At 37.7% G+C, this 144179-nt stretch overlaps 4 protein-coding genes and 6 pseudogenes across 4 annotated transcripts; all 10 read right to left on the bottom strand.

Moving 5' to 3' along the window:
- On the bottom strand, positions 9065-9975 carry LOC102190171 (annotated as a pseudogene).
- LOC102173231 (olfactory receptor 5H2-like) lies at positions 22880-23809 on the bottom strand. The gene has a single exon (XM_005674821.2). The coding sequence runs from the start codon at positions 23807-23809 to the stop codon at positions 22880-22882; it is 930 nt and encodes a 309-aa protein (XP_005674878.1).
- Positions 40313-44990, bottom strand: LOC102189903 (annotated as a pseudogene).
- Positions 46866-47806, bottom strand: LOC102189622 (olfactory receptor 5H8-like). The gene is given in 2 exon segments (XM_013970129.2): positions 46866-47519; positions 47522-47806. Coding segments are annotated over 2 exon segments (930 nt in total). The 5' UTR covers positions 47798-47806.
- On the bottom strand, positions 52547-53481 carry LOC102189348 (annotated as a pseudogene).
- On the bottom strand, positions 60908-78448 carry LOC102189070 (annotated as a pseudogene).
- On the bottom strand, positions 79784-80710 carry LOC102188800 (olfactory receptor 5K1-like). Its single transcript, XM_005674880.1, has one exon. The coding sequence runs from the start codon at positions 80708-80710 to the stop codon at positions 79784-79786; it is 927 nt and encodes a 308-aa protein (XP_005674937.1).
- On the bottom strand, positions 91904-92826 carry LOC108636222 (annotated as a pseudogene).
- Positions 104462-105410, bottom strand: LOC102172936 (annotated as a pseudogene).
- Positions 122661-123590, bottom strand: LOC102188532 (olfactory receptor 5AC1-like). Its single transcript, XM_005674879.1, has one exon. It carries the CDS (start codon positions 123588-123590, stop codon positions 122661-122663), a length of 930 nt encoding a protein of 309 aa, XP_005674936.1.

The raw sequence follows: 144179 nt of genomic DNA, 5'->3' as shown, positions 1-144179 counted from the left end.
GTGTGATTATATGCCAATTTATTGATTGTGGCCAGTGGTTTGGTGGAATATTCATTGACTTTGAAGGAATATGATAGGAAATCAATGACAAAGAGATCTGTAGAAGAGTTATGTTAATAGATCTCTCTGAATGGGCAAAAAACATGAAGGTATTTGTGTCCCATGCAAATGTTCACCCAAAAAAGTGATCTCAGCAGAGTAGGATATTATCATTAAATGATTAAGATGATGGTAAAGAATCCCCCTGTAGTGCAGGAGACCCGGGTTCTGTCTCTGGGTCAGGAAGCTCCCATGGATAAGGCAATGGAGACCCACTCCAATTTTCTTGCCTGGAGAATCCCGTGGAGAGAGGGACCTGGTGGGCTACAGTCCATGCGGTTGCAGAGTCAGACACAACTGAGGAATTAAACACACAATGTACAGACACCAGTCAATCTTTCTCAAGCACCTCAGTCACCACTCAGTGGGCTCCCAAATTAAGTGGCCAAGGTGGTAGGGATAGAGGTTTTTGATAGGCTCAACAACATTTACTTCCCCTTCCTAAGTCCAGCTTGATTTTGGCCACTGCTGGGTACCCAGTCAGTCAGCAGTCAACCCAACATTAAGCCCTTGGTGTGGCACCACCATTCATTAGCATGATCAGCTGTGTATCTGGTGGCAGCCTGGTTACAACTGAAGTGGGAGTCCTTTGTTCTTATTGGAATATATACTTACTCTAGATATGTCTAGATTTATTGACTTCCCTGCAGTCGATGCTTCTGCCAATATTATCATCCTTGGTCTTATAGGATTCCTTATCCACTGTCATTGTTGTTGTTCAGTCACTCAGTCATGTCCAACTCTTTGCAACCCCATGGACTGCAGCCTGCCAGGCTCCCCTGTTTCTCACTGTCTCCCAGAGTTTGCTCAAACTCATGTCCATTGAGTCAGTGATGCCATTCAACCATCTCATGCTCTTTCACCCCTCTCCTCCTGCCTTCATCTTCCCAGCCTCAGAGCCCATGTCTTCTGCATTGGCAGATGGATTCTTTATCACTGAACCACCAGGGAAGCTCTGTCACAGTATTCTTAATAGCACTGATTCTGGTCAAGGAATTCACTTCAAAGCAAAAATAAGTGTGGCAGTGTGCCCGTGCTTGTGAAAATCACTGGTCTTACTCTATCCCCCATCATTCTAAAGCATGCAGTTTAATAGAATGGCGAATCTCTGAACCAACCACCAGTATATTATACTGTTTCACCCATAGCAGATTAATGGGTCTAGGAATCAAGGAGCGAAAATGGGAGTGGCATCAGTCACTATTAACTCTAAAAACTCCTACAGGATATTCATTTCTTGTTTCTGTGTTTTTCTGTCCTTCTGGCCTTACACTCTGACTTACAGAGGGAGGAATGTTTCTACCGGGACACAAAACCGTGATGCCACTGAGCTGAAGGTAGATTGACACTCAGTACCTTGGGTCTGCATTCCTCTGAATCAGCAGACAAAAAAGAAATTCTGTGGTGGCTGAGGTGATTGATGACAACTACCAGGACGCAGTTAGATTATTCTACAAAGGGAGTAAGGAAAAGAGTGTCTGGAGTAGAGAAGATTCTCTGGTCTCTCAGTGTTTTCATTCCCATGATTAAGGTCATTGAACAACTTCAACAAACAAGTCAGACAGTACTTCTAATGGCTCAGACTCTTCAGGAATGAAAGCTTGCTCTACCCTACCAGGTGAAGAACAGTGTTCACCTGAGAGCCTTCCTGAAGCCAGTAGGAATATAGACTATGTAGAGAACTAATTCACTTAAAATATCAGCTACAAAATAAATATCAGCTACAATCATGTGAGCTGTTACAGATATGAGGACAGTAATTGCCAAGAGATTTCTTTCTTAGTGTGATGTGGATACATTTGTGTATGTGTAGAGTAAATGACTGAGCGACTGAACTGAACTGAACTGAACTGAATTGAGGGTAAATGTCTTAGTTTTCTTTCCAGTCTTCTTTCCTTGGCATTTGCATAGGATATCCTGACTGTATAATACAGAGGTTGGGGGTTGTTCATTTGCCATTATAGTATTTAAGTTACCATTTATCATGGAGAGAAATAAATATCACTCAAAGGATTTACCTACTTTTCTGGGGAAGGAGATAGTACCTTTTCCATTATCCACAAATGGGTGTGTTAGGTTAGGTGGAATATAACTTTATTCTTCTTATATGTGGAGATAACATATGGCTTTAGGAGATATGTAAGGGTGCCATGGTGATTATGGATAGATTTTAAGGTTAGTTTTATGTGTCAACATGGCTGGGATGTGGGCTGTCCATTTATCTGATTAAACATTAGTTTGGAGTGTGTCTGTGAGACTGTTTCCAGAAGTGATTAGTATGGAAGTGGTGGACTGAGTAAAGCACGTGATCCTCCCAATGTACCCAGACATCATCCAGTCTGCTAGGGGTCTGAATGTAACAGCAAGGCAGAGGAAGGTTGAATTCAGTTTCTGCTTGCCTGGTTGACACTGATCTTTAGGTGCTTTAGGTGATCCTGATTCTCAAGACTTTGTACTCAGACAGGAATCTATACCATCGGCCCTCCTGTCTCAGGCCTTCTTTAGAATTACAACACTTGCTGTCCTCAGTCTCCAGCAGTGTTGAGGCAACTGGCTGGATTTAGTAAAATGGTATTATGCTAAACACCTAAATAACTGTTAAACAATACAGATTGATTTTCAAAGTATCTTTTTAAAGGAATCATATTCTCTAAATACAGAATATATATTCTTTATATGTGAAATATGCTTTCTGAAATCTGGATTTTTCAAAAGTGTATATTTTACCTCTTTCTTAATGTGCCACTCTAATGAAAAATAATGTACTCAATTAATAAATCTGTAACAGAAGGTGAGTGGAATCACATCATTTGACTAGATATTTTGATAATTTCTGGAAGGCATAAAGTGGTTTGAATTGTACTGAAGGTCAGAACAGAGGAGTCTGTAGACCAAACATCTGTAGGAGAAGGCTACAAGGAGGTCTGAGTTTCTTGGAAGCCTCCACCTGTCTGTTCGGTACTCACCAAGATAAATTAAGACTTGATAGGTTATACAGCCCACTCATATACTCATAACTTGACATCAGACTTCTCATTCAAAGAAAAATCCATTAGGAAATGTCCTTAATGACAGTAGAAGAAAATGCATACATTTAGCCTGCACTTTCAGTTAGTCTTTGGGTCACTACAGTGTATGAAAAAGCAAAAATCCACATAATTGACAGGAAGCCATCTGAACAATGGAAACATTGTATACCAATAATAATCAACAAACTATAGACATATACAGTTAAAGTGAATCTTTAGGGAGAAGATTAAAAGCAACTTGAAAGTGATCAATCCACTCCATTTTCCTAGAACTGAGAATGCTTCAGAGAAATTAAAATAAGACAAATGAACTGGTCTGATCTTGTGACCTGCTCAAGACTCTAGGAATATAAAGTAATGTATTTTTTAAAAATACTTGTAGCTGAAAACCATTCTATGGTCACCAGTAAACCTCTTTCTCCAGCCACACTTGTCATCACCAGATAAGCTCATGAAAAAGGCAAAATGATGATAAGAACAAAGGTTACATGTGACTCCTACATCATTAACTTCCACTTAACATGGATAGCTTGCCTAAGGTCATGTCAGAGTGCTCCATTTGCCATTATAGAGTCCAGCATTGAGTCCCCAATATTTCACCATTAATGGGGGTGGTTAGCCAGCTACATGGTGGTAGGTTGATTACTTTGACAGTTTTCCATCAAAAAGAGTTGGTGTTTTGTTCTTACTAGAATAGATATTTACTCTAGATACAGATTTGCCTCCCCTACAGGCAGTGATTCTGCTGAAACAACCGTCTGTGCACTTACAGGATTCCTTATCCACTGTCATGGTACATTTCATTCCACACTGTCATTCCACATTTCATTGCCTCTGATCAAGGAACTTACTTCATAGCAAATGAAATGTCATAATGGCCCCATTATTATTAAATTCACTTGTCTTATCCTGTTCCCTAAAATTCTGAAGCAGCTAATTTGAGTGAAAGATACAATGGACTTTTAGAACTAAGTTACAAAATTTCCTGTATGATAATATCAGAAAGTACAAAGTTCAGAAGGATATTTTTTGAATCTACATCCAATACATAGTACTGTTTCTCAGATAGGATTTGCTCTGCTTCATGGATCACAGCCTTGCCATGGCAAAGAGGCTGTGGAAACTCAATGAAGCTATGAGCCATGCCATGCAGGGCCACCCAGAATGGACAGATTATAGCAGAGAGTCCTCACAAAACATGGTTCACTGGAGGAGCGACTGGCAAACCACTCCAGATTTCTTGCTACAAGAACCCCATGAACACTATGAAAAGGAAAAATGATATAATATTTTTTGGGGTGACAGGGATGACACCCCCCCAAGCTCAGAAGCTGTCCAATATGCTACTGGGGAAGAGTGGAGGACAATTACCAATAGTTCCAGAAAGAATGAAGAGGCTGGGCCAAAGCAGAAATGACACTCAGTTGTGGATGTGTCTGGTGTCTGGTGGTGAAAGTTAAGTCTGATGCTATAAAGAACAGTATTGCATAAGAACCTGAAATATTAGGTCTATGAATCAAGGTAAATTGGATGTGGTCAAACAGGAGATGGCAAAAGTTAACCTCAACATCTTAGGAATCAGTGAACTAAAATGGAAGAGAATGGGTGAATTTAATTAAGATGACCATTATATATCTACTATTGAGGGCAAAAACCCCTTAGAAGAAAGGGAGTAGCCCTTATAGTCAACAAAAGAGTCTGAAATGCAGTACTTGGGTAGTCAATTCCAAAGAAGGAATGTCAAAGTATGTTCAAACTATCATACAATTGCATTCACTTCACGTGTTAGCAAGGTTATGCTCAAAATTCTTCAAGCTATGTGTGAATCCACCAGCAGGATGTGAAGTGAGAACTTCCAGATATACAAGCTGGGTTTAGAAAAGCAGAGGAACCAGAGGTCAAATTGCCAATATTTGTTGGATCATAGAGAAAGCAAGGGAATTCCAGAAAAACTTCTATTTCATTGACTACACTAAAGCCTTTGACTGTGTGGATCACAACAAACTGTGGCAAATTCTTGAAGAGATGGGAACATCAGACCACCTTACATGTCTTCTGAGAAACCTGTATGCAGATCAAGAAGCAGCAGTTAGGACTGGATATGAAACAATGGACTGGTTTCTAATTAGAAAATGAGTATGTCAAAGCTGTATACTCTCACCTGCTTATTTAACTTATATGCGGAGTACATCATGTGACATGCTGGGTTGATTGACTCACAAGCTGGAATCAAGACTTCTGGGAGAAATATAAACAACCTCAGATATGCAGATATACCACTCTAATGGCAGAAAGTGCAAAGAGGAACTGAAGAGCCTCTTGATGAGGGTGAAAGAGGTGAAAGAGGAGGTGTGAAACTCAAGATTAGTAAAACTGAGATCATGGCATCCCATCTCATCCCATAATGGAAAATAGAAGGGAAAAAATTGGAAGCAGTGACAGATTTTACTTTCTTGGGCTCCAGAATCACTGAGAATGTTTACTGCAGCCATGAAATTAAAAATGCTTACTCTTTGGAAGGAAAGCCATGACAAACCTAGGCAGCTTATTAAAAAACAAAGATACCCATTTGCCAACAAAGGTCCATATAGTCAAACCTGTAGCTTTTCCAGTAGTTACATACAGATGTGAGAGTTGAACCACAAAGAAGGCAGAGTGCTGAAGAACTGATGCTTTCATGTTGTGGTGCTGGAGAAGATTTGAGAGTCCCTGGTACAGCAAGGAGATCAAATCAGTTAATCCTAAAGGAGATAAATTCTGAATATTCATTGGAAGGACTGACGCTGAAACTGAAGCTCCAGTATTTTGTTTACCTGATACAAAGAGCTGACTCATTGAAATAAACCCTGATGCTGGGGAAAATTGAAGGCAATCTTTTCCTTTCCTGCCAGAGAAGGGGGTGGCAGAGGATGAGATGATTGGTTGGCATCACCAACTCGGTGGACATGAATTTGATCAGACTCCAGGAGATAGAGGACAGAGCTGGTGTGCTGCATTCCATGGAGTCACAAAGAGTTGAACATGACTTCACAATTGAATAACAACACAACAGCAATTCACAACTCAGACTGAGAAATATGGTTCTAGATTTAGTAGAGTTTGTTTTTGCTTACCTTGTGATTGTATTGATGTTTTTTTTGCATATTTTTGTTCATTTTTATTGAAGTATAGTTGATTTACAGTGTTTCAGGTGTACAGCAAAGTGATTCAGTTAGACACTGATATATACACATATATGGAGAAGGCAATGGCAACCCACTCCAGTACTCTTGCCTGGCATATTCCATGGATGGAGGAGCCTGGTAGGCTGCAATCCATGGGGTCAGACATAACTGAGTGACTTCACTTTCACTTTTCATTTTCATGCATTGGAGAAGGAAATGGCAACCCACTCCAGTATTCTTGCCTGGAGGATCGCAGGGACTGGGGAGCCTGATGGGCTGCCGTCTGTGGGGTTGCACAGAGTCAGACACGACTGAAGCAACTCAGCAGCAGCAGCAGCATACACATATATACACGCACATCAGTTATGGTTTTCTCTGGATATACACCCAGGAGTGAAAGTGCTAGATCATATGGTAACTCTATTTTTAGTTTTTTAAGGAACCTCCATCCTGTTCTCCATAGTGGCTGTACTAATTTACATTCCTACCAACAGTGTAGGAGAGTTCTTTTTTCTCCACACCCTCTCCAGCACTTATTACTTACAGACTTTTTGATGATGGTCATTCTGACTGGTATGAGGTGGTAGCTCATTGTAGTTTTGATTTGAGAATGCATATTTTAATGGTTCAGAATTTGTTAGATTAGTCTTAGGATGCTACAGTCAAGAGAGTGGGATGAAGACAATCTATTTTGTAATTACCAAGTTCAAGCAATAATGATTTAAACTATATAAACCTACAGATAAATCTTCTATGTGCTGAATATATAAGTTAAGCACTTTTTAAAAATAATTTTTCCCTTAATAGTATGAATTCAAAGCAATCTCTTCCATAATGTTATGAGCTGTAAATCAATGATACTGAATGTAACCCAATATTCTGAAACTGAATTAACAGTGAGTCATATGGCTTCAAATATGAAATAATTCCTTCCTTTTCATAATTACACTGTATTTCTTCAGTTAAAGTCTACCCTTCTACATGGCTAGAAGGCTTGGTGATTTAGAAGGGCTTATGTTGGTTGACATTTGTTTTTTTTGTTTTTTTTTTAATTTTAAAATCTTTAATTCTTACATGTGTTCCCAAACATGAACCCCCCTCCCACTGTTTTGAACACTGTAAAGGATAATGTTGTCAGCAACTTCTCAATATCACAAGGTGTTGTAAAATGAGGAAAAAAAAATATTTATCCATGTATATAAGGCAGAGGAGCTATAAATTCTCTTAAATCTCAAGATTAAATAATTGATACATCTTCATAATAAAGAGTATTTCTGTTGTATTATTAGTATTTCCAAGTAGTGTTTTCATCTGATATCATCAGTATTTCAGACAACTGGATGAATGTAGCCTGATAGCTTTTACATCTCACTAACATTAAATAATACATATGTCATTTCATAGTTTCTTTTTTTAAAGATATCTGGACAATACTTCTAAAATGTAAGCTTTGTAAGGGTTTATATTTTACATCTTTCCCAACATTCCACTGCAATGACTTATATGATATAGAAAATGAAAAAAAAAAACCACTTTAACAGAAATAAAGATGGGAACACATCAGTGAAGAAATGTTAATGAATTTTGGAAGGCATAAATTAGTATGGATTTTTCTGAAACATACATCAGAGCACTAGAATCTATAGATTAGACATATTGAAGAGAAGGCTCCAAAGGAAGTCTGTCATCTGACTGGCCTCCAGTGCCTATTTCATACCTACCCAATCTAAGAAGAACTTTGCAAGTGATACATTGTGCTCAACGTTTTCATTCAAACAAAAAGCCAGTTATAGAATCAAACTTTTGTGGTTATCAAAGAAATTTACACCAGTTGCCTATATTAGAAATATAGGCTTTGATTCATAACAGTTTGTGAACAAACAGAAATTTAGATAACTTACAGGGGAAAAAAATTAGATAACGTATAGAGCAATGGGAATATTATACAGCAACAAAAAATAACAATCCAGGGCAATATGCAATAACATGGGTCCTATAGTGAAAAATAATAAAAGTATCTGGACTGTGATTATTCACTCCATTTCTGAGGCTTGGGGATGTCCCTTAGGGACACTGCTAAGTAGAGCAAGATTAATCACTTTAGGTATATGATACTTGCAATTGTTGTGACTGGTGTGCTGCAATCCGTAGGGTCACATAGAGTTGGATACAACTGACCGACTGAACAATGACAGGAAGGTGATCTGACATTTAGTAACCATTGTAGGCCTAGTAATCTCCATGGGCTCATCACAAGATTGATAATAAGCCTTGCACTTATACTTCATTTAAAGTATTCATTTCAATTCTCTCTCAATTATTTATAGACACAAAGTCCTGCAATTGTCCTCCATTCACTCATAAACAATCCTAACTTTACTATAAAATTAAATGTAATGTAAGTCCCTAGACTACACAGAGCTTTTGCTATCAAAGACATTATATTCCATTTTCTTCAGTGATTATACTATTGTATTGCTAAATGCATTTATGAAGCCACACTGAGAATATGTGTGAACTATGATAATTTCTCTCCTCCTTAATTATTCTAATATTACATGAACACTTGATTAAAATTCACCTTTATTCTTGGTTTTGAGTTACATATTCTCATATTTTAAGATGTTTACTAGAAATCCCACCTTAGTGAGTCATTAAAATTCTAGGATAGTTATAAGAGGAACAAACTTATACGCAAAACTACAAATAACAACATCAGATCTCCACAATTATATGACTATTTTAACCAGAGGACAGATAGTAATATGAATTTTAAGCATTTTTTATCAACGTTTTTGCCAGTGAATTTATGACTTTCTTGTTTCTGAGGCTGTAGATAATTGGATTTAAGAAAGGAATGATGACAGTGTAAAAGAGGGAGTCCATCATATCTTAATCATTTTCTTGTAAAGATCCAGGGAGCACAGACATGAAGAAAACAGGCTCATAGTATAAAGAGACAGATAGGAGGTGGGCTCCACAGGTGAAGGACTTCCTTATGCCTTGTAAAGACTTCTTTTTCAAAACTGTACAGAGAACTAGTGCATAAGAGATAAGAACAATAGAAATGGTGAATGTCTGTATTGACCCAGCAAAAATGAATACTAACAGAATGTTAATAGAAGGGTCAGTACAAGAAATCTTAAACAGTGGTATAATGTCACAGTAAAAGTGATGTACTGTGTTGGAATTGCAGAAGGTTAATCTGAGTAAAAAAAAACATTATGAAGTGTGGCATGAAGCAGACCACCAAAATATGACGAAACAGTCTGTTGGTCATGATCATTGGATAAATTAGTGGTTTGCATATGGCCACATAATGATCATATGCCATAGTTGCCAACAGAAAACATTCCATGTAACACAGATTACAAAGGAAAAAAATGTATCTTGCATTCAGAAAGAGAGATCATTTTGTTCATGGCAAAGAAGTTGAGCAGCATCTTGGGGGTCACTGTGGAGGATAACCAAATATCCACAAATGCCAGGTTCCCTAGGAATAAGTACATGGGGATGTGAAGTTGAGGGTCATTGCAGAGGAGAGTGATTAGACTAAGGTTTCCCACGATGGTGATGAGGTATATTATCAAGAACAGCAGAAACAAGGGCACTTGCCACTTTGGTTGATGTGTAAGTCCTGTGAGAATGAACTCTGTCAGCTCTGTTGCATTTTTTGTTTCCATATCATTAATAGATTGCATCTGAAATACAATGCAGTAAAGGAGAAAACATTTCTCAAGAATTTTAAAAAGGAAGTTTGGTTAGGGTAATATGAATAGAGCCATATACCAAGCTTGAATGCTCTTTATTTTATTTACTCTTACCAAATGCTTGAAAAGTATTTGCAGAAATCATTTTACTGGAATAATGTAATTATTTCAGTTCAAAAAGTGTACAGGTATGAATGGATGTAGAAGAAGAGAAAGACATTCTGAACATGATAGAATTTATGGGGGATTATTAACTGAGATTGAGGAAACGTGTTTAGGGCATCAATATAATGTCAAATTAAGATGTTAGAAGGGCCTGATTATAAAATAAATTGAACACTAATGAAACTTTATTGAATTTTATTCTTTAAGGAATAGACAAACTGAAAAATTTTAAAACATAGAGATGCATCCTCAGTTATTTTTAAAGTTAAATAACTGGGTGAATAAAGCAGACTTCAGGGGATGTAGCCTAGGGTCAGAAGTACTAATCTGGAAGCTGTGACTATTGATCAGTGATTCTTACAATAGATTACACATTAGAAGTGTCTGGAGAAGGAGTGGTACAAAATAGATTCTGAGGTATTATTATCAAAGTTGATTCTCTAGGTCATGAATGTTATCTAGTAATTTTATTAATGTTTCCTAGGTGATGAAAATAATATGCAGAAATATAATTCCATGTGTGCTTTGACATTGGGGTGATGAGAAATTCAAACAGATAGTTCAAAGTAAATCAGAATGTAGAACCACTAGCACTTGCAGACATATTAGATGTAAAAGCGTGGTTAGTAAAAGAGAGAAAGTCATAAGAGTTACTTGATTACCAGGTAAAAAGTCACCAAATATTCAGATTGAAAACTCAGATGTGGTGGCAAGTTTTTGGAAGGAGCAACCTCTGACAATCCAGGTGATATGTACTAAGCATTATGATTCCATAGGAGCATAATAGAAATAATGATTTGGGAATTGTAAGAGTAGCTAATAACAGAATGGGAAAGACTAGAGATCTCTTCAAGAAAATTACAGATACCAAGGGAACATTTCACGCAAAGATGGGCTCAATAAAGGACAGAAATGGTATGGACCTAACAGAAGCAGAAGATGCTAAGAAGAGGTGGCAAGAATACACAGAACCGTACAAAAAAAATCTTCATGACCCAGATAATCATCATGATGTGATCACTCACCTAGAGCCAGACGTCCTGGAATGTGAAATCAAGTGGACCTTAGGGAGCATCACTAAAAACAAAGCTAGTGGAGGTGATGAAATTCCAGTGGAGCTACTTCAAATCCTAAAAGATGATGCTGTGAAAGTGCTGCACTCAATATGCCAGTAAGCTTAGAAAACTCAGCAGTGGCCACAGGACTGGAAAATGTCAGTTTCCATTCCAATCCCAAAGAAAGGCAATGCCAAAGAATGCTCAAACTACCGCACAATTGCACTAATCTCACACACTAGCAAAGTAATGCTCAAAATTCTCCAAGCCAGGCTTCAGCAATATGTGAACTGTGAACTTCCTGATGTTCAAGCTGGTTTTAGAAATGGCAGAGGAGCCAGAGATCAAGCTGCCAACATCTGCTGGATCATTGAAAAAGCAAGAGAGTTCCAGAAAAACATCTATTTCTGCTTTTTTGACTATGCCAAAGCCTTGGACTGTATAGATCACAACAACCTGTGGAAAATTCTGAGGAAAGAGGAAAACCTGCCTCTTGAGAAATCTGTATTCAGGTCAGGAAACAACAGTTAGAACTGGACATGGAACAACAGACTGGTTCCAAATAGGAAAAGGAGTGCGTCAAGGCTGAATATTGTCACCTTGCTTATTTAACTTGTATGCAGAGTACATCATGAGAAACGCTGGGCTGGAGCAAGCACAAGCTGGAATCAAGATTGCCAGGAGAAATATCAATAACCTCAGATATGCAGAGGACACCACCCTTATGGGAGAAAGTGAAGAAGAACTTAAGAGCCTCTTGATGAAAGTAAAAGAGGAGAGTGAAAAAGTTGGCTTAAAGCTCAACATTCAGAAAACTAAGATCATGGCATCTGGTCCCATCACTTCATGGCAAATAGATGGGGAAAGAGTGGGAACAGTGGCTGACTTTATTTTTCTGGGCTCCAAGATCACTGCAGATGGTGATGGCAGCCATAAAATTAAAGACGTTTACTCCTTGGAAGGAAAGCTATGAACAACCTAGATGGCAAGTTAAAAAGCAGAGACATTACTTTGTCAAAAAAAGTCTGTCTAGTCAAGGCTATGGTTTTTCCAGTGGTCATGTATGGATGTGAGAGTTAGACTATAAAGAAAGCTGAGTGCCAAAGAATTGATGCTTTTGAACTGTGGTGTTGGAGAAGACTCTTGAGAGTCCCTTGGACTGCAAGGAGATCCAACCAGTCCATCCTAAAGATCAGTCCTGAATATTCATTGGAAATACTGATGTTGAAGCTGAAACTCCAATACTTTGGCCACCTGATGCGAAAAACTGACTCATTTGAAAAGACCCTGATGCTGGGAAAGATTGAGGGCAGGAGGAGAAGGGGATGACAGAGGATGAGATGTTTGGATGGCATCACCGGCTCAATGGACATGGGTTTGGGTGGACTCCGGGAGTTGGTGATGGACAGGGAGGCCTGACGTGCTGCAGTCCATGGAATTGCAAAGAGTTGGACACGACTGAGCAACTGAACTGAATAGTAATAATAAGTATTCACTTATTTCACAATCATTTGAACCAGATTATTGGCCAGTTATGAACATGTCAAACCAGAAATATATTAATTCACTGATTTGACAAGATAATTTACATTATAAATTTCTATTGTTAGTAAATATGCTACCTCTACTTAGAGTGTCTGTTGTCACAGAGAGGTGACATTCTCTAGAAGCTGGATTTAATTGAGAGTACTTATTGCCCTACCAGTTTTATAGAAAAATAATTTAACCCCCAGCCTGGAATATTAATATTAATACAGGCAATGTAAATAAACAGTGGCAACAGCTGCAGTTGCTAAATATACGTTTGAATGTGCTTTCTTCTATATAATTTTAAACAATTCAACAAACAAAAAATTTCAATTTAATGTGTAAGTACTTGAGCCATAAATTTGAAAGAGCACTTAGGAAGCACTTTCTGCATACAGTTTTATATGCATATATATATATACATATATATGCACACAAATATATATATATACATACACACACACACCTGCAACCTTTGTGAGTGTGTGTATATATATATGTATAAAATCAATTTCATATATATATGAAATTATATTTCAATGAAATTATTTTATTTCCAAACAAATTGCTGTCAGAATTGGGTTAAAGGGAAGAGAGGTTATTATTTCAGTGATTTAACTTAAAAATCAATCAAAGAATGTAGTTAAGTTAATGGAATATATATTTTGAGCAAAATTATCAGAAGGATTTCTTACAGAGGAAGGATTATGATTCTGTAAACTCACATTTATTTTTTTAATGTTCTAGTTCTCCAAAACATATCCTATGAAATCATTATAATTAATCATATAATTATGTATCATTAAAGAGTACAATACAGTCTTAAATCTATTTTGCTCATCTAGATTTGACTCATAATAATAAAATAGACAGATTATTCACTATTTGTTTTCCATTCTCAACTGTCTTTGTTGGCATTTTGTAAACCAAATCAAATTAGTATAAAATTTAACAGTATTTTAGCATCAGTTTTAAAAATAGATGTTATAGAAATCATTCTGTCTTACCTATAGCTACCCAAGTTGGCATCCTATTCAAAGTGAAAAATAGTGCAAAAGTACTACTTTGACAAGAACACCAGCAGCAATATTTTGCACATTGATTCATTTTGGAGGTTTCACTTTCCAAGCTCAGGAAAATACTTTTTATATGAATTTGTTTGGAACACAAGACTCAACCAGTTTTATAACTGTGTGCTTTTGGCAGAAAAAGTGTGATTGAAGAACTGTTAATAAAATTCCCCTGATAGATCCCATGGACTCCCATTAGGACAAACCTAAGATTTTCTCCTGGGCATTTTGAGCTTGGACATTTATGAAAAATTCAGATTGTTACACAGGGAATTATAGACTCTGAAATCATAAGAAGCAGTATCTATAGAGAGTTCAGTTTTTTAATTAATTTTTGTTGGCATATAGCTGCTTTAGAATGTTGTATTAGTTTCTACTGTATGGCAAAATGAACCAGTCATACATGTATATTTACCTCCTCCCTTTTGGACTTCCTTCCCATTCAGGTACCACAGTGTGTTGAAATTAGTACACTCCCTAACACCATACACACAAATGAACTCAAAATAGATTAACCTGAATGTCAGGTCAGACACAATGGAACTCTTAGAGGAGAACATAGGCAGAACTGTGACATAAATTTCAGCAAGATCTTTTCTGACCCACCTCTTAGAGTCATGAAAATAAAAACAAAAATAAATAAATGGAATTGAATGAAACTCAAAAGCTTTTTCACAGCAAAGTAAACTATAAACAAGTTGAAAAGACAACCCTCAGAATAGTAGGAAATATTTGCAAACAAAGCAATGGACAAGGATTAATCTCCAAAATATACAAGCAGCTTATACAGCTCAATATCAAAAAGCAAACAACCCAATAAAAAATGGGCAGAGACCTATTAGACATTTATGTCTAAATAAACATTTATTCAAAGACATACAGATGGCCAACAAACAAGTGAAAAGATGCTCAACATCACTAATTACTAGAGAAATGCAAATCAAAAATATTAATATAATGAGACATCACTTCACACAGGTCAGAATGGCCATCATCAATCTACAAAGAATAAATGCTGGGGAGGGTATGGAGAAAAGGGAACCTCCATGCCCTATTCTTGTGAGTGTAAAAGTAGACAACCACTCTGGAAAACAGTATGGAGGTTTCTTAAAAAATGAAACATTCAGTTACCATATGACCCAGCAATGCCACTCCTGGGTATATACCCAAGAAAATCACAACTCAAATAATACATGCAGCCCAATGTTCACAGCTGCACTATTTACAAGAGCCAGGACATGGAAGCAACCTAACCTGACAGCATCAGAAAGTGAATAGCTGTTGCACTGAAACTCCTCTCCTTGACATCCCTGAAGGACACTGGTGATGGGAAAACATTCCAGTGAGCAGAACTTTGACCATTGCACCTGGTTATTCAATTTATTCTGGAGAAATGGACAGATGTGTGAATATATACCCATTCATTGGCTTTGGCCAGTGGTTTGGTGGGATGTTCAAAGCCTTTGAAGGAAAATGACTGGAAATTGATGACAAGGAAATCTGTAAAAGAGTTATGTTAATAGTTTCTCAAAATGGGCACAAACATGAAGATATTTGTGTCCCATGTGAATGTTCACACACACACACACACACAAATATATATATATATATATATATATATATATATATATAGTGACCTCAGCAGAATAGGATATTAAGTGGTTAAGATGACCCAATGACTGGACACTAGTTACTCTTTCTCAAGTAACCTTGTCATCATTCAATTGTTGTTCAGTTGCTCAGGCATGTCCAACGCTTTGCAATCATATGGACAGAAACACGCCAAACTTCCCTGTCCTTCACCATCTCCCAAAGTTTGCTTAAACTCATGTCCATTGAGTGGATGATGCCATCCATCCATCTTGTCCTCTGATATTCCCATCTCCTCCTGTCAGCTATCTTTCCTAGAATCAGGGTCTTTTCTAATCAGTCAGCTCTTCAAGTCAGGTGGCCAAAATATTGGAGATCGCTTCTCAACATAAGTTCCTCCAACAAATTTTCAGGATTGATTTTCTTTAGAATTGAATGGTTTGATCTCCTTGCAGTCCAAGGAACTCTGAAGAGTCTTCTCCAACACCACAGTTCAAAACCATCAATTCTTTGGTGCTCAGCCTTATTTATGGTCCAACTATCACATCTATACATGACTACTGGAAAAATCATAGCTTTGACAACATGGACCTTTGTTGGCAAAGTAATGTCTCTGCTTTTTAGTATGCTGTCTAGGTTTATCATAGCTTTTCTTCCAAGGAGCAAGCATATTTTAATTTCATGCCTGCACTCACCATCTGCAGTGATTTTGGAGCCCCTCAAAATAAAGTCTTTCTCTGTTTTCATTGTTTCCTCATCTATTTGCTACGAAGTGATGGGACTGGATGGCATGATCCTAGTTTTTTCAATGTTGAGTTTTAAGCCAGCTTTTTCACTCTCCTCTTTCACCTTCATCAAGGGGCTGTTTAGTTCCTCTTCCCTGTCTGCCATAAGGGTGGTGTCATCTGTATACATGAGGTTATTGATATTTCTCCCGGCAATCTTGATTCCAACTTATGCTTCATCCACCCTGGCATTTTCACATGATGTAATCTGCATATAAGTTAAATAAGTGGGGTAACAATATACAGCCTTGACATACTCCTTTCCCAATTTGGACCCAGTTCATTGTTCCATGTCCAGTTCTAACTGTTGCTTCTTGACCTGCATGCATGTTTCACAGGAGGCAGGTGAGGTGGTCTGGTATTCCCATCTCTTTAAGAATTTTCTAGTTTGTTGTGATCCACACAGTCAAAGGCTTCAGCATAGTCAATGAAGCAGAAGTAGGTGTTTCTCTGGAATTCTCTTGCTTTTTCTATGATCCAACAGATGTTAGTAATTTTATCTCTGGTGCCTCTGCTTTTTCTAAATCCAGCTTTAACATCTGGAAGCTCTCAGCTTGGAGAATTTTGAGCATTACTTTGCTAGCATGTGAAATGAATACAGTTGTGCGGCAGTCTGAACATTCTTTGGCATTGCCCTTCTTTGAGATTGGTATGAAAACTGACCTTTTCCAGTCCTGTGGCCACTGCTGAGTGTTCTAAATTTGCTGGCATATTGAGTGCAGCTCTTTAACAGCATCATCTTTTAGGATTTGAAATAGCTCCACTGGAATTCCATCACCTCCACTAGCTTTGGTTTTAGTGATGCTTCCTAAGGCCCACTTGACTTCACACTCCAAGATGTCTGGCTGTAGGTCATTGTGGTTATCTGTGTCATGAAAATCTTTTTTGTATAGTTCTTCTGTGTATTCTTGCCACCTCTTCTTAATATCTTCTTCTTCTGTTAGGTCCATACCATTTCTGTCCTTTAGTGTGCCCATCTTTACATGAAATGTTCCCTCGGTATCTCTAATTTTCTTGAAGAGATCTCTAGTCTTTCCCATTCTATTGTCTTCCTCTATTTCTTTGCATTGCTCACTTAGGAAGGCTTTCTTATCTCTCTTTGCTGTTCTTTGGAACTCTACATTCAAATGGGTATATCTTTCCTTTTCTCCATTGCCTTTCACTTCTCTTCTTTTCTCAGCTACTTGTAAGGCCTCCTCAGACAACCATTTTGCCTTTTTGCATTTCTTTTTCTTGGGGATGGTCTTGATCACTGCCTCCTGTACAATGTCATAAACTTCTGTCCATAGTTCTTCAGGCACTCTGTCTATTAGATCTATTCCCTTGAATCTATTTGTCAGTTGGCTGTATAATCATAAGGGGTTTGATTTAGGTCATACCTGAATGGTCTCGTGGTTTTCCCTACTTTCTTTAATTTAAGTCTGAATTTTACAATAAGGAGTTCATGTTCTGAGCCACAATCAGCTCCCAGTGTTGTTTTTGCTGACTGTATAGAGCTTCTCCATTTTTGGCTGCAAAGAATATAATCAATTTCACTTCAGTATTGAGCGTCTGGTGATGTCCATGTGTAGAGTCATCTTGTGTTGTTGGAAGACAGTGTTTGCTATGACCAGCTCATTCTCTTGACAAAACTCTGTTGGCCTTTTCCCTGCTTCACATTGTACTCCAAGGCCAAACGTGCCTGTTACTCCAGGTATCTCTTGACTTCCTACTTTTACATTCCAGTCCCCCATGATGAAAAGGACATATTTTTTGGTGTTAGTTGTAGAAGGCCTTGTAAGGGAATCTTAGACCCCATCCTTGATTCTCCAGACAAGAATACTGGAGTGGATTACCACAACCTCTTCCAGAGGATCTTCCTTATCCAGGGGTCAAACCCATGTCTCCTGTGGCTCCTGACTTTCAGGCAGATTCTGTACCTCTGAGGCACCAGGGAAGCCCCATCATTTAATGGGCTCCTAAACAAAGTGGCCATGGTGGCAGGGACTGAGGTTATTGATTGGCTCAACAATATTGACTTTCCCTTCCTAAGTCCCTAAGCTTTACTCTATCCTCTGCTGGGTGCGCAGCCATAGCTGAGACCAATATTACATCCTTAATGTGGCCCCATCATTCATTAGAGTGATCAGTTGTGTATTTGGTGGCAGCATGATTTCACTGGAAGTGGAAGTAGAAATGGAAATAAAGTGGAAGTAGAAATGGAAATAAAAGTGATCTGTTCTACTGGAATAGATACTTACTCTAGATACAGATATTTCTAGATATGTGACATTCCTGCAGTCAATGCTTCTGCCCAAATTATCAGCCTTATTCTAACATATTTCCTATTCCAATGTCATAATGTTCTTAACAGTACTGATTATGGTCAAGGAACTCACTTCAGAGCAAAATAAGTGTGGCAGTGTGCCCCTGCTTGTGGAATTCAGTGGCCTTACCCTGTGCACCATTCTCTGAAGCATATAGTTTGATAGAATGGTAAATGGCCATTGTAAAGCTTCAGTTATAGCAGAACTATATGGCAATATCTCACAAAGCTAGGACAAGTATCTCCAGAAAGCTGAAATTTCTGAACCAAACACCAGTGTATGATTCTGTTTCATGGGTCTAGGAATCAAGGGGCAGAATTGGGAGTGGCAGCAGTGACTACTGCCCCTAGTGACCACTACAAAATATTTATTTCTTGTTCCTGTGTTTTTCTGCCCTTCTGGCATTGCACTCTCACTTCCAAATGGAGGATTGTTTCTACCCACACACAAACTGTGATTTCACTGACCTGAAAGTAAACTACCACTCACTACTTTTGAATCTGTATTCCTCTGTGTTATCAAACAAACAAAGGAATTACTGTGCTGATTAAGGTGATAGATGGCAACTACCAAGAGGAAACAGGACTGTTCCACAAAGAGAGTAAGGAAGAGTAGATCTGGAATGCAAATTATACACTAGGGTGAAGCTTTCAGACTATTTTTATAGTGCTATTTAAGTAGGAGCCAGTAGATGTGTAGAAACTCCATTCTTCTTGTTCTCTGAATATCTTAATATTGTAAATTTTTTGCCACTGATTGTTTCAAAATAGTGTTGTTTTTTTTAATTAACTCACACTTTCTATAATCAAATATCATAGATTTTTGGCCTTATAACACGGACATTTATTTTTTACATTCTGGAGGTTGGGAAGTCTGAGTCCAAGGGTCCAGCAAACACTACTGTACTGGTGAGAACTTGCTTTCTGGCTGGCAAACAGCTGCCTTCTCATATGGCCTTTCCTAGATGAGTACGCCTGTAGAGGAAGCTAGCTCTCTTGTCTCTCTCTATCTTACTATAAGGGGACAAATCCCATCATGAAAAGCCTTACCCTTATGACCTCAGTTAGTCAGTTCAGTCACTCAGTCATGTCCAACTCTTTGCACCCTCATGAACTGCAGCACACCAGGCTTCCTTGTCCAGCACCAAATCCCAGAGCTTGCTCAAACTCATGTCCATTGAGTCTGTGATGCCATCAAACCATGTCATCCTCTGTCATCCCCTTCTCCTCCTGCCTTCAATCTTTCCCAGCATCAGGGTCTTTTCCAATGAGTCAGTTCTTCACATCAGGTGGCCAAAGTACTGGAGTTTCAGCTTCAGCATCAGTCCTACCAATGAATATTCAAGTCTGATTTCCTTTAGGATTGACTCGTTGGATCTCCTTGCATCTAAGGGACTCTCAAGAGTCTTCAACACCACAGTTCAAAAGCATCAGTTTTTTGGTGCTCAGCTTTCTTTATAGTCCAACTGTCACATTCATACATGACTAATGGAAAACCATAGTTTGACTAGATGGACCTTTGTTGGCAAAGTAATGTCTCTGCTCTTTAATAGCTGTCTAGGTTTGTCATAGCTTTTCTTTCAGGGAGCAAGCATCTTTTAATTTCATGGCTGCACTCACCACCTGCAGTGATTTTGGAGGCCCCCCACAAAATAAAGTCTCTCACTGTTTCCACTATTTCCCCATCTATTTGCCATGAAGTGATGGGACCAGATGCCATGATCTTAGTTTTCTGAATGTTGAATTTTAAGCCAGCTTTTCCACTCTCCTCTTTCACTTTCATCAAGAGGCTCTTTAGTTCTTCACTTTCTGTCATAAGGATGGTGTCATCTGCATATCTGAGGTTATTGATATTTCTCCTGACAATCTTGATTCCAGCATGTGCTTCATCCAGCCTGGCATTCTGCATGATGTACTCTGCATAGAAGTTAAATAAGCAGGGTGACAATATATAGCCTTGACGTACTCCTTTCCAAATTTGGAACCAGGCTGTTGTTCCATGTCCAGTTCTAACTGTTGCTTCTTGATCTGCATACAGCTTTCTCAGGAGACAGGTCAGGTGGGCTGGTATTCCCATATCTTTCAGAATTTTCCACAGTTTATTGTGATCCATATACAGTCAAAGGCTTCAGCATAGTCAATGAAACAGAAACAGATGTTTTTCTGGAATTCTCTTGCTTTTTCTATGATCCAAAAGATGTTGGTAATTTGATCTCTTATTCTTCTGCTTTTTCTAAATCCAGATTGAACATCTGGAAGTTCATGGTTCGCATACTGTTCAAGCCCAGCTTGGAGAATTTTGAGCATTACTTTCCTAGCATGTGAGATGAGTGCAATCATACGGTAGTTTGAATATTTTTTGGCATTGCCTTTCTTTGGGACTGGAATAAAATGTGACATTTTCCAGTCCTATGGCCACTACTGAGTTTTCCAAATTTGCTGGCATATTGAGTGCAGCACTTTAACAGCATCATCATTTAGGATTTGAAGTAGCTTAACTGGAATTCCATTGCCTCTACTAGCTTTGTTCATAGTGATGCTTCCTAAGGCCCACTTGATTTCACATTCCAGGATGTCTGCTCTAGGTGAGTGATCAGACCATCATGGTTATCTGTGTCATGAAGATCTTTTTTGTATAGTTCTTCTGTGTGTTCTTGCCACCTCTCTTAATATCTTTTGCTCTTTTAAGTCCATACCATTTCTGCCCTTTATTGAGCCCATCTTTGCATGAAATGTTCCCTTGGTATCTCTAATTTTCTTGAAGAGATCTCTGGTCTTTCCCATTCTATTGTTTTCCTCTATTTCTTTGCATTGATGACTGAGAAGGCTTTCTTGTCTCTCCTTGCTATTCTTTGGAACTCTGTAATCAAATGGATATATCTTTCCTTTTCTCCTTTGCCTTTAACTTCTCTTCTTTTCTCAGCTATTTGTAAGGCCTCCTCAGACAATCATTTTGCCTTTTTGCATTTCTTTTCCTTGGGAATGGTCTTGATCACTGTTTCCTGTACAATGTCATGAACCTTTGTCCATATTTTTTCAGGCACTCTGTCTATCAAATCTAATCCCTTGAGTCTGTTTCTCACTTCCACTGTATAATCATAAGGGATTTGACTTAGGTCATACCTGATTGGTCTCGTGGTTTTCCCTACTTCCTTCAATTAAAGTCTGAATTTTGAAACAAGGAGTTCATGATCTGAGCCTCATGATCTTATGACCTCATCTGAGACTAATTACCTGCCAAACAGTCTACTCTAATGCCACCATATTGAGGGGTTGGTGCTTCAACATACAAATTTGGGGGGAAACTGACATTCAGCCCCTACAGTAGTCTGCACTTATGTGCTCATTGTGTGCTCAGGACTCTTTGCGACCCTGTGGACTGTTCCACCTGACTCCTCTGTTCGTGGAATTTTCCAGGTAGGAATACTGGAGGGGGTTGCCATTTCCTCCTCTAGGGGATCTCCCTCGCCCAGGGATCTAACCCACATGTCTTGTGCCTCCTGTCTTGGCAGGCAAATTCTTTGCCACTGTGCTAATTGACAGATTTCAAAGACTGAGACCATTTCCTTCCTATTCTGCCACTTGTTTCTTTCCCATGCCCATTTCAAATTAGGTCCTCAATTTAAACTGTTAGCTTTCTGACACAGTGAAGATTTTCAGACTACCCAATAACAAGCATAGCTAGAAGGGGCCTTAGAAAGCATTATGGACAGTGAGAGGCAACTCACTCCTTTTTGGTCCTCATAGAAGCAGGCTGAGTTAAGAGAATCCTTCAACAGTGAAAGTCAGGTCAAAATCCTTGAATCCTTTCTCATGTTTTCTTCATTGCTTTCCCATTGTGTTTATAGTTCTGTGTCAAATGAAAGTTGAATACACAGGAAATGAGCTCACTATGTCCTAAATAAAGTAGAATAGAAGACCTTTTGATGGTCAGCAACATTCCTGGGATCTACCTCTGTTCACTCAAACACAACATGCTTACTACGTGGAGTTATATGTAATATGAGTCTCCAGACTATATGATTGATTATGATCAAAGGCCTATATTTGAGTTCTTTTCAGAGGTACAGCACAATTTTAGTGCTTAATATATGTTTAGTAAATACACTTATAAAACCACAATGAAGAATATGCAAGCATGTAAAATATTTTCATTTCTCCTTATTTTTGTATGATATAAATACTTGATTAAAATTTCCTGTGTGTTTAAATAATACATATAAATATTTAAAATCACTTATTAGGTACTAAAACCTTAAGTCATTAAAATAATAGAACAGTTATGAATGCAAAAAACTTTGAACATTAAACATAATTAAACATTTAATCTACATAATTTTATGCTGTTTTCATATAAGAGAGCACAGATTAGTATTAAATCTAAATGTTTCTTTTTAATATTTTTAGCAGTGAATATATGACTTTTTTATTTCTCAGGCTGTAGATAATGGGATTTAGGAAAGGAATTATGACAGTGTAAAACAGAGAGTCCATCATATCCTGATCATCTGCTTGTGTGGATCCAGGGCGCACATACATAAAAAGAAGAGGCCCATAGTATAAAGAGACAGATAGAAGGTGGGCCCCACAGGTGGAGAAGGCCTTTCTTATGCCTTGCACAGACTTCTTTTTTAAAATTGTGAAGAGAACTAGTGTATAAGAGATAAGAACAATAAGAATGGTGAACACCTGTATTGAACCAGAGAAAATAAATATCATCAGAACATTAATAGAAGGGTCAGTGCAAGAAATTTTAAACAAGGGCATGATGTCACAATAAAAGTGATATATTATGTTGTCATTACAAAAGGTTAATCTGAATAAAAAGCCTGTATGAATTAAGGCATGAAAAAGGCCACCAACAAATGATGAAACTAACATTCCCAAGCATAGTCTATGAGTCATAATCGCTGGATAAAGTAGTGGGTTGCATATGGCTAGATAACGATCATACGACATCATTGCCAGCAGAAAACATTCCGTAGTTGCACTGACTGCAAATGAAAAAAATTGCACCATGCATTCAGAGAGAGATATCCTCTTATTCTGGGTAATAATGTTGACCAGCATTTTGGGAGTCACTGTGGAGGATAACCAAATATCCACTAAGGCCAAATTCCCCAGGAATAAGTACATGGGAATTTGAAGATGAGGGTCGTTCCAGATGAGAGCAATCAGACAAAGGTTTCCCATGATAGTGATGAGGTATATCATCAAGAACAGCAGGAACAGGGGGACTTGCCATCTTGGTTCATATGTAAGTCCTGTGAGGACAAACTCTGTCAGCTCTGTTGCATTTTTTGTTTCCATATCGTTAATAGATGGCCTCTGAAATATAGTGCAGTAGATGGAAAAAGGACAGTCACCAGTCATTAAAAAGAAAATTTCAGGAAGATAATAGAAATACAAACATACACTTTATTTTATTTACTCTTACTGAAATACATGAAAAGTGTTTGGTGGAAATTATTGTGCTGGAAAAAACCAACTATTACATTGGCCAAAAATTTTGCTCAGTTTTTCTGTATGGTCTTATGGAAAAACCCAAACAAACTTTTTGACCAACCACCTATTGTATCTCAAAATGTATATGAGAGTGAACAGATGTAGAATAGAGGAAAGACATTCTGAACTTGAGCAAATTTATGGGAAAACTGCTGCTGCTGCTGCTAAGTCACTTCAGTCATGTCTGACTTTGTGCAACTCCAGAGACGGCAGCCCACCAGGCTCCCCCATCCCTGGGATTCTCCAGGCAAGAACACTGGTGTGGGTTACCATTTCCTTCTCCAATGCATGAAAGTGAAAAGTGAAAGTGAAGTTGCTCAGTCGTGTCTGACTCTTAGCGACCCCATGGACTGCAGCCTACCAGGCTCCTCCATCCATGGGATTTTCCAGGCAAGCGTACTGGAGTGGGGTGCCATTGCCTTCTCTGATGCATGTCATAAGAGTCAGATATGACTGAGCAACTTTCACGAGCCCACTCTTCATATCTCATGTGTATATTTTATACATTTATATATTTTATAAATATTTTATATTTAAAATATATTTAAATATATAAGATATTTTATATTTTATAAGTGCTCCCCAAGTGATTTAAATGTATCTGAAGTTTTTAGTTCATACGTGATATGACATTGGGAGTTTTTGAGAAGGCAAAGAAACCGATCAAAATAAATTACAATGAAGAGTTGCTGGGACTTGGTGACACATGAGATATGAAGAGTGGGCTAGTGAAAGTTGTTCAGTCATGTCTGACTCTTTGCCACCCTATGGACTATATGGCCCATGGAATTCTCCAGGCCAGAATACTGGAGTGGGTAGCCTTTCCCTTCTCCAGGGGGATCTTCCCAATCCAGGAATCAAACCAGGGTCTCCAGCATTGCAGCGGATTCTTTACAAGCTGAACCACAAGGGAAGCCCAAGAATACTGGAGTGGGTAGCCTATCCTTTCTCCAGCAGATCTTCCTGACCCAGAAATCAAACCAGGGTCTCCTGCATTGCAGGCAGATTCTTTACCAACTGAGCCATCAGGGAAGCAGAAAGAGTGGGTTAGTAAAGATTAAAGTCACTTGGTATTTTACTAGGTGATCATGGAAAATTAAGGAAACCAGATGCAGAGGCCAATTTTTGCAAGAAACTTCTGAATATCAAAAGTGACATAAATTTAGCAATAATAATCTATAAGAGCTTAAAAGAAATAATGACTCATGAGACACTGAGGTGGCTGAAAGCATAGTATGTATGGCCATCCAGAAGACAGTGGACAGTGTGGATAAGGTAAAAGAAAATACATGTGGATGTGTTACATTAAATTAAAACAGATACCCATCATGTATTAGTTAATAATATTTGATTCTCTTTTCTGCCATATGACTCTTGGTGTTAGACAAAAGTAAGCATTCACTCTAGAAGTCGAATTCCTAAAAACTGACCTTCTCTTCCCCCTGAACCTAGAGTGAGGGGACCAGATCTAACATTAGCCACTCAAACTCATCTACACTGAATTTGGATATGAAGAGGTGAGAAAGAGGTCAAATGTTGAGAAAAGAGATTTTCCAAGTCAACGAAGTTGCAATATCGTGATGCCAAAATGCATCCTGCACCCACAACAATAGCATTTTCATTGTGAGCTTCAAATTCAGTATTCAAATTCAAATTCAAATCAGCAGCAATGGCAACAGGTCTCACTGAGCTAGAGCTGCAATATGATTTTGTTCAACTGCTTTTTGTGTGTGTTCCTGCCCATTTGTCCAGTGGATTTATGTAAGCTTTCCTAGCACTTACTTGTTAGAGCCAATTTCCATTGAATTAACTCATTTCATGTTGCAACCAGGAACATTGGCTCACACAAGGAGCGAAAAGAAAAGACCAGAAAAGGCTACTGAACAGTGACTAGAGAAGCAGGAGGGAATTAGAAAAGTTGTTTTATGAACCTAAAGAGTGGAAAGCACAAAAAAGACGAAGGAAAGTACAATTTATTTGGTAAGAAAAAGAGTGAACTGAAATCACTGAGTAGGATTTAAGAGATTTGTAATGGCTTTAATGAGTCCGAGTTTTCATTTGTGACAGAACAGATGTCAGATAGTAATGAGTAATGAATGGGACGCAAGTGGTATAGCAGTGAGGAGAATGAAGAAGAGTATCCGAGATGTGGAGACAGATGCAAATTATTTTTTGTCTTGAGAAACAATGTAATTAAATTTTCAAAAGAAAGAGAGGCAGGCATTGAGAAGAAAGAGGATAAAGGAATAGAATGGGAAATTTGGAGGGGGAAGTGAAAAGGAAACAAGAAGCAGAAAGAGGAGAAGGGATATAGATGGATAAGTGTAGGACAGACAAGCATTGAAGAGGGAATGAGGAAGTATCAGAGAAAAGCTTAGATGAAATAAGGAAAGGCTAGAGTTATGGCTTAAATATCTGTCTTAAATTTGATTTTTGTTAAAAGCTATCAGTACTATAAATCATTTTTCTTTTATTCAAAACCCTGTTTATTTCTTATGGAATTTGTATATGGAACAGAGACTTTCATTTCAATTTTACTTTATAAATTTGTATTGTTAAATATTCTACCACTGCACAGTATCTTTGTTATTATGATTACAGCTGACTTTCCCTAGAAATCCTGCTGGGTTTACCTGACAGATTCTGTTTTTCTACCAGCTTGATGGCAGAAAAAATTGAGCCAAGTACTGAAACTAAATACAGGCAACATAAATAACAAATCCAAAAATTTGAATTTGTTCAGTGTATATTTGGAATGGGTTTTGTTCCATGCAGGCCCCAATAACTAATGAAAATAAAATTTTCAATTCAATGTATGGGTGATTATTAAGTCATAAGGCAGAAAAGAGCACTGGGAAATATTTTATGAATTTTTCCAGATATATTTTTTTCAATGAAATTATTGTCAGAAGTTGGTGAAAGGATAGAGAGGTTATGGTTCAAGCAAATTAACTTAAAATTTAATTTGTTAATGTGGTTAATTAAATGAATATTCATTGGAAGGACTGATGCTGAAGCTGAAACTCCAATACTTTGGCCACCTGACACAAAGAGCCAACTCATTGGAAAAGACCCTGATCCTGGGAAAGATTGAAGGCAAAAAGACAAAGAGGGTGGCAAAAGATGAGATGGTTAGATTGCATCACCAACTTAATAAACTTGAATTTGAGCAAACTCCAGAAGATAGTGGAAGACAGGGGAGCCTGGAGTGCTGCAGTCCATGGCATTGCAAAGAGCTGGATACAACTTAGTGACTGAACAACAGCAACAAAATGAAATGAGTGTTTTGAATGCAATTATCAGAAAGATTTCTTATACAGGAAACATTATGACTTAAATCCCCAAACTCACTTTTAATTTTTTTGACATTCTACTTCACCAGAACTTATCCGACAGAGTCATAGTAATTATTCTAAATAATTATATATCATTAAGGAATACAGTGTGGTCTTAGAGCTATTTTGCTCATCCAGATTTTACTCACAATAATAAAAGTTATAGATTATTCACTGTTCATTTTTCATTTTCAGTTGGCTGTGCATTGGCTTGAATTGGCTTATAAATGAAATCAAAGTTGTTATACATTTAATAGTATTTTAACTTTTTATGAAAAAATAATGAGTATTACAGAAATCATTCACTCTTACCATTATCTCTTAAGAAACTATGGAGATCCTTTCAGTTTTTTACTTTCTGAGGTAGAAAACAGGACAAGAACACTGCAGTGACTCTGCATAGGCAGCATCATTTTGCACACTGATTCATTTTGGAATCTTCATTTTCCAAGCTCAGGAAAATGTTGTTTATATGAATTTGTTTTGAACCACAGCAACCAATTACATAACTGTACGCTTTTGCCAGAGGAGGAAGTGAAAAACCCCAATTCCCCTGATAGCACCCAAGGATTCTCTTTAAAACAGTCCTAAGCTTTTCCACTGGGTGTTATGGACATGGACATTTATGAGGAATCCAGGCAATACCACAGGGCATTACAGACTCTGAAATAAAAATCAAATCAGTGTTGACAGTTCTAGATTTTTTTTTAAACTGATATTGCACTACTTACATCACAGATGACAGTTCTAACATGTTTATACAAACCCCAGTTTATCTATGAATTTTGATACTCTGTGTGCTTTGGTCAGTATGGTCTGATTTGACTAATCACGCTTGGTTTTCAGAAGCCAAAGTTTTAAATTCCCTTTATGAGCCAACCCCAAGAAAGTTGTCCTCCTCATGAAGACTGTAGCTCATATTCCATGCCAATGTCTAACTTTCCACTTTACAATGAAATCTGATGAGAAATCTTCCTAGGCATAGGTCAAGGAGGCGCAAAAGAAAAAGGACAAGAAAGAATGCATGGCAAGTAGCTTAGATCCATGCTCCTCAGATTTCAGGTCCTGTGAATCTCCCGGTGAGTTTCTTAAAATGCACATTCTGTTTCAACAGGTTAGAACTGGGTCCTGAGTGTCTTCATTTCTAACACGGATTTACCTCTGAACATTTGCACTCCTCATTTGCAGGTCTAGCTTCTCGGAGAGCTAGACCATTATAGAAAGAAAAAAAAATTGCAAATGGAGTTGGCATGCATAGAGAGCAAAGAGGAGCTTTTTTGGGAGGCCAGCACAGATAGGATCACAGACGATCTGGAGTCCGGGTTGGGGATTTTGTTCTTTATCTCGATTGAAAGGGAAACTATTGAGGGATTTTGAACGTGAGGGTTACATGTTCAGATTTGCCTTTAATTATTAACAGAGAAGTTGCCATTGAACATTTATTTATAAATACAGTGGCATTATTTATGTCAAAGTAGTGTAATATGAAAATGATAATATTTAGGTTTGATATCTGAAAAATAGAAAAATGCTTAACCTCCACTAGGGACCAACTCAGTAGCTAGGAAAAAAAAGAAAAGGCATAGACTTTGGTAGACTCATTAATCAGTTATCCTGTGTTCTTAGAAGTACACTAGTGAAAGCAGAAAAAGGCATGAAAAAAAACCACCATAGACCAAATAGAAGTCAGTATGAAAACTCAGCCAAGGATGGAGTAAGCAGTATAATGTGCATTAGTAGCTTCAGCATAACTCAAACGCAACAATTTACTGTCCACTTCAGTTATGTATGTGTTCAGTCACACAGTCATATCTGACTCTTTGCGACCCCATGAACTGTAGTCTGTCAGGCTCCTCTGCCCATGGATTTTCCAGGCAGGAATACTGGAGTGGGTTCCCATTTACTTCTCCACCAGTTTTGTATAATTACCTTTTAACTCATTTTGTTGCCTATGAATGAGTACAAAGGTCTTCATTGCTGCTGTTAGTATGAATAGTCTTTTCAATTTTAGTCATGTGAAGGATAAGTTGTTGTATCTGGCACCTCCTACAAAAGAAAAAATAAAAAGGCACAACACCTAGTGGGACCCTGTGGATTTTAGAAACAACACCAGCATCATTTCGGTGTGTTATTCCAGCCCATTCCAGCCAAAGCTGCTAGCTTTGAATGTGGCTCAGAACAAGAAAACGTTTATAAAAGGTCCAGGCTGCTGTGCAAACTGCTCAGCCAATTGAACCACATGATCTCACAGAAACTATGGTGCTTGGAGGGCAGTGGCAGACAAGGATGCAGTTGGGAGTCTTTGGCAGGCCTCTTGGGCAGCCCTGGTATCTCAGATGGTAAAGAATCTGCCTGCAGTGCAGGAGAACCAGGTTCGATCTCTGGGTCAGGAAGATCTCCTGGAGAAGGAAATGGCTCCCCACTCCAATATTCTTGCCTGGAGAATTCCATGGACAGAGGAACCTGGCAGTCTACAATCCATGGGATTGCAAAAAGCTGGACATGACTGAATGACTAGGACACACATAGGTAAAAAGTAGAGCAGACTCTTGGGTCTGGAGCAAAGGCCTGCATCCACTGCAAATAACTACTCTCCTTGCGACAAACAGCTGTTGGCCTGCGTCTAGGCATTCTTAGAGTCTGAATGCTTAAACATTTATTTATTTATTTTTTATTTTACTTTACAGTACTGTATTGGTTTTGCCATACATCAACATGAATCCGCCACAGGTGTGCATGAGTTCCCAATCCTGAACCCCCTTCCTACCTCCCTCCCCATACCATCTCTCTGGGTCATCCAAGTACACCAGCCCCAAGCATCCTGTATCCTGCATCGAACCTAGACTGGCGATTCGTTTCTTACATGATATTATACATGTTTCAATGCCATTCTCCCAAATCATCCCACCCTCTCCCTCTCCCACAGAGTCCAAAAGTCTGTTCTATACATCTGTGTCTCTTTTGCTATTTCGCATACAGGGTTATCGTGACCATCTTTCTAAATTCCATATATATGTGTTAGTATACTGTATTGGTGTTTTTCTTTCTGGCTTACTTCACTCTGTATAATTGGCTCCGGTTTCATCCATCTCATCAGAACTGATTCAAATGTATTCTTTTTAATGGCTGAGTAATACTCCATTGGGTATACGTACCACAGCTTTCTTATCCATTCATCTGCTGATGGACATCTAGGTTGCTTCCATGTCCTGGCTATTATAAACAGTGCTGCAATGAACATAGGGGTACACGTGTCTCTTTCAATTCTGGTTTCCTCGGTGTGTATGCCCAGAAGTGGGATTGCTGGGTCATAAGGCAGTTCTGTTTCCAGTTTTTAAAGGAACCTCCACACTGTTCTCCATAGTGGCTGTACTAGTTTGCATTCCCACCAACAGTGTAAGAGGGTTCCCTTTTCTCCACACCCTCTCCAGCATTTATTGCTTGTAGACTTTTGGATCACAGCCATTCTTACTGGTGTGAAATGGTACCTCATTGTGATCTTGATTTGCATTTCTCTGATAATGAGTGATGTTGAGCATCTTTTCATGTGTTTGTTAGCCATCCGTATGTCTTCTTTGGAGAAATGTCTATTTAGTTCTTTGGCCCATTTTTTGATTGGGTCGTTTATTTTTCTGGAATTGAGCTGCAGGAGTTGCTTGTATATTTTTGAGATTAGTTGTTTGTCAGTTGCTTCATTTGCTATTATTTTCTCCCATTCATGCTGGTTAAAATGCCAGTTTTCCATGAGACCAGAGCAGCTTTTCATAAACTTGGTGTTATATGACCCACCAAGCCAGAAAATTGGCAGTACACTGCCATAACTTTGTCAAATGGAAGAGAAATGTACCACTCTGGCCTGAGCAAGCCCTCAGGGCGCCAGTATGTTTATTGAAGAAACACGATCCCCATACCTGCTTCAGTGACTTCTCTAGCCCAGCCTGCACTATGGCTTTGTGGTTGGTCTCTCTAATCCATGGAAAGAGGAAGAGATTACCTGGAGCTGATTTAACAATGATTCTGTACCACATGAAGACGCCATCTGAAGGTGGACAACTACCGCACTCCTGACACTCTCCATGACATCCCTGTAGGATAGTAGTGATGGAATATCCTCCCAATGGGCAAAACTTTGAGCAGTCTACCTTCTTGGTCCTGGAAGGAGAAATGGCCAGATTTATCATGGTATGGGCTTCCCAGGTGGTGCTAGTGGTAAAGAACCCACCTGCCAATGCAGGAGACATGAGACACAGGTTCAATTCCTGGTTCAGGAAGATTCCCCAGGAGAGGAAATGGCACCGATTCCAGTATTCTTGCCTAGAGAATCCCATGGAGAGAGGAGCCTAGAGGGCTACAGTTCATAGGGTCTCACAGAGTGAGACATGACTGAAGCAACCTAGCACACACACACATGATGATATATAATACTTTTGTTTCAATCCCTGGGTTGGGAAGATCCCTTGGAGAAGGGGGTCTACTCCAGGGGACCCACTCAAGTATTCTGGCCTGGAGAATTCCGTGGATTATATAGTCCATGGGGTCACAAAGAGTTGGACACAACTGAGTGACTTTCACTTTCACATATTAGTTTCAGGTATACAACATAGTGACTCAAAATTCTTATAGATTATGCTCCATTTAAAGTGATTATAAAACATTGGTTATATTGCCTGTGCTATACAATAGATCATTATAGTGTACTTGTTATGCATTTTAGTTTGTACCTCTTAAGTTCCCAGCCCTGTCTTTCCTTTCCTTTTTTCCCTATCCCCACTGGTAAACACTAATTTGTTCTCTATATCTGTAAGTCTGTTTATGTTTTGTTATATTTATTCCTTTGTTTTACTTTTAGGTTCCACATACACATGATAACATATGGTATTTGTCTTTCTCTAGCAGATTTATTTCACTGTCATTGCTAATGAAAAAAATTATTTATTTTTCTTGGCTAAGTAGTATTCCATTGTATGTATGTACATTCATTTATGCGCATGTGTTAGTCACTCAGTCGTGTCCAGCTCTTTGCGATCCCATAGACTGTGGCCTACCAGGCTTCTCTGTCCATGGGATTTTCCAGGCAAGAATATTGGATTGGATTGCCATTTCCTCCTCCAGGGAATCTTCCCAACTCAGGGATTGAACCTAGGTTTCCTGCATCACAGGCAGTATGTACACACACACACATACTTTATCTTCTTTATGTATTCATCTGTTGATGGACTCAGACTGATTTTGTATCTTTGTTATTGTAAATAATGCTGCTGTGACTATATTGGGGTGCATGTTTCTTTTCAAATTAGTGTTTTCATTTTCCTCAGATATATACCTGGAAGTGACTTTGCTGGTTCATATAGTAGTCTATTTTTAGTTTTTTGAGGAACCTGCCTACTGTTTTCCACAGTCACTTCACCAAATTACACTCCCATCAGCAGTGTAAAAGCGTTCCCTTTTCTTCATTCTCACCAGCATTTGGTTTTTGCTGTCTCATTGATGACAGTCAGTCTAAGAGTTACGGGGTGATATTTCATTATGCCTTTGATTTTCATTTCTCTGATGGTTAGCGATGTTGAGCATCTTTTCATTTGCCTGTTGGCCATTTGTATGCCTTCTTTGGAAAAATGTCTATTCAGGTCCTCTGTACATTTTTTTAATCATGATATTTTATTGTTACATGTTGAGTTTATGATCTGTTTGTATATTTCATATATTAACCATTTATTTGTCATATTTTTTGCAAATTTTTCTACTATTTGTTGGTTTGTCTTTTTATTTTGTTAATGTTGTCCTTTTTTTTTAAGGCATTTAAGTTTAAGTAGACCCCATTTGTTTATTTGCTTTTGTTTCCTTTGCCTTAGGAGACAAAAATATATTACTAAGATTTAGGACCAAGAATGTTCTGCTTAGGTTTTCTTCTAGAAATTTTATGCTTTCTAATTTTACACTTAGATGTTTATTTTCCATTTTGAGTTTATTTTTATATATGATGTGCAGAAATATTCTAATTTTACCCTTTTATATGTAGCTATCAGTTTTGTGAGCAAAACTTATTGAAAAGACTTTTTCTCATTTTATGTTCTTGCTTCCTTTGTGGTAGATTCCTTGATCATAACTACATGGCTTATTGTTGGGCTTTCTATTCTATTGTGTTGCTTTATGTGTCTCTTTTGTGCCAGTACCATACTATTTTGATTACTATAGCTTTGTAATATAGAATGAAGTCAGGGCGTGTGATACCTCCAGGTTGATCTTCTTTCTTGAGATTGTTTTGGTTAGTAAAGGTCTTTTTTTTTTCCATACAAATTTTTACATTACTTGTTCCAGTTCTATGAAAAATGTCATTAACATTTTGATCAAGAGTGCCTTGACTATATTGATTTGGATAGTATGGTCAGTTTATCAATATTAATTCTTAGTGTGCTGGTTGGAAGGACCTGTGTCTGGGCCAGGGTGTCCTAGGGTTGATGTCTGCTCGCTGATGAGTAGAGCTAGGGCCTGGGGTCTCTGGCTGCAGGAGCCTGGGGTTCTGAGGTTTATTGTCTGCATGCTGATATGTGGGGCCATGTCCCTCTGGTGGACAGGTCTCTACAACATTTTGGAGGGGTGGGTATTTAGGAGTAGTCTCTATATCCCACAGTCCTCTGGATCATCCAGAAGTGAGCCCCAGTGGCATTCAAATACTAATGTTCTGGGAGCTCATCTTTCTGGTGCAGGAGGAACCCCAAGGTGAGGAGCCTGATGTGGGGCTTGCCCCTCACTCCTTTCAGAGAACCTCTTCAATTGTAATTACTCTCCCAGTAGTGGATCACTCACCATGGGTGTATGTCTTAACTATACTGCAACTTGACTTACCTCCTACCTATCTCATTGTGGTTCCTTCTTTATAGCTTCAGTTTTGGAAGATCTGTTCTGGTTGATTTTGGTCTTCTCATCAATAGTTGTTCTATAAATAATTGTAATGTTGATATACCTTGGAGAGGAGGTAAGCTCATAGTCTTCCTACTCTGCCAACTTGGCCCAGGGGTGCCATTGTATTCATTTAAAGTTTAAGTGCAGTTTAAGGAACTGTGTATGGACACCAAGTTGACAATGAGTAGGCTTGTAATGATTCATTATATGGATTAAGCTGACCTGATCTAGGGAAGCCCAAATATTTGGTTAAACATTATTTTTGTTTGTGTCTTTCGAGAGTTGGTGTTTTGGAAAAGTGTTAAATTAGTGAGCTGAATAAAGTTGATGGCCAACCATTTGTGAGTTGGAATCTATATCTTCAACACTTGTATTCTTAAGCCTTGAAACTGCCATCAGCATTTCTGGGTCCCTACTTTGCAGAAAGCAGATGATGAAACTTCTTAGAGTCAATAAACATGTGAGCCAATATCTTACAACAAATGTCTTTAGTTGCAGATATTGATATATGTTTAGATGTAGATATAGATAGATTTAGATCTAGGTTGATCTATATATATATATATATATACACTCATTGTACATTGTAATATTAAAAAATAAAGGGAAATATCATCTTGCAATTGTTAACTGTTACCCTCAAATAAGACTAACTTAGAAGATACCTTCTCAAATAAGATGAAGTCTTAAAAGTTGATCCATCCTGACAACTCATTTTTCTAATTAACAAATGTATCTCCCATTAACCTTACTGACATGATGCAATGGGATTTTGATTAGCTATCAACACTGTTAGTTATGTTTTCCAAGAAAAGTTTATAAAAACGTCCACAGTATTTCATCCTCTGGAAAAGATGCCCCATTAAAATCTGGATCCAGCTGCCTGACAAAGGAAGGAAAATATAAAACCTAGAGTGGGAATCTTCAGAATATTTACATCATGCTGTTTAAGTAGAGAATAGAAGTACAGAAACTCCATTTTGATTTGCCTCAAATATCTTGATTTTAAAATGTTTACTTCACTGATTATTTAAAAGAGCGGCCATCCCATAGGGTCCCAAACCAAAAGCAATGGCATTTGAAACAGATATTTTCCTGACAAAGCCCGTAATCTGTGTTTCCACAAGCCCTCCAGATGATTCTGAGGCCACTATAGTTTGACAGCCACTATATTAGTGAGAAACAACAACGAAAAAGTCTGGTGTTCATACTTACCTAATGTATACTAATAAAATTCTGTTATGTAGTTCACAGCTCAGAATGAAAATTACTATTCTAGATTTGATGGTGTTTGTTTTTACCTAATGTTTGTGTTGGTTCTTTGAACACAGTGGTAGGATAATGTTTTTGGCAACTTGTCAGCAGCACAACAATGGGAATGTTATGAAGCAACAAAACTTGGCCAACGAGGAACATATGTAATGGCATAGATTCTCTAAGGAGAAATAGTTAAGATTCCTGGACTGTGAATCATTTACTTTCTCTCCAGGGCTTGAAAATATCCTTCAGGATACAAAAAGAGAGCAGAAGACTTGTTTTACTCTTGTGACCTGCACTCCATAAATATGTGATAGTGATATTTTCTATAAATATTTATAGTTTGTGTCTTTAATCCAAACATCTAATTAATGTTCTTCTCCTGATATATCCTATGAGCTAATCTTTATGATAAAAAGAACATGATTAATTCACTTTAGGTGTATGATCTTTGAGATTGTCTTGAAAAAGACTTAGGAAGGTGATCTGGCACTTAGTAGCCATCCCAAGCCCAGTAATCTCCCTGGACTCATCACTTGAAAACAGTTCAGTTCAGTCACTCAGTCGTGTCCAACTCTTTGCGACCCCATGAATCGCAGCACGCCAGGCCTCCCTGTCCATCACCAACTCCCGGAGTTCACTCAGACTCACATCCATCGAGTCACTGATGCCATCCAGCCATCTCATCCTCGGTCGTCCCCTTCTCCTCCTGCCCCCAATCCCTCCCAGCACCAGAGTCTTTTCCAATGAGTCAGCTCTTTGCATGAGGTGGCCATAGTACTGGAGTTTCATTCCTTCCAAAGAAATCCCAGGGCTGATCTCCTTCAGAATGGACTGGTTGGATCTCCTTGCAGTCCAAGGGACTCTCAAGAGTCGTCTCCAACACCACAGTTCAAAAGCATCAATTCTTTGGCACTCATCCTTCTTCACAGTACAACTCTGACATCCATACATGACCACAGGAAAAACCATAGCCTTGACTAGACAGACCTTAGTCGGCAAAGTAATGTCTCTGCTTTTGAATATGCTGTCTAGGAGTAAGCGTCTTTTAATTTCACGGCTGCAGTCACCATCTGCAGTGATTTTGGAGTCCCCCAAAATAAAGTCTGACACTGTTTCCACTGTTTCCCCTTCGATTTCCTATGAAGTGATGGACCAGATGCCATGATCTTCGTTTTCTGAATGTTGAGCTTTAAGCCAACTTTTTCACTCTCCACTTTCACTTTCATCAAGAGGCTTTTTAGTTCCTCTTCACTTTCTGCCATAAGGGTGGTGCCATCTGCATGTCTGATGTTATTGATATTTCTCCCGGCAATCTCGATTCCAGCTTGTGTTTCTTCCAGTCCAGCGTTTCTCATGATGTGCTCTGCATATAAGTTAAATAAGCAGGGTGACAATAGACAGCCTTGAGGTACTCCTTTTCCTATTTGGAACCAGTCTGTTGTTCCATGTCCAGTTCTAACTGTTGCTTCCTGACCTGCATACAGATTTCTCAAGGGGCAGGTCAGGTGGTCTGGTATTCCCATCTCTTTCAGAATTTGCCACAGTTTATTGTGATCCACACAGTCAAAGGCTTTGGCCTAGTCAATAAAGCAGAAATAGATGTTTTTCTGGAACTCTCTTGCTTTTTCCATGATCCAGCGGATGATGGCAATTTGATCTCTGGCTCCTCTGCCTTTTCTAAAACCAGCTTGAACATCAGGAATTTCATGGTTCATGTATTGCTGAGGCCTGGCTTGGAGAATTTTGAGCATTACTTTACTAGCGTGTGAGATGAGTGCAATTGTGTGGTAGTTTGAGCATTCTTTGGCATTGCTTTTCTTTGGGATTGGAATGAAAACTGACCTTTTCCAGTCCTGCGGCCACTGCTGAGTTTTCCAAATTTGCTGACATATTGAGTGCAGCACTTTCACAGCATCATCTTTCAGGATTTGAAATAGCTCCACTGGAATGCCATCACCTCCACTAGCTTTGTTCATAGTGATGCTTTCTAAGGCCCACTTGACTTCACATTCCAGGAGATGAGTGATCACACCATCGTGATTATCTTGGTTGTGAAGATCTTTTTTGTACAGTTCTTCTGTGTACTCTTGCCACCTCTTCTTAATATCTTCTGCTTCTGTTAGGTCCATACCATTTCTGTCCTTTATCAGCCCATCTTTGCATGAAATGTTCCCTAGGTATCTCTAATTTTCTTGAAGAGATCTCTAGTCTTTCCCATTCTGTTCTTTTCTTCTATTTCTTTGCACTGATCACTGAAGAAGGCTTTCTTATCTCTTCTTGCTATTCTTTGGAACTCAGCATTCAGATGCTTATATCTTTCTTTTTCTCCTTTGCTTTTCACTTTTCTTCTTGTCACAGCTAATTGTAAGGCCTCCCCAGACAGCCATTTTGCTTTTTTGCATTTCTTTTCTATGGGGATGGTCTTGATCCTTGTCTCCTGTACAATGTCACGAACCTCACTCCATAGTTCATCAGGCACTCTATCTAACAGATCTAGTCCCTTAAATATATTTCTCACTTCCACTGTATAATCATAAGGGATTTTATTTAGGTCATAGCTGAATGGTCTAGCAGTTTTCCCTACTTCCTTCAGTTTGAGTCTGAATTTGGTAATAAGGAGTTCATGATCTGAGCCACAGTCAGCTCCTGATCTTGTTTTTGTTGACTGTATAGAGCTTCTCCATCTTTGGCTACAAAGATTATAATCAATCTGATTTCGGTGTTGACAATCTGGTGATATCCATGTGTAGAGTCTTCTCTTGTGTTGTTGGAAGAGGGTGTTTGCTATGCCCAGTGCATTTTCTTGGCAAAACTCTATTAGTCTTTGCCCTGCTTCATTCCACATTCCAAGGCCAATTTTGAAAAGAGAGACGTGAGTAGTTCTAGGGTGAGGACCGCACTCTAAATGTATGTAGAACAATGGGGAGAATGGAAGGTCAGGAATGAACCTGAACATGAATCACTTCTTCTTCATCCGGTCTAGAAAACGACAAAAGCTACCATAACATTTGAAAAGTGTAGGGGCACAAAACATGCAAACTCTTGCTCATGTTCATGTCTTTTCCCAGCTAGTCACTGAACTGATATCCTATCATCATCTGATATCCTATCATCTTATGTTATTATATCGTGTCATCATCTGATATCCTATCATCTTAATGTTATTTGAATTTTGGCAATATGCAATTGAAGACTCTTGCTTTCAATGACACAGTCCTGTAAACTCAACATTTTTTTTTTCTGTTAGTTTCATTATTTTTAAATTGTTGTATGGTTGAAACCATTACCTTCCTGTTATGCTAATTCTCTTTTCCTTCCTATTCCCATCTCAGTTAAATCTGCATCTCATCTCTTAGCTTTCTGAATTAGTGACATGGCAACATGGCAAGTAAGTACCCTCTTACTCTTTCAGGATTGGCCTCTGTTCACTCAAACACAACTCTGTCTCCATTGTAGAGTTAAATGTACTATGTATCTCCAGGCTGCACAGCTCTACTACTAGCAAATGATCATATTCATATTTTTCTCAGATTGATTACAGTATTGTAGTGCTTAATGCATTTATGAAGCCATATTGAGAACATATGTATAAAACATTTTATTGTTTTCCTTAATTATTCTAATATGACAGGAATAGTTGATTAAATATTATTCTGTGTTTTCTAAAATTTTTAATTACATATGCACATATTTTAAGAGGTTTACTAGCATGCCTACCTTAAGTCATTAAAACTCTAGGGTGGTCATAAATGCAAAGAACTTTGAACACTTACTGTCATATAGCTGATTCCTAGAATGGCTAGAATGTCGATGCTCATTCTTGCCATCTCCTGTTTGACCACTTCCAGTTTGCCTTGATTCATAGACCTAACATTCCAGTTTCCTATGCAATATTGCTCTTTACAGCATTGAACCTTGCTTCTATCACCAGTCCCATCCACAAGTGGGTGTTGATTTTGCTTTGGCTCCATTCCTTCATTCTTTCTGGAGTTATTTCTCCACTGATCTCCAGTAGCATATTAGGCATCTACCTACCTGGGGAGTTCATCTTTCACGTCCTATCTTTTTGCCTTTTCATACTGTTCATGGCGTCCTCAAGGCATGGCATCCAGTCCCATCACTTCATGGCAAATAGATGGGGAAACAGTGGCTGACTTAATTTTTCTGGGCTCCAAAATCACTGCAGATGGTGACTGCAGCCACAAAATGAAAAGATGCTTACTCCTTGGAAGGAAAGTTACGACCAACCTAGGTAACATTAAAAAGCAGAGCCATTACTTTGCCAACAAAAGTCCGTCTAGTCAAGGCTATGGTTTTTTCAGTGGTCATGTATGGATGTGAGAGTTGAATTATAAACAAAGCTGAGCACTGAAGAATTGATGTTTTTGAACTGTGGTGTTGGAGAAGACTCTTGAGAGTCCCTTGGACTGCAAGGAGATCCAACCAGTCCATCCTAAAGGAGATAAGTCCTGGGTATTCATTGGAAGGATCAAGTTGAAGCTGAAACTCCAATAATTTGGCCACCTGATGTGAAGAGCTGACTCATTGGAAAAGACCCTGATGCTGGGAAAGACTGAAGGCAGGAGGAAAAGGGGACAACAGAGGATGAGATGGTTGGATGGCATCACCGACTCACTGGACATGGGTTTGGGTGGACTCCGGTAGCTGGTGATGGACAGGGAGGCCTGGTGTACTGCAGTTCATGGGGTCGCAAAGAGTCAGACGCGACTGAGTGACTGAACTGTCGTATACCACCATCTAATCTGTGTTATTATTAGCACCATCTAATCTGTGTTATTATATGACTGTATTAGTGAAGGAGGACTGATACTAGTATGAATTCTAAGCATTTTACTATTTTTGTCAGTGAGTCTACAACTCTCTTATTTCTTAGGCTGTAGATAACTGGATTTAACAAAGGGATTATGACAATGTAAAACAGAGAGTCCATCATATCCTCATCATCTGCTTGTGCAGATCCAGGGCACACACACATGAAGAGAAGAGCCCCATAATATAAAGAGACAGATAGCAGGTGGGCTGCACAGGTGGAGAAGGCCCTCCTTTTGCACAGACTTCTTTTTCAAAATTGTAAAGAGAACAAGTGTATAAAGAGGCAGGAACAATGAGAATAGTGAACACCTGTATAGACCCAGAGAAAGTAAATATCACCAGAAATTTAATGGAAGGATCAGTGCAGGAAATCTTAAACAATAGTATTATATCACAGTAAAATTGATGTACTTGTTGGAATTGCAGAAAGTTAATTTGAATTTAAAAAGCATTATGAATTATAGCATGGAAAAGGCCACCTAAAAATGACAAACTAATGGCCAGATCCATAATCTACTGGTCATGATCACTGGATAAATTAATGGTTTGCAAATGGCCATATAGTGATCATATGCCATTGTTGCCAGCAGAAAACGTTCTGTGGTTACACTGATTGCAAAGGGGGAAAAAGTGTATTTTGCATTCAGTGAGAGAGATCATTTTGCTCTTGGCACAGAAGTTGACCAGCATTTTGAGAGTCACTGTGGAGGATATCCAGGCATCAACAAAGGCCAATTTTCCAAGGAATAAGTACATGAGAATGTGAAGCTGATGCTCATTGCAGATGAGAGCAATCAGACCGAGGTTTCCCACAATGGTGATGAGGTATATCACCAAGAACAAGGGGATTTGCCGCTGTGGTTGATATTTAAGTCCTGTGAGAACAAACTCTGTCAGTAATGCTGTTGCTCTTCCGTGTCCTCACTGGATATTGCCTGAAATCAATGGGATAAATATTTATTACCTATTTAACATGGATTTTGGGGGGGAATGGAAATAAATTCTTATTTAAATTCAAAAATGTGAAGCAATGAACAGATTTAGAAAAATGAAAGACATTCTAAACACATGGGAAATTTGTGGAAGTAGGGTGGAGTGTGATAGGGAATTATATCTAGGGCATGGATATAGGGTCTAGGGAAAAGAAGTTTGAAAGACTTAGATAATGAAATAAATTGAATGGCTTGCAAAGTATCTTGAACATTACTCATCAGCTAGTAAGTATACATTGAAAATAAGAGATATAAGGGGCGCTATAAGATATTTTTTAAAATGTATATGAGGTAGTATAGAAAATAAACTATAGGGAGTGGAAATTATAGCCAGAAATACTAGCCAGGAAGCTGTTACATTGTCCAGTGGTTTCCAAACCAGATTACACATTAGAATTGGCTAAGGAACTTTTTGTGTAAAATATGGGTTATGAGGTTTAATGTACATATTGATTTAGTGGGTTAATAATAAAGTCTAATAATCTGTATTTTTAAATTGTCCTTCAAGTAATTAAAGCAACTCAAGTTATTAAAACTCTTGGCTTAAAACTCAGCATTCAATCCCACTGTTGGGCATACACACCAAGGAAACAAGAATTGAAAGAGACACATGTACCCCAATGTTTATCGCAGCACTGTTTATAATAGTCAGGACATGGAAGCAACCTAGATGTCCATCAGCAGATGAATGGATAAGAAAGCTGTGGTACATGTACACAATGGAGTATTACTCAGCCATTAAAAAGAATACATTTGAATCAGTTCTAATGAGATGGATGAAACTGGAGCCGATTATACAGAATGAAGTAAGCCAGAAAAAAAACACCAATACAGTATACTAACACATATATATGGAAAATAGAAAGATGGTAATGATAACCCTGTATGTGAGACAGCAAAAGAGACACAGATATATAGGATGGACTTTTGGACTCTGAAGGAGAGGGAGAGGGTGGGATGATTTGGGAAAATGGCACTGAAACATGTATACTATAGTGTAAGAAACGAATCGCCAGTCTATGTTCGATGCAGGATACAGGATGCTTGGGGCTGGTGCACGGGGATGATCCAGAGAGATGATATGGGGTGGGAGGTGGGAGGGGGGTTCAGGATTGGGAACTCATGTACACCCGTGGTGGATTCATGTCAATGTATGGCAAAACCAATATAGTATTGTAAAGTAAAATAAAGTAAAAAAAAAAAAAAACAAACAGCATTCAAAACACTAAGATCATGGTCCCATCACTTCATGGCAAATAGATGGGGGAAAAAATGGAAACAGTGGCAGATTTTCTTTTCTAGGGCTCCAAAATCACTGTGAACCATGACTACAACCATGAAATTTAAAGGCACTTGCTCCTTGGAAGAAAAGTTATGACAAGACTAGACAATATATTAAAAAACAGTGTCATCACTTTGCTGACAAAGGTCTATATAGTCAAAGCTATGGTTTTTCCAGTAGTCATGTACAAATGTGAGAGTTGGACCATAAAGAAAACAGAGCACTGAGGAATTGATGTTTTCGAGTTGTGGTGCTGGAGAAGATTTTTCAGAGTCCCTTGGACTGCAAGGAGATCAAGCCAGTCAATCCTAAAGGAAATCAAGTCTGAATATTCATTGGAAAGACTGATGCTGATGCTAAAGCTCCGATACTTTGGTCACCTGATGTGACGAGCCAGCTCATTGGAAAAGATCCTGATGCTGGGAATGATTGAGGGCCTGAGGAGAAGGGGACAACAGAGGATGAGATGGTTGGATAGCATCATCAGCTCAATGGACATGAGTTTGAGCAAAGGGCTGCGTAGTCACTTCAGTCGTGTCCAACTCTGTGTCCCTGATAGACAGCAGCTCACCAGGCTCCCCCATCCCTGGGATTCTCCAATTGCCATTTCCTTCTCCAATGCATGAAAGTGAAAAGTGAAAGTGAAGTCGCTCAGTCATGTCTGACCCTCAGCGACCCCATGGACTGCAGCCTTCCAGTCTCTTCCATCCATGGGATTTTCCAGGCAAGAGTACTGGAGTGGGGTGCCATTGCAGGAGATAGTAAAGGACAGAGAAACCTGGTGTGCTGCAGTCCATGGAGTTGCAAAGAATCAGACATGACTGAGCGACTAAACAACAACAATTTTGCACTCCAAGGCCAAACTTGCCTGCTACTCTGGGGATCTCTTGACTTTCTACTTTTGCATTTCAATTCCTTATGCTGAAAAGGACATCTTTTTTTGCTGTTAGTTCTAGAAGGTCTTGTAGGTCATCAAAGAACCATTTGACTTCAGCTTCTTCAGCATTAGTTGCTGGGACATAGACTTGGATGACTGCAATGTTGAATGTCTGCTTTGGCAATGTACTGAGATCATCCTGCCATTTTTGAGATTCCACCCAAGTTCTGCATTTCAAACTCTTTTGTTGACCATGAGAGCTACTCCATTCTTCTAAGGGATTCTTGCCCACAGTACTAGATATATGGTCAACTAAATATATATTTTTGGTTCTGTTATTCTGGAAAACCCTATACTAATAAATGTGCACTGTTGCTTTAATGAGTTTTTGCTTTATTTTGAAAACTAAAAGGAAATATAATAACAGAAGCCAAGCTGCATGCAGAACCATCTCAAACCAAGGAATCTTCTTGTGCTTTGTTACAAGATTCAAAAAGAGTGATGCATTCTTACTGCATTCTATATATTTGTACTGTGATTTTTTTTTAGTTTCATAAATATTTCACAAATACTTGTTTAGAAATTCATATGTGCAAGCTATTCTGCCATTCACTGCAAAAAATAAAAAGTGTCAAGATTTCTAAGTTGCTATCTAAAAGAGTTTTTAGGCCCAAAATAAGTAATATCCAAGCCCAAGGGTGGTCTAAGAAGAATAAATAAACCAACAGTGTTTCAAATGAGTGGGCATTGCCATCCTCTTTAGGGCAATCTGAAAGTGGATCTTCTACACTCTAAGGTACAAGATAGACCTTGAAGAAAGACACCATAGAAATTATGAAGGAGCAGTTGGGGGCTGGGGAGGTGGAATCTCTGTGGGGAGACCAGTAAGAGCAAAAGGACATAACTGATGAGGGAAGTGTATCCAGAGTCTTTCAGTAACTTATTGTTGATATAAAAGAGAGTCCATAGGAGAATTGTGAAAGAAAGGACTTGGAGTTCAACCATAGTATAATTGAAAGGACCTCAACTTATACCACAGTGAACAAATGAAGGGTAAGGAAGATAGAGATAGAAAGTTATATAAACATATATATATATATATATATATATATATGTAGACATCATATAGTGTGAACATGCACATGTATAAATAAATATATGCTAAAGTATGTATGTTGTGTGTATACATACACACACACCACACAGAAAACCTGGTAATGGCAACCCATTATAGATCTTTGAAGAGTAATATGACTTAATCTGACTCCTTTTTACAAAGAAATATCTGGCAGATATGTTTGGAAAATAAGAGAGAATGAGCAGAATGAAGTAGATAAGTAACTGGGATTTTGTAAATCACAGAGGTAGGTGGTTATGAAAGTGAGGGTCACAGTGGTATCAGTAAGAATGTACCTAGGATGAGTGACGAGAGGAAGAGACGGGGTGGACCTGAAGGTGAATCACTGATTATTCTTGGAGTATGGAGTGTGATGAAAATGAACATTTAAGGACTTTGGGGCAAAATATGCAAAGTCTTGTTCATTTTCATTTCTTTCCCAGCCACACCACGGGTATCAAGATATCATATCTTAACATTATTTGAACTTTGATGAGATGCATTTAGATTTCCTCATTGTCCACCACACATCCCGATAATCTGATAACCTTTACGTTTCTAGTTTCTTACTAGGTTTACGTTTTAAAAATTCAAAGAATATTCATCCATTTATTCTATCCTACCCCTTCATTCTTCTTCTTTTAAGCCATACAACATACATCTTCAATCTAATCTCCTAGCTTTCTTAGTTTATGAAGCTTCTCAAGTCTATCAATAGATTACAGACACAAAAAGGACTGTAGAAGTCATACACAATGAAAGGAAACATGCCTCTTTGCCTTTTCCTAAGCATCACTCTAAGCTAAGAGCATCTCTTGCAGTGTAGCTCTGTTTTCTGTCTTACTCCCATGCCACTTTTTTCCTCCTTGTTTTTCCTTTTCTTTGTGTGATATGACAGGTGATTACCACAATAAGTGAAAGTTCAGTTCAGTTCAGTTCAGTCACTCAAGTGGTGTCCGACTCCTTGCAACCCCATGAACCGCAGTACACCAGGACTCCCTGTCCATCACCAACTCCCAGAGTCCACCCAGACCCATGTCCAGTGAGTCGGTGATGCCATCCAGCCATCTCATCCTCTGTCGTCCCCTTCTCCTCCTGCCCTCAATCTTTACCAGCATCAAGGTCTTTTCTAAAGAGTCAACTGTTTGCATGAGGTGGCCAAAGTATTGGAGTTTCAGCTTTAGCATCAGTCCTTCCAATGAACACCCAGGACTGATCTCCTTTAGGATGGACTGGTTGGATTGCCTTGCAGTCCAAGGGACTCTCAAGAGTCTTCTCCAACACCACAGTTCAAAAGCATCAATTCTTCAGTGCTCAGCTTTCTTTATAGTCCAACTCTCACACTCATACATGACCACTGGAAAAATCATAGCCTTGACTAGACAGACCTTTGTTGGCAAAGTAATGTCTCTGCTTTTTAATATGCTGTCTAGGTTGGTCATAACTTTCCTTCCAAGAAGTAAGCATCTTTTCATTTTGTGGCTGCAGTCACTGTCTGCAGTGATTTTGGAGCCCAGAAAAATAAAGTCAGCCCCTCTTTCCACTGTTTCCTCATCTATTTCCCATGAAGTGTTGGGACTGGATGCCATGATCTTTGTTTCTGAATGTTGAGCTTGAAGCCAACTTTTTCACTCTCCTCTTTCACTTTCATCAAGAGGCTCTTTAGTTCTTCACTTTCTGCCATAAGGGTGGTGTTATCTGCGTATCTGAGATTACTGACATTTCTCTTGGCAATCTTGATTCCAGCTTGTGTTTCCTCCAGCCCAGCATTTCTCATGATGAAAGTTACCATAGCCTAAATAAAGTGGAATATGGGACCTTTCACAGCAGACGAAATTCCTGGGATTTGCCTCTGTTCAATCAAATACCAACCTGCCTTCACTGTGGAATTAAAAGTAATGAGTCTCTGTCTCTAGGTCTATGGTTTATAAGTATCAAAGATACCATAAATAATTCCCCCTTAGAGGAACGTCACTATTTTAGTACTTTATGCATTTTTAGTCATGTTCTAGAACATAAACACATATAAAATGATTGCTTGCCTCTGTATTTTGCTTTATTTTGGTATTCTATAAACAATTAATTTAAAATTTTGTAACAAGAAGTAAGAATTATTTAAGGAATTTATTAGGTACTAACATAAGTCCTAAAATTATAGGACATTATAAGTACAAAAAATTTTGAATACTAATCATTACATAGCAAGATTAAAACTATACAATTTAGTTAATGCTTTAATAAAAACAGATATTACTATGAGATCTAAGAATATCTCTTTAACACTTTTGTCAATGAGTCTATGACTTTTTTATTTCTCAGGCTGTAGATAATTGGATTTAAGAAAGGAATTATGACAGTGTAAAATAGAGAGTCTATCATATCTTGATCGTCTGCTTGTTCAGATCCAGGGTGCACATACATGAAGAGAAGAGGCCCATAGTATAAAGAGACAGACAGAAGGTGGGCTCCACAGGTGGAGAAGGCCTTCCTTATTCCTTGTGTAGACTTCTTTTTTAATATTGTAAAGAGAATAAGTGTATAAGAGATAAGAACAATGAGAATGGTAAACACCTGAATTGAACCAGAGAAAATAAATACCATCAGAACGTTAATAGAGGGATCAGTACAAGAAATTTTAATCAGTGGCATAATGTCACAATAAAAGTGATGTATTATATTAGAGTTACAAAACGTGACTCTGAGTAACAAACCTGTATGAATTATGGAATGTATAAGGCCACCTAAAAATGATAAGACTAATAGTCGCATGCATAGTCTATTGGTCATAATCACTGAATAAAGTAATGGTTTGCAAATAGTTACATAGCGATCATATGCCATTGTTGATAGCAAAAAACATTCCGTGGTTACACTGATGACAAAGGAAAAGAATTGTACCATGCATTCAGAGAGAGAGAGATCATCCTACTCTTGCCCAGGAAGTTGACCAGCATTTTGGGGGTAACTGTAGATGATACCCAGGCATCCACAAAAGCTAAACTCCCAAGGAATAAGTACATGGGGATGTGAAGGTGAGGGTCATTGTAGATGAGAGCAATCAGACCAAGGTTCCCCATGATAGTGATGAGATATATCATCAAGAACAGAAGGAACAGGGGGATTTGCCACTCTGGTTGATGTGTGAGACCTGTGAGAATGAACTCTGTCAGCTCTGTTGCATTTTTTGTTTCCATATCCTTGATAGATAGCCCCTGAAACAAGTGCAGTAAATGGAAAAACAGTTATCAAGAATTTTAAAACTAATATTTATTGAAGGTAATTGAAATAAAACCATATACTATCTAAATGCTTTCTATTAATCTTACTACATAGTACATAAAATTACTTGTATAAATTATGTTAAAACAGTGCAATTACAACATTTAAAAATTTGTACAGAAATGAAGAGATTTAGAAGAGAAGAAAGACTTTCTGGAGATGAGCAAAATTAGGGGATGCTCTAGAATGAGGTCAAGAAATTCTATGTGTAAGACATGGATGCAGCATCTAAGTACAGAAGTTAGAAGGACCCAGTTTATAAAATGAATTGAATGTCATATGAATGATCTTGAGCTATATTCTTCAAGAAATAAGCAAGAAATGAAAACATATAAAACAGGAAGTGGCAACATCTGTTATTTTTGAAATTAAATATTTGACTGAAGAAAATAGACTTCAGGGAGAGAAACTTGGGTCATAAATACGAATCAGGAAGTTGTGGTTATTGTCCAATGACTCCCAAACTAGATTACACATCAGAATTGTCTGAGAAAATTTCATTCAAATTATAGATTCTGAAGTATTACTATAGACATTGGATCAGTAGATCTTGAATGAAGTCTAATAATATACATTGTATAGATATTCCCCAGGTGATTTAAATGTATGGGAAATTCTTAGTTCATGTGTGATATGGCATTAGGAGTGACAAAGAAGACAAAGTGAGAGGTCAAAATAAATTAGAATGAAGACTCATTTGTGTTGCGGAATGCAGGTTTGTGTCCTCGATGCACTGTGAGGTCAAACAAACTAAAATGTCTGAGTTTGGAGTAGAGAAAGGTGTAATGCAGGGACTAACAAGGAGAATGGGTGGCTTCAGCTCAAAAAATCCTAACTCACCAACGGTTTTCAAAAATTGATGTTGAAAGCTCAGATGAAATGGCCAGTTTTTGCAAGGAGCATCCTCTGAACACCCAGGTATATAATTCTACAAAACCTTAATAAAAGTAAAATATAATGACTTAGGAGTCATAGAAGTGGCTAAAATATAGTATGATCTATCCGTTGGAAAATGTGTGTAAGGTAAAGGGAAATAAAGCATGAAAATAAATTTGAGGAAATTTAAAAAGATTTAAAAATGGATATATATGTATGTGTATATATATGTATATATGTATGTATGTATGTATATATATATATATAGGTATATACATAATTTTAGATACATAACACCTGATCCTATTTTCTACCTAATAAGTCTAGAAACCAAACTTCTAGAAACTGACTTTTCCTTGAACATAATGTAAGGGGACTTGATCTACTGCTAGTAATGCTGCTGCACATACACTGAATTTGGAATATACAGAGAGAATGACAAAGACTTGATGTGTGCAGAAGAGAATTTTGGTTGCCAACTCAACCAAGGGAACAGTATCATGTCCTCAGAAAATGAATCCTGTGCCCATCACAATGGCATTTTCCGTGTGATTTGTGGTATTTAAGTTCAGCAACAATGACAACAGGGCTATTGAGCTAGAGCTAGAACATGATTTGGAGTGTTGACTACTCATTTCTCCAGTGGGTTTCTCCAACTTCCCTGCATGTCTTTGTTGGATTCAGTTTTCATTCAATTAACTGTTTTCCTCTTGGAAACAAGAGTACTGGCTCACCCAAAAAAGAGAAAAGGAAAGACCAGAAAAGGCTACTGAGCAGAATGATCAGAGAAGAGGGAAGGGGTTGGAAAGCTGAATGTAGGGAACTTAAAGAGAGGACAATACTTTAAAAGCACACAGGAAAGTAGAGTGCCAAAAGTGAAATAACTGCTCTTGTAAGATAAGGAGTGAACAGAGATAATTGAGTGTGGGAATGAAGAGATTTTTAGTGGCTTTAGTGAGAGCAGTTTCCATTTTGTTATAGAACTGAATCAAAAAACACCGGAAAGTGGATGGAAGCAAATGGCACAGCAGTGAGCAGAATGAAACAGAGAATCTGAGATGTGAAGAACAGAGGAGATTTTTTTTTTCTTGTAGAAAAATGTCATGAAAATTTTCCAAAGAGGTAGAGGAGGGCATTGAAATGAGAGAGGGTAGAGAAGTGGAATGAGAAGTGTAGGTGGGTGGAAAGAAAACATGAAACAACAAAAAGCAGGAAAAGAGGAAGGAACATAGATGGATAAGTGTAGAAAAGAGAAGGACATGAGGAGGGAGAGGAAGTATCAGAGAAAGGCTGAAGATGAAATAAGGGGAAAGTCTCAACAGTTTGGGGGCTTTATGTTTCTATTAACCCTGGTTTTCCTTGAAACTGCTCAACACTGGGAAGCTTTCCTTTTTCTTTCCTTCAAATATCCAAGTTTTTATTCCTAAGGAATTTGTGTATGATAGTGTTTAATTTAAGTAAATTTACTTCAGAAATTTATATTGTCTATAAACATACTAACACTGCATCAAACTGCTTTTCATGTTTGAAAGATACTTTACCTTTGCTATTACTGAGATTAGAGCTGACTTTCTCTAGAAATCCTTCTGGTTTTCCATCACAGCATTTGCTTATCCACAGGTTTTATTAACAGAATAAAATTGAGCCAAAGACTAGAGCTGAATAAAGGTCATATAAATAACCAATGCCAATAACTGCAGCTGTTAACCGTGTATTTATTTGAAATACTCTTTCCTTCCAGTCAGTCCCAAATCAGTAAATAATGAAAAATTCTCAATTCAGTGTATGGGTACCTATGAAGTTATAGAGGTCAAAATGATTGAGGACTATTTCCAGCACTTTTGCATATATATGTACACAGATATACTCAATGAAATAATTAAGGAGTGGATGAAAGGATAGACGGGTTACTATTTAGGTGATATAACTTAAAATTTAATCCACAAGTGTAGTTAAATAGAATAAATATTTTGAACACAATTATCAGAAAGATTACTTACACAGGAAACATTGTGACCTAAATATTTAAATCAACTTTTAATTTAACGTTCTAGCTTACCAACTCTTATCCTGTAGAGTCTTGTGATTACACTAAGCAGATAATTAAGTATGATTAAATGGTAAAATGTAGCCTTAGAGTTATTCATATTTACTCACAGTAATATTTCAACTGACTGTTCAGGTATCTTGTAAACCAAATCAAAATTATTATAAATTTAAAATTCTTTTAAATTTCTATTAAAAATGAATATTATAAGAGTCATCCTCTCTTACCTATATCTGTTAAGAAATTGTTGAGATTCTTTGAGAGTTTGGCTTTCAGAAGCATAAAATAGTACAAGAGCACCAGAATGACAGTAACGTGATAGTTCTTTCCACAGATTCACTTTGGAGGCTTAATTTTCCAGGCTCAGGAAAATGCTGCTTATATACATTTTAACTATGTGCATTTGCCAGAAGAAGAAGGAATAATAAAATAAAATTCCTTTGATAGCACCATTGATTCCCTTGATGACAACCTAATGTAATGTTAAAGTGTTGCACTCAGTATGTCAGCAAATTTGGAAAACTCAGTAATAATGAGAGTCCATTAAAAATCCTTGAAGAGTTATGTGATTTAATCTCAGTTCCTTTTACAAAGAAAAATCTGGCAGATATGTTTAGGACATAAGAGAGAATCAGCAGAATGGAGGCAACAAGTAACTAGAGTTTTAGAGGTAGGTGGTTCTGAAGGTGAGGGTCGCAGTGGTACCTAGAATCAATAGTGAGAGGAAGACAGGGGTGGACCTGATGGTGAATCACTCATTAGTCTTAGAGTATGGAGTGAAAATGAGCATCTGGAGCACACACATCCAAACTCTTGTTCATGTCTTTCCTAGCCACTCACTGGGCAGTATGGTATCATATCTTCACATTATTTGAACTTTGTTAGTATGCATGTTAGTATGCAAAACTCATTGTCATCCACACATTCCAATAACTTTACATGTGACTGTTTCTTTTTCTAATTAATTTCACTTAAAAAAAATTCTAGGAATATTGACCATTATTTTCCTATTCTGCCTCTTCATTCTTATCCATCCTAAACCTTCAGTTTATCTATTAACTTTCTTAGAAAAGTTTCCCAGGTTGACCTGCAAATATACACAGCTAGAAAGGACTTTAGAAATCATCATAGGTAGTAAGAGATAACTTGCCTTTTGTCTCTCTCTTGGAGCACACTAAGGTAAAAGCATCTCTCATAGTGTAGCTCTTTGTCTTCATTATCTTAGATACCCTGTCATTTTTTTCCTCATTGCTTTCCCATTTCTTTCTGTGATATGAGAGTTGATTCCCATGAGAAGTGAAATTTACCATGCACCAAATAAAGTGGAATGTAAGACGTTTTGATAGCCAGCAGAATTCCTAGGGGTTGCCTCTCTTCATTCAAATACCAATCTGCCTCCACTTTGGAGTTAAATGTGATGGACTTATAAGTGTAAAAGACATCATAAACAAGTCTCCTTCAGAGGAACTGCTCCATTTTAAAACCACATTGAAGAACATACAGGCATAGAAAATATTTGGAGTTTTTTGCTTTATTTTAGTATTCTATAAGGAGGATTAAATTATTTTGTGTTTTTGAATAAGAATATAAATCTATTTTATGGGATTTATTAGTTACTAATGTCTTAAGTCACTAAAATAATAGAACAATTATACATCCAAAAAAAACTGAACACTATCACATAGCAACATCTAAACAATAAAATTTTGTTAATATTTAAATGAAAATAGTACCAATAATACTATGAGATACAACCATCTCTCTTCAACATTTTTGTCAGGGAATCTATAACTTTCTTATTTTTCAGGCTATAAATAATTGGATTTAAGAAAGGAATTATGACAGTGTAAAACAAAGAGTCCATCATATCTTGATCATCTGCTTGTGTGGATCCAGGTCGCACATACATGAAAAGAAGAGGCCCATAGTATAAAGAGACAGACAGGAGGTAGGCCCCACACGTGGAGAAGGCCTTCCTTATGCCTTGCAAAGATTTCCTTTTTAATATTGTAAAGAGAACAAGGGTATATGAGACAAGAACTATCAGAATGGTGAACACCTGTATTGAGCCAGAGAAAATAAATATCATCAGAACATTAACAGAAGGATCAGTACGAGAAATTTTAATCAGTGGCTTGACATCACAGTAAAAATGAAGTATTATGTTAGAGTTACAAAAGGTTAATCTGAATGAAAGACCTGTATGAATTACGGCATGAAGAAGGCCACCTACAAATGATGAGACTAGCAACTGCATACATAGTCTATTGGTCATAATCACTGGATAAAGTAATGGTTTGCAAATGGCCACATAGCGATCATATGCCATTGTTGCCAGCAAAAAACATTCTGTGGTTACACTGATTGCAAAGGAAAAGAATTGTACCTTGCATTCAGAGAGATCATCTTACTCTTGCCCAGGAAGTTGACTAGCATCTTGGGGGTCACTGTGGATGATAACCAAGCATCTACAAAGGCCAAATTCCCAAGAAAAGAGTACATCGGAATATGAAGTTGAGAGTCATTGTAGATGAGTGCAATCAAACCAGTGTTTTCCATAATGGTGATGAGATATATCATAAAGAACAGCAGAAACAGGGGAATTTGCCACTCTGGTTGATGTGTAAGTCCTGTGAGAATGAACTCTCTCAGCTCTGTTGCATTTCTTGTTTCCATATCCTTAATAGATGGCCCCTGAAATGCAATGTAGTAAATGGAAAAAGGACATCATTTATTTTTAAAAGTGAATCTATTGAGGGTAATTGAAATAAAAGCATATGCTAACCTGAATATTTTTTATTTTATTTACTCTTACTATGATACATGAAAAATAGTAGTGGAAAAGTTATATTAAAATAATGCAATTGCATTATTTAAAATTTTTTTCAGAAGTGACCAGATTTAGAACACAGAAAAGCATTATGTCATTTAAAACTTTGCACAGAAACGAGAAGATTTAGAAGAGAAGAAAAACATTCTGAAGATGAGCAAACTTAGGGGATACTAAATAACCTCAGATATGCAGATGACACCACCCTTATGGCAGAAAGCAAAGAGAAACTAAAGAGCCTCTTGATGAAAGTGAAAGACAAGAGTGAAAAAGTTCGCTTAAAACTCAACATTCAGAAAACAAAGATCATGGCATCTGGTCCCATCACTTCATGGCAAATAGATGGGGAAACAATGAAAACAGTGACAGACTTTATTTTGGGGGGTCTCCAAAATCACCACAGATGGTGACTGCAACCATGAAGTTAAAAGACTTAGAAGAAAAGCTATGACCAACCTAGACAGCATATTGAAAAGCAGAGACATTGCTTTGTCAACAAAGGTCCGTCTAGTCAAAGCTAGTCCAGTAGTCAACTATGGAGGTGAAAGTTGCATTATAAAGAAAACTGAGCACTGGAGAATTGATACTTTTGAACTGTGGTGTTGAAGGAGACTCTTGAAAGTCCCTTGGACTGCAAGGAGATCAAACCAGTCCATCCTAAATGAAATCAGTCCTTAATATTCATTGGAAGGACTGACATTGAAGCTGAAGCTTCAATACTTTGGCCACCTGATGCAAAGAACTGACTTGCTGGAAAAGACCCTGATGTTGGGAAGGATTGAAGGCAGAAGGAGAAAGGGACAACAGAGGATGAGCTAGTCAGATGTCACCACCGACTCAATGGACATGAGTTTGAGCCAACTCTGGGAGTTGGTGATGGACAGGGAAGCCTGGTGTGCTGCAGTCCATGGGGTCGCAAAGAGTCAGACACAACTAAGCAACTGAAATGACTGATAGAGTAAGGTCAAGAAATTCTTTGTGTAGAACATGGATGTAAGAACAAAGTGACAATGTTAGAAGGGACCAGTTTATAAAATGAATGAAATGCCATAGGAAGAGCTTGAACTTAATTCTGCAAGCATTTGGCAATAATTTAAAACTTATTAGATAAGGAGAGAGAATATCACTTATTTTTTGAAGTTAAATATTTGGCTATAGAAAATAGGGTGCAAGGAGAAGAAACTTGCATCATAAACAATAATTAGGAAGCTGTAGCTATTGTCCAATGATTCCTAAACCAGATTACACATCAGAATTGTCTGGGGGAGTTTTGTGCAAAATATTGATTCTGAAGTATAACTGAAGAAATTGATGCAGTAGATCATGAATGGGCTCTGATAAAAGGCATTTTCTAAATATTCACCAGGTGATCTAAATGTACTTGAAATTCTTAGTTCATGTGATATAACATTAGGAATGATGAGGAAGACAAAGAGATCAAAATAAAATGAGAATGAAGATCACTTGTACTGCTGAACTCAAGTTTGTGTTCCCAATGCATAGAGAGACCAGACAAACCAAAAGTTTGGAAGCTTGGAACAGAGAAAAGTTTAGTACAGGGCTAGGCAAGGGGAATATGTGGCTTATGTTCTAAAATCCTAACTCATCCTTGGTTTTTGAGGAAGAGTGTTTAAAGGCAAAACTTGGGATGAGGGCTGCAGAAGGTATGACTCTCTTCTGATTGGTTTGTGGTGAGGTAGGTAACAGGGTGGGTTCCAGGAATCTTGTGCTCAGCCTGAAGTTACCATCTTCTACCTGGATAGAGGCCTTAAAGAAAAATTAAAGCTACGTTGTTAGGTATATTCCTTGAGGGAGAACAAAGACCCTGCTTCATCTCTGCAATATTGTTTGCTGACCATTCATCTTTGCTTTTGTATTCCCTCCCTTTTCTTAATTAAAAACTGTTTGAATCTGACCTTAGGAACTCAGAGAAGGTCTAGGAGCTAAAGCTTTTTTCCTACAAAGAAATGGGAAATAACGAAAGTCTTTTGTACTTATGAGGGTCCCACAAGGTCCTGCTCAGTTTCGCTGGAACTTGGTGACATGTAAGATGTGAAGGAGTGATTAGTAAAGGAGAGAGACTAACTAAGTGACTGGGCAGATGGACATCAAAAATTGACATAGAAGATTCAGAGGCAGTAGCTAGTTTTTTCAAGAACATCCTCTGGATATTCAAGTTAGATAAACTTCACAGTATGATTCTACAAAAATATTGATAGAAATAATGACTTGGGAGTCATTGAGGAGGCTGAAATACATAGTATGTATGACCTTTCCATTGGCCAGTGTGAGTATGGTAAAAAGAGAGAAGGCATGAAAATAAACTTGAGGAAGTTATATTAGAGAGAAATGGATGTATATCATTTATTAAATGGAAAAATCTGATCCTCTTTTTTTACCATATGAGTCTTGGTGGCAAACAAAAACTGTCGTCCACTCTAGAAGCCAAAATTTTAGAAAATGACTTTGCTCTCCCCCTTGAACCTAGGATGGGGCGGGGGCAGGGGGGCGGTAGGTGAGGCATTTTATTTAGGGTTAGACACTCAAACTCTTCCCTTGTGGCTCAGCTGGTAAAGAATCTGCCTGCAATGCAGCCCACCTGGGTTTGATCCCTGGGTTGGGAAGATCCCCTGGAAAAAGGAAAGGCTACACTTCCCCAGTATTCTGGCCTAGAGAATTTCATGGACTATGTAATCCACAGGGTCGCAAAGAGTCAGACATGACTGAGCAACTTTCACTTTCACTCAAACTCAGGGCTTCCCTGGTAGCTCAGCTGGTAACTCAGGTAGCTCTCCTGCCTGCAATGCAGGAGACCTGGGTTCAGTCCCTGAGTTGGGAAGATCCCCTGGAGCGGGGCTTGGCAACCCACTCTAGTATTCTTGCCTAGAGAAATCCCCATGAACAGAAGAGGTTGGTGGGCTACAGTTCATGGAGTTGTAAAGAGTAGGACATGACTGAGTGACTAAGCAAAGCACCCAAACTCACCACACTGCATTTAGAATATATATAAAGACAAAAATCATATGTGCACAAAAAGAATTTTATTTGCCAATTCAACCAAGGAAAAAGTGTCGTGACCCCAGAAAATGAATCCTATGTCTACAACAATGGCATTGTCAGTGTGCAGTGTGGCATTTAAGTTCAGCTACAATGATAACAGGTCTTACTGAACTAGAACTGAGACATGATTTGGGTGTCAGCTGTCTGATTTCTTTCTTTTTTTTAATTTAATTTAATTTTTTTTAATTTTTATTTTTACTTTATTTTACTTTACAATATTGTGTTAGTTTTGCCATACATTGACATGAATTCACCACGGGTGTACATGAGTTCCCAAACATGAACCCCCCTCCCACCTCCCACCCCATATCATCTCTCTGGATCATCCCCGTGTGTACCTTCCCATTTATCCAGTGGATTTCTTCAACTTACCCTAGCATTGCTTCATTGGAGCCAATTTCCATTCAATTAACTTAATTCTTCTTGCAACCAAGAGCTCTGGGTCACCCAAAAGGAGAAAAAGAAAGACAAAAAAATGCTACTGAGCAGAGTGAATAGAAGAAGCAGGAGGGAATTGGAAAACTGTGTTGGGAACTCAGAGGAAAATACTCAAGAAGAACAAAGTCAAATACAGTCCTTAAAGCAAAATGAATATTCTGATAGAATAGAGTGAAAAGAAATCTTTGCATGTGGGAATTACGTGACTTTTAGTGGCTTTAGTGAGAGCAGTTTTCATATTGTGACGGAGTTGAGTTAGAGAACAATGAGAAGTGGCACAGCAGTGAGGAGAATGAAAGAAAGTATCTAATACGGTGAGAACAGTTTACATTTCTTGACCAAACTAGATAGCATATTAAAAAGCAGAGACATTACATTGCCAACAAAGTCAAGGCTATGGTTTTTCCAGTGGTCATGTATGGATGTGAGAGTTGACTGTAGAGAAAGCTGAGTGCTGAAGAATTGATGCTTTTGCACTGTGGTGTTGGAGAAGACTCCTGAGAATCCCTTGGACTGCAAGGAGATCCAACCAGTCCATCCTAAAGGAGATCAGTCCTGGGTGTTCATTGGAAGGACTGATGCTGAAGCTCAAACTCCAATACTTTGGCCACCTCCTGCAAAGAGTTAACTCATTGGAAAAGACCCTGATGCTGGGAGGGATTGGGGGCAAGAGGAGAAGGGGACGACAGAGGATGAGATGGCTGGATGGCATCACCGACCCGATGGACACGGGTCTGGGTAAACTCCAGGAGTTGGTGATGGACAGGGAGGTCTGGCATTCTGCGATTCATGGGGTCGGAAAGAGTTGGACACGACTGAGGGACGGAACTGAACTGAACTGTACCGAACCACCGGAAGACAAATGTGAACTTTTTTTTCCCTGTAGAACAATATCATGTAGTTTTTCAAAAGAGAAGGAGGAAAGTATTGAGATAAGAATGGGTAGAGAAGTGAAGTGGAAAATTTGATTGAGTGAAAAGAAAACAGAAAGGAACAAAAAGCAGAAAGAGATTAAGGACCATGGATAAGCATAGAAAAGATCAGGAAATGGAGAGAGAGAGAAGTATTAGAAAGGCTGAAGATGAAATAAAAGTCTCAGAGTTTGGGGGCTTAGTGGTGGCAAATATTTGTCTTAACTCTGGTTTCAGCAAAAGTTGGCAGCACTGGGAAACCTTTCTTTTACTTTTATTCAAAATTCCAAGTTTATTTTTGTATGGAATTTATATATGAAATAGTATTGCATTTTCAATTTATTTTAAAATTGTTCGTAAATATACTAGCATTGCCTCAGTTCTTCTCATATTTAAAAGACGCTTTATCATTGTTATTAGTGTAGTGAAAGCTGAATTTATCTAGATATTCAGCTTTCCTTTATAGCATTTGCTTCTCCACAACTTTTAGTAGCAGAATCAAATTGAGCTAAAAACTAAAGCTGAATAAAGGCAATGTACCTGTAATTGCAGTTCTTCCATGTAATCCCAAATTAATAAATAATCAGAAATTCTTAATTCAGTGTGTGGGTACTTAAGGCCTACCTTTTACTAAAGGTCAAAAGAGACTAGAAGGGTATTTTTACCATTTCAGAAGATACATAAATAGATAGATGATATATTTACATATTCAGTGAAATAACCTAAGAAATACACGGGAAAGTAGTGAATGTAGGTCAACTAAGTAAAATAAATATTTTGAACACAATTGTCAGGAAGATCTTCCATGGAAAACATTGTGGCCTAAATATTTCAACCCACTATTAATTTATTTAATATTCCAGTTTACCAAAGCTTATCTTATGGAATAATTATATAATAATTATAGTAACCAAATAATTAAATATCATTAAGGATTACAATGTGGCCTTAGAGCTATCTTGCTTAACCATATTTATTCACAATAATAAAATATACAAATTATTCACTATTTTTCATTTTCACTTGGCTATTTTGAAATCTTGTAAACCAATTCAAAATTATTATAAGTTTTATAGTATTTTTAACTTTGGTTCAATTCAGTTGCTCAGTCGTGTCCGACTCTTTGTTTTCAGTAAAAACACAATGATATTATAAAAATCATTCTCTCTTACCTGTATCTAAGACGTTTTCAAGATCCTTTTAGAGTTCAGCTTTCTGAAGTAGAAAATAATACAAGAGCACTGCAATGACAATAACACAGGCAACAGTTCTTTATACACTGTTTCATTTTGAAGGCTTCATTTTCCAAGTTCGGGAAACTGTTGTTTATATGAATTTGTCTTTAACTCAGAGTCAATAAGTTATACAGTTGTGTGCTTTTGTCAGAAGAGGAAAGAGCTTAGAACTCAAATTCCCCTGATAATGCCCAAAGATCCCCTTTAGGACAAATCTAAGCTGGTCTACTGGGCATTTTGGACTTGGACATGTATGAGAAATCCAGGCTGTCTCATTGGACATCACAGACTGAAATCATAAACATCAAGTCCTTGTAGACAGTTCCCAAGTTTATCAATTGAAATTGTACTTCATACCACTTTTTTCCACCACAGGCACTTTTGAAATGTTTATGCAGACTCCAGTTTATCTATAAATTCAATAGTCTAAGTTCTTTGATGAGTACAGTATTGTCTGAGATCATCACACATGATTTCAGTGAGGCCAAAGCTACAGATTCTTTTTAGCCCGTCAACTCCTAAATTTTTCCTTCTTGTGCAAACCATGGCTCACATTCCACAACTACACCTGACTTCCTACTTTAAGCTGAAAACTAATGAGAAATCTTACTAGGCAAAATTTGCGGGAGGAGAAAAGGAAAAAGAAAACTGAGGACCACTGTGGGAAGTGGCCTAGGTTAGTGCTTCTCAAACATTAATCCCTATGAATATTCCAGAGGTTTTTTTTTTTAATGCAAATTCTGTTTAAGTAGTGATGACTGTGTGTCTACATTTCTAATATGGTGTTGTCTCCAGACATTTGCCTTCTTCAGTTTCATCATCTACAGGCCTACCTTATCAAAAAAACAGATAATTAGATAAATAAACCAAAAAATTTTGCAAACGTAGCAGAAGTATAAAAAGAGAAGCAAAGAGGAGTCAGAGTGGTCAAGGGAGGCCAGCATTTGTGGGGTCACATCAGATCTCGTGGTAGGTGAGATTTTGCTTTATACCCCAACTTAAATGAAAACTGTTGAAGGATTTTGAACATGGGGGTCACATGTTCAGATTTGCCTTTAAGTATAAACAAAGTTGCCATTGAGCATCACTGAAGAAAATAATGGCATTATTTACATCAAAATATTATAATATGACAATTGTGATGCTGTGTTTTATATCTGAAGTGTACAACGAATGTTTAACCTCTGCTTGGGATTTGATTGGAAGTTAGACGGAAAGCAAAGGACATTTTTGGGGTCATTTTTCAATTCTTCTATGAATTAGAATTCTGCTAGTGAAAGCTAAAAAGGAGGTGAAAAAGAAAATATAGATAAAGAGAAGTCACTGTGGAAACTCAGCAGACAGATGAAGTAAGCAGTATAATGTGCATCAACACATATAATATGTAGCTTTAAGATAACCCACCCTTGCCTGAAACATACTGCCCACTTCAATATTGTGTAACTATCTTTTCACTCTTTTTTTTAATCTATCAGTTTGTTTGTTTTTTTTTTAATTTAACAGGTGTCTGCATTGTTGCTTCCAGTATAAGCAGTCTTTCCAATTTTATCATTTCAGTAGGTAGGCCATGATATCTCACTATGGTCTTAATTTGCATTTCTCCCAATGACAAATTATATTGATAATGTTTATTCTGTCCTACAAAATAAATCCAAAAAGATATTACTATAATTTATGTCAAATAATGTTCTAGTATGTTTTCTTGTAAGGATTTGTGCATGCTAAGTCACTTCAGTCGTGTCTGACTCTTTGCAACCCTATAGACTGGGGCCCACCAGGCTCTTCTGTCCATGGGATTCTCCAGGCGAGAATTTTGGTGTGGGTTCCCATTTCCTACTCCAGGGGATCTTCTCAACCCAGGGATCAAACCTACATCTCTTATGTCTGCTGCATTAGCAGGTGAATTCTTCACCACTTAGTGCTACCTAAGAATTAGGCAATGGCAACCCACTCCAGTACTCTTGCATGGAAAATCCCATGGACAGAGGAGCCTGGTGGGCTGCAGTCCATGGGGTAGCGAAGAGTTGGACATGACTGAGCAACTTCACTTTCACTTTTCACTTTCATGCATTGAAGAAGGAAATGGCAACCCACTCCAGTGTTCTTGCCTGGAGAATCCCAGGGATGGCGGAGCCTAGTAGGCTGCTGTCTATGGGGTTGCACAGAGTCGGACACAACTGAAGCGACTTAGCAGCAGCAGCAGCAGCAGTGCTACCTGGGAAGCCACTTTAAGGATTTATGGCTTACATTTTGGTCTTTAAGCCATTTTGAGTTTATTTTTGTATATGATGTGAGAAAGTGTTCTAACTTCATTCTTTTATATGTAACATCCAGTTTTCCCAGGAGCACTTTTTTTTAAATTTATTTTTAATTGCTGGATAATTGCAATGTTGTATTGGTTTCTGCCATACAATAACATGAATCAATCATAGGTATACACTTGTCTCCTCCCTCTTGAACCTCCCACCTCTCTAGGTCATCACAGAGCACCAGATTGAGCTCCCTGTGTTATGCAGCAACTTCCCACTAGCTATCTATTTTACACATGATAATGTGTATGTTTCAATGCTGCTCTCTCAATTTGTCCCACCTTCTCTTTTCCCTGCTGTGCCCACAAGTCCATCTCTAAGTCTACATCTCTATTCTTGCCATACAAATAGGTTCATCAGTACCGTTTTTCTAGATTTCGTAAATATGTGTTAATACATATTTGTTTTTCTCTTTTTAACTTACTTCACCCTGTATAACAGGTTCATCCATCTCAGTTCAGCTGACTCAAATTCATTCCTGTTTATGGCCAGTAGCGCTTACTGAAGAGACTGAATTTTCTCATTGTATGTCATTCTTCTTTTATTGTAGATTAATTAATGATAAGTTTATGGGTTTATGTCTGGGCTCTCCTTTGTGTTCCATTAATCTATACATCTGTTTTTGTCCCAGTGCCATATTGTCTTGATGACTTAAATTTGTAGTATATTCTCAAATCAGGGAGTATATATACCTCCAGCTCTGTTATTTCTTCTCAGAATTGTTTTGGCTATTTGAATTATTTTGTTTTTCTATACAAATTTTAGTACTATTTGTTCTATCATGAAAAATGCCACGATGCTTTGACAGGGATTGAACTCAATCTGTGTATTACCCTGTGTAGTATGTCATTATAACAAGGTTGATTCTTCCAAAGAACGCAGTGTATCTTTTCATCTATTTGTGTATGCTTTCATGTCTATTATCAGTGTCTTATAGTTTTCTTAGTTATTCTATGTCCTTAGGTAGGTTTATTGCTAGGTATTTTATTTTTTAATCTAACTATAAATGAGATGTCTCCTTAATATCTGTTTCTGATGGTTCATTGTTAATTCATAGAAATGCATCAGATTTCTGTATATTAATTTTGTATCTTGCAACTTTATTGATGTTGAATTTTTTCAAAAGGTTTTTCTGCATGTATTGAAATGATCATATGATTTATATTCATCAAATTTTTTGCTGTGGTGTATCACAGTGATTCACTTGCAGAACCATCTTTGCATACTTGGTGTAAAACCCACTTAATCATGTGCGATCTTTTTAATATATTGTTGAAATTGGTTTGCTAATATTCATTTGAAGATTTTTGCCTTGGTGTTCATCATAGATATTGGCCTATAACTTTTTGTGATATATGTATTTCTAGCTTTTATATCAGGGTAATCCTGGCAACGTACAATGAGTTTGGAAGCTTTCTTTCCTCTGTAATTTTTAGAATACTTTGAGAAGGATGAATGTTAACTTTTCTCTAAATGTTTGGTAGAATTCACCTGTGAAGCTATCTTGTATTGGACTTTTGTTTGTTGGGAGTCTTTGCTGTGTTTGTTGTTGTTGTTTTTACTTTACTGATTCAATTTCTCTGCTGGTAATTGGTCTGTTCATATTTTCTATTTCTTTCTGGTTCTGTCTTGAGAGACTGTACATATCTTGGTATTTATCCTTTTCTTCTAGGTTGTCCATTTTATTGACATATAGTTTGTTCATAGTAATCTCTTATGATCCTTTGTAATTCTATAGTGCTGTTGTTGTCATTTATCCTTTTCCATTTCTTATTTTTTGATTTGGATCCTCTTTCTTTTGATGAGTCTGGCTAAAGGTTTAACAGTTTTGTTTATCTTTCAAAGAACCAGTTCTTAGTTTCATTAATCTTTTATATTTTTTCTTTTAATCTCTTTCATTTATTTCTGCTTTGACCTATATGCTTTATTTTCTTTTACTTAGGAATGAGATTTTTCTTATTTTTCTTTTTAATTTTAATTTTTACTTTATTTTACTTTACAATACTGTATTGGTTTTGCCATACATTGACATGAATCCACCACGGGTGTACATGCGTTCCCAAACATGAACCCCCCCCTCCCACCTCCCTCCTGGTAACATCCCTCTGGGTCATCCCCATGCACCAGCCCCAAGCATGCTGTATCCTGCATCGGACATAGACTGGCGATTCAATTCTTACATGATAGTATACATGTTTCAATGCCATTCTCCCATATCATCCCACCCCCTCCCTCTCCCTCTGAGTCCAAAAGTCTGCTATACACATCTGTGTCTTTTTTGCTGTCTTGCATACAGGGTCATCATTGCCATCTTTCTAAATTCCATATATATGTGTTAGTATACTGTATTGGTGTTTTTCTTTCTGGCTTACTTTACTCTGTATAATCGGCTCCAGTCTAATTTCTGAGGTTGACTTGTTTTGCTGTAAACTTTCGTCTAATAACTGCCTTTGCAGGATCATTGTGTTTTCATTATTTCCCCCTCTTTAAAAAATTTTTTTCTTTGATTTCTTCATTGACCTTTTGAATTTTTAGTAGTGTGTTATTTAGCTTCCACATTTTTGTGTTTTCTGGAGGAATTTGTTTTTCTCATTATTGATTTCTAGTCTCAAAACATTGTGGTCAGAATGCTTGATCTGATTTTAATTTTCTTTAATTTCCTAAGGCTTGTTTTTGCTGCCATTCGTGATGTATCCTGGAGAGTGTTCCATATGCATTTGAAACAATGTGCTTTTGCTGTTATGGGGTGGAATGTCCTGTATACATATCTGTTAAGCCCATTTGATCTAAAGAATCCTTGAAGATCAGTTTCCTTACTGATTTTCTGTGTGGATGATCCATCCACTAATGTAAGAGGAATGTTAATGTCCCCTACTAAGACTGTTTTATTGTCAACATCTTCCTTTATGTTCATCAATATTTGCTTTCTGTATTGTGCTTCTGTGTGGAGTACATCCATACTTACAACAGTTATATCTTCTTGGATGATCCCTTGATCATTATGTAGTGTATTTCTATGTCTCCTGTTCCTGTCTTTGTTCTAAAGTCTATTTTATTTGATATAAGTATTGCTACCTTGTGGCTCAGCTGGTGAAGAATCTGCTTGCAGTGCGAGAGAAATGGGTTCGATCCCTGGGCTGGGAAGATCCCCTGGAGAAGGGAAAGGCTACCCACTCCAGTAATCTGGCCTAGAGAATTCCATGGACTGTACAGTCCATGGGGTTGCAAAGAAGCAGACATAATTGAGCAACTTTCACTTTCACTTCACCCTAGCTTTATTTTGATTTCCATTTATATGAAACAACTTTCATCCCTCCAATTTCAGTCTCTGTGGGTCTTTAGATCTGAAGTGAGTATCTGTGGGATAAATATAGGTATTGTTTTTGTATCCTTTCAGCCTTTCTGTATGTTTTGATTAAAGCATTTAGTCTGTTTACATTTAAAATAATTATTGATAGTATGTACATATTGCCATTTTATTAGTTGTTTTGAGGTTTTTTTGTACTTTTTTATGCTTTCTTCTTCTTTGATTTCTTCCCTTCTGACTTGATAACCTTATGGCTTGTATTTCTTCCTACATTTTATGTGTTGTATCTATTATGATTTTTGGTTTGTGGTTGCCATTAGGTTTATACATAGCAGTCTATATTGGGATATCAGTTCAGTTGCTCAGTCGTGTCCGACTCTGCAGCCCCATGGACTGCAGCACGCTGGGCTTCTCCATCCATCACCTACTCCCAGAGGTTGCTCAAACTCATGTCCATCGAGTGGGTGATGCCATCAAACCATCTCATCCTCTGTTGTACAATTCTCCTCCTGCCTTCAGTCTTTCCCAGAATCAGGGTCTTTTCTAATGAGTCAGTTCTTCTCATCAGGTGACCCAAGTATCAGAGCTTCCAATGAATATTCAGGATTGATTTTCTTTAGGATAATTGGTTTGATCTCCTTGCAGTCCAAGGAACTCTCAAGAGTATTCTCTGACACCACAGTTCAGAAGCATCAATTTTTTGGTGCTCAGCTTTCTTTATGGTCCAGCTCTTACAAATCTACATGACTCCTGGGAAACCCATAGCTTTGACTATACAGACCTTTGTTGGCAGAGTAATGTCTTCTCTTTTTAATATGCTGTCTAGTTTTGTCATAGCTTTTCTTCCAAGGAGCAAGTGTCTTTTAATTTCATGGCTGCAATCACCTTCTGCAGTGATTTGGGAGCCCCCAAAAATAAAGTTTGTCACTATTTCCGTTGTTTTCCCAGCTTTCTGCCATGAAATGATGGGACCAATGCCATGATCTTTTTTTTTTTTTTAATGTTGAGTTTTAAGCCAGCTTTTTCACTCTTCTCTTTCACTTTCATCAAGAGGCTCTTTAGTTCCTCTCTGCTTTCTGTCATAGGGTGATGTCATCTGCATATCTGAGATTATTGGTATTTCTCCTTGTAATCTTGCTTCCAGCTTGTGCTTCATTCAGCCTGACATTTCACATGATGCATTCTGCATATAAATTAAATAAGCAGGGTGACAATATACAGCCTTGATATACTCCTTTCCCAATTTGGAACCAGTCTGTTGTTCCCTGTCCAGTTCTAACTGTTGCTTCTTAACCTGCATACAGATTTCTCAGGAGGCAGGTCAGGTGGTCTAGTATTCCCATCTCTTTCAGAATTTTCCACAGATTGTTTTGGTTTGCCATTTTTTCTCCAAAAAATCTTCTCAACCTGTAGAGAAGATGTAATCTCTTGCATCTCCTGCATTGGCAGTCGGTTTCTTTCCCACCAGCTATGTGTGGTAACTAAGCTGACAACAGGTGGACTTGTGGTGGTTCATATTTTGTCTCATGTTGACTTGGTCTAGATTGCCCAGATATCCAGTTATCATTATTTTTGTGTGTGTCTGTGTGTTTCTAAAAGAGGTTAGTATTGACTTAGTAGCCTTAGTAAAGTGGATTACAGCACCCTTTGTATGTGAGTGAAATCTCATCCATTCTGGGCCTGTATGGAACAGAAAGGCAGAGGAAGGCTGATTGATCAGAACATGAGTCTTATTTTGCCCTCCATGCTATTGGTTCTCAGGTTTTCATACAAGGGCTGGAATGTATACCATCAGTTCTTCTATTTCAAACCTGATATCTGCCTCAGCTTTCCTGGAACTCTACCATGCAGATAACAGACCACAGGTCTTCTCAGCCTGCATAATAAGGTGACCCAAATCTAATAATATATATCTTTAGATATAGATATATGTGTATACATAGGTTTACAAAGAGAGTGATATAGGTTGATTTCTATATTTGTCTTCATATATGTATACCTACTGTTGGTACTACCCTGGATAATTCTGATTGATATAAAGACTATATATTAAGTGAACCCCTTTCTTTATACTGAAAAATAAATGGAAATATCATGATTCAGTCATTAACTGTAACCCTCAAATGAGGCTGACTTACATCCCTTCTCATCATATTATCACAGCATAAGGAATAGCTTGTATATGAAATTTCTTTGAGAATTATGGTCCTATAATCCTGACAACTAATTCTTTTCAGTGATAACCAATGTATCTCTCCTGGAAGTTTACCTAGTTTAACTTTGTGAGTACCTCCAGAAATATGTAAAAATAAGATTATTGTAAATATTTTAATCCAAACATCTAACTTAAGAGCTTCTCCTGATATATCCCAGGAAATAATCCTCATGATAAAAATAAAAAGATTTAATTCACTTTAGGTGTATGATACTTGTGATTTTCTTTAAAGACATTTAGAGTGTCTTTAAAGTAAACTGACGTGCAGTAGTTATCCCAGGGCAAGTGATACCCCTGAACTCATTACAAAATTGATATCAAGTAAAAGACTCTAACTTCATTTGAAGTATTTTAAAGACAATGCTGTGAAAGTGCTGCACTCAATATGCCAGCAAATTTGGGAAACTCAGCAGAGGCCACAGGACTGGAAAAAGACAGTTTTCATTCCAAACCTAAAGAAAGGCAATGCTGAAGAATGTTTAAACTACTGGACAATTGCACTCATCTCACATGCTACTAAAGTAATGCTCAAAATTCTCCAAGCCAGGCTTCAGCAATACGTGAACTGTGAACTTTCCGATGTTCAAGCTGGTTTTAGAAAAAGCAGAGGAACCAGAGATCAAATTGCCAACATCTGTTGGATCATGGAAAAAGCAAGAGAGTTCAAAAAAAACATCTACTTCTGCTTTATTGACTATGCCAAAGCCTTTGACTGTGTGGATCACAATAAACTGTGGAAAATTCTGAAAGAGAGGGGAATACCAGACCACCTGACCTGCCTCTTGAGAAACCTGTATGCAGGTCAGGAAGCAACAGTTAGGACTGGACATGGAAAAACAGACTGGTTCCAAATAGGAAAAGGAGTGCATCAAGGCTGTCTGTTGTCACCCTGCTTATTTAACTTATATGCAGAGTACATCATGAGAAACGCTGGGCTAGAAGAAGCAAAAGCTAGAATCAAGATTGCTGGGAGACATATCAATAACCTCAGATATGCAGATGACACCACTCTTATGGCAGAAAGTGAAGAAGAACTAAAGAGCCTCGTGATGAAAGTGAAAGAGGAGAGTGAAAAAAGTTGGCTTAAAGCTCAACATTCAGAAAACTAAGATCATGGCATCTGGTCCCATCATTTTATGGCAAATAGATGGGGAAACAGTGGCTGACTTTGTTTTTTTCTAGGCTCCAAAATCACTGCATATGGTGATTGCAGCCATGAAATTAAAAGACGGTTATAAATTAAAAGATGCTTACTCCTTAGAAGAGCTTCCCTCATAGCTCAGTTGGTAAAGAATCTGCCTGCAGTGCAGGAGACCTGGGTTCAATACCTGTGTCGGGAAGATCCTCTGGAGAAGGAAATAGCAACCCACTCCAGTATTCTTGCCTGGAGAATCCCATGGACAGAAGAGCCTGGCAGGCTACAGTCCATGGGGTCACAAGAGTCGGACATGACTTAGTGACTAAACCACCACTACTCCTTGGAAGGAAAGTTATGACCAACCTAGACAGCATATTAAAAAGCAGAGACATTATTTTGTCAACAAAGGTACATCTAGGCAAGGCTATTGTTTTTCCAGTGGTCATGTATAGATATGAGAGTTGATGCTTTTGAACTGTGGTGTTGGAGAAGACTCTTGAGAGTCCCTTGGACTGCAAAGAGATCCAACCAGTCCATTTTAAGGAGATCGGTCCTGGGTGTTCATAGCAAGGACTGATGTTGAAGCTGAAACTCCAATACTTTGACCATCTCATGCGAAGAGCTGACTCATTGGAAAAGACCCTGCACTGGTAAAGGATAAATAAAATTGACAAACCATTAGCCAAACTCATCAAGAAATACAGGGAGAAAACTCAAATCAATAAAATTAGAAATGAAAATGGAGAGATCACAACAGACAACACAGAAATACAAAGGATCATAAGAGACTACTGTCAGCAATTATATGCCAATAAAATGGACAACGTGGAAGAAATGGACAAATTCTTAGAAAAGTACAACTTTCCAAAACTGAACCAGGAAGAAATAGAAAACCTTAACAGACCCATCACGAGCACAGAAATTGAAGCTGTAATCAGAAATCTTCCAGCAAACAAAAGCCCAGGACCAGACAGCTTCACAGCTGAATTCTACCAAAAATTTCGAGAAGAGCTAACACCTATCCTACTCAAACTCTTCCAGAAAATTGCAGAGGAAGGTGAACCTCCAAACTCATTATATGAGGCCAACATCACCCTAATACCAAAACCTGACAAAGATGCCACAAAAAAAGAAAACTACAGGCCCGTATTACTGATGAACATAGATGCAAAAATCCTTAACAAAATTCTAGCAATCAGAATCCAACAACACATTAAAAAGATCATACACCATGACCAAGTGGGCTTTATCCCAGGGATGCAAGGATTCTTCAATATCCGCAAATCAATCAATGTAATTCACCACATTAACAAATTGAAAAATAAAAACCATATGATTATCTCAGTAGATGCAGAGAAAGCCTTTGACAAAATTCAACATCCATTTATGATAAAAACTCTCCAGAAAGCAGGAATAGAAGGAACATACCTCAACATAATAAAAGCTATATATGACAAACACACAGCAAACATTATCCTCAATGGTGAAAAATTGAAAGCATTTCCCCTAAAGTCAGGAACAAGACAAGGGTGCCCACTTTCAACACTACTATGCAACAAGTTCTGGAAGTTTTGGCCACAGCAATCAGAGCAGAAAAAGAAACAAAAGGAATCCAAATTGGAAAAGAAGAAGTAAAACTCTCACTGTTTGCAGATGACATGATCCTCTACATAGAAAACCCTAAGGACTCCACCAGAAAATTACTAGAGCTAATCAATGAATATAGTAAAGTTGCAGGATATAAAATCAACACACAGAAATCCCTTGCATTCCTATACACAAATAATGAGAAAGTAGAAAAAGAAATTAAGGAAACAATTCCATTCACCATAGCAATGAAAAGAATAAAATACTGAATATATCTACCTAAAGAAACTAAATACTTATGTATAGAAAACTATAAAACACTGATGAAAGAAATCAAAGAGGACACAAATAGATGGAGAAATATACCATGTTCATGGATCGGAAGAATCAATATAGTGAAAATGAGTATACCACCCAAAGCAATCTATAGATTCAGTGCAATCCCTATCAAGCTACCAATGGTATTTTTCACAGAGCTAGAACAAATAATTTCACAATTTGTATGGAAATACATAAAACCTCGAATAGCCAAAGCAATCTTGAGAAAGAAGAATGGAACTGGAGGAATCAACTTGCCTGACTTCAGGCTCTACTACAAAGCCACAGTCATCAAGACAGTATGGTACTGGCGCAAAGACAGAAATATAGATCAATGGAACAAAATAGAAAGCCCAGAGATAAAACCACACACCTATGGACACCTGATCTTTGACAAAGGAGGAAAGAATATACAATGGAGTAAAGACAATCTCTTTAACAAGTGGTGCTGGGAAAACTGGTCAACCACTTGTAAAAGAATGAAACTAGATCACTTTCTAACACCATACACAAAAATAAATTCAAAATGGATTAAAGATCTAAACGTAAGACCAGAAACTATAAAACTCCTAGAGGAGAACATAGGCAAAACACTCTCTGACATAAATCACAGCAGGATCTTCTATGACCCACCTTCCACAATATGGGAAATAAAAGCAAAAATAAACAAATGGGATCTAATTAAACTTAAAAGCTTCTACACAACTAAAGGAACTACAAGCAAGGTGAGAAGACAGCCTTCAGAATGGGAGAAAATAATAACAAATGAAGCAACTGACAAACAACTAATCTCAAAAATATACAAGCAACTCATGCAGCTCAATTCCAGAAAAATAAATGACCCAATCAAAAAATGAGCCAAAGAACTAAATAGACGTTTCTCCAAAGAAGACATACAGATGGCTAACAAACACATGAAAAGATGCTCAACATCACTCATCAGAGAAATGCAAATCAAAACCACAATGAGATACCATTTCATGCCAGTCAGAATGGCAGCAATCCAAAAGTCTACAAGCAACAAATGCTGGAGAAGGTGTGGAGAAAAGGGAACCCTCTTACACTGTTGGTGGGAATGCAAACTAATACAGCCACTATTGAAAACAGTGTGGAGGTTCCTTAAAAACTTGGAAATAGACCATTTCATATTAGCTGCATGGTTAGTCAGCTTATAATTAACCGTGAATCACTTTAGCGACCTGTGTAGCGGTCTGTGAAGTAACTAGTCCATTTTGTGGTCTTTTGCCACACTGTTTTTATAATTTGCATCATTGGCTAACTAGTTGATATTTAAAATTCTTTGACTATTTCTCTGTAGTTTCATGCTTAATTTCTTTCCGAATATTTGTAAAAGAACAGTTCTGTATGTTTTCCTTGCTGTTGAAGTGCTCTGGCGGTGTGTCTGCTTTCATCATTGGTTTTGATTTCCTGTCTCATCCTGTTGTCTGCCTAGTTGTCTTCAATCTAGACACCCCCAGCCCCCGAGGCTGTAGTTTACCCATCCATCTCCCCTCCCCCGTCCCCCCACTTGCTCTGGTTATAGCAGTGCTGTGGTCCACAGCGTGTGTCCCCTTAGTCGGGTTTGTGCTTTGTCTTCATGTCTCATTAAATGGTGTTTTTCCCCCATAGCAATAAGTTGAATTGGTGTATCACTATGCAGTTACAGGAGAAGGCAATGGCAACCCACTCCAGTACTCTTGCCTGGAAAATCCCATGGATGGAGGAGCCTGGTAGGCTGCAGTCCACGGGGTCGCACAGAGTTGGACATGACTGAAGCAACTTAGCAGTAGCAGTATGACCCAGCAATCCCACTTCTGGGCATACACACCGAGGAAACCAGAATCGAAAGAGACACGTGTACCCCAGTGTTCACCGCAGCACTGTTTATAATAGCCAGGACATGGAAGCAACCTAGATGTCCATCAGCAGATGAATAGATAAAAACGCTGTGGTACATATACACAATGGAGTATTACTCAGCCATTAAAAAGAATACATTTGAATCAGTTCTAATGAGGTGGATGAAACTGGAACCTATTATACAGAGTGAAGTAAGCCAGAAAGAAAAAACACCAATAGAGTATACTAACATATATATATGGAATTTAGAAAGATGGTAATGATAAACCAGTATGTGAGACAGCAAAAGAGCCACAGATGTATAGAACAGTCTTTTGGACTCTGTGGGAGAGGGAGAGGGTGGAATGATTTGGGAGAATGGCATTGAAACATGTATAATATCATATAAGAAATGAGTCACCAGTTCGATGCAGGATACAGGATGCTTGGGGTTGTTGCACTGGGATGACCCAGAGGGATGGTATGGGGAGGGAGGTGGGAGGGGGGTCAGGATGGGGAACACGTGTACACCCATGGCAGATTCATGTTGATGTATGGCAAAACCAGTACAATATTGTAAAGTAATAATAATAATAAATTTTAAAAAAAAATTAATGAAGTGGTCAGTACATGAAATCTTAAACAATGTCACAGTATATGTACTACATTATAAAATTACAGAAGGTTAATCTGACTTTGGTGTTAATGGTAAAAGATCTGCCTGTCAATGCAGGAGACACTGATCCCTGGGTCATGAAGATTCCCTAGTGGAGGAAATGGCAACCCACTCCAGTCTTCTTGCCTGGAGAGTCCCATGGGCAGAAGAGCCTGGTGGGCTACAGTCCCATGGGGTTGCAAAGAGTCAAGACACAACTGAGAAACTAACACATACAATCTGAATTGAAAAACATGATGAAGTATGGCATGAACAAGGCTACCTAAAAATGACAAAAGTAACAGCTGGTTGCATAGTCTATTGGTCATATTTACTGCACAGAGTAATGGTTTTCATATAGCCACATAGTGATCATATGCCATAGTTGCTAGCAAAAACCATTCTGTGGTTACTCTGATTGCAAAGGAAAAAAATTATATCTTGCCTTAAGTTAGACAGATCATTTTGCTCTTGGCAGAGATTCTCTAGCAACTGGCTGATTGCAGGATGGTCACTGTGGATGATATCTAGGAATCTACAAAGGCCAGATTCTCAAGGAATAAGTACTTGGACACATGAAGGTGGGGGTCATTCCATAACAGAGCAGTCAGACCAAGGTTTCTCACAATAGTGATGAGATATATCAGCAAGAACACCAATGACAAGGGGATTTGCCATTTGGTTGATATGTAAGTCCTGTGAAAATAAACTGTCAGTAATATTGCATTTTCTTTTTCCATATCCTCACTGTGTGGTGTCTGAAATCCATGGAGTAAATGAAAAGAATAGCAGTCAGAAATTATGGGGGAAGAGAGTTTAAATGAAACCTTGCACTTCAGAATTCTCTTAATTTTATTTCCTCCTTAATATAATAAAAGGGGTCTGTTTTGGAGGGTGGAAATAAATTTTGCTGTTGTTGTTCAGTCACTAAGTCCTGTCTAACCCTTTGAGACTCCAGGGACTGTAGCATGCCAGGTTCCTCTGTCCTCCAACTATCTCCTGGCGATTGCTCAAACTCATGTCCATTGAATTGGTGATACTATCCAGCCATCTCGTCATCTGTCGCCCCCTTCTCCACCTCTCCTCAGTCTTTCCCAATATCAGGGTCTTTTCTAATGAGTCAACTTCTCACATCAGCTAGTCATAGTATTGGAGCTTCAGTTTCAGCGACAATCCTTCCAGTGAATAATCAGGATCGATTTCCTTTAGGATTGACTGGTTTGATCTTCTTGCAGTCCTAGGGACTTTCAAGAGCCTTCTCCAGGACCGCAACTTGAAAGCATCAATTCCTAAGCACTCAGTCTTCTTTATGGTCCTATGGTCACATCCATATGTGACTATTGGAAAAAATGTAGCTTTGACTATATATATGCACCTTTGTTGGCAAAGTGATATTTCTGGTTTTTCATACACTGTGTAGGTTTATCATAGCTTGGAAAAAAATAAAATCTGTTACTGTTTCCACTTTTTTTCTATTTACCATTAAGTGGTGGGATCACATGCCATGATTTTTGTTTTTTGAATGTTGAGTTTTAAGCCAGCTTTTTCACTCTCCTCTCTGAGTCTCATCAGGAGGCTTTTTAGTTCCTCTTCACTTTCTGCCATTAGAATGATATTATCTACATATCTGAGGCTGTTGATATTTCTCCTAGCCATCTTGATTCCAGCTTGTGATTCATCCAGCCCAGCATTTCACATGATGAACTCTGCATATAATTAAATAAGCAAAGTAGTAATTTTGTACAAGGTGGAGCTAAAGATGTAGTTTCTAGAGCCTACACTGGTTGTGAGATTGATCTTGCTCTTTGCCCAATTTCTGAGGGTAGGGAGGGGTATCTAATCCCAAGTTGCTGAATCAGAACCAGGAGGATTGGGCTTTGAGCTGACCCTGTCCCTCTTTTTTTCAATTTATTTTTTTAATTGAATAATAATTGCTTTACAGAATTTTGTTGGTAATCAACTGTAGATACACTTATGTCCCTTCCCTCTTGAACCTCCCTCCCATCTCCCTTCCATCCCATCCCACATAGGCTTTTATAGAGCCCCCGATTGAGTTTCCTGATTCATACAGCAAATTCCTGTTTACTATATGTCTATCTATTTTACATATGGTAATGTAGGTTTCCATGTTACTCTCTCCATACGTTTCGCCCTCTCCTTTCTCCACCACCTCCATGTCCATAAGTCTGTGTCTCCACTGCTGTCCTGCAAATAATTTCATTAGTACCATCTTTCTAGATTTCATGTGTTCAGTTCAGTTCAGTTCAGTCGCTCAGTCGTGTCTGACTCTTTGTGACCCCATGAATCGCAGCACGCCAGGCCTCCCTGCCCATCACCAACTCCTGGAGTTCACTCAAACTCATGTCCATCAAGTTGGTGATGCCATCCAGCCATCTCATCCCCTGCCATCCCCTTTTCCTCCTGCCTCCAATCCCTCCCAGCATCAGGGTCTTTTCCAATGAGTCAGCTATTCGCATCAGGTGGCCAGAGTATTGGAGTTTCAGCTTTAGCATCAGTCCTTCCAATGAACACCCAGGACTGATCTCCTTTAGGATGGACTGGTTGGATCTCCTTGCAGTCCAAGGGACTCTCAAGAGTCTTCTCCAACACCACAGTTCAAAAGCATCAATATGTGTTAGTATACAATATTTATCTTTATTTCTGACACTTCTTTCTGTATAATAGGCTCTAGGTTCATCCACCTCATTAGAACTGGCTCAAATGAGTTCCTTTTTATGACTGAGTATTATTCCATTGTATATACCTACCACAGTTTTCTATTCAACTGTTGATGAACATCTAGGTTGCATACATGTTCTAGCTATTGTAAATAGTACTGCAATGAACATTGGGGTACATGTGTTTTTTCAGTTTGATTTCCTCAGGGTATATGCCTAGTAGTGGGATTGCTGTGACCCTTTTCCTTGAAATGTGTCTTTTCCCCTATCCCTACACACTCAGCAGAGGGGATGTTAAAATACGTGGGTCAGATGCACAAAGTTTCAATGTGCTGCCTATTTAGGTATCTACGGCTCTGCTAAGAGATCTGGGAGGCCTCACAGGTGTCACTTCAGTAAATGCCATCAATGGCCACCACTGTCCCACCCAGGGTCTACCTTGGGACCTGCTGATCTCTAAACCCATGATCAAACATTTTCCTCAGTTGTGGCCACCCCAAATCTAATCTATTTTGCTTAACTATCCTGCAGAAAGATTGTATCAATTTTAGAGGTATAACTGCTGTATTATATTCCCCCCAAATTGGCTGTCATATCCTTTTATTTTTTTAAAATTTTTACTGTTGTATACTTTTAAGTATGTGTATTTTGGCATTATTGAAATTCGTTTATTTACCTTTTTATTTTATTTTACTTTACAATGCTGTATTGGTTTTGCCATACATCAACATGAATCCACCATGGGTGTACACGTGTTCCTAATCCTGAACCCCTCTCCCACCTCCCTCCCTATACCATCCCTCTGGGTCATCTTAGTGCACCAGCCCCAAGCATCCTGTATCCTGCACTGGACCTAGACTGGCGATTTGTTTCTTATATGATATTATCTTGAGAGTCCCTTGGACTGCAAGGAGATCCAACCAGTCCATTCTGAAGATCAACCCGGGGATTTCTTTGGAAGGAATGATGCTAAAGCTGAAACTCCAGTACTTTGGCCACCTCATGGAAAGAGTTGACTCATTGGAAAAGACTCTGATGCTGGGAGGGATTGGGGGCAGGAGAAGAAGGGGACAACCAAGGATGAGATGGCTGGATGTCATCCCGGACTCAATGGACGTGAGTCTGAGTGAACTCCGGGAGCTGGTGATGGACAGGGAGGCCTGGCGTGCTGCGATTCATGGGGTCGCAAAGAGTCTGACACAACTGAGTGACTGAACTGGACTGGACATGTTTCAGTGCCATTCTCCCAAATCATCCCACCCTCTCCCTCTCCCACAGAGTCCAAAAGACTGTTCTATTCATCTGTGTCTCTTTTGCTGTCTCTCATACAGGGTTATCATTATCATCTTTCTAAATTCTATGTATATGTGTTAGTATACTGTATTTGTGTTTTTCCTTCTGGCTTACTTCACTCTGCTCCAGTTTCATCCACCTCATTAGAACTGATTCAAATGTATTCTTTTTAATGGCTGAGTAATACTCCATTGTGTATATGTACCACAGCTTTCTTATCCATTCATCTGCTGATGGACATCTAGGTTGTTTCCATGTCCTGGCTATTATAAACAGTGCTGAGATGAACATTGGGGTACACGTGTCTTTTTCAATTCTGCTTTCCTCGGTGTGCATGCCCAGCAGTGGGATTGCTAGGTCATAAGGCAGTTCTATTTCCAGTTTTTTTAAGGAATCTCCACACTGTTCTCCATAGTGGCTGTACTAGTTTACATTCCCACCAAAAGTGTAAGAGGGTTCCCTTTTCTCCACGCCCACTCCAGCATTTATTGCTTGCAGACTTTTGGATCACAACCATTCTGACTGACATGAAATGGTACCTCACTGTGGTTTTGATTTGCATTTCTCTGATAATGAGTGATGTTGAGCATCTTTTCATGTGTTTGTTAGCCATCTGTATGTCTTCTTTGGAGAAATGTATATTTAGTTCTTTGGCCCATTTTTTGATTGGGTCATTTATTTTTCTGGAATTGAGCTGCATGGGTTGCTTGTATATTTTTGAGATTAGTTGTTTGTCAGTTGCTTCATTTGCTATTATTTTCTCCCATTCAGAAGGCTGTCTTTTCACCTTGCTTATATTTTCCTTTGTTGTGCAGAAGCTTTTAATTTTAATTAGATCCCATTTGTTTATTTTTGCTTTTATTTCCAGAATTCTGGGAGGTGGATCATAGAGGATCCTGCTGTGATTTATGTCAGAGAGTGTTTTGCCTATGTTCTCCTCTAGGAGTTTTATAGTTTCTGGTCTTACATTTAGATCTTTAATCCATTTTGAGTTTATTTTTGTGTATGGTGTTAGAAAGTGTTCTAGTTTCATTCTTTTACAAGTGGTTGACCAGTTTTCCCAGCACCACTTGTTAAAGAGATTGTCTTTAATCCATTGTATATTCTTTGTCAATGATAAGGTGTCCATAGGTGTGTGGATTTATCTCTGGGCTTTCTATTTTGTGTCATATCCTTTTAAATGTTTCCCAAACTGATAGATCTTCCCCTCATACAATAGAAGTAAATAAATAAAGCCAAAAATAATTAATTTCACATATTTAAATTGAAATAAGTGAAATATATTTCTTAAGATTATTAGATTTGCAATTTTTTCTGTTGAATGTCCATTGCCCCTTCCTTTCACTCAGATGTTTGCATGTCTTTTATGAATTATAGTAGTTTCTTATATATGTGTTAACCATTTTCTTTCTTTCATAAATATCTTCAATTTTTTTGTATTTTATGTGGCTATTAACTCTGCTGTTTTATTATTATGTAAAGGTTTTAAATTTTATACAGTCATTGTAAGAGGAACAATGCAGGAAAACAAAGACTTTGCCCACTAGTTAAGGAGAGAAATTTAATTTAGTAAACAGTTCAAAAGTATTGTTAAATCAAAAAGTCAAACAGAATAGTAAGGCAGCTCAGATATTACTATTAGTGAGGAGTTTCTACAAGGGTGAGTGGTTAGTTAACATAATCTATGATTTCACACACATGAGCAACTTTCTTACAGTAGGTAGACTCAGTGATTAGATGCAACTTGTGCTTAGAGACACTCTCTTTAGCAATGGAAGAGGGGAGAAACATTGTGGGTTTTCCCCCGTCTTTAGTTACACTGCTCCTCATTGTCCAAATGTAGATAGAAGACATTTGAAAGGGAAGGAGTCTGAATTTGACAGTGGTCCTTAATTATAAAACAAATACAGGAAAGGAAGTAGGAAAATGGATTGAGGGCAAAAAGGGAAATGAAAGAATGATCAAAGAATGACATGCATCAGTTAATCTGCTTATTATCTCTAGGTTAGGCATTTTGGTAATAAACCCTTTTCTTGACTTGTCAATGTGTGGAATTTTTACTGTGGAAAGACATGAAAAATCTTGTCTAACTATTTGGTAGGTAACGTATATGAAAGTTTTAGTTTAGTGCCTAGCAGTTAGTAGGTTCTCAGTAAATTATTTCTTTCATAATTGTACATGTAAGGATCAATACATGCTTTTGTTTATAAATGTAGAATTATTAATATTTTCTGTCTCAATTATGCTTGATCAGCATCTCCAGGTTTTTGTTAATGTTATCCATGCATTAATACTCTTAATTGGAATCAGCCCAGGATAGAGATATTCATAATAATAAGCAAGTCAAATAGTAATATGAGAGGAAGAAACATTTATTTAATTAATATATTTAGTAATTAGACTGTCATATATGATGGGCTGCCAGTCAAAAGTAAACAGCATGAAAATATCAAATACATAAGGGTATCAATATAAGTAGCAACGTATTCAACTACAGATTGATAAATCAACATTAAATTAAAATACTCTATTTCAGAAAAGTTGATAGAAAATTGACTAACAATAAAGAGGAAAGTGTTGATTAGGAAATAAATATTTTATGTGAATTCATATTCAAATAGAATATCTTAAACTCAAAATTTATATTCAAATGGAAATATAGCTTACTTCTGTCACATGGTATTGCCTAAGAAGGAATTATTTTTTGAGAACTTGAGGTATGAGGAGTTTGTTAGATTATGGCTTCCAATTGCAGAAATTTACCAGCAATATTAAGGCAATATGAAGGCAACTGTTGTATATAACTTCTAATTCTAGGATTTGTTGAAAATTGTAACTATTATACTCTGAAATTAATAGTAACTGTTGGAACTAATCATAGTGGAACACAGTTTTGTGTTAATCAAGAGTACTCTTATGTTACTCAAGATTAATTATTTAGTTTATCCCTGATGAAAACTAGTAACATATTTTGGAGTACATTTTAGCAGAAAGTCTCTTTTCTGAACTTGTTTATTCAGCTCAGAAACTAGTCATGTGTTAATAATTTGATATTTTATATTGAAAGTTGTCATTTCCCATTTTTCTCAATATTCTTTGATTTTGAAAAAAGTTTTCTCAAATTGCAATCGGCTGTCCACATGGCATGGTAATTGTTTCAGAATGTTATGATATGTTCATAATTTTTTTCATAACATTTATTACTTCCTTATTTCTTAAACTATAAATAAAAGGGTTTAATAAAGGAATAACTAGAGTATAAAAAATAGCAACAGGTAAATCTTTATCTTCTTCATTAACTGAATTCGGCCGAATGTATGTGAAGAGAAGAGAACCATAGAATATTGAGACAGAGAGAAAGTGGGATGCACAAGTAGATAAAGCTTTCTTTCTTCCTTCTTTAGATTTCATCTTGAAAATTGTGAAAATGATATAAAGATAAGAAATTATTACTATGGTAATAGTGAATATTTGAACTGATCCTCCAAAGATAAATATCATTAATTCATTGATATAAGGGTCCACACAGGAGAGTCTGTATAATGGAAGAACATCACAAAAAAAGTGATTGATTTGATGAGACCCACGGAAAGTTAACCTAAACAGAAACCCTACGTGAATCATAGAATGCAGGTTTCCAGCTACGTACGCCCCTGTGGTCATCTTAATGCAGAGTTTCTGTGACATCATGATGTGGTACTGCAATGGTTTGCAGATGGCCACAAAGCGATCATAAGCCATTGCTGCCAGGAGAAAGGAGTCTGCACTTTCAGCAAGACAGAGAAAATAAAATTGTGCCATGCATTCATAGAGAGAAATCATCTTGTCCTTAGAAAAGAAGTTCTCCAACATTTTAGGCGTAATGGCACAGGAACAACAGGAATCCATCAGAGCAAGATTACCCAGGAAGATGTACATTGGTGTGTGAAGACGTTGCTCTGTTACTATCAATGCCACCAGGCCAAGATTCCCCACCATGGTGATCAGATAGATGATAAAGAACACCAGAAACAGAAGAATCCTCAGATCTGGGTGTTCTGTAAATCCTATGAGGATAAATTCAGTTGCCAAGGAGCAGTTATCCTCAGCCATCTCTACCTTGTTTGTTGAGATAAGAATTATGGAAATATAAGATTCTAATTTAGAGCATATATTATTTTATCTTCAAAATTTTTATTTTTACAACAAGGAGAGGAGCTTCTTCTTCAGATTCTCCTACTGTCTCTGTGATACAGACACACAGACTTCTAAGGGACATATGTTCCCTTAACATGTCAGCTTCTATGACCTCAAATCTAAAACTCAGGTTCATGAGACTGTTTTGATAATTCCAGGGAGGATGCTTACAGTGGGAAAAGTTTGTCTTTATGAAATTGCACAAGTACAATGTACAAATTTAAGATATCCATATTTGGTTCAGTGTCCTCAAATAAGTTCAGTGTCAGTATTTAAAATTTTTTAGAATAATTTTAAAATCAATTTTTCTTTATATATATTTTTTTCATTGAGCAAAAGTTTTCATATAATCTCCCAGTGGAATGCCTGTTTGAAAACAAAATACAGTAGACAGCTTAAAGTTTTGCCTTAGGAGTTGCACAAAGATTATTAAGATTAACGGGAGGACTATTCCCAACTCAGTTTTAAAAACAGTAATCTTTGGTAGCTAAGGAATTAAATATCCATTGATTAGCATGTCTTTTATTCCTTTTCCTAGTGTCATACCTATTTCCATAAATACTGACTCTGTCCACGATTATTTCTTGTGCTTTTGCCCATATATCTAAATCATTTACTCTTTTTATATAAAGCATAATTTACATGTAAGGCTATTTAAGAAAGTTTAAACTAAATGCCCCAGATCACACTGATCTCCATTTTGTCTGCTCTCAAGCATGTCTTATATATGCAACACAATCTAGAAGACCTTATGTATAATCTACCTTTTTCTATTTGAAGGCACAATTTACTTATTAAATTATAGATATTTTGAAGTTAACTGTGACTTGTACTTCTTATGACAGCTGTACTGTGCTACAAAGAGAAAACAGTATTGATTTCAGCCCTACCTCCATCCCAGTGACCTGGAAGGGGTCAAGTTGTTTTCAGAATCCTATCAGTGATCCTTAGTGACCTCTCCTGCAAGTTGAGTCTATTAATTTTGAAGAAGTCTACAAAGAAAAATTTTCAAACCTCATCATTCAAAAATTGGGGATTAATATCCAAAATATAAAAGGAACTCATACAACTCAATGGTAAAAGTAAATCTGATTTAAAAGTGGGCAGAGGAACTAAAAGGGTATTCTTCCAGAAGACATTCAAATAATCAACAGCACATGAAAGGGTATTTAGTATCACTAATCATTAGGAAAATGCAAGTCAAAAACACAAGATATTACCCTATACCTCTCAGAATGCCTGTCATCAAGAAGGCAAAAAATAACAAGTATTGGCAAAGATATAAAGGAAAGAGAACTCTTACGCACTATTGGTGGGAATGTAAGTTGGTTCAGCTACTACAAATAAGATAGATTTTCCTCAAAAAATTAAAAATAAAACGGTCATATGATCCCTAAGTTCCACATCTGGGTGTATAATCAAAAGGAAATGAAAACAAGTTATAAAAGGCATATCTGCACTGTAATATTTATTGCAACATTATCCACAATAGACAAGACACCTAGTGTCCATCATAGGATGGGTGGATAAAGAAGACAAGGTGGATAGTGTGGTGTGTATGTATGCATACATACATACATACATATATACATATACACAAACACATACACACACACAATTGAATATTATTCAGCCATGAGGAAGAATGATACTCTGCCATTTGTGAAAACACGAATGGACCTGGAGGACGTTATGCTTGCTAAGTGATTGAGAAAGACAAATACTGGATACAAGATGCTTGGGGCTGGTGCATGGGGATGATTCAGAGAGATGATATGGGGTGGGAGGTGGGAGGGGGATTCAGGATCGGGAGCTTGTATACACCCATGGTGGATTCATGTCAATGTATGGCAAAACCAATATAGTATTGTAAAGTAAAATAAAGTTTAAAAAAGAGAGAGAGAGAGAGAGAGAGAGAGAGAAAGACAAATACTGCATGGTATAATTCACATGTGGATCTAAAAAAGCAATGCTTATAAAAACAGAGTAAAATGGTATTACTAGGGGATAAGGAGTAAGAGAATAGGAGTAATGTTGTTTAAGGGTACAAATTTGTGACTAATAGATAAATAAGTCCTGGAATCTAATGCACAGTATAATGAATGTAGACAAAAATATTTACCATAATCATTAAAATTACTGAGACTAGATCTTAATTTTTCCCACCACAGAAATGACAATTATGTGACATGATAGAGTCCTACATGTTACAGTGACAATCATATTACCATATACAAATGTATCAAATTAGCATCTTATATATGTTAAATAATGGTTTTATGATAAATGCCATATATATATTTAATTTAAAAGAAGGTATCCTTTCATTTGAATCTACTCATCTACTATTTTTCGGAGTCTAAAAAAATTGTGTAAGATTTTCCAAAATATATCACGGTGGAATAAAAGCTAATAAATAATAGTAATCTTGCTTTTATACTTTAGTTTTTCATAAACTTGGAAGTGAAAACCCTTTAAAACTTGATGTAATTTTTGAGGACAAATTTTGTTTTCTTCTTAAAAAGCTATCATTTAGTGATCCACTAAGACTGTTAACTGTTAGGTTTACTAATATAAATTCTTTGGCCAAAATAGTTTTATTTTTCCATAATCAAAACATCAAAGTAAAAACACCAACTGAAAATTTTGGTTGTTTGTTTTAAAGTACTAAAAATACTCCACTTAATTATTCAGCTAAGTTAGAAATGTTCAATGTAAGTGCCTGAATTATTTAATAGAGTTCTTTTTTGTCTTTACCTGTATATTTTGAAGTTCTACCTTAATCTGAAAAGGTCATTGTGAATAACAGTTTGAATCTCATCCTGAATTTTCCACAATTCAGTTTTGAAAAGAGCTAGAAAGATAATGGCATAGTTGAAACTTAGTAACAACTAAAAATGCTTAATAATTGCAGATAAATATATAAATGGATGTTAATACTAAAAGTAAAAATAAATTAGAATATCTCCCTTACCTAAATTTCACTAAGAATGTTTTGTAGGACCTCATGTTTCCTTCTTGGTCTTAGGTCTTACAGAATTTCAGGATATAAACTTTGGCCTCTAAAACATTTGGGATTAAAAGAATGAAAATCAGGAAACTGCAAATAGGTCAGAGTCAATAATTATGTTCCTTACAATGCGAAGTTAAAAATTTCCATCAAATCCTAAGGGATTTCCTTGCACAGACATGAGAGTATTTCTGTGGGGAGATTCAATCCCCTACACATAAAATGATGCCTTGTAAGACTATGAGGTTGAAGCACATAAAAACATGCCTTGTAAGACTAAAGTTGTTTGATGATCACCTTGCTAATTATTATATATATTCTTATTAAATGCTGTTTATTATCTCATAAATTTTAAATGAGCTGAAAATAGTCTCATTAATTTTACCTTTTACTGAAACAATTACTATGCCTTATGAAAGATTATTAGAATTTTGAAAGGAGACTAAAAGATGTGATAGGTTCAGCCAGGGTCATTAACTTTACTCTGTTATTTACATTTGTCCCAGTATCTTTTAAAAACCTCTTTGAAAACTGTAATATCATTATTTATCCCTACATACGAATTACTGAGATGTTTCTCCTACCTTTTCAGTTTCCCTCAGCTGCTATTATCTTTCTTACCTTATTTTTCCCCTTCCTTCCACTTTGTTGTTGTTCAGTCACTAAATTGTGTCCGACTCTTTGTGAGCCCCATGGACTGCAGCATATCAGCCTTCCTTGTCCTTAACTATTTCCCAGAGTTTGCTCAAACTCATGTCCGTTGAGTCCGTGATGCCATCCAGCCATCTCATCCTCTCTCATCCCCTTCTCCTGCCTTCAATTTTTCCCAACATCAGGGTCTTTTGCAATGAGTCAGTTCTGCACATCAGGTGGCCAAAGTATTGGAGCTTCAGCTCCAGTATCAGTCCTACCAATGAGTATTCAGGGTTGATTTCCTTTAGGATTGACTCATTTGATCTCCTTGCAGTCCAAGGGACTCTCAAGAACCTTCATTCCATTAATCACCTTCAATATGCTACATATTTATTTGTTATTGTATCACAAGGAGTCAGTCGGTCACTCCTTCCACCCAATCACCATTAGCATATAGACTTAAGAGGAAAGGGATTTCTCTGTTATGTTCACACCCCTGTATATTTCTAACACTTTAAACAATATGTGACATTTTGTAGTGCTCAACAAATATTTGTCCAGTGAATGAAAAAATTATACTCTCCTACACAAGAATTTGCAAGGTCTTTCATGGGTTTTTCACACAAGACCTTTTTTTTTTTTTTTTTTTTTGTCTTTTCAGATGCTACACAGTCTGTCTGTATTTTGCCTGTCACCTTTCTTTATTCCTCTCACCTCAGAGCACTTGGCCAAGTGCCTCTCTTCACTTTCTGTGCACCTGTTTAATTAATTTGCTTATGTTTCCCTCATCTAAAACATTGTCTTCCTCTCTCCTCCAAGAACTACACCATCCTCATCTCAAATCAAATCTCCCCTTAAGGACTTTCCTAGGTCCTTAAATTTATTTTTTCATTTCCTAATATACAAGATTATTGCTGTTCAGTCTCTCAGTCATTTCCGCTCTTTGCCACCCCCATGAAGTGCAGCATGCCAGGCTTCCTTGTCCTTTACCATCTCCCAGAGCTTGCTCAAACTCATGTCCATTGAGTTGGTGATGCCAACCAACCATCTCGTCCTCTGTCATCTGCTTCTCTTCCTGCCTTTAGTCTTTCCCAGCATCAGAGTCTCTTCTAATGAGTTGGCTCTTCACATCAAGTGACCAAAGTATACATGATACTTGTTTTTACATTGCATTTGCTACTTGATCAAGTATGACTTGTATGTGTCTTGATTTTAAGTCTTGACTATATATGCTTAAGTCAGCAAGTCACTGACTATGTCATATGTATTTGGAACCCGCATTCACAAACTGAGCTAGATCCTCAGTATGTGCTTTTTTATTTTAAAATTTCAGTTCAGTTTAACCTTAATCAAGTGCTGCAATAGACATGGTGTTGGAAAAGATGGTGGGTAAAGTGAGCACAAAATGTGAGCAGAGGGGGATAAGAATTTCTCAAGTTTTACAAATGCTTCTGATTAGAATCTCCTAGTGATGACAGAGACACTTACATTGCTAACTACCAAGCAATTTAGGCTGTAATATAAAAAAGTATAAATAAGTTATATTAAAATATAGTGAACAAAGTTAATTGTGACCTGGATGAATTTTAAAAAAAAAGATTTCTAAGTGGAATTGTCATTCCTGATGAACCTTGAAGATAAATTAGGATTTTATAAGCAAAGCACATGAGGAAAGAATTAGCATGAGGGAATCAAATGATAAAAGCCTAGAAACTTGAAAGAGCAAGACCTAAATAAAAGATTAATAGCAAACTAGAGTGGTAGAAGTTTACTTATACATAATATAAAGAGAACAGGTAATATAAAGTGAATGGAGAATTAGATTGGAAGTTGTTCTGTTTTGGTTCCTTTCCATTGATTTTTTCTGTCCTTTCCAATTTATCAAATCCTATTTCTCCTTAAAGTCACAGCTAACTCTGAATGCCTGCTCCAAAGAACATCTAATTATCTTTCTAACCAAACTGTAGACTTTGACTCTATTGAAAATCTTTACTTTTAGCTTCTGTGATAACACTCACTGCTTCAATCTTCCTGATTGTTCCATCTGAGTCTTTTATGCTGAGTTGTGTTTCTTTCTTTTTCCTTAATTATACTAATGTTCCCCTGAGTTCTATACTTGATCTCATTCTTCTTTCATTCTAGAATTTCCCCCAGATTGTCTCATCTCCTTATGTATTTCACCTATCTTCCAACTGCTGGTTGCTTTACAATATGAGAGATTCCAGACCATTTTTGGTGTACATTCATGTCAGTAAAGTCATTTGGTATATTTCTAAATATACACATTTTATTTATAAATTAGATAGATGTACCACACTGCTAAAATATTGTGTATATTATAAAACATAAAAATGGAAATTAAAACAATAAGACTAAATGATAGAAATGATACTAGATTTTAATTTAAGATTTTAGATCATATTAGATATTGAAATTTCTTTTTAAATTATTGTTGCTCTTATAAAAAATTTTATAGCACCTCTCTTAGAGGTTCTTCCCTATGATTAAGCTCAGTGGCAAACTTTAACAAACCATTTGGGCAGGAGTTCTAATGACTCAGGCTACCTTGGGTCATTAGATTTGTGTCACCCCACCAGGTAAATAGCAATAATTAGCTTCAGTACTTCCTGAAGTCAATGGGAATATGACTGGTAGTGGAAGAATATATAAGTGTATAAAGTTTTAAATGCCATGTCATCAGTTACAGATATGAAGACAGTAATGCTGCTGTATGTATATTCTTCCTGTTTTGGCAAGAATACGTGTGTGTGTGTGTGTTTATACATATACAGATAATATATTTGTTTTCTTTCCACTATTATTCCCTATCCCTTGTCATACAACATAAGATGTATTGACTATATATCACTGTAATTAAGCATTGTTAATTAGACATCATAGTATTAAGTTCCCAGATATTAAGTGAGAGTAAACATCACTTAAGGATTTTACCTTCTCATCTGGGGAAAGGCTTAGTGCATTTTCAGTTGTATACAGCATAGTTGTATCATGTTAGGCAGAATTATGACCTTGTTGTCTTTATTTGAAGATTAAATACAGTAAGGAATTATGTATAGGTGTCAAATTGATAACAAAAACTTGTGATGGCTCACTTTATGTATCAGCTTCTCTGGGCCATGGGATATCCAGATATCTTGAAAATATTACCTATGGATGTGTGTCTGTGAGGGTGGTTCCAGACCTGATTAGTTTGGAGTTAGTAGACTGAGTGGAGAAGGCAGTGGCACCCCACTCCAGTGTTCTTGCCTGGAACATCCCCATGGATGGAGGAGCCTTGTGGGCTGCCGTCTATGGGGCTGCACAGAGTCAGACACGACTGAAGCGACTTAGTAGCAGCAGCAGTAGACTGAGTAAAGCAGATGCCTCTCCCTAATTTAACAGCAACAACAAAGCAGCCGATCGTTGAATTTTCTCTCTGCTTGTCTCAGACATTGCTCTTCCCATGTCTTTGATGGTTTTGGTTCTTAAGATTTCAGACTCAGATGGAAATCTGTACCGTTGATTCTACTGTCTCAGGCCTTTGAACTATGAACATCTATTTCCTTGGGTCTCCTGCTTGCAGAGGGCAGATTCTCAGTCTCTATAATTATATGTGCCAATATCTTATAATAAAACTCTTTATATGATATACATTTAGATAGATAGATATCTATATATATATATAGATTATATGTTTATATCATATTGGTTATGTTAACCACACAACCCTATGTTAACACAAATACAGTACGTTTAGCAAGTTTCTTGCTTTATATCAAAAAGTAGAAGGAAATATCATGACAATACTGTTAGTCATTTCATTCAAATAGTTCAGTTCAGTTCAGTCGCTCAGTCGTGTCCAACTCTTTGCGACCCCATAAATCGCAGCACACCAGGCCTCCCTGTCCATCACCAGCTCTCGGAGTTCACTCAGACTCACGTCCATTGAGTCCATGATGCCATCCAGCCATCTCATCCTCTGTCATCCCCTTCTCCTCCTACCCCTAATCCCTCCCAGCATCAAAGTCTTTTCCAATGAGTCAGCTCTTTGCATGAGGTGGCCAAAGTACTGCAGTTTCAGCTTTAGCATCATTCCTTCCAAAGAAATCCCAGGGCTGATCTCCTTCAGAATGGACTGGTTGGATCTCCTTGCAGTCCAAGGGACTCTCAAGAGTCTTCTCCAACACCACAGTTCAAAAGCATCAGTTCTTTGGCACTCAGCTTTCTTCACAGTCCAACTCTCACATCCATACATGACCACAGGAAAAACCATAGCCTTGACCAGACGGACCTTAGTTGACACAGTAATGTCTCTGCTTTTGAATATACTATCTAGGTTGGTCATAACTTTTCTTCCAAGGAGTAAGCATCTTTTAATTTCATGGCTGCAGTCACCATCTGCAGTGATTTTGGAGCCCCCAAAAGTAAAGTCTGACACTGTTTCCACTGTTTCCCCATCTATTTCCCATGAAGTGATGGGACCAGATGCCATGATCTTCGTTTTCTAAATGTTGAGCTTTAGGTCAACTTTTTCACTCTCCACTTTCACTTTCATCAAGAGGCTTTTTAGTTCCTCTTCACTTTCTGCCATAAAGGTGGTGTCATCTGTATATCTGAGGTTATTGATATTTCTCCCAGCAATCTTGATTCCAGCTTGTGCTTCTTCCAGTCCAGCATTTCTCATGATGTACTCTGCATGTAAGTTAAATAAGCAGGGTGACAATATACAGCCTTGACGTACTGACGTACTTCTTTTCCTATTTGGAACCAGTCTGTTGTGTCATTTAAATGGTATTAATATCTTCTCAGAAGTTAAAAAGTATCATATTCTGAAAGCATTTATAATGTCTAATATATGATTTGCTCCGAGTTCTACATACAAAGAATAATTTGGCAGCTGTGTTTGGGAAATAGGAGAGGATCCACAAAATGGGAGGAAAAGTAACTTGAGTTTGTAAATCAGAAAGATATGTAGTTATGAAGGTGAGGGTCTCAGTGGTATCAGAAAGAATATACATAGAATCAGTGGTGCAATGAAGAGACAGGTGGAGCTGAAGGTGAATCACTTACTATTCTTAGAGTATGTAGTGTGATAAAATGGACATTTAAGGACTTGAAGGCACAAACATTCAAACTCTTGTTTATTTCCATGTCCTTCCCATCCGCCCACTGAGCTATATAACCTTGTATCATCTCAAAGTTGTTTTATCTTTGACATTCATTGGATCATAGAGAAAGCAAGGAATTCCAGAAAAAAAATCTACTTCTGCTTCATTGACTACATGAAACGCTTTGACTGTGTGAATCACAACAAACTGTGGAAAATTCTTCAAGACATGGGAATACCAGACCACCTTACCTGTCTTCTGAGAAACCTGTATGCATGTCAAAAAACAATGGTTAGAACCTTACATGGAACGACTGACTGGTTCACAAGTGGGAAAGGAGTGCAACAAGACCATATATTGTCACCCTGTTTATTTAACCTATACACAGAGTGTGTGTTAATTGCTCAGTCATGTCCAGCTCTTTGCAACCCTACGGACTGTAGCCCACCAGGCCCCTCTGTCCATGGAATTCTCCAGACATGAATACTGGAGCCAGTAGCCATCCCCTTCTCCAGGGGATCTTCCAAGCCCAGGGATAGAACTTGGGTGTCTTGCATTGCAGGCAGTTTCTTTACCATCTGAGCCATCAGAGAAGCCAGAGTACATCATGTGAAATGCCAGACTGGATGACTCACAAGCTGGGATCAAGATTGCTGGGAGAAATACCAACAACCTCAGATATGTAGATCATACCACTCTAATGGCAGAAACTAAAAAGGGACTGAAAAGCCTCTTGATGAGGCTAAAAGAGGAGAGTGAAAAAGCTGGCTTAAAACTCAAAATCCTGAAAACTAAGATAATTGCAATCACTTCATGGCAAATAGAAGGGAAGAAGTAAAAGCAGTGACAGATTTTATTTTCTTGGGCTCCAAAATCACTGCACATGATTACTGAAGCCATGAAATTAAAAGATGCTTGCTCCTTGTAAGGAAAGCTATGACAAACCTAGACAACATATTTAAAAGCAGAGACATCACTTTGCTGACAGAGGTCCATATAACCAAAGCTATGGTTTTTCCAGTAGTCCTGTCTGGATGTGAGAGTTGGGCCATAAAGAAGCTGAGCATCAAAGAATTGATGCCTTTGAATTGTAGTGCTGGAGAAGACTCTTGAGAGTCCCTTGGACTGCATGGAGATCAAACCAGTCAATCCTAAGGGAAATCAATCCTGAATATTCATTGGAAGGACTAATACTGAAGCTGAAGTTCCAGTATTTTGGCCACTTGATGCAAAGACCTGACTCATTGGAAAAGACCCTGATGCTGGGAAAGATTGAAGGCAAAAGGAGAAGAGGGCAGCAGAGGATGAGATGATTAGGTAGCATCACCAACTCAGTGAACATACCTAGAAGATAGTGAAGGACAGGGAAGCCTGGTGTGCTTCAGTCCATGGGGTCACGAAGATTCAGACACAACTTAGCGCCTGAACAATGACAACAACAAATATACATTTAAAGCTCCTCACTGTCAACAACACACTCCAATAACAACTACTGTTATTGTTAACTGTTAACAGTATATTACTGTTCTTAAAATCTTAATCTTTTGCCTATTTTTAATTCTATAAAAATTGACCATTTTCTTTCCATTGTTTTCTTCTCTTCTATGCCTACCCAACTTAAATCATTGTAATCTGTTAGTTTTCAGATTTTCAGATTGACCTTCAAATACAAACAAAGCTAGGAAGGTCCTTAGAAAGTGTTACAGACAGTGAGAGACAACTTGCCTCTTTGCCTTTCTCTAAAAAAGCACACTAGCTAAGGGCATCTTTTACACTGTAGCTCTGACTTAATATCTTACTTCTAATGCCATTTTTCCTCATTATTTTCTAATTTCTATTTCTTTATGTGATATGAGAGTTCATCCCTACTAAAGATTAATGATCAGTCAGATAAATTAGAAAGTAATACCTTTTGATGGCAGGCAGAATTCTGGGAATACTTCTGTTCATTCAAACACAAACCTGCCTTCTTGTGGAGCTGCATGTGATATGAGGCTCTACAGTTGTGTGAGTATCAAATACATGGTAAACTATTCAGAGGAACTCCACTAGCTTAGTACTTAATGCATTTATAAAGTCCCACATTGAAGAACATGCAAACATATGAAATATTTCCATTTGTTTTCTACTTTAATTACTTTTCTATGACATAAACAATTGATTAAATACCTTATATATTTTAGAATAAGATGAACAAATGCTTTAAAGTATTGTTAGGCACTAACATCTTAAGTCATTAAAATAATAGGACAATTATAAATGTAAAAAAACTTTGAACACTAATCAGCATGTCGCAACATCTAACCTGCAATATTTTGTGTTGTTTTAATGAAAAAAGAACATTTATTAGTATGATATCTACTCATTTCTTTTTAACATTTTTGTCAGTGAATCTATGGCTTTCTTATTTCTCAAGCTGTAGATAATTAGATTTAACAAAGGAATTATGACAAGGTAAAATAGAGAGCCCATCATAGCCTGATCATCTGCTTGTACAGATCCACGGCACACATGCATGAAAAGAGGCACATAATGTAAAGAGACAGACAGCGGGTGGGCGCCACAGGTGGAGAACATCTTCCTCAGGCCTTCAACAGACTTCTTTTTTAAAATTGTGAAGAGAACAAGTGAATAAGACACAAGAACATGAGAAAGGTGAACACCTGTATTGATCCAGAGAAAACAAATACTATCAGAAAATTAATGGAAGGGTCAGTCAGTACAGGACATCTTAAACAATGGTATAATATCACAGTAAAAGTGCTATACTATGATGGAATCACAAAAGGTTAATTTGAATAAAAAAGTGTTATGAAGTGTGGCATGAGAAAGGCCACCTAAAAATGACAAAGCTAGTAGCCAGATGCGCAGTCTATCTGTCATAATCACCGGATTGTATCACTGGTTTGCCTATGGCCACATAGCAATCGTATGCCATTGTTGCCAGCAAAAAGCATTCTGTGGTTACACTGATTGCAAGGGAAAAAAATGTGTAACTTGCATTCAGTGAGAGAGATAATTTTGCTCTTGCCACAGAAGTTGACCAGCATCTTTGGAGTCACTATGGAGGATATCCAGGCATCAACAAATGCCAATTTTCCAAGGATTAAGATGAGAATATGAAGGTGAGGGTCATTGCAGAAGAGAACAATCAGACCAACGTTTCCCACAATGGTGATGAGGTATATCACCAAGAAAAACAAGAACAAAGAGATTTGCCACCGTGGTTGATACTTAAGTCCTGTGAGAAAAAACTCCGTCAGCAATGTTGCTTTTCTCATTTCTGTATCCTTAATAGATGGCCTTGAAAAACAATGCAGTAAATGTGAAAAGAATATATATCAGAAGATTAAAAAAAAATTTAGTTAGGCTGGTATAAATAAAACCATAAAGTAGCCTGAATATGATTTTATTTACTCTTACTTTAATATGAGAAAAGTATTGGGGAAAATTGTTATATTTGGAAAATGTGATTATTTCAGTTCAAAATATGTGCAAGAATAAACCTACTTAAAAAAAGGAAATTCTGAACATGAACAAATTTATGGGGAAACTATTGAATGAGATATGGAAATTCTGTGTGTTTGAGATGAATGCAGGTTTTAAAAATGTTAGAAAGGCCTAGGTTATCAAGTGAATTAATATCATATGAATAATCTTCGATTTTATTCATCAAGCATTAGGCAAGCACTGAAAACTTTTAAGATGTGGCATGTCATCAATGGTTATTTTTGAAACTAAATATTTGGTTGTAGAAAACAGAATGTAGGAAGAAGAATCTTGTGTCATAAATACTCTTTAGTAAGCTATGGCTCTTGTCCAGTTATTCCCAAACTAGATTATATGTCCAAATTGTTTGGGGTAGTTTTTCATGTAGAATATTATCTGAGATACTATTTTAGAAATTGATCCAAAAGATCAAGAATGTGGTCAAATAACATGCACTTTTCAGGAGTGATTAAAAGTATGTGAAGTTCTTGTTCATGTGTGATGTGATTGGGGTGATGAGGGAGAAGACGGAGATGTCAGTTCAGTTCAGTTCAGTTGCCCAGTCGTGTCCGACTCTTTGCAACCCAATGGACTGCAGCATGCCAGGCCTCCCTGTCCATCACCAACTCCCAGAGCTTACTCAACTCATGTCCATTGAGTCGGTGAGACCATCCAACCATCTCATCCTCTGTTGTCCCCTTCTCCTCACACCCTCAATCTTTCCCAGCATCAGGGTCTTTGCAAAGGAGTCAAATTTTCACATCATGTGGCCAAAGTATTGGAGTTTCAGCTTCAGCATCAGTCCTTCCAATAAATATTCAGGACTGATTTCCCTTAGGATGAACTGGTTGGATCTCCTTGTTGTCCATGTGGCTCTCAAGAGTCTTGTACAACACCACAGTTCAAAAGCACCAGTTCTTTGGTGTTCAGCCTTCTTTACAGTCCAACTCTCATATCCATACATGACTACTGGAAAAAACCATAACTCTGACTAGACAGACTTTTGTTGGCAAAATAATGTCTCTGCTTTTTAATATGCAGTCTCGATTGGTCTTAACTTTTCTTCCAAGGAGCAAGTGCCTTTTAATTTCATGGCTGCAATCGCCATCTGCAGTGATTTTGGAGCTCTAAAAAATAAAGTCTGTCACTGTTTCCACTGTTTCCCCATCTATTTGCCAAGAGTGATGGGACTGGATGCCATTATCTTCATTTTCTGAATGTTGAGTTTTAAGCCAACTTTTTCACTCTCCTCTTTCACTTTAATCAAGAGGCTCTTTAGTTCTTCTTCGCTTTCTGCTAAAAGCATGTTGTCATCTGCATATCTGAGGTTATTGATATTTCTCCCAGTAATCTTGAACAAGCACTCCAGCTTGTGCTTCATCCAGTTCAGCATTTCTCATGATGTACTCTGCATATATGTTAAATAATCAGGGTGACAATATACAGCATCAACACACTCCTTTCTCGATTTGGAACCAGTCTGTTGTTCCATGTCCAGTTCTAACCATTGCTTCTTGACCTGCATACAGATTTCTGAGGAGACAAGGAAGGTGGACTGGTATTCCCATCTCTTGAAGAATTTTCCACAGTTTATTGTGACCCACACAATCAAAGGCTTTGGCATAGTCAATAAAGCAGAAATAGATGTTTTTCTGGAACTCTCTTGCTTTTTCGATGAGCCAATGGGTGTTGTCAATTTGATCTCTGGTTCCTCTGCCTTTTCTAAATCCAGCTTGAACATCTGACAGAGACACAGATCAAAATAAACCAGGGCTTCCCTGGTGGCTCAGTGGTAAAGAATCTACTGCCAATGCAGAAGACCTTGGTTCAGTCTCTGGGCCAGGAAGATACCATGTGTGACCAAGTAACTAAGCCCATGATCCACCACTGTTGGGCCTGTGTTCTAGAGCCTGGGAACTACAGCTACTGAGGCCAGGTGCCACAGCTACTGAAGCCCCCTCAATGAGAAGCCCGCATGCTGCAACTACAGAGGAGCCTCTGCTCTCTGCAACTAGAGAAAAGCCCACGCATCGACAAAGAAACAGGACAGCCAGAAATAAATAAATAAATAAAATTATTAAAAATAAATCAGAATATAAAATCAGTGAGACTTGGTGGCAGATTAAATGTGAAGGAGTGGTTAGTAAGGGAGTCACTTCGTGACTGATTAGGAGTTCATTAAAACCTGAGACTGAAGACTCGGATGAAGTAGCTAGTTTTTGCAAGGGGCATCTTCTGAACATCTGAGTGAGATAAACTTAGCAGTGTGATTCTACAAGTGTTTAATAGAAATAATAACTTGGATGTCATTGAGGTGAATGAAAGCAGTTACTATGGCTGATACGTTGAACAGTGTGCATAAAGTACAAAATTGAAGGAATGAACATGAAGTCATATAAAGAGATTAAAGATGAATATACATCATTTATTGGATGGATGACATTGATTCTCCTTTCTACCACATAAGTTGTGGTGGCAGACTAAAGCTCTCATCCTTTCTCATCCTTTCTAGAAGCCAAAGTTTCTGGAAACTAACTTTCCCATCCATGGCACCTAGAGGGAGGGGACTTGGTATAGCTAGGGGGGTGGAAACTCATTTACCTTGGATTTGGGATTTGGAGAGAGGAGACAGAGGTTAAACGTGGGACAAAGAGAATTATGGTTGCTTTGGGTGTATAATCAGCTGAGGAAGCAGAACATGAATCCTGTGCACATAGCAGTGGCATCGATAGTGAGCTGTGGAATTCAAGTTCAGCAGCAATGACAAGTGATCTTGCTGAGCTAGGGCTGGGACATGTTTTTGGCTGTTGACCGTCTGACTTCTTTCTTTGTATCTTGCCAATTTCTCCAGTGGATTTCTCCAATTCCCCTAACATTTCTCCATTTCAGCCAGTTTTCATTCAGTTAACTCATTTCAGCTTGCAACCAAGAGCTCTGGCTCACACAGAAGGAGAAAAGGATACTGAACAGAGTGAACAGAGAAGGTGGGAATTGGAAAGCTGAGTGTTGGGAACTTAAAGAGAGGAAAATACTCAAAAAGGACAAAGGAAAGTATGGTGTCTAAAGTAAAATAACTGCTCTGGGAGGATAAGGAGTGAACAGAAGTCACTGTGTGAGAATCAAGAGTTTTTTAGTGAGAGCAGTCTCCATTTGAGGATAGAGTTGAGATCAGAGAATAATGAGAGGGGAATGGGAAGCAAGTGGCAGAGCAGCGAGGAGAATGAAATAAAGTATTTCAGATGTGGACAACAGTTGACATTTGTTTACCACCCACAGGCAGATGCATTTTTTCCTTATAGAACAATATTATGCAAGTTTTCAAAAGAGAGAGGAGGGAATTGAGAAGAGAGTGGATAGAGAAGTGGAATGGGAAATTTGAGTGGATGAAAACAAGGAACAGCAAAAAACAGGAAGAGACTAAGGAACATAGTAATTATAGGAAAGACAAGCAATGAAGAAAGGAAGTATCACAGAAGAGCTGAAGATAAGAGGAAAGTCTCAGTGGTTTGAGGGGGTAAATATCTATCAACTCTGGTTTCAACAAAGATTGTCAGCACAGGGAAACATTTCTTTTTTCTTTTACTCAAAATTCCGAGTTTATTTTCCTACGGAATTTGTGTATGAATTAGAGACTTTCATTGTAATTTTACTTTTAATTTATAAATATATTAGCATTGCCTCAAAGTTATTTTCACTTTTAAAAGATGCTTTTACTTTGTTATTATTGTGATTAGAGCTGACTTTCTCTAGAAATCCTTCTGGTTTACATGCACAGCATTTGCTTCTCCACAGGTTTTATTAGTGAAATAAAATTGAGCAAAGACTGGAACTGAATAAAGGCAATATAAATATCCTGTGCTAACAATTGAGTTGTTAAGTGTACATTTATTTCGAGTAAATATCCTTCCACTCAATCCCAAATCACTAAAAGTTAAAAAATTCTCAATTTGATATGTGGGTACTTATTAAGTCATAAATCTGAGAAAAGCACTGGAGAAACATTTTCTGCATTTTTCTGTCTGTGTGTATACAGGTGTATATTACAAAATTATTGTCAGAAGTGAGTGAAAGAATAGAGATTACTATTTAAGTGATTTAACAAAATGTAATCAGAAAATGTGGGAAATTAAAGCAAATAAATACTTTGAACACAGTTATTAGAAAGATTTCTTATCCAGAAAACATTACGACCTAAATCCTTAAACTATTGCTCATTTGTTTGAAGTTCTAGTTCACCAAAACTTGTCCTATAGAGTCATTATAATTATGTTAACCAGAGAATTAAAGAGTATATTATGTTCTTCGAGTTATTTTGCTCATCCAGATTTTACTCTCAAAAATAAAATATACAGATTATTCACTATATTTTTTCATTTTTCAACTGATAATTTGACATTTTGTAAATCAAGTAAAATTATTATAGCTGAAAAGAGGGATGCAACGAGGAGCCAAATGGGATCAGGGAGGCCAGCTTATGTGGGTAACACAGGACCCTGAAGTGCAGGTCAGAGACTTTGTTCTATATCCCAATTTAAAGGAAAACTATTATGGGATTTTGAAATGGTGGTACAATGATCAGATTTTCCTTCTTTGCATTAACAGAGAAAGTTGTCAGTGTAATTCATTAAGATAAACAAACGTTCAGTTCAGCTCAGTCTCTCAGTCGTGCCCGACTCTACGACCCATGAATCGCAGCACACCAGGCCTCCCTGTCCATCACCAACTCCCAGAGTTCACTCAAACTCACACCCATCGAGTCAGTGATGCCATCCAGCCAACTCATCCTCTGTCGTCCCCTTCTCCTCCTGCCTCCAATCCCTCCCAGCATCACAGTCTTTTCCAATGAGTCAACTCTTCGCAGGAGGTAGCCAAATTACTGCAGTTTCAACTTCAGCATCATTCCTTCCAAAGAAATCCCAGGGCCGATCTCCTTTAGAATGGACTGGTTGGATCTCCTTGCAGTCCAAGGGATTCTTAAGAGTCTTCTCCAACACCACAGTTCAAAAGCATCAATTCTTCGGCACTCAGCTTTCTTCACAGTCCAACTCTCACATCCATACATGACCACTGGGAAAACGATAGCCTTGACTAGATGGACCTTTGTTGGCAAAGTAATGTCTCTGCTTTTCAATATGCTATCTAGGATGGTCATAACTTTCCTTCCAAAGAGTAAGTGTTTTTTAATTTCATGGCTGCAGTCACCATCTGCAGTGATTTTGGAGCCCCAAAAAATAAAGTCTGACACTGTTTCCACTGTTTCCCCATCTATTTGCCATGAAATGATGGGACCAGATGCCGTGATCTTTGTTTTCTGAATGTTGAGCTTTAAACCAACTTTTTCACTCTCCTCTTTCACTTTCATCAAGAGGCTTTTGAGTTCCTCTTCACTTTCTGCCATAAGGGTGGTGTCATCTGCATATCTGAGGTTATTGATATTTCTCCTGGCAATCTTGATTCCAGCTTGTGCTTCTTCCAGCCCAGAGTTTCTCATGATGTACTCTGCATAGAAGTTAAATAAGCAGGGTGACAATATACAGCCTTTTCCTATTTGGAACCAGTTCATTATTCCATGTCTAGTTCTATCTGTTGCTTCCTGACCTTCATACAAGCTTCTCAAGAGGCACGTCAGGTGGTCTGGTATTCCCATCTCTTTCAGAATTTTCCACAGTTTATTGTGATTCACACAGTCAAAGGCTTTGGCATAGTCAATAAAGCAGAAATAAATATTTTTCTGGAACTCTCTTACTTTTTGATGATCCAGCAGATGTTGGCAATTTAATCTCTGGTTCCTCTGCCTTTTCTAAAACCAACTTGAACATCTGGAAGTTCATGGTTCACATATTGCTGAAGAATGGCTTGGAGAATTTTGAGCATTACTTTACTAGCATGTGAAATGAGTGCAATTGTGTGGTAGTTTGAGCATTCTTTGGCATTGCCTTTCTTTGGGATTGGAATGAAAACTGACCTTTCTCAGTCCTGTGGCCAATGCTGAGCTTTCCAAATTTGCTGGCATATTGAGTGCAGCACTTTGACAGCATCATCTTTCAGGATTTGAAACAGCTCAACTGGAATTCCATCACCTCCACTAGCTTTGTTCGTAGTGACGCTTTCTAAGGCCCACTTGACTTCACATTCCAGGATGTTTGGCTCTAGTTGAATAATCATACCATCATGATTATCTTGGTCATGAAGATCTTTTTTGTACAGTTCTTCTGTGTATTCTTGTCACCTCTTCTTAATATCTTTTGCTTCTGTTAATAGAGTTTTGCCAAGAGAATGCACTGGTCATAGCAAACACCCTCTTCCAACAACACAAGAGAAGACTCTACACATGAACATCACCAGATGGCCAACACCAAAATCAGATTAATTATATTCTTTGCTTCCAAAGATGGAGAAACTCTATACAGTCAGCAAAAACAAGATCAGGAGCTGACTGTGGCTCAGATCATGAACTCCTTATTGCCAAATTCGGACTTAAATTGAAGAAAGTAGGGAAAACCACTAGACCATTCAGGAATGACCTAAATCAAATCCCTTATGATTATACAGTGGAAGGGAGCAATAGACTAGATCTGATAGATGGAGTGCCTGATGAACTATGGAATGAGGTTCATGATATTGTACAGGAGACAGGGATCAAGACCATCCCCATGGAAAAAAAATGCAAAAAAGCAAAATGACTGTCTGGGGAGGCCTTACAAATAGCCGTGAAAAGAAGAGAAGTGAAAAGCAAAGGAGAAAAGGAAAGACATAAGCATCTGAATGCAGAGTTCCAAAAAATAGCAAGGAGAGATAAGAAAGCTTTCCTCAGCGATCAATGCAAAGAAATAGAGGAATACAACAGAATGGGAAAGACTAGAGATCTCTTCAAGAAAATTAGAGATACCAAGGGAACATTTCATGCAAAGATGGGCTCGATAAAGGACAGAAATGGTATGGACCTAACAGTATTTTAACCTTCCATAAAAAAATAATGAATATTAGAAAAATCACTCTCTCTTACCTATATCTGTTAGAAATTGTTGAGATCCTTTCAGGGTTCGGGCTTTCTGAAGTAGAAAATATTCTAAGAGCACTGCAATGACAATAATACAGGCGACAGTTCTTTGAACACTGTTGCATTTTGGAAGCTTCATTATATAAGCTCAGGAAAATGTTATTTACATAACTTTATATAAATTTGTTTTGAACACATGAGTTAACCAATTGTACAGCTGTGTGCTTCTGCCAGAAGCAGAAGGAATGAAAGACTAAAATTCCCCTGATAGTACCCATTGATTAACTTTTGGCCAAAGCTAAACTGTTGTCCTGGACATTGTGGATTTGTTCATGTATGAGAAATCCAGGTTGTTCCACGGGGCATCACAGTCTCTGAAATCATGAACACCAGTCATAGTAGACTGTTCTGGTTTTAACAATAGAAATTACATTTTATGTCCACTTTCAGCCACAGATGACACTTCTGACATGTGTGTGCAAACTCCAGTTTGTCAATAAATGTTGACGCTCTGAGTGCTTTGATCAGTATGGTCTTAGAATCTAAGATTCCTGTCAAGACATGACCCCAAGTGAATTTGTTCTCCTCAAACAAACTGTAGCTCATGTTACAGACAGATGCTTAACTCCCAACTTTAAGCTGAAATATGGTGAGAAAGCTTTTTAAGCAAAGGTCTGGGGAAGGAGGAAAGGAAAAACAGAAGACCACAATGAGAGGTGACCTGTATCAGTACTTCTCAAACTTTAATGCCTGTGAGTCTTCTGGAGGTCTAGATAAAATGCAAATTCTGTTTCAGTAGATCAGGGCTAGGACCTGAGCATCTTCATTTATAACAGGTGAAGCATATGGAAATGGACAGGTGCAGTCCCCAGGACCCTCACTATTGGAAGGACTGTCAGTTTATCAGAGAGCCTAGATAATTAGAGAAGCACAACACAGTAAATGTAGCTGAAAAGAGGGTTGCATGAAGAGCCAAATGGGATCAGGGAGGCCAGCTTATATGGGTGACACAGAAACTTGGAGGCCAAGTCAGAGACTTTGTTCTACATCCCAATTTAAAGGAAAACTATTATGGGATTTTGAAATGGTGGTATGATCATCAGATTTTCCTTTTTTGCATTAGCAGAGAAAGTTCTCAGTGTAATTCATTCAGATAAACAAAAGTTAACTTTCTTATTTTTGATAATTTGATGTGCTATCTGAGTAACAAAAGAAAATGCTTAACCTCCACTTGGGACTTGGATGGCTGGATGGGGGGAAGCAAAAATCATCACAGACTTATTGATCTTCTTCCTTAGAATTTTGCTGCTGAAAGCCAAAATAGAGGAGAAAAATATCATAGAATAGAGGAATCATGTGAAAAATGCACAGAGAAATAGAGTGGGTAATGTGATGTGCAGTGGTGGCTTCAACATAACCAACACTTGGCTTAAGTATGATGTTCTCTTTAATTTTGGGTAATTACTTCCTAACTATTTGGTTGTCTATCCTTGATGACAAATACCTGTATTACTGCTTCCAGTATGGATTTTTTTTTTCAATTTTAGTCATTTTGATAAGTAATAGCTTGTTGTACTTTCATTTGCATTTCCCTAGTAGCTAATTTTTGTAGAGTGTCTTTTTGCATCTTTCTTTGACATCTCTATAACTTTTTTGATGGAGTGTTCAAATATCTTACCCATTTTAGGTTGATTTTATTTGTTTTTATTATGAGTATTGGGACTATTTCATCTATTCTGGATACAAGTCTTTTATCAAACATATGACTTATAAATATTATATCATTTTAGTCTGTTACCTGGATGACATTATGCTTATTGGTCTTAGTGAGTAGGAAATAGTATTTATTAGGAAGCCACTTGCAGGACGGGGGTAGAAAATAAATATGACAACAGTTCAGGGATCTTCTATTTCAGTGAAATATGTAGGTGTCCAGTGATATAGAGCTTGTCCAAAAAAAAAAAAAAATACACTTCTAAGGTTAAGGATAGGTTGTTACATCTGGCCCTTGCTAAAAAAGAGAGACACAACACAGAATGTGCCTCTGTGAATTGTGGAGGCAGTATTATCCGTATTTTGGTGTATTTCAGCCCATTACCAATTGCTAGTTTTGAGTGGAGTTCGGAGCAAAAGAAGGCTTTGTGCCGCGTGTAGGCTGTTGCGCACACTGCTCTGCCTCTCAGGCCATCTCCAGCAGATCCTGTGGAGACTGAATCAGCAGTGACAGCTCCTTGGAGCCTTTAATCAGCCTGTGAATGTAGATCGAAATACAAGCCCTTAGAATTTTGAGCAAAGCTCTGCCATCCTCTGTGGATAACTACTCTACTGTAGAGAAACAGCTGTAGGCCTGATAGTTAACCTTGGCAAAAAAAAAAAAAAAAGAATGTTTAACCATGGACCACTAATTTGCTATGATACTGCAGCTTCCTTTGACAAATTGGATGTTATCTGACCCACTAACCATAAGTTTCAGTGTGCACAGAAGCATTCCTTCATCAGATAGAAACAGCATATACTTGATCAAGCAGGAAAGGCCCTGCTTGAAGAAGTGGTTCCAACGCTATCGCCCTCCAATCTTGCCACAAAGGCTTCTGTGTCCCAGCTGGGGCCTGTGTCCTTATAATTAGTTGACCAAGAAGTCTGGGGCCTGACACAGATGGTTCTGCATGGTATGCAGGCACCATCAGAAAGTGGACAGCTGCTGCACGCAGCTCCTCTCTGTGACATTCAGGAAGGACAATGGTGAAGGGAAAACCTTCTAGTGGGACAGCCTGCTTCCACCAAGACAGACAACAATTCTTCCATTGATCTGAATGTAGACTACCACTCAGTCCCTTTGACTTTACATTTCTTTGAATCATGAGACAAAGAAGTGAATTGCTACGTTGGGTGAGGTGACTCCTCCACAAAAAGGTAATAAAGAGTATGTCTGGAATACACAACACCCTCTAGGGTATCTCTTAGCATTGTTATTCCCATGATTATGGCCAATGAAAAACTTTGAGGCCAAACCACACAATAGTTCTAATGGTCCAGACTCTTTAGAAATTTGGGTCATTCTACCAAGTGAAGAACAATGACCACCTGAGTCAGGTGCTTGCTGAAGGCAAAAAGAACACAGAATGGGTAGTAGAAGAAGTTAGTTAAAATACCAACAACAATCACACGTCCAGTTATAGATATGAGGATTGTAATTGCCAAGAGATTTCCTTCTTAGTTTGATATGAATATATTTGTGTCTGTATAGCACTTGTGTTTGTTTTCTTTCCATTCTTATTCCCTTATCATGAGACATAAGATGTACTGACTTAACATTATCATAATTAAATGTTGTTAATTTGACACTGTATTACCCAATATCAAAGAAAATGAATAGTAAACTTCACTCAAGGATTTTACCTCCACTCTTGGGAAGAGGTAATACATTTTCAGTTGTACACAGCAGAATTGTACAGCAGAGTTGTTAGGTGGAATTATTACTTGTAATTATCATTATTTAGAAATAGAATATAATTTTAAGATATGTGTATGGGCACTAAGTTGACAGCAAATTAACTTGTAATTGTTAATTTTATGTGTCAACTAATCCATGGGCTGTCCAGATATCTACTTAAACATTATTTGGGGGTGTTTCTGTGAGGGTGTTCCTGATTAGGTTGGAACTGATCAAATTGGTGAATTGGTCCCCACAAGCAGTGAGATTCAACGTATTTCAAATAAAGTGGAATAAAAGACTTTTTGATGGCTAGCAGAACTCCTGGGATTTGCCTCTGTTCACTCAAACACAAACCCACCTCTGCTGTGGAGTTAAATGTGATACGTGTCTCCAGGCTATACAGGTATATTGTATATATTGGGCTTCCCTGGTGGCTCAGATGGTAAAGAATCCACCTACAATATGGGAAACTGGGTTCGATATCTGGATTGGGAAGATCCCCTTGAGAAGGGAAGAAGGGAAGTGTTCTTGCCTGGAGAATTTCATGGACAGAGGAGCCTGACAGGCTGCATTCCTTGGGGTTGCAGAGTCAGACACAACTGAGCAACTGACTTTCACTTTCATACAGCTATATTGTATCAAAGACATCGTGCTCAAGTAATTTTCAGAGGTACAGCACTATTTTAGTGCTTAAAATATACTTAATAAATTCACTTATAAAACCATACTGAAGAATATACAAGCATGTAAAATGTTTTCCTGTGTTTTCTGCTTTAGTTATTTTAGTAGGATATGAACACGTAATTAAAATTCCCTTGTGCTTTTGAAAAAGATATAGACATTTTAAGGAATTTATTAGAAACTAACATGTTAGGTCATTAAAATAATGACTGTTATAACTACAAAAATTTGAACACTAGTCAACACACAACAAAATCTGATCTGCAGTTTTATGACTGTTTTAGTGGAAAGAGAACAGATATTATGTGACCTAAATATTCCTCTCTAAAATTTTCATCAGTGAGTCTATGACTTTCTTATTTCTCAGGCTATATATAATTGGATTTAACAAAGGGATTATGACAGTGTAAAAGAGAGAGTCCATCATATCGTGATCATCTGATTGTGTGGATCCAGGACGAATATACATGAAGAGAAGAGGCCCATAGTATAAAGAGACAGAGAGGAGGTGGGCTCCACAGGTGGAGAAGGCTTTCCTTATACCTTGAACAGACTTCTTTTTTAAAATTGTAAAGAGAACTAGTGTATAAGAGATAAGCACAGTCAGAATGGTGAACACCTGTATTGAACCAGAGAAAATAAAAACCATCAGAATATTAATAAAAGGGTCAGTACAAGAAATTTTGAACAGTGGCATAATATCACAGTAAAAGTTGTGTATTGTGTTGTAACTGCAGAAGGTTAATCTAAATAAAAAACCTATATGAATAAAGGCATGAAGAACACCACCTACAAATGATGAGACCAACAGTCGCACGCATAGTCTATTCGTCATAATCACTGGATAAAGTAAAGGGTTGCATATGGCCACATAGCGATCATATGCCATACTTGCCAAGAGAAAGCATTCTGTGGTTGCACTGACTGTAAAGGAAAAGAATTGTACCATGCATTCAGAGAGAGATCGTCTTGCTTTTGATGAAGAAGTTGGCCAGCATCTTGGGAGTCACTGTGGATGATATGGAAGTATCCACAAGTGCCAAACTCCCAAGGAATAAGTACATGGGGATGTGAAGTTGAGAGTCATTCCAGATGAGAGCAATAAGTCCAAGGTTCCCCACAACGGTGATGAGGTATATCACCAAGAATACCAGGAACAAGGGGATTTGCCACTGTGGCTGATACTTAAGTCCTGTGAGAACAAACTCTGTCAGCAATGTTATATTTTCATTTTCCATATCTTCACTGGAAGTCTCCTGAAATAAAATGCAAAAAATGAAGAAAGAACATCACTAGGGTTTTATGAATTGAAAGCTTGGAAAGTGGAGTCAAAATAAATCATACTTCTACCAGAATGCCCTTTTACTTTCATAAAATATTACTATAATAAACTATTTGGGGGATCTGAAGAGATGCCAGTGAGTACAATAATTTCAGTTCAAATAATGTGCTGAAATTAATAGATTTACATAAAAGAGACATTCTAACCATTTGCTAAATTTGTGGGGACTTGATAGACTGTGGTAGGGAAATTCTGAGTCTGGGACATGGATTATCAGTCAAGGGAACAGATGTCTAAAAGAAGCAGGATTATAAAATGAATTGAATACCGTGTGAAGGATCTTAAACACTTTGCTTCAGGTAATATGTACGTAGCGAAAGTTTTCAAGACAGGGAGAGACACTGGAGAGTATTTTAATCTAGTTTTTCATTAGTGCAGAAAATAGATGTCATGGAGGAGAAGCTGGGGTCGGGGATACTGTTCAGGAGATGTTGCTATTGTCCAGGGGATTTCTAACCAGATTATCCATCAGAATTGTTTGTGGAACTTTTTAATGCAGGATATATATTGTGAGATATTACTGTAGAAATTTATTCAGTGGATCAATATGGAGTTCTAACAATCTGTACTTTAAAAAATGCTCCACAAGTGATTCAAATGCATGTATAGTGCCTAGTCCATTGGCAATATAACTTTGGTAGTTATGAGAGAGACAAAGAGATAGATGCAAAAGAATTCAAAGTGCAGTCACTAGGACCTGTTGACATTAGATATGAAGAGGTGGGTTAGTGAAGGAGAGAGGAGGTATGCAGTGACTGACTAGATAATCATCAAAAACTGAAATCAAGATTTCAGCTGCAAAGGCCAGTTTGTGGAGCGAGCATCCTCTGAACATTAAGAGGAGATGTACTTAGTAACATGAGTCTACTATACCTTAATATAAGTAATGCCTTAGGAGTTTGGGGAGTAGCTGAAGGCGTATTTACTAATAACCTATCAATTGAAGAGTGTGCATAAAGAAGGACATGGAAAGAAACTTGAGGAAGTTATATTAAAGAGGCTACACAGTGGATACATAGCATATGTTTACTAGCCAACATCTGATCGCTTTTTCTGCCACATAGTCTTGGTGGCTAGTAGAGGCATGACCCATTCAAGAAGCCAAAAGATGATGGCCATAATGATCTATATGGGAAAAGAATTTTAAAAGACTAGGTATATGCGTATGTATAACTGATTCACTTTGCTGTATAGCAGAAACTAACGCAACATTGTAAATCAACTATATACCAATAAAAATTAATTTTAAAAAAGAAGCCAACAAAGCTAGAATCTGACTTTTTCATTTCTGTTGCACACAGAGTGAGAGAATTTGATCTAGATTTGGCAAACCAAATCCACAAAACCTCCATTTAGAATATGGAAATAAAGAGAAAAGGTACAGGAACAAAAGAGAATATTGGTTGCAAAGACAGTGATATCAAGACTCCAGCAAATGCATCCTGCATCCATGGCCGTGGCATTGTGTCAGCCGGCATTCCAAATTCAACAGTAGTCACAGCAGGTTTCATTGAGCTGGTGTTGGAACATGATTTTGGCTGTCGATTGGCTCCTTGGCTTCCTTCCTCTGTTCCAGATTGTTTTTTCACCCAATTTCTCCGTTCTCTCTTGAATTTCTATGTTAGAGCCATTTCCATTCAATTAACTCATTTCCTATGGTAACCAAGAGTCCTAGCTCACAACAGAGAAAGACTAGGGAGAGACCAGAAAAGAGTTCTAAGCCGAAAAGTAGGAAGGAAACTGGAAAGCTGAGTGTTGTGAACTTAAAGAGAGAAAAGATACTCAAAAAGAGCTACAAGAAGGACAGAAGGACATGCCAAATGCCAAAACACATGGTCTAATAGGACAAAGGATGATCAGGTTTCATTGAGTGTGAAAATGAAGGGATTTTTAGTGGTTTTAGTGAGAGCCACTTGCATTTTGTGATTGAGTTAAGGCCAGACAATGGTTAAGAAGTGAATGAGAAATGAGTAGGTGGAAGGGTATGGAGTATCCCAAGACAGGTAGAGAACCATTGGCATTTCTGTACTTCTCCTAGACACTTACAGGGTTTTCTTTTTTCCTAGAACATTTTAAGGAAAGTTTTCAAAACATGGGAGAAGAAGGAGTTGAGAGGAGAAAAGAAACAGGAAAAGTGGGAAGGCAGTATATATTGATGAAAGGAAAACAGCAGAGAGATGGTAATAGATGGAAAATATCAGAGGCATAGATGGATAAGTATAGGAAAGACAACCCAAAGAAGAGCTGACAAGGAAGTATCTGAGAGAGGCAGTATCCAAGAAAGAGCAAAGAGGAAATACAGGTACGCCCCCCTATTCAAAAGTTTCCTTTACTGCCCCTTCTCTTGTGTGAAAGAACTATATTAATAACCGAGTGAGATCTGAAGAGGAATTTTGCTATTACCAATAAAAAGGCAAAAGCAGTGCTCAGCATTTCTTTTGCAGCAAGCAATTATAGAGACAACACATAACCCCCAGCAGCCAGAGTGACGCCACCAAGCTCCTTCCTCAGGGAACTATATCTATCTTTTCAACATCAAGTCATCATACCTCTGAATTGTGTTTGTGAACATCTGTACTTTATCTTGATTTATTTTGTGCATCTGTTAGGAAGATGGGTCCTAAGGTAATAGCTTCTTCAGTTTATGCCATTTCAGCTTTTAAAAGGTTTCATAGGAATGTTCAACTTTCAGACAGTGAGGGGAAGCTGTAAAGAGAAAGGCTCAGAGACTCAGGAGTGAGTGTTTTAACTGTTGTGCCCTGAGGTTATCTGTCCTGATAACCTTTATTTATTCAGTTTATTTTCCTATAGACTTTGTGCATGAAAAGGAGACTTCAATTTTAAATTTTATTTTACAAATTTTGTATTGATAATAAATATCAATTTACTGTCAGAAAATTCCATATTTAAAATTGCTTTCTCTTTGTTATTAGAGTGATTAGAATTGACCTTATCTAGAAATCCTGCTCATTTAATTTGAGAGCACTTAACTCTCTACCAATTGTGGGATATTTAGTTTTGAGAGGGAATCAAAAACAGCCAAAAACCTGGATCTTGAATACAGACAATATAAATAATGATCATCAATAATTTCAGTTAAGTAGATTTTTATATGAAATTTCCTTCCTTATTCAATCCTAATCAATAAATAATTGAGAATTATAAAATTTAATATGAGTGTGGGTACTTTGCATGCATGCTCAGCCTCACAGTCATGTCCAACTCTGCAACCCCATGGACTGCAGCGCGCCAGGCTCCTCTGTCCATGGAGTTCTCCATGCAAGAATACTGGAGTGGGTTGCCATTTTCTACTTCAGGGGATCTTCCCGACCCAGGGATTGAACCCATGTCTCTTGCATTGCAGGCAGATTTTTTACCACTGAATCATCCCACAAGTACTTATCAGTTCATAAATACTGGAAAACACAATGGAGAAACTTTGTCTATATATTTTATAACATACATATATATATAATTTACTTATATTTTTCATATGAAGACATGTTTTACATATGTTTTCATATGTAAAAACATACATTTACATATGAGAGTTGAACTGTGAAGAAGGCTGAGTGCCAAAAAATTGATGCTTTTGAACTGTGGTGTTGGAGAAGACTTGAGAGTCCCTTGGACTGCAAGGAGATCCAGCCAGTCCATTCTGAGGGAGATCAGCCCTGGGATTTCTTTGGAAGGAATGATGGTAAAGCTGAAGCTCCAGTACTTTAGCCACCTCATGTGAAGAGTTGACTCATTGGAAAAGACTTTGATGCTGGGAGGGATTGGGGTCAGGAGGAGAAGAGAACAACAGAGGATGAGCTGGCTGGATGGCATCACTGACTCGATGGATGTGAATCTGAGTAAACTCCGGGAGGTGGTGATAGACAGGGAAGCCTGGCGTGCTGTGATTCATGGGATCGCAAAGAGTCGGACACGACTGAGCGACTGAACTGAACTGAACTGATGTATATTTCATAACATACATATATATAATATATTTTTTCATTTGTATTAAGATTATTCTCATAAGTAGGTGAAGGAATAGAGGAATTAATATTTAAGTGATTTACCTTAAATGTTTTAATCAGCATTTAATTAATCATAGTGATTCTTTTTGTCAGAATCATTAAAATGATTTCTTAAATAAGAAACATACGACCTGAAACATTAAACCTAATTTTAAATTATTTACCTTTCTGGCTCACCAAAATTTACCTTATAAAATCTTTATAGTTAAAAAATAATAAAATATTTAACTGAAAGGGAACAATTCTTATAGCTATTTTACATATCTAACTTTTAGTCACAAAAATACACAATTCACTAAGTTTTTCTTCTCTATTTGGCTATTTTGACATCTTTTGAACACAATCTAAAATTATTATAAATTAAACAGTATTTTAAATTTTTATACAAAGAATAGCTATTATTATACAAATCATTTCTCTCTTACCCATAACTTAAGAGGAATTGTGGATATCCTTGCAATACTTTAGGCTTTCTAGAGTAGAAAAACCTACGATAGCGCAGAAATGACAATAACGCAGACAGCAATTCTTTGCACACTGATTCGTTTTGAAGACTTCACTTCCCAAACTCAAGAAATTGTAGTTTATATTAGTTTCTCTGAACAGAACAGTCAGCCAGTTTCACAGGTGTATGTTTTTTGCCAGAAGAAGGAAGAATGAAGGACTAAAATTCCCCTGATACCACCCAAAGATTTCCTTTAGGACAAAGCTAAGTGTTTACTGTATATGGTGGACATGGACATGTATGAGAAATACAGTTGTCCCATGGAGTATTGTAGGCCCTACAATTATAAACATCAATCATTGTAGATAGCTCCAGTTTTAACAATAAAAATCATACTTTATGCTATTACCTTCCACCACGGGTGACACTTCTGATACGTTTATGAAAATTTCCGTTTACCTATAAATTTTGATGCTCTGCTTAGTATCCTGGTGTCTGAGCTAATCAGACATGATTCTAATGATTCTAAGTTCTAGATTCCATTAAGGGGCAAACCCCAAGTTGTCCTTCTTGTGCTGACTGTAGCTCACATTTCAGAATCACACCTAACCTCTAGCTTTAAGCTGAAATTTGATGAGAAATCTTACAAAGCAATGTTCAGAGGAGAAGCAAAAGAAAAACAAAACAAAAGACCACAGTGGGAGGAGACCTAGACAGTACTTTTCAAACTTTATTGCCCGTGAATCTCCTGGAAATCTTATTAAAATGCAGATTTTGTTTCAGTAAGTTTGTGTGGGGCCTAGGAATATTCATCTGTAGCAAGGTGATTATTGCTTGTAGACAGGTGCCTTCCACAGTGCCTTCATTATTGGAGGGACTGTCAGGTTATCAAAGAGCCTAGATAATTGAACAGTCACAACATGGCAAATGTGGCTTACAAAAAGAGAAGCAAGGAGGAGCCACGTGGGGTCAGAGAGGCCGGTACATGTAGGTAACATGTGACCTTGGAGGGCAGGTGAGGGACTTTGTTCTTTACCCCCAACAGAAAGAGTGACTATTGAAGGAGTTTGAACAAGGTAGTAACAAGTTCAGAGTTTCTTTTTGTGCATTAACGGAGAGAATTATCCATGAACATTTACATATTATATAATAAACCTTAATTTACTTACTTGTGACATCTTGGTTTTATATCTAAAAGGTTAAAAAAAACTCAAATGTGGCTGGCAATATAGGAAGAAAAAAGGCATATTGTTTGATAGACTCATTAATCCATATTCTGCTTTCTTAGAATTTTGCTAGTGAAAGGCAAAGAAGTAAAGAAAAACCATCTGTTTAAAATATATTTATTTCTTCTTCTCCAATCTGGATGCTATGAAGAAAAAATAATTTAGTGACACTTGCTGAAGCTGATAAGGAAGACCTTATTCAAGGGGAGAATATTTTAGTAGATACGTGGGTGGCTGGGTGGCTCAGCAATAAAGAACCCGCCTGCCAATGCAGGAGACATAGGTTTAATCCTTGGGTTGGGAAGATGCACTAGAGAAGGAAATGGCAACCCACTCCAGTATTCTTGCCTGGGGAATCCCATGGACAGAGGGGCCTGGCAGGCTGCAGTCCATAGGGTTGCAAAGACTTGGACATGACTTAGTGGCAACAACAACATTTTAATAGGTATGGGGACCACTTCAATGGGATCCTGCAATGAGGGAGAGGTGTTGAGCTCATCACTGAATATAGCATAAGCAAGTGAGTACTTACAGCCAATGAGTGGGGAGGGAGGCAGTGGGTGAAAAATTACCAAGAGGAAACATCAGGAATAAGGGGAATTTTGGCTGAAGCTATTTCACAGTATTGCTGAAGGCAGGTTAGAGTGATCAGACATCACCTGGGGGATGGTGGAGGATAAGGAACCTAACTATGTATCAAGGAAGATCAGATATCAAGGGTAGGGGTAGTACTAGTCAAACTGACTTAGCAGGATTCTTGCTAAAACTGGACAATTCAGGGATGAATATGAAAGTTCAAAAATCAAGCCTGGTTGAAAAAGAACTCAAAGGAAACTGAATAGAGTTTGGTCAACGACAGACTCGTTGCCAGTATCTTTCATTCACTCACTCTGAAATTATTTTATTTCAAAAATATAGCTGTCCATTGCAGAAATATTTGAAAATATTGATAAACATAGGAAAATAAGATATTTTATAATCATCTATAAATATATACTGGGCTTCCCTGGTGGCTCAGACAGTAAAGCATCTGCCTGCAATGCAGGAAAACTGGGTTCCATCCCTGGGTTGGGAAAATGCCCTGGAGGAGGGAAGAGCAACCCACTCCAGTATTCTTGCCTGGAGAATCTCCAAGGACAGAGGAGCCTGGCGGGCTACAGGCCATGGGGTTGCAAAGAGTCGGACACGAACTGAGCGACTAAGCACACCACAGCACAAAAATATATACTACTAATATTTTAGTATAAATCTTTAAAATTTGTGTATCATATATTATACAAATATACATACATCTACATGTTTGCAGATAAGAAAATTACGCAGTTTTGCAACCTGCTGTTCCTGTTGAATATGTTTGGAGTAGTAACTCTAGAGAAAGGAGTTTAAATTCCTACTCTGATTGCCTTTTCATTTACCTTTGTCCTTCTCCCAAAGTAACAAGATGTTAATGTGATGTATGAAATGACAAGATTCTGATGGGACCACAAGGATGGGCATAAGGGGTATCAGAAATCTCAATAACCTAAGATATGCAGATGACACCACCCCTATGGCAGAAAATGAAGAGGAACTAAAAAGCCTCTTGAAATTGAAAGAGGAGAGTGAAAAAGTTGGCTTCAAGCTCAAAATTCAGAAAACGAAGATCATGGCATCCAGTCCCATCACTTCATGGGAAATAGATGGGGAAACAGTGGAAACAGTGTCAGACTTTATTTTTGGGGCTCCAAAATCACTGTGGATGGTGATTGCAGCCATGAAATTAAGAGACGCTTACTTCTTGGAAGGAAAGTTATGAGCAACCTAGATAGCATATTCAAAAGCAGAGATATTACTTTGCTGACTAAGGTCCGTCTAGTCAAGGCTATAGTTTTTCCAGTGGTCATGTATGGATGTGAGAGTTGGACTGTGAAGAAGGCTGAGCGCCGAAGAATTGATGCTTTTGAAGTGTGGTGTTGGAGAAGACTCTTGAGAGTCCCTTGGACTGCAAGAAGATCCAACCAGTCCATTCTGAAGGAGATCAACCCTGGGATTTCTTTGGAAGGAATGATGCTGAAGCTGAAGCTCCAGTACTTTGGCCACCTCATGCGAAGAGTTGACTCATTGGAAAAGACTCTGATGCTGGGAGGGATTGGGGGCAGGAGGAAAACGGGACGACAGAGGATGAGCTGGCTTGATGGCATCATGGACTCGATGGACATGAGTCTGAGTGAACTCCGGGAGATGGTGATGGACAGGGAGGCCTGGCATGCTGCGATTCATGGGGTTGCAAAGAGTCAGACATGACTGAGTGACTGAACTGAACTGAACTGAACTTCAGACTGTGAACTTTGATTTACCATAGTCTGATTTGTCTCTCTCTCTTTTTAATAGCAATGCTAAGTAGTCCTTGGGCACTCTCCCTTTAAAACAGTCTAGTCATCTTTTCTTCCTCACCAGAGAAATAAGCTCACCCTGGATTTTCTTTCCAAACTTGGCCAACTCCACTTCACTCTCATTTCCAAACTGGCCACCAGGCTTTGGTCTGGCCAATGCAGGCCAGCTTTGTGCACCAAGGGTTAACTTTTGCACATCTTTGACTTCATCTCTTCAAGTACTGGAAATCAGTATTCATATTGAGCTTAATGGAGAAAAATTCCTGGGACCTCTAGTGTAAGCCACAATATTGTCTTATTTTGACCAAAGCTCAGATAGCTATATATTTTACTTTGCTGTCTTTTCCCTGCACATATATCTTTCACTAGAATGTCTAAAAGAATATTTGGGTACTTCTCTCAAAAAATTCCCAGAAGACGATTTAGCTATTTTTATCTGTTTTATATAAAATATATGTACTTGGATTTTTTCTGAAAACTTTTAACGAAAAATCCAAAGTTTTTAAAAGTGTACAAATATTCAGGCTATCTATTTATTCTTAAGAGGCTTCCCAGGTGGCTTAGTGGTAAAGAATCTACCTGCCAACATGAGAGCCGCAGGAGATTCAAGTCAATCCTTCTATTCTCTGTTCTATTCTATCTTCTATTCTTCTGTTCTTTCCTTGCCTGCTTTTGGAGGATAGAAACTTTATTACTCCATTTTATGTCTTTATTTGGCTTATTTATACATTGTCTATTTTTGTAATTCTCTTAGGATATACAATATATTACTTTAATCACATCTACCTTCAAATACTATTACACCACTATATTTGTAGGGTAATAATTTAATAAGAATATACTCGCAAATTCTCCCTCCAATCTTCTTGCTATATTGTCATATATTTTATCTGTAAAAGTATGATATATTGCTACTCTTTTTTGGCATTCAGTTACACCTTATATTAATCCAAAATAAGAAAGATCCTTTTATATGAACGTTTTAACTATTTTCAGTAATATTTGTTTGTGTACCACCAAGATTCTCTTTGGTATCATACTCCTTCTGCCTAAAGAACTTCTTTTAATGTTTTCTTTTCCTCTAGGACTTTAGATAATGATTTTTTTTTTCAGTTTTTGTCACAAAAGTTTTTATTTTATATTTTATTTTTTTTATTGTGTCCCAGGTTTCCTTGTTTAAGAACAAAGCAATGATTGGCATGGGGTTTTAAATCAAGAGTATCAGTGAATTTTACCCTCTTGCCAGCCATTTTCCTCAAAACTCTCTGACCCCATTCTTCCTGTCCCCAAATTACTGTTTCCTACGTATTGATTGAAAAACCTAACTCCAAAAGCCCCGGCACAAATCCCAGGGTCTTGTTCCCTCCGTTTCTCTGCCTTTCCTCTTTCCCTGCCTCAGTTTGAAAGCATGGGAAAGACCAGAGTGGTGACCTGGACAAAGGGGAGCACTTCACCCTCAAAGGTCAAAGTGACCAAGGAGTATGGAGCAGTGAAGTGAGAGCCCCTAGTCCAAGCTACTGCAATGAGCTCTGGGGCACAGGGACGCACACCAGTGCCCCAGTAAAACAGCTCTCAGCAGCATCTCACTGGGCATATCTCCTGCTTGATTGACTTTCCTTCCAGCAGCAGGTACACAGTCACACTCAGACCATGTGCTCGTCAATGTTAACCACTTAGTTCCCAGTGCTCATCTGTTCTCCCTGTCGAGCCTGCTACAGGAGGGAATCCTCTTTGCCTCCCCCTGAAGATCCTCCTTGTTGTCAGCTTCCACCGCCTACTTCTGCAGCAGGGGACACAGCTACACACATACTGACACTGAGCTGCAAAGTCTCAAGACAGTAGATCCTAAAACACCTTCCCACAGGGTGATCCTCTTCTGCTTCAGAGCTTCTAGAAAGTTCTGATGTCCAGGAACCCCCTCTGGATCTTGTCTCAGCTTCACCTTGTCCTGTTTGCTACACCAGGAAGACAGCCCAAGGCTTGGGGGTGGCCCCTTCAGAGTCACTCTCACTCTGGCCCCAGACTAGCCCTCAGGCTGAGAAGTCCAGCTGCTTTGAGGTTCCAACTTCGTTGCACCCTAAAGGGCCCACCATGCCTTTCCTCTGCAGAACTCACATAGCACTGAGTACCCAGGAACCCAGAAACTTCAGCCACTCTCCTCCCCTGCCCCATTCCTGGTTTGTATTGAAGGAGACATAGAAGAGGGATGTTGGAGGCCCAGCCAGGTAAGAGGGTCAACCCACCCAGCTCCAAGCTTCCTGGCCCATCATCATCTAAACCTACCCCTATATCTGTGCGAGTAAAGAGGCAGATCTCAAAAGCAGGTGCATGTCCCTCAGCAGGGAGGAAATTCCCCCAAACTGGGGACTGGGACCACATTCGTTTTGGAAGTAATTTTTCCTTAGGTAAAATTCTGAGTTGGCAGGTCTTTTCCCCCCACAATTTGAAATATGTCACTCAATACTCAGTTATCTTCTGACCATATACTTTTTCTTCCCCTCTAGCTACCTTCAAAATTTTCTTTTTATCTCTAGTTTTTAGCTGCTTTAATATAATTGTTGTTTTGCATTTTTATTTTGTTGTGATTTGGTTTCTGTTTGTTTTGGTTATTCTGTCTCAGGTTCTGTGTGCTTCTTGAATCTTTGGTTTGATGACTTTCACTATCTTTGAAAAATTCTTGACAATTATGTTTTCAAATATTTCTTCAGCTCCACTCTTATTCTTTTCTTCTCAGTTTCCAGTTACACACATATTAGATAACTTGATGGTCTTTCATAGTATGTGAATGTCCTGGGTTGTTTTTTTTTTTTTTACTCTGTTCTTATTTATTTTTAATTTTGATAATATTCATTGATGTATACTCAAGTGTACAGATTTGTCCATGTCTTATTTACTGATGAGCTCACCAAAAATATCCTTACCTTTGTTCTCATGTTTTAAAAAATATGTATTTCTAGCACTTTCACTTGACTTTTAAAAAATGCTCTCTCTCTCTCTAAATTCTCTGTAAAATCTCGTCATGCATATAAACGTTAACATAGTAATCATGGCCATTTTAAATTTCCTGATTGATAATCCCAACTTCTGAGTCATATCTGACACTAGTTCTCTTTAATGTTCTCTATTTTGATATTGGGTTGTTTCTTTCTTGGTTTGTTGTTGTTTGCTTGTCTCACAAGTTCTAACTGAAATCTGGTATTCATATGTAAGACAGTAAAAATGGAAATGGTGTTGTTTAGTCACCCAGTCATGTCTGACTCTGCAACCTTATGGACTGCAGCACACCCCTGTCCCTCACCATCTCCCAGAGTTTGCCCAAGTTCATGTTTGATCTTTGATGCTGTCCAGCCATCTCATCCTCTGATGCCTTCTTCTCCTTCTGCCCTCAATCTTTCACAGCATCAGTGACTTTTCCAATGAGTTGTCTGTTTGCATCAGAGAGCCAAAATACTAGAGCTTCAGCTTCAGAATCAGTCCTTTCAGTGAATATTCAGGGTTGATCTCCCTTAAGATTGACTGGTTTCATCGCCTTGCTGCCCAAGGGACTTTAAGGAGTCTTCTCCAGAAGACCACAGTTTGAAAGCATCAATTCTTCAGCATTCTGCCCTCTTTACAGTCCAGCTTTCACAACCATACATGACCACTGGGAAGACTATAGTCTTGAATACACAGACATTTGTTGGCAGGGTAATGTCTATGTTTTTCAACACACTGTCTAGGTTTGTCATTGCTTTCCTGCCAAGAAGCAGTTATCTGATTTCATGGCTTCTGTCACCATCCACAGTGATTTTGGCATCCAATAAGAGGAAATCTGTCACTATTTCCACATTGTCCCCTTCTATTTGCCATGCAGTAATGGGACCATATGCCATGATCTTAGCTTTTTCAATGCTTGTCTTAAGCCGGCTTGTTCACTCTCCTCCTTCACCCTCATCAAGAGGGGCTCTTTAGTTCCTCTTAACTCTCTGCCATTAGAGTGGTATCATCCAGAGGTTGTTGATTCTCCCACCTGTCTTCATTCCAGCTTGTTACTCATCCAGCCTGGCATTCTCACGATGTGCTCAGCATATAGGTTAACCAAGAGGGTGACAGCAGACAGCCCTGTCGTACTACTTTCTCGATCTTGAACCAATCAGTTTTTCCATACAGGGTTCTAACTGTTGCATCTTGACCCGCACACAGGTTTCTCAGGAGACAGGTAAGATGGTCTGGTATTCCCATCTCTCTAAGAGCATTCCACAGCTTGTCATGATCCATACAGTCAAAGGTTTTAGCATAGTTGATGAAACAGAGAGAGATGTTTTTCTGAAATTCCCTTGCTTTCTCTATAATCCAGCGAATGTTGGCAATTTGATCTCTAGCTCCTCTTCCTTTTCTAAATCCAGCTTGGACATCTGAAAGTTCTTAGTTCACATAATTCTGAAGCCTAGCGTGCAAGATTTTAAACATGACCTTACAAGCATGGGAGATGAGTGTGATTGTCTGATGGTTAGCATATTCTTTACTACTACCCTTCTTGGGAATTGGGATAAGGATTGGCCTTTTCCGGACCTGTGTCCACTGCTGGGCCTCAAGTTCTTCCAGATTTCCTGACATAATAAATGCAAAACCTTGATGGCAAAAATGGAAATAGATGGTACTTCAAGGAAAAATAAAATATCCTTAATTATATAAGATTCTTTTTAATAACTAAAGTGTTTATTTCAGATGGCTTTCCCAAGTGGTGCTAGTAGTAAAGAACCCGCCTGCCAATGCAGGAGACATAAGAGGTGTGGGTTCGATCCCTGGGTTGGGAAGTAACTTGAAGGAGGAAATGGAAACCTACACCAGTATTCTTGCCTGGAGAAAACCATGGACAGAGGAGCCTGGTGGGCTACAGTCCATAGGGTTGCAAAGAGTCAAATATGACTGAAAACTTAGCATGCACACACATATTTCAGACACCAAGTTAAAATGGACATTCACCATCAACCTTGGTAGAGTATATTGTATATATGTGTGGTAGGGCACAGACTCTTAATGGTATGAGTTAAAAGAAAAACTCGCTTTAACATTCTGCTTAGATCTGGATAATATCTGGATAGATGAGGCATCTGGATATTCAAAGTAGTGGTAAGACCCACAACCATTGAGATTTCTGTAGAAGTAATAATTTCATCATATTGAAATAGGGTAGTACAGGTATGCCTAGTTCCTGCATAAAACATTCAGTTCTACCCTAGGGTAAAAGCGGTACCTGGTTTGTGTTCAGCCACAGATAGAAGGGGTACAGGGTGTCTTAGGCTGTATCTCAGAGACTGAGACATTATTTGAGTGCAGTAATTTAACTGAATAGTTGATGACTGGAGAAGGCAATGACATCCCACCCCAGTGCTCTTGCCTGGAAAATCCCATGGACAGAGGAGCCTGGTAGGCTGCAGTCCATGGGGTCGCTAAGAGTCGGGCATGACTGAGCGACTTCACTTTCACTTTTCACTTTCATGAATTGGAGAAGGCAATGGCAACCCACTCCAGTACTCTTGCCTGGAGAATCCCAGGGACAGAGGAGCCTACTGGGCTGCCATCAATGGGGTCGCACAGAGTAGGACATGACTGAAGTGACTTAGCAGCAGCAGCAGATGATGACTAAGAAAGTGATGAAGTGAAATAGGAAAGGAAATGCAGCTGATAAAGAGTAATTTACCAAACAGGTTACAACTGCGGGCAATCAAGCTTAATCTTTTTTTTGAAACACCATAAGCCAGTATAGAGCATAAATGTCAAATTTATATCACCTAAAGGGCAAATGTCTGAGGTATTTGTTCACTGACTCCTGTCAGTCATTGGTTGATAAATGGTCTAAGGGAGATTCTATGAATGGTAGTCATTTCCCAGTTCTTACAGTTTGCCTTAAATGAGGGTTAAAATGGTTCTGGTCATCATACAAAGCCCTCAGATGAAGATGTATAGAAAAGACATGGGCAGGCACCAACAGTGTCTGTGACAGGAAATACATACGAATCAATGGACAGTGTGATCTGTAACTCACATTGAATGAGTCACTCAACACTAGCTATTATAGTGAGACAGGCTATCCCTCAAGCAATGCATTCTCAAGAACCTTAAATTGAGGCTTGTCTACAAATAGAAAAGAAATGACAAAAACTGCTTTTATAGACTTCAGTGTTAGTCATTCAGTGAATTCCGACTCTGTGACCACATGGACTGTAGCCCGCCAGGCTTCTCTGTCCATGGGATTCTTCAGGCAATACTGGAGTAAGTTGCCATTCCCTTCTCCAGGGGATCTTCTCAAGCCAGGGATCAAACCCAGGTCTCTCACATTGCAGGCGGAGTCTTTAGCATCTGAGCAACCAGAGAAGCCAAGTAGAAAACAGTGTTTCAAAGTGAGTCGTGGCATACAGTTTATACTACATAACACATAGCACAGGCTCTTAATTGGAATAAAGTCTCCTCTGATATTTGCCACAATTCACCTAAAAGAGTAATGAAATGTTATTTGCTTTATAGTCTTCAAAATCTAACTACTTAAAATACTGTTCCCAATCATATCATCATTACCCATTGTGTCATTGCTTATGTGTCTAAAACGCAGGGCAGCCAGCAACACAATATTGTTTTGTGAATGGTGCTCCTGAGTTAAGGAGTGCACACAGTTTGCATGATCATTCACAATCCCTCTGCACAACACTATTCATGAACCCATTATTTTTCTCTCAGTAATTTATAAATGTTGTTCCATTGTCTCTATTTTCAGTTCAAAAAATGAGACATCAAATATTACTATACTTATCTTTACTTTGTTAGTAATCCAGTTTCTCTATCTAGAAAGTTGTATATCTTCTTTTACCCCCAAATCTGGGACTATTTGCCAGGAACACAGTCTTGTTGTGGTTACTATACTTTCAGTTTTATCCACTACAGGTTATTTAACTTCAGAAACTGAAATTTCCTTTTGTTCCTAGGAAATGGCTTGATGAGCTATATTTTAGAATGAATGAAACTAAACTTGCCAAGACTCCCTCCAGTGGTCAGTTCTGTCCAAAAATACTCTCAAAGATTAAATACTTCAATTTGTGAGTGTTTCCTGATGAGTTTGGATATTACATGGCTTCACAGCCCTTGTGCTTTGAAATATTAGTAATCGTGTCCTTTTTCACATATCTAAACCCTTCCCCCCAACTGGTTGAAGAGAGGATAGGACCCCTTGCAGAAGCATGGATGGGTTAGAAACTTCAGTCTCTATCAGAACCAGAGATGCCCCTAATAAGTTCTTCTATTTATATGACAAGGATCATTTTCTCCCGGTACTGATTTGATTTGTAGAACTTTCTAATTCATTTGCCTTCAGTGTGTTCATTCTTCTTGTCACTGCCGTTTAGATAGCTGACTACATTCACGTAATCATTTTAAGCTCACTTATTCTCGGTGCCCTGTGAAAGACTGAAGATAGTCTAAGACTGGGCAGAGGAGCTGTATCACTGGCTTCAGTTCTCAGCCTTGCATCCTCCTACCCTGCATACCTGTTGTATCCACACATCAGATTTTCTGTCTACATATTTCTTCCTCTTAATTCTTCCTTATTGATCAGCAACACCAGGCCATCACCTGAGGATTTTGCAACAGCAGTGGTTAGCTAGCAACATTATTATAAGTGCAAACAAATTTTACATTTACTACTTTAGAATTCCTTTAAATTTAGAATATGGCACATAGAGAAAGTCACTACACATTCCATACAGAGCAATCAATGAACGAACAATAAATATTATATTACAGGTTTTTACAATCATTTTGGAAATGAGACTCATTCCAGGGTGGCACTTACACAAGTTAAGAAATGTTACATCATGTAATTGCATTGTATATTTTTACTTAAATAGTAAACATGCAAGAGTATAAGAAATATGAAAATTATATGAATTTATGTTTATACTTTATTAAACAGAAGACTACTAATATCTGAGGAAATATATTCTGAAATCTTTTAATATCTGAAAATTCTTGAATATCACTATTGCCTTTAATTTCCCAGTAAAATGCACTATGTACTTGCATATATTTGCACCAAATTCAATAGTCCATTTTTAATTTTATCCCAACTTCCATTATTCTCCAGTAAAATGCACCAATCTTTTGTATTCTGTGCTTTTTAAACCTTTTCTTCATTCAAAGAAATTTTCCTCTTCAGGGACAATCTCCTACAAGAAGTCATTTCATCTGAGTCTCTGAACAGTTGAGAAAGAGCCAGAATTTTGATATTCAAGCTTAGAGAATTAGTTTCACTCACTCACTCCAATCTCAAACAAAGAAACATGCAAATGTCTGACACAGTAAAATTGCAAACTACTGTATCTAATTTAGATGGAATTTACAGAGTGAAACACTGCAAGCCCTAAATCCTTGGTTTTATTTTTTTAATATAAATTTATTTTTTTTAATTGGAGGCTGATTACAGTATTGTAAAGTAATTGGTTTTGTAAAGTATTGGTTTTGCCATATATTGACATGAATCCACCACAGGTGTACATGTGTTCCCCATCCTGAACTCCCCTCCCACCACCCTCCCCATCCCATCCCTCTGGGTCATCCCAGTGCACCCGCCCCAAGCATCCTGTATCATCCATCAAACCTGGACTGGTGATTCAATGCCATTCTCCCAAATCACCCCACCCTCACCCTCTCCACAGAGTCCAAAAAACTGTTCTATACATCTGTGTTTCTTTTGCTGTCTCACATATAAGTTTATCATTACCATCTTTCTAAATTCCATATATATGCATTAGTGTATTGTATTGGTGTTTTTCATTCTGGATTACTTCACTCTGTATAATAGGTTCCAGTTTCATCCACCTCATTAGAACTGATTCCAATGTAAAGGATTTCAAATGTAAAGGATTTAATTTTTCATTAAAAATTCAGTTTTCTGTGATATGAACACCTCTTGCCATTGAAGATGACTTTCATCATACAGTACTTAGACACTGCCCTAGACATTACCCTCTGTTTAAATGATAAAGCCAAGGCCAATTTGCTTAACTGTAGACTTCTTGATTTTGCAAAGTTTGAAAAGAACTGTTTGAATTTTGCTTTAAAATATGTTTATTTATTTATTATTCTCTTCAAGGCACCTATAACCTCTTTGTTCCTCAGACTGTATATAAAAGGATTTAGCAGAGGAATTATGATTGTATAGAATAAAGAATATAGTTTATCCTGATTTTCAGCTGATCCAGACCCAGGACGCACATACATGAAGAAGAGAGTGCCATAGAACAAGGAAACAGACAGCAAGTGGGCACTGCAGGTGGAGAAGGCTTTGCTCCTGCCCTTTTCAGACTTCTTTCTCAGGATGGCAAAGAGAACATGGGAGTAAGAGATAATGATACTCATAAAAGTGAAAGATTGTATAAAGACTGAAAATACAAAGATCAGGAGCATATTAACTCTAGGGTCAGTACAAGAAATCTTAAATAGTTGTAAAATTTCACAGTAGAAATAATGTATTACATTGGACTTGCAGAAAGCTAATCTAAATAACAAACCCACATGCATCATGGGATGAAGAAACCCAATAATATATGAAATACCTATTAACTGGGTGCAGAAGATATTATACATCACCACTGGGTAAAGCAAGGGATTGCATATGGCTACATAGCGGTCATAGGCCATCACTACCAGGAGGAAACATTCTGTGTTTGCACTGGAAGCAAAAATATAAAATTGGGAGATGCACTCAACCAGGGATATAGTGTGATTCACAGATAAGAAATTAATTAGCATCTTGGGAGTCACAGAAGAGGAAGAACAAGCATCTGCAAAGGCTAAACTGCCCAGGAATGAATACATGGGGGTGTGAAGATGGGGGTCCTTCCAGATAAGAAAAATCAGTCCAAGGTTGCCCACCATGGTGGTGAGGTAGATGACCAGGAATACCACGAACAGGGGGACCTGTAGCCCTGGGCGATCTGTGAGTCCTGTGAGAACAAACTCTGTCACCAGAGTCTTGTTTGCATCCATCATATCCATTCAGACTATCACTGCAGTGAAAAGAATAGGTGAAGAACATAGTCACAAAAGACCATGAAAATAGTCCTATTTTATTTTATTTTTTAAATGCATCTTCCTTGTTTATGTATACCCTTTAATCGGGACATTTGTAAAAATATATCTTCAGTTCAGTAATTGTTTCGGATTATGTAGATACACTTTTCAATATTTTCAGTGATATTTAACTTCAACCATTGAGAGTGATTTCTCTCTCTCTCTCTCTTTTGTAATACTCAAAAAATATTTTCTAATTGAATAAAGTTAGGTATAAAGTACAGTAAGTTTCTTGTTTGTTTTTATAACTAAGTACTTTTCTTTTTTGATATATCGATAAGTATTTTTTTTTGTCAATAGTGTAAATGAAATATTTGACATGGTCTTTAAATAACTATACTTTCTTCTGTGACATATAAATTTTGCCTAAAAGTAAATCCAAAAAAAGAGATACTAAGATATTTGGAAGTGAACATAGAGATTCTTAGATTACCTAGAAAGGGACAATCCACCTATAATTTAGTGTGAAAATTCAGCTGTTTCTCAAAATAAAATAAATAACTCAATTTATATACATATTTTTGTTGATTAAGATATATACAAAAATTTACCTATTTACCGAAATTGTATTAGTTTAATCTTTAGATCTTAGTTATTTTTGATCTTCACTTACATGAACAAATATTAGTTTAAAGACTATATATTTTAAAGTATATACCTGCAAAGAGACATGGAAACAATACAAATAGCAAGAAGATTGAATGATATATCTCCACTGAAAACTGGCCATATGGACAATGAGTACAGATTCAGATTGATTCATTTCCAAAGTGGACATTTTGTTCTGACTAACCCTATCTATCTTTCTTGTCAACTCTCAATCTATAATTGATATTTCCAAATTTCATAATTGGGTCAAAAGTTATTAAGAAATTTGGATCTTTCACCTTAAGATATAGATGATAGATAGATGAATGGATAGATAGGTAATCCTCATACATTTGGAATTAAAGAGCCTAATAAAAATACAATTGGTGATTTCATCTTATCATGATTCCATGAATAACTTTTAACAAGTTTGAACAGCATCATTTAGTTGTCCATACCCTGACTAGAAAATTTTCTACAGATTATGAAGTAATATCTGAAGCTTTGATATAATATCTGAAACATTATAATTATTTCCCCATATGTTTTATTCTTTAATTTCTTCAAATTTACTGTTAAAAATAAATCTTATTAAGCTTATTTTCTCAACAGTAGAACATCTAGTATTTATTGCAGGGATATGGAATTATTTGCCCTGAAGAGAAATAGAAAATCTCATAGTATTGCCAGGATTTTGATCGCTTACCTGGATGTTTATTTATCAGATAGATAGATTGAAAACTATAAATAATTAAAATTAGGCAGATCCTGGTGTCCTCATTCAGTTTCTGTAAGACTTGGGGAGAATGAGAAAATGATGGTTTTCTTGAAGAAAAAATGGTGATTTTTCAAAGAAAATTTAAAAATGTATATTTCCCTCTACCATACTCTATGTTAGGGCCAGAGTCACCGTTATGAATGCCAAATTGATTAAGCCACCATGGTTCTCACATGTGGGCTTCCCCAGTGTCACCTTGGTAAAGAATCTGTCTGCCAATGCAGGAGACACAGGAGATACAGGTTTGATCCCTGGAGAAGGAAATGGCTACCCATTCCAGTATTCTTGCCTGGAGAATCCCACGGACAGAAAAGCCTGGTAGGCTACAGTCTATAGCCTTGCAAAGAGTAGGACATGACTAAAGTGACTTAGCATGGAAAAATATATTTCAGATACCAAGTTAAAATTTCCTGGACAGAGAAATCTGGTGAGCTACAGTCTGTGGGCTCACAAAGAGTCGGATGCGACTGAGCACACGTTCTCACATGTATGGCTTCATCTCAAGGAAGGAAAGTAGAAGATATAGAATGAAACCGTGTTCACTTGTGCAAAGATTCTCCTTGGAAGCCTTACTTGCACGAACATATTTATTTGTACTCTTTCAAATCTATTCCTGACAAAGCAAAAAGAATCTTGGAATTCCTTCAGTGAAAGTTACCAATGGATTCCCTGTAGGATGAAGGCAAAGTCATTCTGCTGGGCATTATGAACTAATCCATGAGCAAATCACCCCAGACATACCCAAGTGTAACAATTAGAACCACACTTTGTGTCATTAGAGTTTACTGTGTAGGCAGCTAATTGCTTCTGAGTCATTTTTCAGTTCAGTCAGTCACTCAGTCATGTCCAACTCTTTGCAACCCTGTGAATCACAGCATGCCAGGCCTCCCTGTCCATCACCAACTGCTGGAGTTCACTCAAACTCAGTCCATCAAGTCAGTGATGCCATCCAGCCATCTCATCCTCTGTCGTCCTCTTCTCCTCCTGCCCCCAATCCCTTCCAGCATCAGAGTCTTTTCCAAGGAGTCAACTCTTCGCATGAGGTGGCCAAAGTATTGGAGTTTCAGCTTCAGCATCAGTCTTTCCAATGAACGCCCAGGACTGATCTCCTTTAGGATGGACTGGTTGGATCTCCTTGCAGTCCAAGGGACTCTCAAGAATCTTCTCTAACACCACAGTTCAAAAGCATCAATTCTTCGGCACTCAGCTTTCTCCACAGTCCAACTTTCACATCCATACATGACCACTGGAAAAACCATAGCCTTGACCATAGCCTTGACTGCCAACACAAACGGACCTTTGTTGGCAAAGTAATATCTCTGCTTTTTAATATGCTGTCTAGGTTGGTCATAACTTTCCTTCCAAGGAGTAAGCATCTTTTAATTTCATGGCTGCAATCACCATCTGCAGTGATTTTGGAGTGCCCAAAAATAAAGTCTGACACTGTTTCCACTGTTTCCCCATCTATTTGCCATGAAGTGATGGGACCAGATGCCATGATCTTCGTTTTCTGAATGTTGAGCTTTAAGCCAACATTTTCACTCTCCTCTTTCACTTTCATCAAGAAGCTTTTTAGTTCCTCTTCACTTTCTGCCATAAGGGTGGTGTCATCTGCATATCTGAGGTTATTGATATTTCTCCTGGCAATCTTGACTCCAGCTTGTGCTTCTTCCAGCCCAGAGTTTCTCATGATGTACTCTGCATGTAAGTTAAATAATCAGGGCAACAATATACAGACTTGACGCACTCCTTTTCCTACTTGGAACCAGTCTGTTGTTCCATGTCCAGTTCTAACGGTTGCTTCCTGACCTGCATACAGGTTTCTCAAGAGGCAGGTCAGGTGGTCTGGTATTCCCATCTCTTTCAGAGTCATTTTTAGGACATACTAATTACTATTGGTGTAGCCACATTCCAGTAACCTGATAATTTCATCAAATATCTCAAAGCCCAACAAACTCAACATGTCCAAATCCAAGTTTAGTATCCTATCACTAAACATGGACCTCATCCAGTCTTCTCATTCTCAATTAATGGCTTTACCACCTGTCCCACTGGTAAAGAAACAAACCTCAGCATTGTCTTCAAAGCCAAGTCAATGCCATCATCAAACCCACAGCTTGTATCTCTTCAATGTCTGTTGAAATCATCCACTTCTCTCCAAATTCAAGAAAACTCCATCTCATATCTGAAATACTGACATAATCTTTAATGCTCTATGTGTATTTTTTTAAAACCATTGTATCTTATACTGTTCCCCATATTGGGGCCAACATCATCTTTACAAAGAGCCAAACTACTGAGGTCAGCCAAACTACTGCTCTCACACCCTTGGCTCAGCTCCACTTTAACCCTTAATTAGCTTCCTATGGCTCTTAGAAGAAAAGTCAAAATCTATAAGCCCATATATCCCTTTCCTCGTCCTAAAACATTTCCAATACTCCTCTATACAAAGTTTTTGTTCCATGTAGTTCATACATTTTTCAGATGAGTGATTCTGACATTTCTTTGATAGTAAAATCAATCCAGGAGTTGAAGTTAAAAATCAGAATTTCATTTGTGACTTCTATATGCGGTACTACTGAGAAACAAAATCACTTTATTTTTCTAATTTTAGAAGAATGAAAAGAGCTCTCCTTGAAATGTGGCTAAGTGTCTCTGGAGACCCATTCGATTTCTATCTGATAAGCTGCCCTGTGAGAGGAAAGGCACACGTGTCTTGTGAGGGAGCCTGACAAAGCTCGTGAACACAGGTAGAAGCTCTGGAAGGACCAGCCCCTGGCACTATGTTGTCTTCAGTAATGTAAGCAGACCATGTAAGTTTTAAAATCTAAATATGACAGAATTATGAAATTATCCTTTTTTTTTGCTGGGCATTTTAAAATTACTGATATAGTTTCATTATGGTCTGTTCATACTGTCTATTTCATCCTGGTTCAGTTTTGGGATATTATACCTTTCTAAGAATTTATTCATTTCTTCTAGGTTGTCCATCTTATTGGCACGTAGTTATCCATAGTAGTCTCTTATGATCCTTCATATTTCTATGGTACCCACTGTAACTTTTTTTTTTGGTATATGATTTTATTGATTTGGGCCCTGTCACTTTTTTTCTTGATGAGTCTGGCTAAAGGTTTACCAATTTTGTTTATTTTTTCAAAAAACCAGCTTTTAGTTTCATTGATCTTTTTATTGTGTTTTTTTTAGCATCTAATTAATTTCTGCTTTGAACTTAATGATTTCTTTCCTTTTTTAAACTTTGAATTCTGTTTGTTCTTCTTTCTCTAGTTCCTTTAGGTATAAATTTAGGTTATTTGAAATTTTTCTTATTTTCTGAGATAAAGTTGTATGATTCTCAACTTCCTTTAGAACTGCTTTTGCTGTGTCCCATAGGTTTTGGATCTTTGTATTTTTATTTATCCCTAGGTATTTTTGTTTCTACTTTAATTTATTTATTTATCAGTTGGTTATTTAGTGTTACACTGTTTAGCCTCCACATGTTTATGGTTTTTCCAGTTTTAATTATTGTGTTCATAGCCCCAGTAGCTTGTGTTGGCCTGCTATTGGGCAGGGACAAGGTCCAGCTGATCCCAGAGTATGGTCTGGCCTGCTGTGGGTAGGATAGGTCAGCAGATTGCAGTATTGTGGTTTTCTTGTATCTGGCTTCCCCCCAGATACAGTTAGTGAGGCTGTTCTAGAGACTAGTGTAGGCTTTCTGGAGGACCAGGCTGCTGCCTATCTCCTGATGAGTGGAGATGTATCTTGGCCCTCTGGTGGGCACAGCTGTACCTAAAGGTGTGTCTGGAGGGGCCATGGACTCAGGAAGTCTTTAGGAAGCCTGTCAGCTGATGAGTGGGGTTGTGTCCTCAACCAGTAAGTTGCTTAGTCTTAGAGGTATCCCACCACTGGCACCTACAGCTATTGGTTGGGGCCAGGTCTTGGTACTAATGACCTAGAAGGAGGATTCTGCAGTGGTGCCCACCAGCACCGTTATCCACATGATAGAAGGAGCTCCCAAAGATGTCTGCCACTACTGTTTATATACGCTATTTCCACACCTTGCCTCTCTGGGAAACTCTCCAAGACCAGCAGATAAATTTGGCCCAGGCTCCTATCCATTACTGCTTTGGCCTTGCATCCCAGAATATGTAAGATTTTGTGTGTGTCTTTTAAGAGTAAAATTTGCCCCGGTTCTGTGGCGCTCCTGAATATAAGCCCCGCTGGCCTTCAGGGGGCTCATCTTCCCAGTGCAGGACCCCTGAGCTGGGAGCCCAATATGGGATTCAGACCTCCCACTCTTGTGCAGGTGTGAGAGTTGACTATATTGTAGTTCTGCCTCTTGTACTTGTCTCATTGTCATTCCTTCTTCATGTTTTTAGTTGTAGAAGATCTTTTCTGTGCCAGTCTTTTTTATTGATAGTTGTGGTTCTGATGTGCTCATAAGAAGAGATGAGTCCAGTGTTTTTCTACTCTTCCATCTTGGTTAATTTTCTAGACTTTCCTTTGAAGATTTTTCACAGTTACTCTGTCTTGGAGTAATGGCTGGCCATTAGTACCTGAAAAACTATTTTTCTTATGGCTGCAGAAAATGAATTTCTCCTCTTTTTCCAAAAGCAAAGTAATTCTCTTGCCCACAACTCTTGGTTGGAGAAGACCACAAAGTGCTAGCAAGACAGACTTCCTGCACTTAATCTGCACTCAATTGAGATGACAAACACCAACCTACTCTCAGATAGTCTTAAGTAAACATGGCATTCATGGTGAAATAAGATCATGTTCTCGTGGCCTGACTCCATAGGATGGATGGGAATGGGCAGATATACATGAAGAGGGCATTCACAAAAACACATAATAAGAAAACGTGAAGTGAAGTGAAGTCACTCACTCATGTCCGACTCTTTGCGACCCCGTGGACTGTAGCCCGCTCAGGCTTCTCTGTCCATCGAATTCTCCAGGCAAGAATACTGAAGTAGGTTGCCATTTCCTTCTCCAGGGGATCTTCCCAACCCAGGGATCGAACCTGGGTCTCCTGCATTGCGGGCAGACGCTTTATCTTCTGAGCCACCAGGGAAGCCTGAGAGCCCTGTAATTTGTAAAGTCTTAGATCAGATGATTATTCATCTAATTAGTTGTCATCAACATGGAAACCTTATGCAACAAAAACTGTAAACCTGAACAGATAGACCTGCTTTAGGCTCTTTAGGAGACAATGAGTGTAAGAAGCACTTAGAGTTTCATAAATTATTCTTCCGTACAAACACTAACTTATATACAGTTTTTTTCTGCAAAACTGTGTGTTAAGCAATATAGAAGGACTAGATATTGTCATCTAAAAATCATACATGAGGGGAAAACATAGCAGAAACAAAAACATTGCTTATCTGTTTTGACAAAGATTTTTGTTTTATTCATTTAAGACTCACATATCTGGAAAAAATTTATAATAGACCAAGAGGCCAGTGAGCATTTAGGCATTGCTGTAGAGAGGCATGGCTTTTGCCTTTTTCATTAATAAAATTATCTGTTTGAAAATTTTATATCACAATAAGATTTCAAAATAGTACTGATGTTTTGTGATCTTAGAATATTAACATAGAAATCCTACATGAACAGTGAGAAGCAGAAATCTAAAATCATGTGAATCACTCAACAACTAAATTCATATCAGAAGTCTATCTGTAATATCACAAAATATGAATATACACAATATCAATAATAAATGAAAACTAAAAATAAATTCAACTCTAAATATTAATGCTAGAAGAAAAACAATATTACAAGTAAATAAAGCAAGTGGAAAGCAGTTTTAAATAATAGAAATTAATAAATTAGATAATAGTGAACAAAATTAGATGTAGTAAAAAAAATTGTAAGCTGGTTCTTTTAAAATATCTACAAAATGGAAAAATTACTAGCTAACCTAAATTTTCTAAACTGAAAAAAAAAAAATGAAAAGAGGGAAATAGCCTCCAAAACCCAATTCATGTTAAAACCTTTGTGAGAGTCATTGCCCAACTCTAGAAAAATTTGAAAACATGGATGAAACAGTTAATTTTGTGGAAAAATATAATCAGAACTTTGTCCTTCTTGATGGAACACAGTAGGAAGTCCACAGGTGATGAATGAAAATAAAAATATTATGAATTTAATCATTTCTAGACCGAATTCTATCTACCAGTTCCAAGAAGCACATTATTTTCATCACAAAGATACTTTTAGCCAGATCCAGAATGCAGGACAAATGAACCGATTTCTTCAACAAATAAATGAAATGAAAACAAGAGGAAGAGAAAACCTTTTTAGATTAAAAGAAACTCAAAAACCATCATCAAAATGCAGTCGCTATACTTTGTTTAAATCCTGATTCAAACATACAGCAAAATTTTTGAGATATACTGGAAATACTGAACACATATTGATATTAAATGTTAAGTAACTGTTATTAATTTTATTGCATATTATGTGTGCTGTTAGATTAAAACAAAATGTTTGTTACCATTATATGCACTAATGGTTAATAAAATTTAATAATCAGTTGCAACTTTAGCAATTGAGTCACAAAATATCATTGCATAAATTAGAAATATATGTACTGCTATACACTCAAACTAAAAATATAAATGTACGGGTTGAGACAAGAGCACATGGGAATAAATTTACTTTTTCAAAATGACATTTTAATAGATTATAGCAACATACGGGCAAAATAGACTATAGCAACATATGGGCAAATTATAGGAATAAGGACCTAATCAAAAATAAAGAAAATGGTTGAAAATTTCCCCAGCATGGAAAAAGAAATAGTTAAGTCCAAGAAGTGCAAAGAGTCCCATACATTATAAACCCAAGGAGAGGGACCCCCCCCCCCCGCCCCGAGCCTCAGCGCCTCACCCCACCCCCCTCGGGGACCCAAGGGTCCTCTGTCCTCAGACCTGTGCCCACCAGAGGGACCCCCACCCTCCAATTCCTCACCCACTCCTGGTGGCCAAAATCCAACCGCCCAGACTTCAAAGGAAGCTGTGTGTTCTTGACGTGATGAAAAAGCAATATCTTTGCATGTGAAAGGAGAAAAGTTGAGGTATATTAAGATTTTTAACTGTATTAGGGATGTGTGAACCAGTTTCAAATGAGGTTTTATTTATTTACTTTAGGTGAAGACGAATCAGAACTAATGACCCCACCCCGCCCCACCCCCCTCCCCGCCCCCAACCCTGTATCACTTCATACCAAGTGTGGTGTGCTTACCTAAAACCAGTTCATTTATCCTTTAATTTTTTATGATGATTGTTGTTATTTTCATTGTTATTGTTATTATTTGGGTGTTTTGTTTTCCTTTGCAGCTTTCCACACTAAAACTCGGAACGTTGTGGGGAGAAGCCACGAGTTAACTCTGCGCTGGGGTGAGAGGAAGCCAGAACCAGCCCCGCACTGTGGCCAAGGCTGCTGCTCGCAGTAATCACTATTGATTTAAAGCTTTATTTAGCCTTCATCTGTACCCTCGTAGTCGATAAGGTCTTGCCACATTTTGTTAGTGAGGTTGAGAGATGTATCATGTTTGTTGTTCTGTCCCCTCTCCCAATATTAAACTGAAATTTGTGATTTGTTTAAACTCTGGGTGAATCATAGCTTAGTTTGCATGTCCAGCTAATTTGTTCCTATACATTTTGTTTGATTCTTTTTCTCCTTCTCTCAGGGCTTTTAAAAAAAAACACGAAATATCTATATATGGATCTTCTGAAGAGTTTTTTGAGGTGCAAGTTTCTCTCTTTTGTTTTTTCCCTTTGATTTATGAACACGATGCTGAGATTCAAACGCTACATAAAACTCCCAGCTGTGAAAACAAAACAAAAACCCAGGGCTGCTTTTCCCACCAGCCCCCAGGGGAAGCTGGGTGGCAGTCAGATGCCCATTTGTTGCAGAAAGTTTCACCGTTCTTTCCACACTCTGTTCCTCTCTTTCCTCCAGAATGAAGTTGATCCTAGTGATTTCAGCCCATGCATTAAACAGGAAACAATAATAAATGTGTAGAATTCATATTTTTCTAAAAGGAACTTAAAAAAATGCTGCTACATGTTGTGTAAAAAACAGGTTTATGCCACATGAACAGAGAATCACAAGTTCGGTTTTGGTACTTCTCATTCCTCTTTGTATCCAGTTGTATAGTACTTCCAAATTCAAAATGAGAAGAAACGCTGTTCTGTATCAAACCATCTAAAAGTAATAAATGTTATATTTTAAAAATGGAAAAAAAAAAAAACAAGGAGAAACACACCAAGACACATACTAATCAAACTAACAAAGACTAAATACAAAAAAAAGATTAAAAGCAGCAAGGGAAAAGCAACAAGTAACATACAAGGGAACCCCATATGTTTAACAGCTGATCTTTCAGCAGAAACTCTGCAGGCCAGAAGGGAGTGGCAGGATACATTTAAAGCACTGAAAGGGAAAAATCTACAACCAACATTTTTGGTTGCACCAAAAATCCTTGTATCCATCAAGGAACTAATTCAAAATTGATGGAGAAATAAAAAGCTTTTCAGACAAGCAGCAGTTAAGAGAATTCAGTGCCACCAAACCAGTTTTACAACAAATGTTAAACAGAATTACATGGTCAAGAAATACAAGAAAAGAAAAAAGATCAGCAAAATCAACCCTAAACAATTAAGAAAATGGCAATAGGAAAATATATATCAATAACTACTTTAAATGTAAATGTATTAAATGCTCCAAACAAAAGACACAGATTGGCCAAATGGATACAAACAAGACCCATATGTATGCTGTCTACAAGAAACCTACTTCAAACCTAAAGACACATATAGACTGAAAGTGAGAGGATGGAAAAATATATTCCTTGCAAATGGGAAGCAAAAGAAAGCTGGAGTAGCAATCCTCATATCAGACAAAATAGACCTTAGAATAAAGATTACAAGAGATAAGGAAGGACACTACCTAATGATCAAGGGATTAATCCAAGAGGAAGATATAACAATTGTAAATATCTATGCACCCAACATAGGATCACCTCAATACATAAGAAAAACACTACCAGACATAAAAGGAGAAATTGAAAGTAACAATAATAGTAGGAGACTTTAACACCCACTTACACCAATGAACAGATGATCAAAACAGAAAATTAATAAGGAAACACAAGTCTTAAATGATACGTTAGATGAGATGGATCTCTTTGATCTCTTCATGACATTCCATCCAAATGCAGAGGAATACAACTTCTTCTCAAGTGCACATGGAACATTCAGCTGGAAGAAAAGGACAGATTCTTAGAAAAGTTCAATCTTCCAAGAGTAAACCAGGAACAAATAGAAAATATGAGCAAACCAATTACAAGCACTGAAATTGAAGCTGTGATCAGAAATCGCCCAAAAAAAAAAGCCCAGGACCAGATGGCTTCACAGGAGAATTCTATCAAACATTTAGAGAAGAGTTAATGCCTATACTTCTAAAACTCTTTCAAAAAATTGCAGAGGAAGGAACACTTCAAAACTCATTCTGCAAGGCCACCATCACCCTGATACCAAAACCAGACAAAGAAAACACAAAAAAAGAAAACTACAGGCCACTATCACTGATGAACATCGATGCAAAAATCCTCAACAAAATTTTAGCAAACAGAATTCAGTAACACATCAAACAGCTCATACGCCATCATCTAGTTGGGTTTATTCCAGAGATGCAAAGATTCTTCAATATATGCAAATCAATCAATGTGATACACCATATTAACAGACTGAAAGATAAAAACCATACAATAATCTCAATCGATGCAGAAAAAGCCTTTGACAAAATTCAGCACCCATTTATGATTAAAACTCTTCAAAAAATGGGCATAGAAGGAACCTACTTCAACATAGTAAAGGCCATATATGATAAGCCCACAACAAACATTATTCTCAGTGATGAAAAACTGAAACCATCCCCCTAAGATCAGGAACAAGACAAGGGTGTCCACTTTCACCACTATTATTCAACATTGTTCTGGAAGTCCTAGCTATAGCAGTCAGAGAAGAAAAAGAAATAAAAGGAATCCACATCAGAAAAGAAGAAGTAAAGCTCTCACTGTTTGCAGATGACATGATACTGTACCCTAAAGGAAGTAAACCTAAAGATAGAAAACCCTAAAGGTAGTAACAGAAAATTACTAGAGCTAATCAGTGAATTTAGCAAAGTGGCAGGGTATAAAATCAATACACAGAAATCACTTGCATTTCTATATACTAACAATGAAAAATCAGAAAGAGAAATTAAAGAATCAATCCCATTCACCATTGCAATGAAAAAAATAAAATATCTAGGAGTAAACTTACCTAAGGAGACAAAAGAACTGTACACAGATGAAAGACATCTTTCATCACAGATGAAAAAAATTATAAGACAGTGATGAAAGAAATCAAAGACAATATAAACAGATGGAAAGATATTCCATGTTCCTGGGTAGGAAGAATCAATATTGTGAGAATGACTATACTACCAAATGCAATCTACAGATTCAATACAATCCCTATCAAATTACTAATGGCATTTTTCACAAAACTAGAGCAAAAAATTTCACAATTCTTATTGAAACACAAAAGACCATGAAACACCAAAGCAGTCTTGAGAAAGAAGAATGGAGCTGGAGGAATCAATCTTCCTGACTTCGGATTATGCTACAAAATTACAGTCATCAAGACAGTGTGGTACTGGCACAAAAACAGAAATATAGACCAATGGAACAAGATAGAAAGCCCAGAAATAAACCCATGAACCTATGGGTACCTTTTCTTTGACAAAGGAGGCAAGAATATACAATGGGGCAAAGACAGACTCTTCAATAAATGGTGCTGGGAAAACTGGACAGCTACATATAAAAGAATGAAATTTTAGAACACTTCCTAACACCATACACAAAGATAAACTCAAAATTCATTAAAGACCTACATGTAAGACCAGAAACTATAAAACTCTTATAGGAAAAAATAGGCAGAACACTTGATGACATAAATCAAAGCAAGATCCTCTATGACCCACTTCCTAGAATAATGGAAATAAAAACAAAAGTAAGCAAGTGGGACCTGATGAAACTTAAAAGCTTTTACACAGCAAAGGAAACTATAACCAAGGTGAAAAGACAACCCTCAGAATGGGAGAAAATAATAACAAATGAAGCAACTGACAAAGGACTAATTTCCAAAATATACAAGCAGCTCATACAACTCAATACCAGAAAAACAAACAACCCAATCAAAAAGTGGGGAAAAGACCTAAACAGACATTTCTCCAAAGAAGATATAAAGATGATTAACAAACACATGAAAAGATGCATTATTAGAGAAATGCAAATCAACATCATGCATTATTAGAGAAATGCAAATCAAAACTACAATGAGATATCACCTCACTCCAATCAGAATGGCCATCATCAAAAAGTGTACAAACAATAAATGCTGGAGAGGGTGTAGAGAAAGGGGAATGCTCATGCACTGTTGGTGGGAATGTAAATTGATACAGTCACTATGGAAGATGGTATGGAGATTCCTTAAAGAATTAGGAATAAAACCACCTATGACCCAGCAATCCCACTCCTAGGCATATAACCTGAGGAAAACAAAATTGAAAAAGACACATGTATCCCATTGTTTATTGCAGCACTATATACAGTAGCTGGAGAAGGCAATGGCACCCCACTCCAGTACTCTTGCCCGGAAAATCCCATGGATGGAGGAACCTGGTAGGCTGCAGTCCATTGGGGTCGCTAAGAGTCGGACACGACTGAGCGACTTCCCTTTCACTTTTCACTTTCATGCATTGGAGAAGGAAATGGCAACCCACTCCAGTGTTCTTGCCTGGAGAATCCCGGGGACGGGGGAGCCTGGTGGGCTTCCATCTATGGGGTCGCACAGAGTCGGACATGACTGAAGCAACTTAGCAGCAGCAATAAGATTGATTATCTTCTATACTTAAAAACTATACATACCCAAAAGAAAATCTAGAATAGAATCGCCCAAATATTTTGCAGCAAGTGTAACCTCCTGTGCTCTCTGAAAGGGAAACAAATAAATGTTTACCACAATAATAGCAGTTAAATGAAAATAACATTTAAAAAATCAGTTTCATAATTTTATAGCAATACCTCTTGATGTTTATAATATATAAAGACATTGAATGAAAATGCATTGTTAAAAAAACTGTTTAACCAGTGGTGAAAACAAGTTATTATTCTCCATCTTTACTCAGCCAAAAAGAAACAAAAAAATAAAGATTTACATTACTAAACACATAGCCACAGGGGTCCCTATTATAATATATACACCTAATAAGATTCACTGGAGTATATTTGCTGAAAATGGATTATGTGAATGTTAAGAAAATGTTATTTTCTTTCCAAAGTGGAGATTTTGTCCTAAATAAACTGACTGCTTTCTTTGTAATCCAAATCACCAAATAATAGACTTTCTAATTTCACGTCATGAATTCCACATAATTAAGCCAAGAAGTAGAAATTTTTTTATTTGGGAATTTTTAAATTCAAAACTAACAGGAAAGAAGCACTTCCAGACTAAAGGAGACAGTTCTAGCTATATATTTTATATTTTATATTATGTGTGTGTTAGTCACTCAGTCTTGTCCGTCTCTTTGTGACCCCACAGACTGTAGCCCACCAGGCTCCTTGGTCGATGGGATTCTCCAGGCAAGAATACTGGAATGGATTCCCATTCCCTTCTCTAGAGCATCTTTCTGACCCAGGGATGGTACCCTGGTTTCCTGCACTGCTGGCAGATTCTTTACTCTTTGAGCTACAGGGAAGTCCTATTTTACAGTATAAAAGGCTGTATTACTTAGGCCCTTATTCTTATGATTCCATGAAACTTAAAAAGCTGTATATTATAGACAGCCACCAAATTTAAAGACTACTGTTTTCTTCATTCTGCAAAATTAAAAATAAGTTATATACAAGGTTCATGGCTGTTTTAGTTCAATAAATTTTCTATATCATATTGCAGTTAGTTTATTTTTTTTCACTTACTTCATTCCTCTATTAAGGCTTATTAATTTCATGTCAAATATGTCTCCTTTACAGTGAGCCATGCTCTCCAATCCAGATTTTGATGACTGAGAAAAATCTCAGTGTCACACTGGAATTTTAATTTCTTACATAAATATCTTACATAGATATTTTGTTATCTTAAGACAAACTGCAAAACTCTTAAGTAATGGAAAATGTAGAAATCAGTGAACTCTCACCTATTGCCTACAAAACATTAGAAAATTGGAAAATATGATAGTTTCCAAGGTAAAAAATGCAGAAATGAGACAGTGATTACTGGCACAGTGATTTTCATCAGTAACTTCAAAATGAATGGCAATAATATTTATTACCTCTATTTCCAAATTTGTTCTCTAAAAAACAAAGGAAAAAATATGAATATATTCCCTCAACACTTCCAAAGGATTCCCTGTAAGATGAAGTCAAATTCATTCACCACAACAATTAGCTCTTATAATTAAAAACTGTATTTATAATATGATCCCCTGGAGTGGGGAATGGCAACCCACTCCAATGTTCTTGCCTGGGAAATTCCATTTACAGAAGAGTCTGGTGGGCCACAGTCCATGGGGTTACAAAGAGACAGACATGGCTGAGTGACTGAGCACACACACCTACAAACATACATTTATAATCCACAGGGATTACTGTGGATCATCTACACAGATCATCAGTGAACAAATTTTAGGAAATATTTGTTTTCTTTTCTCTTTTGATGATATCATCATCCAAAACCCTACTTGACATGTTCCTTTGAAAGTCTCAAAGGTACCTTAGAGTCATCAAGTCCAAATTTGAAATTAGGGTCTTCTGTAATTCCCACCTCCAGGTATAGTTACCCTCCAATGTTCTCTGTCTTGAAGAGTAACACCACTAAACAATCAGTTATGCAAACCATATAGCAGAAATCCTTGACACTGCACTCTCCCTCTGATTCTGTGCATCACCCATTGTTAAGTTGTACATTTCACCTCCTAAAGTCTCCCATATCCATCCACTCCTCACATTCTCTATAGACACAATTCAAATTTTGCATGAGTTACTAAAATAACCTCCTAAGGAATCCATCATCATGCACTAATATTATCATCCAATTCATTCTCCACACTGCCCCAAAAACAATCTTATCAAATGTAAAGTTTGTAATGTCACTACCCATACTCATTCCTACCACTATCTTGTTCCTTAATTCTGCCTCTAAAAAAATCATAAATAAAAATCCTCACCTTCAATACCTCAGAATATGACTCTGTTTAGAGACAGAGCTTGTTGAGAAGTAGTTAAGTTAAAATAAAGTCTTTTGGGTGAGTCCAACACCAATCTGACTGGTGCCTTTATAAGAAGAGAAAATTTGGAGCTACATAGAGATATCAGCTATGCCTGACTTTAGGGGAGAGACCATATGAGGACATAGAGATGGCAGCCACTGACAAGCCAAGGAGACGCGCCTCAGCAGGAACTAATCTCTCTTGACACCTTGATCTTGAACTTCCAGCCTCTAGAACTGTGAAAAGATAAATTACTGTTTTTTAAGCCATCTTGTCTGTGATATTACAGCAGTCATAGTAAACATACATCCATTCATTGCCATTTCCACTGAAAATTTGTAAATTTTTTCCACCGCATTTAGGCCGAAGACCAAATATTTTAAGCCTAGTTGTCCTATATCCCATATCATAAAACAGACCCAATATTTAATGACATACACTGTTCTTTTTATTTTCATTTGCATTGAGTAGATATATTTGTTGTAACAACCCTAACTGCTTTAAGAAATGGACATCAATATCAGTGAGTTAATACAATAATTACTCCCTCAAATAAAAAACAAGTTTCTTAGCTGGTTCTGTTCTGATTGAATCCTCCCATTTTGTCTGTCCACTTGAACACATGACTTCTAGTTTGCTATGCCTGTCTGGATCAATGATATTTAAAATAGTGACTTGCTGGAGAGAATGGTCCAGAATGTCCTACAGTCTGGATTTGTCTTATTTTTCTTCATAATTGGTAAAATGGTATTTATATACTGAACTATATTTAGAAATGTACTTCCAAATATTCTGTATCAAATAGTGATCCAAAGAACAAGACAGATATGATTTCTTAAGTGTATAATGTTAGTATGTCTGTAGAGTTGTATAACCATCAACATAATCTAATTTTAGAGCATTTCCATCATCCTATGGGGCCTATTTACAGTCAAGCCCTATATCTTCCTCCCTCAGTCATGGAATACTACTAACATATTTTTAATTTCATTAGATTAGCCTATTCTGTTGTTCTGAGTATTGTGGCTTTGAAATTTAGTCTGATGTCAGGGAGAATTACTCTTACTTTGTTTTTGTTTTTTTTCTCAAGATTGCTTTGGTTATTTGGAGTCTTTTGTGGCTCTATGAAAAGGTTCATTTTTGAAACATTAGAGGAAGTAATATTGGTGCTTCAAAGGACCAAGAAAGTTTCTGAAGTCAATAATAAGAATTCAATAGCATGTGCATCAGAGAAGGCAATGGCACCCCACTCCAGTCCATGGAAAATCCCATGGATGGAGGAGCCTGGAAGGCTGCAGTCCATGGGGTCGCTGAGGGTCGGACACGACTGAGCTACTTCACTTTCACTTTTCACTTTCATGCATTGGGGAAGGAAATGGCAACCCACTCCAGTGTTCTTGCCTGGAGAATCCCAGGGGCGGGGAGCCTGGTGGGCTGCCGTCTATGAGGTCACAGAGTCAGACACAACTGAAGTGACTTAGCAGCAACAGCAGCATGTGCATATTAAAAATTGAGAACAGCTTGTTTCCAAGTATATTTTGGGAATAAGTCAGCTATTGCTAACAATTCATATTATTAGTGAAGTTTAAAGAGCCAGGGATCCTGGCTTTTATGGGGCTTGCAAAGGAAGAAGCAATGAGAATCCCTAGCTGACAAGGCAGTGATTTGAATCAGATTTAATAATGGATGAATTAATTAGTACCCTCTATAATTTGAATCTTGAAGTCTCTCATTATTAACCTAGCACTCCTTTAGAGGAGATGTTTTAGGCACTGATGGAAACATCTACTCATAATGCCCATTTCTCCTCACAGGAGAATTGAAAAGTTACTTAGTGAAACTGTCATGTAATTTCCTGTCAACAAACCAAACTTTTGCTAATTTCCCTTGGGCAGTTTCTCATTATCTCAAATAATTACCATTCTCATGACACCTTGTTAGGTTTTTGTTTTGTTTTCCCACATAAGAGCAAAGATGATCACTCCCAAGTCAAGTGTAACACAGGACTTGATACAGGGCGTATTTCAGTCATCGTAGTTGGCTTGATCCTTGCTTTCTAAAAGCCCTAAATGAGTTTACATTGAAAGGAAATCTCCCTTGTGTCACATCTCCTCAGTTAAGCATGAAGAGACTTTTCCCTGGACCAGTCTCTTCTCACTTAATTACCCACCTTGGATATTGATCTAAAACTGCCTCTTAAGAGGAGAGCTGTGCTGTGTTGTGCTTAGTTGCTCAGTCATGTCCCACTCTTTGCGACCCCATGGACTGTAGCCTGCCAGGCTCCTCTGTCCATGGAGATTCTCCAGGCAATAATACTGGAGTGGGTTGCCATTCCCTCCTCCAGGGGGCCTTCCAACTATCCCCAAAGACTTGCTCCAGAATTCTCTGAGTCATTTAAAAATAAGCTTAAAACTCCACATGTATAACCCATTAAACTAGGAGACAGAAAGTTTTTATCTTCTTTATCCCCAATTTATTTCAATTTTCCTTATTGGAAACATGATAATTTACAGTCTTCAATACTTAAGAATTCATTAACAAAAATAAGGTCACATACAACTAAACTGGTAACTGTAAGGCATCTGGTCCCATCATTTCATGGGATATAGATGGGGAAACAGTGGAAACAATGTCAGACTTTATTTTGGGGGACTCCAAAATCACTGCGGATGGTGATTGCAGCCATGAAATTAAAAGATGCTTACTCCTTGGAAGGAAAGTTATGACCAACCTAGACAGCATATTCAAAAGCAGAGACATTACTTTGCTGACTAAGGTCCATCTAGTCAAGGCTACGGTTTTTCCTGTGGTCAAGTATGGATGTGAGAGTTGGACTGTGAAGAAGGCTGAGCACTGAAGAATTGATGCATTTGAACTGTGGTGTTGGAGAAGACTCTTGAGAGTCCCTTGGACTGCAAGCAGATCCAACCAATCCATTCTGAAGGAGATCAGCCCTGGGATTTCTTTGAAAGGAATGATGCTAAAGCTGAAACTCCAGTACTTTGGCCACCTCATGCGAAGAGTTGACTCATTAGAAAAGACTCTGACGCTGGGAGGGATTGGAGGCAGGGGGAGAAGGGGAAGACAGAGGATGAGATGGCTGGATGGCATCACTGACTCAATGGACATGAGTCTGAGTGAACTCCGGGAGTTGGTGTTGGACAGGGAGGCCTGGCGTGCTGCGATTCATGGGGTTGCAAAGAGTCGGACACGACTGAGCAAATGAACTGAACTGAACTGAACTGATAGATGACATGGATCAACCTTGCTGTAGAATCCAAGTATTATACTGTTTGAAATTTCAATATTTATGGTTATAGAGATTAGCATGCTTGAGTTCTTTGGCCTTAGCTTGGACTTTAATGTCATACTGACACCAAGTTCTATCTACTATTATCCACTTTAATAAGAGGATAATTGCCATGTTGATTTAGTTCTATGACTCTTGGCTAACAGTGTCTGAGATATTTAACATGACACTGCATAAACATTATTATTACTGTGGATTTTTAAGCTAGATTCAGAAATAGCTGACAAGTGTTCAAAATTTTCTCATATAGCAACATAATTTCAACATCTCCTTAATCAAGCTTCAATTGACAAGAGGAACATTCTATAAAGGGTAAAGTAAATCCTGGCCATGGCCTTTGTGAATGGAATATCATAGTTGACACAGACATGAGAAATAATAAACCCAGGGCTTAACATAATTTCTGTTCAGATAATCAAGCATGCAAAGAAGTCCTTAAATTGCTGTGAAGAATATATATTAAACTATGGAGATCTGCAAAGGTCAAAATGTCCTAACCATCTTTCTCTTTCAGAAGAATATAGTGGTTTCTGTCCTGATATCTTAAAGCGGATCTGACTCACTTCCATACTATCCTACTTATCTAGAGAATCTTGAAACATAGCAGAGACTATGAAGTATTGAGAGGAAGGGACCTGGAAGTATGCAGAGTAAAATAAGCAGTCTCAGTGAAAGCATCACCTCTGTGGAAGGAGGGACATGGAAGAAAAAAGGAACTCCTAGCAAGCTTGGTTGTAAAAAGAAAGGAAAGGCATTAAAGAGAAGGAAATTAGGGTCTTACAGAAACAAAAGAGTGACTTCCCCAGTGGACCAGTGGCTAAGACTCTGTGTTCCCAGTGCAGGGGGCCTGGGTTTGATCCCTCTTCAGGGAGCTGTTAAGAGATCCCACATGCTGCAACTAAAAGATCCCACCTGCTAAGACCTGACACAGCCAAATAGATAAAAATAAGTAAGTAAATAGTGAAAAAAAAAAAAGAGAGAGAGAGAGAGAAAGAAACAAAAGAGAATCACAAAATCAGAAGACACTTCAAATACTCCTCCAAGGAAAGTCCTAGAAATTTGAAACTTTCATTGCACTATAGACTAACAGAAGAAGGACATACATATACATATGTAAAATTATTCATACTCCTCCTACTTGTCTTTGTATAACTGTAATTGATGGTCCTGGAAATTTTTAAATTTCAAATGACCAGAAAACGATTGCAAATATCCATAGTAAGCTATTATAAGAATAAAACAAAATGAAAACCAGTGCATTTCTACATTTTCCCCCTAAAAACATTCAGAGAACAGGATATCGTTGTAACATAGTATCATAGGGCACCAACTCAAATTTTTAAACAAGCACATAAAAGTCTGAAACAAAAAGAACAGATACGGACTAAAATTAAAGTATGAGATAAGAGTTGACCAAACTCAGGAAAGAATCAAAGAAGACAAAATATTCTTTGAAAGAGATTTAACTATTAATATTTGGGGCTTCCTTGATGGGTCAGTGGTAAAGAATCCCCCTGCAATG

The sequence above is a fragment of the Capra hircus genome, chromosome 1, assembly GCF_001704415.2.
Source record: "Capra hircus breed San Clemente chromosome 1, ASM170441v1, whole genome shotgun sequence".
NCBI classification, from domain to species: domain Eukaryota; kingdom Metazoa; phylum Chordata; class Mammalia; order Artiodactyla; family Bovidae; genus Capra; species Capra hircus.
Note: the sequence above shows the minus strand (reverse complement) of the source record. Positions and strands in the feature narration are given on the sequence as shown.

Coding starts and splice junctions, on each gene's coding strand:
- LOC102188800 (XM_005674880.1), bottom strand. CDS start 80,710: ATGGCTGAGGATAACTGCTCCTTGGCAACTGAATTTATCCTCATAGGA.
- LOC102188532 (XM_005674879.1), bottom strand. CDS start 123,590: ATGGATATGATGGATGCAAACAAGACTCTGGTGACAGAGTTTGTTCTC.
- LOC102173231 (XM_005674821.2), bottom strand. CDS start 23,809: ATGGAAACAAAAAATGCAACAGAGCTGACAGAGTTTGTCCTCACAGGA.